This window comes from Homalodisca vitripennis, chromosome 4, assembly GCF_021130785.1.
Source record: "Homalodisca vitripennis isolate AUS2020 chromosome 4, UT_GWSS_2.1, whole genome shotgun sequence".
In the NCBI taxonomy this organism is placed as follows: domain Eukaryota; kingdom Metazoa; phylum Arthropoda; class Insecta; order Hemiptera; family Cicadellidae; genus Homalodisca; species Homalodisca vitripennis.
In genome coordinates, this window is record NC_060210.1 from 120,139,818 (window position 1) to 120,283,996 (window position 144,179).

The 144,179-nt window shown below is 34.4% G+C and overlaps 4 protein-coding genes across 7 annotated transcripts; 2 read left to right on the forward strand and 2 right to left on the reverse strand.

The window, feature by feature from the left end:
• Nucleotides 1–16,797: 16,797 nt before the first annotated feature.
• LOC124361172 (dystrophin-like) lies at nucleotides 16,798–73,752 on the reverse strand. The gene is made up of 21 exons (XM_046815212.1): nucleotides 73,636–73,752; nucleotides 72,560–72,652; nucleotides 68,261–68,350; nucleotides 66,457–66,655; nucleotides 63,591–63,739; nucleotides 62,325–62,525; nucleotides 56,605–56,786; nucleotides 55,453–55,688; nucleotides 53,854–54,092; nucleotides 51,882–52,058; nucleotides 51,690–51,788; nucleotides 50,645–50,873; nucleotides 49,833–50,041; nucleotides 48,495–48,652; nucleotides 47,619–47,787; nucleotides 46,700–46,877; nucleotides 37,467–37,606; nucleotides 35,754–35,966; nucleotides 33,868–34,045; nucleotides 21,377–21,532; nucleotides 16,798–16,934 (listed from the first exon to the last, which is right to left on the reverse strand). The coding sequence occupies exons 1-21, from the start codon at nucleotides 73,693–73,695 to the stop codon at nucleotides 16,798–16,800; spliced, it is 3,492 nt and encodes a 1,163-aa protein (XP_046671168.1). The 5' UTR covers nucleotides 73,696–73,752.
• A 15,278-nt stretch (nucleotides 73,753–89,030) lies between these two features.
• On the forward strand, nucleotides 89,031–92,858 carry LOC124360045 (60S ribosomal protein L5-like). Its single transcript, XM_046813295.1, has 3 exons — nucleotides 89,031–89,253; nucleotides 92,005–92,182; nucleotides 92,631–92,858. The coding sequence occupies exons 1-3, from the start codon at nucleotides 89,177–89,179 to the stop codon at nucleotides 92,820–92,822; spliced, it is 447 nt and encodes a 148-aa protein (XP_046669251.1). The 5' UTR covers nucleotides 89,031–89,176; the 3' UTR covers nucleotides 92,823–92,858.
• Nucleotides 92,859–104,699: 11,841 nt separating this feature from the next.
• Nucleotides 104,700–116,803, reverse strand: LOC124360046 (mitochondrial mRNA pseudouridine synthase TRUB2-like). Its single transcript, XM_046813296.1, has 5 exons — nucleotides 116,398–116,803; nucleotides 113,985–114,176; nucleotides 112,168–112,384; nucleotides 110,380–110,516; nucleotides 104,700–105,040 (listed from the first exon to the last, which is right to left on the reverse strand). The coding sequence occupies exons 1-5, from the start codon at nucleotides 116,525–116,527 to the stop codon at nucleotides 104,757–104,759; spliced, it is 960 nt and encodes a 319-aa protein (XP_046669252.1). The 5' UTR covers nucleotides 116,528–116,803; the 3' UTR covers nucleotides 104,700–104,756.
• A 7,530-nt stretch (nucleotides 116,804–124,333) lies between these two features.
• Nucleotides 124,334–132,798, forward strand: LOC124360047. Of its 4 annotated transcripts, none has more exons than XM_046813297.1 (5): nucleotides 124,334–124,608; nucleotides 127,984–128,146; nucleotides 130,155–130,436; nucleotides 131,158–131,455; nucleotides 132,513–132,798. In XM_046813297.1, the coding sequence occupies exons 2-5, from the start codon at nucleotides 127,995–127,997 to the stop codon at nucleotides 132,729–132,731; spliced, it is 951 nt and encodes a 316-aa protein (XP_046669253.1). In that variant the 5' UTR covers nucleotides 124,334–124,608; nucleotides 127,984–127,994; the 3' UTR covers nucleotides 132,732–132,798. The 4 variants fall into 4 exon arrangements, with proteins under 4 accessions (XP_046669253.1, XP_046669255.1, XP_046669256.1 ...); XM_046813299.1 differs by lacking the exon at nucleotides 124,334–124,608 and adding an exon at nucleotides 124,656–124,680; XM_046813300.1 differs by lacking the exon at nucleotides 124,334–124,608 and adding an exon at nucleotides 124,745–124,764.
• The last annotated feature ends 11,381 nt before the right edge of the window (nucleotides 132,799–144,179 follow it).

Consider the following 144,179-nt stretch of genomic DNA (forward strand, 5'->3'; position numbering starts at 1 on the left):
ATATTTATAACAGATATCAAATCACGTTTATTTCCACCCAAAAAAATGAAAGACGGAAGTAAATCTTTATATTGAAAAGGATAACAAATGTAGCATTTGGATATCTAATAATATAAAATATGCAAAAGTATTCTAGTAATACATTTCAAAATAATTAACGCTAAAATAATATAAAAAAGACTTATGTCTCAATAAATTAATCAATGTAATGAATAAAGAGATACATTGAAATATATACATCCACATACACTGTATACACACACATACCTAGTAAAAACAGTATTAAATTTGCTACATAATTTCTGAATAATTTAAAATACGGGAAAAGAGCCTGCACGAGCCTTAATGGCCTGTGCGTAGACGAGTTGAAATTGTTTATTCGAATTTTATCTCGAGCAGTGTGTAGATTAATTTTATAAATTTCTTAATTGAAAGAAGTCATCTGAAGCAGAATGACTTAGAAATTCTGATAATTAGCAATATTGTAGAGAAAGTAGACAAAACAAATAAAAATATTGAGTGAAAATTAATAAAAATAGGATAATTACTTAAGTAAATGGATTTTTCCATCTATAGTTTGGAGAGGAGAGGGGACAATCCTGTCGGTCAGTTGTCAGATGGTCTAGGTCCATCTGTAGTCAACAGAGATAAGTAACTGGGCCCTCTCACTGCTTATAAGAATAAAAAACTCCTTGACATTTTTCTTAAAAACCTCGAGAGGGAGAATTGAACTAGAATAATTTCGATTTAAAATATGTGCTAGATAAAAACTGTTTGTTGTCTCAAATGATTTGTGTTGGTGAATAGTGTTAATTCCAACTATATTTGCATATCTTGTGTTATAAAAATGTGGGATTGTAAAAAAAATTTAGCCGAAATGTTTGTAAATATGAATAAATAAGACTTTAATAAAAAAAGTTTTAATTGGCAGAATTCCTGTTTCTTGAAACAATAAATCAGAGGGATATCATCTACAATTCGCAAAACCGGCTTTTAGAATAGATTTCTGAACTGTATCTAAACTTTTAATATGGAAGGAAAAGCACCCCCTCCCCTAAGCTAGAATGCCATAAGAAAAAAGGGATTGCACATAAGCAAAATAAAATGATTCAAAAACTCGAAATGCCATTTAACTGCCTACAAGCAAGTTATACTTAAATATATACTTTCTTGCTTTATTTAAAAAAAAAAAAATTAATGTGATCTATCAATTTCATTTGAGAATCAAACAACACACCCAAATATTTGTATGACAACACTTTCTTGTAATAATAAAATACAGGCATAGGCATTGTTGTAGTGATTATTACAAGTATGAATATAATTAAATCGTGTAAGTTGTAATTTGAATTTGATGTAAGAGAAAGGGGCATAAATTAAGTTTTTGAAACGTTAAGTGATAAAACATTTTGGTCCATCCATTTTTAATTGTCATGAGGTCAATTAAAGATTTATTTTGAACATCCTGCCAAGATTTACCTTTGACAATAATTAGCGTGTCATCAGCAAAAAGAAATAGTCTGGAGTTTTGAAATGTTGTTAATGTATATCAAAAATAATATAGGGCCAGCGTACTTCCTTGAACTACACCATAATCCACAGGAAGCTCATCACCATTCACACCGCCGACACACACAAACTGCCGTCTGTCTGCAAGGTAGCTCCTAAACCATGCAAGAGCATTACCCGTTACACCTATAGCTGATAATTTGTAAATTATTTTATTTCTATCTACACTATCAAATGCTTTCTTTAGGTCAAGGAAAATTAAAAAGGTCCTCATACCATCTGACAAAGTATGATAAACTTCTTTGTTTACATCAAATAGAACGTCTGAAATGTTTTTATCAGCCCTAAACCCTGGAGAACACACTTAACAATGAAATGGGACGATAGTTATTTTTCTCCGTAAATGTGCTAGCCTTGTGAAGTGGGATTACTTTAGCCAACTGTCAGGAAATATACTGTATGCCAAGCTAAGATTTTAAAATATGTAGAAAAGATTTGGAAGAAAATATGAATATTGTCTTTGAGTGCAGAAGCTGGAACACAGTCATAACCAGGAGCGGACCCGCCACGTAGTGCAGTAATGTGTCCGATAACGTACAGTTCAGTAACAGTCCGAAGCGTGAACAGTGAGTCCCGCCCGTAATCTGCATCATCGATAATTAATGCACCCCCGGTGTTAATTGAACTTGCCAAGTTATGTCCAATGCTAGCAAAAAACGTTGAAATCGTTGGCGACTTCTTTACATACACCATGAGTAACACTGTACATTAGGCAGATACCTCTCTACCGGAAATAAACCCTTATTATTTTTTTTACCTGCCAATTCGTTAATTACAGCCCAAAACAATTTAGGATTATTTTGGCTAGGACGATCTTCCCCTCTCTTAAGCCGGCGAGCCCTCCCCAGAAGTGCTTTATTGTGAGGTGTCATGTGGTCTTTCACGTATACATTACTCCGTGTGAGAGATGAGTGGATGTCCGCGGCGTTTAAATTCTTCTTTGTTCTCGTTGCCCTCAGCCAGTCCTTGACGCGTCTGGATGGAACTGAACGATAATCGGCGGATGTAAATGCCTCTTCGTGGGTCCAAGCGCACCGGCAATGTGCTGGAGATGGTCGACATTATTTTTTTTTCGGTTTTGGGCAGACCGACTATCTTCACATTAGCAGATCAAGAGTGCAGTTCGGTATCGTGCAGTCCCTGTTGCAAATCCCGCACCTCGCCAGCCAATGCGTCATTAGAATGCTGCAGCGCTCCTGTAGTTTTTCCTGTTCTATTAATTAAATTTGCCTTCTATATCGATTTTTAGGGTCCAAATAGCTTCTAAAATAGAATTTTTTGTCTTCGAGGTCCTCACTACTACTAACTGAAGCATTAGATTTAGATTCCTCAACACATGAATCACACTTCAAGGTTTTATTTCTAGATTTAGTGAAATTTTGGGTTGATCCTGGATGCGTGCACGTGGCATGAAAACTATGCCTACAATTGACGCACTTGGCCATTATATCACTCTCGACGAAGTCCTTGTTACACTTTTTACAATTATCAGCCATAATAATAAACTATTACAATAAAAAAAAATATTTAAATTGTAGATATAATATAATTAAATACACTGTAACAGTCAGACCGTGCCGGACAGGTAATTACACATGACATGACTCAGCCAGGAGAGATAAGGCCGATAAGGACAGACTGCTCTCATCGATCTGATAACAACTGGTCAACTGATAAAAATTTTAATATAGATATAAAACAAGTGCTGGACTATTTAAATCAAATACACTAGAAAATCAATTGTTAAAAGTGCAAGATTTGTTCAGAAATCTACTGATAGAATGATGATATACAATACAACAGTTAATACCACCAAATACAAAAAATTGAGTAAACATCAGGTTGATCTTGTTGAAGGATTTCTTTATATAGCTAGGAGTAGTCCTTTTAAGATTCTTATAAATAAATCTTATATGATTTCTTGTGTGGAGTCCAATTCATGTCTGATTGACTTGCTTGTTAGGAATAAATTTTAGTTTTACTTTTTTAATACATAGCTGTAACAGTAGTGTATAAAGATTTTGTAGACGTTCCTGCAACTGTTGTGATATAGTAGCCCTCATTCTTGCATGTTATTATAGAACTAGGCTGACTGGAGTTAGTAAAATATACAGTGCCTTTTGGGGTAATGATGGATTTCATTCTTTGGACAAATAGTATAATGCTGAGCTGATAACACAAACCATCTTATGTGGATATTTCGAGACAGGCAATAATCCAAGTTCATGCCCGGTAGCACGAGGAAATTTTAATGAAGTGGGGTTGTTACTTCTTGTTTCTTCCAAAAATTGTTGTTTTTAATTCATGAAAACTATGGTTATATTTTTAGGAGCTCAGTTGATTTGTTTTTACCGAATGGCAGAATGAGGCCTAGATTGGTAGGTCACTGGTATACGAGAATAGAACAAGGTCACAGAGCAGGGCCTTAGAGGCAAATCTTTATTTGCTAGTGTTGTCACACCTGCATCTCTTGAACCACAGTAGTTAAGCGTCCATAATACCATTTATTTACCAGTTATTGTAGATAATTATAGTACACAAACTGTAACTAGTAAAAATGTCTAGCTTCGAAGAGACCTCCTACAATAAGAGACAACTTGTTAACTAAGTAGCACAACAGAGAGTTCCAAACAAGCTTTATGCAACTTGCTTCATCATTCAAGATAGTATTCAAAAGGAGATTGAGAAGTGGAGGAACATTCTCAAAGTGATCATTGATGTCAATACTTTTTTTGAGTAAAAAATAAGTCACCATCTTCACAAACAAGTAAAAATGAAATTGGTGTCTGGTAGTAGGATGTTTTCTAAGCACTTATTAATAGATCACTATCATCATGCCAAATCCAACAAGAATATGCTCAACTATTTTTTGTCATTATCAAAGTAAACTGATGTTTGTATTGGAGGTCCAAGTGAGACAAGCTTAGATCTAATAAACATTAGACAATGCCTATCATTATTGATTGCATTCCAGACAGTACTCACATTGAGAAAATGAGTACAATTATTTAGTTTGTAGATTTGTAAGCAAGAAAAGAACATGTAAAATAAAGGTGAGAGACTGTATATTTCAAAAACTAAACGATGATTGCCTGACCAATTGCAGAGATCAGGGTTATGATAATGGCTTGAAAATGTAATGGATTAACAAGCAAAACTCTTTTAAGTTTGATTTAGTGCACATTGTTCAGCTAGCTTTGAGCAATCATTACTTCTTATCTATCTTCCTAAATCATTTACTTTCATGATTTAAATTAACACATATTGACACTATGACACAAAGCATGAGCAAATAATAATAATAATTTATTTTTATATAAATGGTAATGAATTTATTTAATAATAATAATAAAGGTTGAATCATAAGTTGAATCCATCTATGCTTTTATAATTTCAATGAGCTGCCATTTTTACTGGATCAAAATAGAAAGCTCTAATTTCCACTGTTCTTGTTTTATCAAGACCTTTAATGGGTCTTTACATTAAAAGAGTTTTAGCCGCTACCCCCAAAATCCCAATTTTAGGGAAATAAGCAAAGTTGTAACATTGACTAAAAAGTTCACTTCTATTACTAGAAAGGTGTCCCCGAGTTCCATCCCTCCATCTTTTATCCATCAAAAATTAAACAGAGTGTATCCATACTATTAACTCACACTGCATAAAGGTAACCCATGTTCCAATATTAACCATTTGAAAATTTTGTATGGGTGACATTTTGAAGCCAGATAATATAGTTCTGAAACTTTTAAGAACAGGTTCTAATTAGAGTAAACATTTTGCAACTTTATTCAGTTTAAAGATTAATTATTTCTCTTAAAACAAACACACATAGATTAGAAGGTAAACTAAGCAAGACAGGGCCATATTTTAGATGACATTTCTTACTTATTTTGACTTGACAAATCAAATAGTGAAGTCTGACAAGAGTAATTTATGGACAACCTGTAGCATAGATATAGGTCTGATACTTAAGTTAGTGTCGGACTTTTGACCCTTGTAATCTACTCCCAGTCAAAGTTATTTCCTGTACCATGGTAGCATTTATATTTTTGTCCTGGTCAAAAAAATGTATACATACGTTGGCATGTAAAATCTACTTCAGTCAATAAGTGACTACTTCCGGTCTAAATTATTTTTTTTTGTGCTGTAGTAATGTTTGCATTGTTACCATGATCAAGAAAATATATACTTACATAGAACCTCAATTTCACCTCTTTTAAGAGAGGAAATTGAAAAAAAAACAATACAATTCTAAGAATTGCAACCTTATTTCAGCGCTTATGGGTGGTGGTTGATCTTCACAAAAAAAGTTTAACCTTTTCTGAAGTATAATGCACATATATTTCAAACTCCATTGTCAAACGCCTTCAGGAAGTTGAAAACCAAAAACAAAATAGTTTTCTTCTAGACCTAACAACACCTTTCAATGGACATGGAAATGCTTTAAATAGTTTCTATTTAAAGTAATGGCACTTTCCAACTTTCTGAAATATGGGGAAGTTGATGTGAGAATGTGTGGAGCGAGTAATATGGCATGTAATTATTTACATTCTAACACTTTTTAAAAATAGACCTGTAATATATCTGTAGAAAATGCTGTAATGCTCTTTATTATTTAATAATTACAGTACTCCTCAAAGGTTGACCATCAAGATGGCTACTGAATAATACTGTGTTTATTTTGAAGTGTTTTTAAATCAAGGTTTTAAACGTTTTACCAGTTTAAATTGAATATGGTTTAGTGCACTGGAGTTTGGATAAGTATCAAGCATATAAGGAATTAATGTTTTTGACTTATCTTGCTAGACACAAGAAATATGACATAAATCAACATACTCACTACTGCTGCAAACTAGAGCACATGTTTTTATTCAACATTTGAACTGTCTCTATTGAGCCTTTAAATCACTTATTAAAGGTGTAGCTGTAGGAATAGCAATTATATTGTAGCACTTCAACTGGCCTTTAAACTAAATTTGAACACAAATGGATTATTACTAAAACTATTTAAACAGGTAGAGGACTGTGCACTGATAGGTGCAGTTAGTTATAAGCAAGTCCACTGCAAGCCTGCTTGTACATGAAAAAAGCAGAATATAACTTGCTTGTGCTGAACTCTGACCACCTGCAGTCTGTTTGTTTACTCAGCTGTCACTCGGTTGCAGTCTGCTTGTCTACATTGAACACTTTCTTTGACATGACATGACATAATCTTGGACTGAACCGTTCCTGAATATAAAATTGTATTATTCAAAGAGCTTTGTCCAATTAACATAATAATTGTTTAACTTAATAAAATAATGTTATTAAGTTACTACACTTTTTACAACAGACATTAGTGAATCAGCAAACAGCAAAAAACAAAAACTGTTCATCATCAAATTGATACAAATATATATTATTATTAATTCATTGAGGAAAATCTCCAATGAAAAAACTGAAAAAAAAAAACAATGTCTAAGTATCCTTGCGGTGTGTGTTCAGTTCGAGTTAAGCACAAAGGTATTCTTTTGTGCAGGGACCTGCAAACAGTGGTTCCATTCTAAATGTCTAGACTGGTCGGATAAGAAATTTAATAACCTGTCCTAGAATGACATTGAATCTTGGCAATGTAGAAACTGTAAATCTATCAAAATCACTACTAGAGAAGCAGAAATGCATTATGAAGCAAACCCTTTACAGCTGCCCAAAAATACTTCACAACAGATAGAACGCAACCACTACACTAGGGATAATTCTCTGGGTACATATGCCATCCAAAATAAATGTGACAATTTAAATAAATCAATAAAAATTTTAGAAGACAGTTTGCTTGAAAATGAACGTTTGGGAAAAAATGATGACAACGAAGATAGATTGGAAATGGCTGCAAAAAATATGCTCTGCTCTACTAGAAAAAAACCAATTACTAGACGGAAAACTAGCACTTCTAGAAGCCAAAATTACCAGTGCTGAAGCGAAAATAGAATGACTCTTGAGGAAGAAAACTACTTAAGGAAAACTTAAAACCTTCTTCAAAAGCTATCAGAAATGGAAGTACAACTAGGCAAACCAGAAACAACTTAATTTAGACATCCAATGCACTTTTGAAGAACATGACAGGAAAACGGAGCAGATCATTAATGAGTTGGCACTAAAAAATAGGGAATTAGAGAAATCGATGTCTCTAATGAGACGCGAGGGTCACTGCAGTACATCCTCTCCTCAAGCATACATTGATACTGATGGGACTCAAACAAACCCCAGCTCTGATCAGCTTTCGATAAATGTCCCACCCACTGGCCCACTATTGAGTTTATCTGCTCTTGTCCTGGACATAGGACAATTAAAAACCGGACAGGAGCAACTGGAACATGCAGTCAAAGAATGCACTGTAAAACTCCTCGGCCAAGGCCATCCAGCAAACCGTGAATAACAGCAACAACTCTAGTGGAGCTCCCCCTACTTTAGTGCACGTTGGGATGACTCCCTCTAGAAGTCTATCTACCACAAGCAGAAAGAATAAACACAAAGCAATAAAGGGGAAAAGGGTCACTTTAGCGTGTCACTGCCAAGTGGCAAAAAACAAAAACCAATTTTTTAAAAAACAAGATAATAAAATAGAAACCTGACCATACAAATAAGCAGTCTCTTCTTAGGAAAATAGGAACACTCTAACCTCCTACAAAACTCAAGACCACGACCACACAATGGAGGAAATCTTTGACAAAAACATTGAATTTTACAAGCAAACCATCATTAGCAGTCACCCAAGTGTAACAATCACAGAATGCAATAGCAGCAACCAAGAAGAAGCACCTTTTTTTAGTACTGACCACTTCAAAGAAAGGTAGACAAAAACCTCAAACAAATGAAAAACTTACAATCCTGCACCAAAACATTAGAGGGCTAATAAGTAAATCGAACCGCCTCCTTCATCTAGCTGAGTTGAAAAAGCCCAATGTCATCATTTTAACTGAGCACGGCCTCAGACAAAACCAGATAGAATCTATACAATGGTTACCTGGCTTTGGCCTAGTATCCCACTACAGCCGCATCATCAACTAAAGACTTGGAGGCGTAGCTATATTTTTAAATGATGCACTCCGAAATCACGCTGAAGAAATGGAAGTGTCTCAATACTGCCAAGAACTATCATGTGAGGTCGCGCTTATAAATATTAAATTCAACAAAGATATTATCTATATCATGAGTACGTACAGATCACAAGACAGTAACCTGGATGTTACAATGGCAACACTATCTCATTTAATAGACAACACTAAACTCGAGAACAAACATCTTCTAATCTTGGGAGACATAAATGTTGACGTACTAAACTCAGACAGAAACACACTAAAATTAAATGAAGTGCTAGCCTACCATAAGGTTCAGAGAGTCAACTTGCCAGCTACAAGAATCACTTCAAAAACAAAGTCGTCTATAGACTGGATTGCTTCAAATATGACAACTGATGCACTTGATTGAACAGTTTTTCATACTGGACTCTCTGATCATACTGGCCAGATGTGCACTATTACCAACTTGGAGGTAATAACAACGCATAAATCAGTGTACAGAGCTATTGGAGGTAGAAACTTGTTTGAGCTGAAAGGATTGCTATTTAACGAAAAATGGGAAAAAAGTGTACACCTCTTTGAACTCGGAAGAAGCTTACAAGAACTCCAAAAACATAGTAACAGTTGCCCTAGATACTGCGTAACCTCTCATATCTGCCCAAAGCAAAAAAAAGAAAACCAAAACACTTTGCTGATGCAGAAGCACTAATGCTCAAGAATGAATTCCTAGCTTATCTTAACGAGTACGAAACTACAGGAAATCTTGATGACATAAACAAAGCGATGGATTTGAAAAAAACCTATGATCAAAAAACTCTAAGAAGCCAAGATATTGCTAATACAATTTCCAACTCAGAAAACAAATCCAAAACAATATGGGAAACAATTAATACTGTCCAATCAAAAAAACTAGACACCTGACTCACTTGAATTAAAACTAACCAATCGATGGAAGACTTGTTGAGGATGCATATTTTGGTTGCTGAACATTTCAATAACTACTTCGCCAACATAGCAAAAAACACCATTAATCTCAAAAAGAACACTTCAAGAAAACCAGTTGAACTTTCTTATAGGAACTCACATTAATGAACTTAGCTCACTAAGACCCACAACTCAAGAGGAATTAAGATCAATTATAAAGAGCTTTAAATAAAAAAAAAAACTCAGCCGGAATTGATGACATATCCACAAAAGTACTAAAACACTGTGCAGAAGAACTTATCCGCCCCCTTACTAACATCTTCAATAAAATCTTTCAACGTAGGTCATGTTTCCTCGGCATTAAAAATATCAAAAATCTATCCTAAATTTAAGACTGGAAGCAAAGCAGAATTAAGTAACTACAGACCCATCTCATTACTACCAACAGTCTCAAAACTTTGTGAAAAAAATTAGGTCCTCATCAGGCTATTAGGACATTGTAATGTGAACAACCTGATAAGTAGTTCGTAGCATGGTTTCATCAAAGGCAAGTCTACTATAACAGCAATGATTGACTTAGTGGAATCAGTAACTGATAGCATAGAAAAAGGAAACCTGACTACAGCTGTCTTTTGGACTTAAGTACAGCCTTCGACTGTCTGGGACATGATCTCATACAGAAGAAAATTAAAAGAATTGGGTGTAACAGTATCAGCCCTGAAATGGGTTTGAAAGCTACCTCAAAGAACCGAAGTCAAGTAGTTGAACTAAAATCAAATGAAAAAGGACTAAGCAAAGCAATCCGCTCTCAACCTCAGCCTATACAAAGAGGTGTGCCACAGGGATCAGTGCTGGGCCCAGTGCTGTTCATTCTATTTATTAATGACCTTCCAGAATACTTACATGAATACTCTAAAACTTGCTGACGATACAACTTTAATCCTTGACAACAAATACACCTGAAAATCTCAGTCTGAATGCTTTCATTGCTGTCAACATGGCATATCAATATTGTGATGGCAATGACTTAGTGGTTAACCCCTCTAAAACTAACCAACTAGAGTTTGGGAGAAGAGCAGGACAAATTAACTGTCTACCAGATGTCAAACTTGGTTGAACAAACCAAACTCCTCGGAACGCATAACTGACTCTAAGCTTATCCTGGACTCCTCACATTGACCAGCTTTGTAATAAAGGCTAAACCCAAGCCTATAATGCACTCAAAGCAGGTAAAACAATCTGTGACTTGATGACAGCACGTACTGCCTATTTTGCTCTGTTTGAGATACACCTAAGATACGATCTAGCTGTTTGGGGAGGAACATCAAATGCTAACATGACCAGAATTTCAACACTTCAAAAAAAGGCAGTTAGAATTCTTGCAAATCTCCATTTCCAGGAGAGCTGCAGAGAGGCCTTTGCAACATTAAAGATCTTGACCGTGACAGCTCTCTATTACATCAAAGAAGTTGTCCTGTACGTTGATAGGAAAAACCTATCAAGACTCGAAGACCTACACTACTAACCAATACCCACAAAACCTCAACGATGTATCCACTTCCCACTCATCACTTAGCACAGTACAAGAAAAAACCATCCTACATGGGAAGAAGCTGAGTAACTGTCTGCCAACGGAAATAAGAACGAAGAGAGGGAAACAGCATCGAGTTCGAACTCCGAAAACTGGTCTCATGCCAGGCCATCTACACGCTCGAAGAGTTCTACCAACTGACCAATCATGGACTTTGATGCTCTATGTAAAACGTTTTCAAGTTACCAATTAATTTAACTACTTTTTTGACACTATCTCTGTTACTTTAAAAATATGAATAAAGAAAATTTTGACTTTGACTACTCAAACTAAAAAATATTGTTTAAGGATCTTGGAATACAAAAAATGACACTGAATATTTTACATTTATTTACATTACATATAATACACATTAAATCACAAATCTAAGCTAATAATGGTGGCTTCTGTGATGGGTTCTGGAGCCTGGCCTGAGAGAGGATACTGGAGTAAAAGTCAGGGGTTATCCTGTAGGATGCGCTTGTTGTCCTGTATATTAGTGATTGACATGCTGCAATGTCCAGTGGTTTTGCGCAGGATGAGCGTTATGTATGTGTGAAGAACGCATGAACGCACACAACGCAGCCCTGTACACACAGCGTTTGTGTGCATCTTGATACCGATCTCATTAATCAATGATTTGAGGTAAATCTCATGCTCAATTTTTTGAGTGGATTTCTGAAAAACACACTTGCATTAGAACTATAACTTTATTTATATTTTAAAATACATTTTGTTTAGTATTAATGACACGGGTAGAATATAATTTATTAAAATGGCACTCAAATCAATATATTGTTACTGTAAATTAGCAAGCTTAGTCAATGCTGCGTTGGACCGAGTTTCAACTAGGAATGATAAACCAACATATACTTCAACTCAATCAAAAACTAATATTACTGTACAAATATGCTGTTAAAAACTTTGGTGTTTCAGTTATAGTTGATTAATCTGAAACTTTATAGTAAAAGACCAACAGATTTTCCAGAGAAACATACCAGGTGTACTGTTTGAAATTAAGGGTATTCATAACTACACAAACCCTTTTTTGTGTCCATTCCACTCCAAAATACTTAAACACATACCACCACTGATAAATAGCAGTAGTACGGACTCATATGCAGATTTCAGATTGGCCATTGATTTATGACTGAAATGTGATGATACAAATTTAAGAACACAGAGTTATTGGATTTTACTCACAAAAATAAAACAATTAAAGTCCTTAGACTTACGTGGCGGTATAATACCTAATATCAAAGTCTTCCATTCACGTCATGTTGAAAAAGTGCTTACTTCTAGAAAATATTTCAGCGTCACTGTTCAGTCAACAGATGATCACCGAAATTCTGTGTGTTTCATGGGAAGAAAGTGCAATTGCCCCAACATGTGACAGACATAATGTTCACAATAAGTAAGACTTTTATTATTGAGAAAAATGGATCAATTCCATTTTAAAATGAGGTAAGCTTAACTGCTACTAAGTTTTGTACAGCGCAATTTTATTTGATTTATTAGCTTCACATGTGTCAAAAATACATGTACATAGATTAAGTAAACATGTGAATTATCAGTCATTATATAACTAGTATCTGGCACATACAATGATCTTATACATTTTATAAAATCTAACGAACTAATTACACAAACAAACTGATTATCCATCATTTAAACAATTCGGCCATAGAGTAAAATACCTTGCTTATGAGGTGGTGTGTGAGGGAGAAGCTCTAAAAGATCACACACTGCATTCACGGCTTCAGATGGATTGGAAGGGCATTCAAAGTTTCATAGCGGAGTAATAAGTTTCTTCCTCATATAGTTTAAGTCTATGTATTGGATACTGGTAATCAAAGAGTAACCAGTACAATTATTGGGAAATTACGCTAACATTTACTTTTTAGAAAAGCTAGACATTGTAATATGGTAAATTGAAGGAAGAAAATTTGTTTACAGGAATCTCTGGGTTTCAGGTTAAAAATTGTCCTCACAATCCTTTTCTGATAAAAAAAAGTTGAATTTGACTCAACAAGAATTTCCCAAAAAACATCACTCCATATACTGAAGTGCGAATATTACATAGGTGTAATAGGCTATTATGACAGTATCATAGTTGGCTAAACCCTGCAATAACTTTGATAGCAAAATAGGCGGAGCTTAACTTGCCAGCCAAGTATGACAAATGAATCCCTCCATTTCAGATTTTGGTCGGCTACACACCTAAAAAGTTTTGCCGATGGACACCTTAATGTCTTTCACATTTCACTTTGACATCAGGGCTTTGGCAGTGTTTGATAAATATGTGAGTTGCTTTTATTGTTATTTTAATAACTAGCCCAGTTCATAATAAATCCAATTTTGAGCTTCTAATTTCAATACATTTGGTGAGGTGGAAGAAGCGTATATCTCTGTTTCTAAAACGATTCAAAAATAAAGTTCTACTAGCTCAACCTCATAGTGTTGGCACATGTCATGGCACAAGGGCAAGTGTCTTTGAACCATGCTAGGTAGTGATAACCGAAATTGCTAACTTAGTTGCAACTGAATTAAAGAATAACCAAATGCTGCAATTTTTATTGACATATTATATGATAGCAATCATATTTCTATGCTCATATTATGTACGGAACAAACAGATGCAAAAATGAAATGACTATAGCCAACACTATTTTGACAATAAAATTATATGCCCATACTTAATATGGTTACTAAACTGAAATACATCAAATAAGTAAGTAGCCAGTTCTTAAATTTTTTTTACAGTACTGTGATTTTATACAAATATACAAAAGGAAGTTGGTGTCAAAATGATGAAGTCAAAGCGACTATGGCTGCTGCAGACCAAGGCATCATGCACCATTTGTCTATGATGATGGAATTCAAACAGTATAATGAACAACTAAATATTATTGTAAATTTATTTAGCACAGGTTTTTCATGTAAAAATAACATTTTTTATTGTTGGCTATTTGTATTTCTTCTTAAAAATGGTACTGAATAAAAATGCATTGCATGTCTAAGAATATTATGCTACAGTCGATTTTTGTAAAATAATTTAGAGCCCTCATAAAACAGTACCCAGTTTTATTTACACACCTGAAATAGTTCTCTGGTTACTGAAAATTAAAAACCATCTGACCTTAGATATCAGTAATGAAGACAGTAACAAAACTACACAGAGATTATAAATTAATAAAACACCCACAAGTGTTAGGAGCTGAACACCCACAACTTTGCAACAAGAAGAGCAACATATTATGCTTTGCCTGTCCATCGGCTAAAACATCATATGAGAAACAAACCATCCTACATAGGTGCAAAATACTGGAACATTCTCCCAGATGAAGTCAAGGCACACATTAACCATCAACTAAGGAAGAGCGTCTACAATGGCTGCTGATAAACGCCCCCTTTCTACAGTCTGGAGGGATTTTGAATCTGGCAGCAATGAACTTGATTAGTTTAAATTGACCTAATTTGTTGAATTCTTTAATTATTGTTCTTTTTAATGTATAATTTCACTTAATGACAAACAAAAATGATTAGGTTAAGATTGACTCATTACTGTTCTCAATGAATATGTAATAAAGTGATTTATGATTAATGATGATTATTCGTCTGTACGAGAGATGAGTCCCTCTTTTAAAATTGTGATATTAATTATGTTCTGTTAGATACATCTAAGACTTGTTGTTTTCATATGAAAGAAACATACCCAAGATAAAGTCAGGAGGTTTGAATTCGATACACTTAATACTGTAGATCATCGGAACATTAGGGTCTGCCGTGTCGGATCAGACCTTGCACAGCAGTTCATAAGCATCTAGGGACAGGATGTACTACACCCTGAGAGTCTGCAAATCAGATATCACATAGTTGTTGACCCACCCAAAAAAAGAATAGAATAGGGACGATTGTGTTAAAGTTACAGAACTGGAAACTGGTCCAGCTGAAATCCGCAAGCTCCCATCCTCCTTTATCTAGTTACTTAGAGTTATCTGACAAATATTTAACTATATGGAAGTGTATATGAAGATTCTGTAGAACAATTGGAAATATATTTAAATTACCAATGCAACTAAATATTTATGCAGTCCACATGATGACGAAATTGATTTTGAAAGACCTTTCCCAAGTAACAAAGTACTTTATTTGTGGTGGTGAATGTTTTATTTGCACTTATTAATATATGTTTATGGAATAAATATTTTAATTAATTATGGGAATAAAAACTAATTAAGATTTAACACATACATAGAAATTAAAAGAAAAGTCACAACAGATTCTATGTAATTGATACAGAATGAAAAATAACTCTATTAATTTTGCAAGTTCATGAAAAATATCTCATGAACTATTCATGTTGATAAAATGAAATAATAGTAAATTCAAATCGGGTTAGTTATTTTTTGTTGGACTAACATTCATCATGAAATATCATAAATGAAAACAAAATTAGGGTCGATTCTGATAGTCAATAATACCTACTTAGTGGTACTTGATGATTTTTGATATTGTGGCTCCAATCCGATACCAGCTCAGCTGTGAACACAACGGTTTATTAGCTGATCGACAGAAACGTGTTTTTGTCAAACTTTGTGTAGTGAAAAGGAGTAGATAGATAACAAAATCATAAATTATTGTTGTTTGCAATAGGTACTTTGATTTTCAGTTCATATCTTCTATACTTCTGTCCATGGATCACAGCGAGGTCTACTACATTTATTTTTGGCAACATCTGATCGGAGGTACACAAATTACTGATTGCCAAAACAAGTTCATCATAACTTTGTGTACAAAAACTGTAGGTAGAAATACAAATTAAAAACTTTATTGTAGTGTAAATAATAACATAATAGCTTCCAGTTTCCTATTTGTTAATTCACCACCACCTATCCTAGTCCAGATTCCATATTTGTTCCTATTCATGCACCACCTTTGTGCCTGTAGATGGCCGACAGCTGCTCGACAGAAAAAAAACCTGATTATTTTTTTTACATTGTAATTTGTTTTGATTGTATAGAGTATGTCCTCTACGAAGAATTGTTTGTATCTTTAAATTCTAAACATTTTTTTTCATCCTAGCTAGGCCACAACTACTGACCAAGATGTTCTTTAGCAGATTACAAAACAAAAGTATTTATGGCGTTTATATTCTTATAACAAATAACAAAGGAATCGGTAACAAATTCAAACTGGGAATAGAGTACATAATAATTCTTTAATAGGTGTTAGAATCACATATTTTTTTAATCATACTACCTGCTCCTCTTTAAAAAAAAAATCAATCTGAAATTATTTGGAGAGTAGGTTTATATTAGTAAAAAGAATGTTGTTTAAAAAGGTCGACAAAACTTTTTAGCTAGGTTTTCTCGAATAATTTTGATATAGATTACACCTTTCATTATTTTAAATTAATACCGAGTAATATTTTATAAAATTTCAATAGTGGGGAATAAGAATCTTCTAATTATTGTAAGAATACAACCTAACAGAGAACGAATAAATTATTCCTTCGTTATTTAACAAATTTTTCAATGGGAACTCAAAGAAAAATCTCTTCATAATCGACTTAACTCAAACATGGACTTTCTGAGGGTGGCTGACTGGATGTTAGCAAGGTGTTTTGGTCCAATCAACTTGACGTGTGAACATGGCGGAATTTTTGGAACCTCGTCAGATGACTCGGCCATCTGTTGTTAATACGTGTCTGTCGCTCGGCGCCCAGCTGCCCGCTGACATGGAACTGCCGCACAGTGGTGTGCATAGTCCATGGCTGTCACTGTTCTCACCCCTTTGTTCAGAACCAAGCACTGTCAACAACATAACTCATGCGAACTAAACTTTTATTTTCTGACACAGAATGTATAAAGTTTTTATGATCAAATGTACAACATACATAACATCTGGTCTTCCTCTAAGACATCTGTACTAGTTTCATACTTGATAAATTGATTTTGATCCATAATCCTTCAGTGGCCAGACATCTATGTTTACTTGCAAAAAATGTCAAGGTATAATTCCTCTATATTGTAAATCAAGTTCTCCAAATTACAGTGGCCAAACTATTTACTGTTTTACAGCTGCCTACATTAAATGTTACATCTTTGTTAGATTTTTGGACTAAAACAATGATTTTTACCTTAAATTTCTTCATAAAAATATACTTTAACACTAATGATGACCCATTTCAGTGTGCATGTACTTAAAAAAATTATATATATGTACAAGCAATGACTGTTGTTTGAATTATTTTGTTTTTTTTTTTTATTTGGTCCCCTTAAATGCAGTTAAAAAATACCTCACGCACAGTAAAGGTGGTTATAATTCCTCACCCAAAGGAATTAACAGTGCCTAACTTTTCAAAATATCACTGAACTATCATGAAAAATAACTTTTACACTCGTTTGTATAAAAAATAATAACTAATAATTTTCATAAACAAAATGACATTATACACATATTTACCCCCGCAAAAAACTCTTTAATATGCAAAAAATTAAACATTCAGAACCAAAGCAAAACAGCATATGAAAAACACATTTATGCCATATTGTAACATTGAGAACATGAAATTTTTTGCATAGATTTGTGTAAATTCTGTAAAGTTTAGCTTCACTGGACATTTCAAACAAACCATCATTCACATCCTCCTCTTATGTGTTCTCACTTATTGGGTGATTTCTATTCTGCTTCATGTTATTTGAAAGATTTCAATTAAAACTAATTGGTAAAAAAAAACAGTAAATAACCGCAAAATAACAGACAGACAACAGCACGACAGCTGACTGATGAGGCGAAGGGGCAGATACACTTTCATAGATATATTTAGATCGTATTCTGATCAGACAGGAAGAAATACAATCTTCAGAAGACATAATCACTAAAGGCGCAACATTATAAGAGTTTATCTAGAGTGAAACAAGCTTTCAAGCTCTGATGCACAGAAACTGTGCATCACCAAAACAGACAATTGGTCACATTACTTGACATATTAACCAAGAAATCACCAAACTAATTATATGCAGCATTGTAAAAAAGTACTTATTTATTGTAAGAAACGTAAATAAATAACAGAGAAATATGTTCCGTGTGGGAGACTCAATATTGTAACAATAAGTAAGTTGTCATCAAGTGTTCCTGATTAATACTCTGGTCCAATGTTTCACTCTCGATTGTTCAGTAACAGCTCAATTTGACAGTATTCCTTAGCTCTTCTTCATATACTGAGAAGATATACATATAAATACTGAAATAACTCAGCATCCTGGTATAACCTTTATATCTGCTCAACTTCTTACTGAAATGAGAACACCAATTTTTTGAAATCTTCTCTATCCAAACCGTACAGGGTGAATGTTTTAGCTGAATTCCCTGAGACATAATCTCTCAGATAATCTAAATGCTTTATGCTATGGAAATAGTCCTTTAAAGATATTGTATCTATACAAGACAGTAATCAATAAGCACTTACAAAAAACTTCTCCAGATGTGTTGAAGACCAAGGGCAGAAGGCCAGCGTACCTTGGAATCCTGACTCTTGATAACGAGGTCCAACAACAAGAGGATGGTCGGCGTAACTTGGACCCACGTTACACGCATCTCCCATAGTGGTGTCACCTCAATTGATACATAGTCCACTGGTGCTGCCTCACTTCCATTTCATTCAAATCTAGACACAATACAATATATACACTCTATGAAACCATTCTTATAAGTAAAATCAAGCCAATTCACCACCTAACCAAACATGGAATATAGGCTAATAAAAGGCGTAAACACAGAATTATATTTGAAATTGTAGTAAATTTAAAAGTAACTGTAAACATTTTCCTATTAACCACTGCTTTTATGATTTTGGATCTTGTTTTTTTATAGGGTTTTTTTTTTCTTCCCTTGGGCGGCCTACTGCCATAGCACTTAAGCCTCAAGGGCTTTTTTGCGCACGCCCAGAAACACACCAAGACGCCCACCAGTCTAAACGCTTCAGCAGTTCCACAAACGCCGAAAACAACCTATCAAGTCCACCAGGGAAAATTCCCACCACCCCTGTCCAAACTACAAAGATGTGCATACCGCTCTCTTGCTATTTGCAGGCAATCAAAGAGCAGTGCTCAGCAGTACTCCTCCTGCTCATTACACCTTCTACAGGAGCGGATCCCTCCTTAAGGATGCCGAACTCTGTGAAGATGCTTCCTCAAGTGTGTACCATGCCACCGTAATGAGACCAATAACCTTATAAGACATTGACTGTTTAATGAGAGAAGTCCGAAGCCACCCTGGAGGAAGGTGACTGTAATACCATTCTACACATTCTCAACCCGATGCAACCTCCACCTTCTCTCATGCTCCACTCGAATACCATTTCGCGACAACCCTAGAGGAATTCACACCATTGAACACCACATAAAACGGTTTATAGGGTTGGTATGAAGTAGGTATATTAGGCACGTAGAGCTTGTAAAAAATGTTTTATAGCTACATGGGAAGGATACTATTTCTCACCTAGAGGCACAATTTTATCCTAGTCCAATGAAATGATGGGTGTTTCTTAACATCTAAGTGGCACCTTTTATGTTCTATTTACACACCTCATATTTTTTGCTATTTTTAAAACAACAAAATCAATGCTCTAAGCATGAATATATTTTCAGAAGACCTACAGAAAAAAATATTTTTACCAATATTAGTTCTATTTTGTCAATGATTGTAATGTCAAAATGGTTAAGCGCAGTATGTACAACATTATGCAACCTTAGCGAGGGGAAAAAAAGGCAGGCGGGCAGAGGCTGTTACGCTTCTATGTCTTCATGAATCCACATATCTTAGTGTTTATATTTTGATTCATCTCACTGATCAGGATAACTTCCTCTGTTTCACATATTAGTTGACGTTTTATGGTTTTTTCCCCCCCCCCCCACCCCCGTTGAGAACTTTTAAATAACTAACACCCCCCCCCCCCCCCACCCCCCCCCCCCCCCACCCCCCCCCCCCCCCACCCCCCCCCCCCCCCACCCCCCCCCCCCCCCACCCCCCCCCCCCCCCACCAGAAAGTTTTAAACATCTCAATATATATATACAAAATGAATGTTTGTCCTTTTTATGGAATCGTGAACTATTGGACCGATCATGATGAAAATTTGTACGTATATGTAATTTTTCCACGGAGAAGGTTTATAAAGCTATGCCCATCCCCTTTCCCGATTCAGGATTCCGCCCCACTGGTTACAGAAATACCCATAAGAAATGCATTGCAGCAAACATATGTTATACGTCTTTTCAAATTTTTAATCAGCTGTTCTTTGTAAACATATATTTACACTTAAATGTCTATAGTTTTAAAGCATAGAGTAAGCTTAAGAGAAACGACAAATTTTGTTTAAACTGTTTTTTGCAATCACTGTTAAACATAGACTTTACTATCCAGATAATACAATTCAAATTTGACGTAAAAATTCACCTTTAACTGCAATATTTATTTAATATAAACCATGCTCATGCTTGATCAGAAGAGTAATGCAGATATCATAATTACTATCTTACGTTGGCTACAAATATAAAGAATGTTATAAAATCAACCTTAGTTGTTTTTTTTTTGACAGAAGTATGGTTCTCAAAACTCCGTGTGTGTACATATTCTCTCGATCTTCGAGACAAACAAAGCAAGCTCAATCGTGGCATCGGAGATATAACTAATTTAATCTAAAATTTATTATAGTAAAAAAAAAAAAATTTACTAAGTAATATAAGGACTTCGGTTCTTAAGATTTGCGTGGCGAAGCCGTGGGTAACAGCTAGATAGAGGCAGGAATATGGTACATAACCTTCATAATAACGCCCAAGAGGCTCACGATGTGAACGACTATCAATTATCTCAGCAATGTTTAAGAATGTGATAGAAAAAGAATAAGTGAATATAGTGTACTGTTTTCAACGGGAAATTGCGTGCGAAGCCGCGGGCAACTTTTGCAAAATATTATTGAAATGCGCAGCAAAGCGCGCCGGGCCCGCTAGTTTTTTAATACAATTCAAGTTTCAATTACAATCTAAAGAACGGATTGTTCTTGCACTGTTATCGTTTTAATTACTCATAATTCAGGTCACACACGTTCAATGCAAACCCCTATATCATTAATTTTTCTGAAGACGAAAAATAAAAACACCTCCATTGCTTGCAACAGAGATAGTGTCAATATGATCTATCACCTAAGTGTTATTGATTTTATCAAACTGAATGAATAAGGTTTAAATATACCTCTGAACTCCCCATACTGGTTATTGGCGTCTTGCAAGAATTTGTACTTCTGTGACACACTGTCCATAATCGTTGTCCACTTTGAGTTGATTTGTGAGATTTTATTGCTTAACTCTTCAACACCATCACCATTGTGAGAGGTAGCAATTTTGTTTCCTGCAACACAGTTTTATATCAACTTGAATTAATTTTTACGATGCACTTTTAAATTTTATAAAATCTAAATAGAATGTATGGTGGTCAAAGATACAATGAAGACCGATTGAACAAAATAGAATGACTTAAATATAACTATAAACAAATATATACAAGGGTTGTTCAATAAGTCCTTAGATAAAAAGTAGAAAAACAATTCTTTTGACAAATTAAAAAAAAAAATTTTCTACATAATCTCTTTTTGTAACATTTTAACCTGTTGACGAGTGCAGCAAAACATACCCAAATGACAGGTGCGCACGGCATTTGCCGTTTGGTCCCGTATGAGGAGGCACGGCATTTTCCGTTGCAGACTAATGACTGTCAATTTGTTCTCACTGACTTACTGTGACGTCTAGCGGAGATTTTTGGAACTTTTCAGTTGTTCCTAATAGTGTCTCTGTACAGTGTTGCTAGTCCTGTATCGTGGTGGCACCTGGTGATAACTTAAAAAACTATTTTATGGAGGCGGGACACAAGACCTTACACATCCTTCAACAACCCAAACATCCACCTAAAAAAAATGTTTTGGGGCTGTATGTCCTATAATGGTCCAGGACCATTAGTTCCAATTGAAGGTATGAACTCAGACAAATATATTACTTTAGTACAAGGAAGAGTTTGTTCCACTCCTTTTTCAAATGTTTCCAGAAGCCAATGGGATTGTTCAGCAAGACTCGGCTCCATGCCATACATCTAAAAAAAAAATGCAAGGAATGTTTTTCTGAGAACAAAGTAAAAGTTCTGTAATGGCCTGGTAATTCACCCGATTTAAACCCAATCGAAAATCTATGGGTTATTTGTAAAAAAAAGGATTGCTAAAGAAGATTGTCCAACAAAAACATGCATGATTACTGCTGTAATAAAAATATGGTTCCATGATGACGAAATAAAAAATATATGCAAAAACTCATAGAATCAATGCCTAAACAATGTGAAGAGGTTATAAAAAACAAAAGAGGGCATATTAATTATTAGGGAGTATTTTTTGTGGTCAATAAATTGTGTTTCATTTAAGAATCGTAGTCATTTACCTCGTGTTCCAATTAATTTGAGCGGCGGTACTGTACAATGTATTTTTATATACATTTAAACTATAATAAACAAGTTTATTAACATTTAAAAGTTTTTTTTGTTTTACTCCCTAACAGTCTGTGACGTGTGCAGTTTGTGGTGAGTTATGGTATAAATAATGTAGAACTGATCACTCTACATTATATAAATTTCAATTCATCAATGTCGTAGCGCGCCGACATTGTACCAATTATACCAATGCCCGTACGTCACTCTTGCCTGTTCTGCATAAAAGAATAGCCCATTGAGTAACCTTTTATCTCCGGTGGACTGTTTCACACCGCACGACCGGACGACACGCTGCGGCAGGTGAACTGATAACAAACAGCTGGTGGATTGATTAGTGAGGAAGCTTGCGAGTGACTGGATTGCGTCAGTGCTGTGTGTGTCTACGAGCCCTTCAGCTTCGCTGGATTTTCGGGAGCCGACTAATAAATTGGCCAAGGTGAACTACTACCATATATTTTCCTTAGTTTCTCGTCACTCTTACGTGAATTTAATATACTAATTTTAAAAGTTTAAAACACTACTCAAGATTATAGAATCACTCAACTGAGCCTTTGGAAAAACTGTTAGGGTTTGAATTGAACGTGTAAAGCTAAAACGTGGCATTTACTTTTAATAGTTAATAATCTTACCTAATAATTTGTTTAAAGTATTTGTTTTCAAAACCAATTACGCTAACTATGTTGACAACATTTCTAAGAGAAAGAGGTAAACTTATAAATAGTACATATGTTGAAAATTTAATGTCACAACTTGCACTGTTATAACTGCAATGTTTTAAATGTTTTAATCGAAGAAAATTAATCTCTTTTATAGTAAAGTAAGTATTTAATTATGGAAATACATACAAGTCGCATAAAATACAATCATGATTGACATATATTTTGTAAAAGACCGCTTATAGTCCTAATTTAATGTGTCACAGTTTCATGTTAGTACGATACAATAGTTTCAACGTTTCTTCTTAATGTATCAATGTTTATTTGTAATACAAGTCAAGGTAAATTATTACCTCAAGCTATTAATAATTAGTCTTTGATATCACATTGAATTTATAAATGCAATTTTGTTATTATACTGCCTATTATGTTAAATCATACTGTGTACATGTAGGGTACTCTATTTTATTTATGTTTATTATTTTCTACAGTGTTTAGCCTTTGATATTAACAATCAAGCTTACAATTCTCATGATTTTATGGCCAGAAATTGCATAAATACAGGTAGATTCATTATCAATTACCTAGAGGAGTATTGTTGCTTAATCAGCTGAATATAAATTCTGGCATAACATTTTCTTTGCTTCAAACGAACGAAAACCTAATGTGTTTATTTTAAATGTTTCCTTGTTGTTTTTCATTTGTATTTAAATGTCCATTTCAATTGCTACTGAGAATAGATGTTGCTTACTTAAAATTCCTAATAACTTTGATGACAAAATTTAAATATTGCTATTAAATATAAATATGGTACAGATAAGTTGTATAAATTGATATGATCTCACTATTCTTATAACAAAGGAAACTTGAATTTATTTCGGAGATAACTGTTGTTATCTGATATTCTCTGTTGGTTTAAAATATTAATCAGGTAATTTAAGTATGTTAATTTTAGTAATTTAATTACCCAATTATATGATATATATATATATATATATATATATATATATATATATAATTTCAATAAACATTGAATCACAAAAAGTACTTGCTCCGCCGGGAGTCGAACCCGGATCTCTCACTTGCCGGGGTTCGACTCCCGGCGGAGCAAGTACTTTTTGTGATTCAATGTTTATTGAAATTAAATAAGGCTATTGCCATTTATACAATTTAATGTATATATATATATATATATATATATATATATCGATGCTTGCTGGGACCATAACTATTTTGGAGTGAATGTGTTCAAGGGCTTTTTTTTGGGGGGGATTTTGTCCTGGTACACTTCTGGACTGCGCCCGGAGCCTGGTGGACTTACTGCCGAGCCGCTAGTGGGTACTCCAGCTTGCACTACCCTGACACTGGGATCTGCTCCTAGCCGTGCCGCCTTACACCTACCACTACCGCACCTCGGATCCGCTCGCGCTGCGCCGCGCTCTTCCACGCCACGGTCTGGACCGGACGTAATAGGCCTTTTGTGTTGTGACTCCCAGTTGGTGAGTACAGACTTGGATTATTTCACAGAGTGCTCTTATGGATTAGTGAGTCGGACGCATACTGATGTCTAATTCTGGCCCAGGAGCCTTTGTATTGTGGAAGGAGCCCTTAAAATTTGGTTCAACGCTACCCTCCAGACGTTAACTGCACACCTTAGTGCATTATAGTGTATTTTTAGTATATTTACTTGTGTCGTCTATTATTTACATGTCTAGGCCATTATTGCATGTGTTTATTGCATTTATTTATGTATGTTGCATGTTGTTTTGAGGAAGTGGAGCGCTCCCTACCATAATTAGAGTTCATTTAGCCATTTGTAATTCTCTCTAATAAGTGGAAACATTGTATCTTCGCTATATTTGTTGTTAATTATTTTCTGTCTAAAAGCATTTATTTACTGTAAGGCTGGATTACTTGTGATAATGTCATACAATTCCTGCACATAAATAATTAGTTTAATTGCAAACATTTGAGTGTTTTGTTTCTTTTGTTCAGTCCTAGTAACTGGATTTAGATAACCTCGCATAAGTATTAGGGGTCTATATTTAACCTTATATTCAGAATATTTCAATACAACTATCTGTGTAGTCCAAAGGCCTGGTTGACAAAAAAAAAATAGCTTTAGTGTATGGTAGTAGGGAGCCTGATTGGTACTTTCCTTGGAGCAGGGGTACTGTTCCTTGTTGGAGCCCTGCCTGTTACCTGTCCTACAACAAGGTGGCGCCCTTTCCCTCACCGAGCAGCCTTAAAGAAGAAGTACTAATCGTAGGTTACCCTTTACCCTTACGGCGCGCTGTCAAGGACCACCCCCTTTCTCCACTGAGTGATACCGGACATTTGCACAATTCCCCTAGGGGAGAACGTTGCAAAATGGCACTGCCAACGTGGGGCCTGGATTATTTGGAGTAATCTGAAGTAATAGTTATAACTGTACATTTTTTATTTGTCCTTCACACTTGTGTTTTTGTAAATATTAACTATTTCTATGAACTTGAACTGTTGCTGCTTATATGATCGGTTTGCATTAGTGTTGCTTGGAATAAGTAGTTATTCACATTTCCTTAACAAAACAAAGTACAAAAACCTAAATATCAAACAAACTTATTTCTCCTTTTCAGTTATGGAATAATTCTTGACATTTGCTTTGAATTCTGTTGGTTTGGTCATTGTTGTAGTTTATTTGGACAACATATCTCTATTTATTGTTGTTGTGACACTTATTGAGCGTACTCTTTCGAAATTTTAATTTTATACGCTCATGTTGGTTTTGTGACCTTTTAAGGGTGTTTATATTTTTGAGTTGGGAAACTTTGAGTATTTCTGTTCCACTTTTGAATTTGGTATCTTATCTAAATATGAGTGCCTATCACCTGCGTAAAACAGAAGTTTACTATGAGCTGAAGATTAGGAATCTTCCCTCTGGAGGTACAGCCGGAGATTTGAGAAAACGACTTTCTCAGAGTTTAGCGTCGAATACGCCAATAGAGGAGGCTATAGTTAATTCTTTGGATACGGATACAGAACTAGAGGAATGTGAGGCAAAGTACCAGGATTTATCAGCACTTGTGAGTGACTATGAGGGGAATTATAACGATAATGAGTATCATCGTATTGTTGCACGCCTATGGCATTTATACCTTCGAGCTGATAGGATACCAGTGGGTGCGACGGCGGATGATGATCAGGAGCAGACCAAGCAGTGCTTAGTTGGTAAATGCAAGGGATTGTTGGACTCTTTCAAGGACTCTAAGTCTGCGGCTAAGGTGGATTCTCCTGGCAACAAGACTCTATCAGCTGGCAATCCACAACCCCAGCCAGATTCAGATAAGCGGACGGATCCTCTCTTTGTCCCCACGAAAGTTCTAGAATTTTCTGGCTCAATCGTTTCACCAGAAGAGGAAAGAACACATGAAGAGGAAGGAAGACTTGGAAGAGAAAGAGAACGTCAAGACGGGATGCAGCTACAACATTTGAAAAGACAGCAAAATAACTGGATTCGCCAGGAAGAGATGAAGCTTCAAGAGGAACGAAGAAAACAGGAAGAGAAGTGGAAGCAAGAAGAGAGAAGACTACAAGAAGAGAGACAACAGCAAGAGAGTAGATAGCAAAAAGAAGAGTGGAGGCTTCAAGAAGACCGGAAGAAGCAGGAAAATCATTCTTCGATGGGAAGAGTTGTTCAAGACTGGCCCCGCCAAGACGATCTGCGATATTTAGAAGACAAAAGAGAAGTCTCACGCCCCAGATATGTACCTGTGTATAAGTGGGGCCTGAAATTCGACAACTCTGGTCCTAGCATCGCAGCCTTCTTGGAAAGGGTCGAGGAACTTCGTCGAGCCCGAGGAGTAACTCACCAAGAACTTTATGACTCGGCTGTCGATCTCTTTGCTGGCCCCGCGCTTGTATGGTATCGTGCAGCCGCTAACAGGATCCGGTCATGGCATCAACTAACGAAGGAACTGCGAGAAGTCTTTCAACCTGCTGATTACGACCTACGGCTTCATCAGGAGATATTCAATAGAGTACAAGAAGACAACTAACCCTTGGACCTCTACAATCGCGGCTGTGGAAGGCCTGTATGGCAGACTTGCTGTCCCCGTTCCCGAGAGTACTCGTCTGGCCCAGATCTACTACAACCTCCATCCGCAGTTGCAGGACAGATTGGCATTATTTAGCATCCAAACTCTAGATCAACTTCGATCCATGGGACGTCGAGCTGAAGCTGGACGGTTAAGCATGACGAGAAACAGATCTCAACGAAGTGAGGTAACGCTTGAACCGGAACTCGCCTATCAAGATTCAAGTCGTCGCAGAGTAATCACCCAAGGACGAGTAGCTGACATCAAGGCTTCACCACGACCAGATCGCGGAGAGGTATCTTGTTGGAATTGTGGAGAGAAAGGCTATCGTTTCCGATTTTGTCGCAAGACCAAGAAGAAGTTCTGTTTTGGCTGTGGCAAGGACAACATTTTGAAACGAGAGTGCCCTAAATGTACTCCAAAAAACGAGTAGGGACGGGAGTCAGGAGCTCAGTGGGTATGCCTGTCTCCCAGTCTAGCGAGAATTCCCCCACTATAGACTATCTTTTGCATACTTTTCAGTCAGACCCTAGACCGTATTTAAAAGTTAGAGTGTTTGGTCGAGAGATTACTGCACTTCTAGACTCCGGTGCTTCCCAAACGTTTCTTGGAGAAAAAGGATTGTGGATTTTGGAAAAGTTCCCTACGCGCCTTAAGACTGCTTCTGGACGTTTTGTAGAGACTGCTGACTCTAACAGACACGAGGTCAAAGGATTTGTAGATCTGCCCATCTCTCTAAGGGGTAGAACAGAGAACTTGAATGTATGTGTTGTTCCATCATTGCAGCAATCTTTGATATTGGGCATCGATTTTTGGGAGCGCATGCACATAGTAGCTGATATGCGTAATCGAAGATGGGAGTTTGCTCCAAGGGAGACGCCGTTCCTATGTAGCGCTATTGAAGGGATTACGTCTGAAGACCACTTGACCCCGGAAGAACGAGGAAGACTTCAAGACCTACTAGAAGAGCACTTTAAAAATGAACCATCTACGTTAGGTAGGACTGATCGTGTCAAGCACGTCATAGACACGGGAGACGCGCAACCCATCAAGCAACGATATTATAACGTATCCCCAGCTCGCCAAAAATTGATAAATGAGGAGTTGGACCGTATGTTGCAGCTGGGAGTCGTTGAACCGTCCCAAAGCGCTTGGTCATCGCCAATAATGTTGTTGGACAAGCCTGATGGTAGCAAGAGATTCGTGGTAGATTTTAGGGCAGTCAACGCCGTAAGCCGCAAGGATGCTTATCCCCTGCCACAGGTTACCACCATTCTGGACCGACTCAGAGATGCTCGATTCTTGTCAAGTCTCGATATCAAAAGTGCCTATTGGCAGATAGAGCTGGAAGAATCTAGCAAGGAGAAGACGGCTTTTGCGATCCCAGGTCGTGGCCTCTATCAATTTGTGACGATGCCCTTTGGACTGTGTGGGGCTCCCGCAACGTGGCAGCGTTTTGTGGACACCGTTTTGGGACCCGACCTCGAGCCAAACGTTTTTGTCTACTTAGACGATATTGTAGTAGTAACATCTACATTTGAGGCGCACCTTGGGATATTGTCGGAAATCTTTTGGAGAATCCGAGCAGCCAAACTCACTCTTAATAGGGAGAAGTGCAAGTTCTGTCGAGAAGAACTTAAGTACTTGGGCTACCTCGCCGGTGGTGATGGACTGAGGGTTGATCCCGATAAGATCAATGCGGTTGTGGAAATTCCCACCCCACGGAATCAAAAGGAAGTGAGACAATTTACGGGCATGGCGTCTTGGTATCGCCGTTTTATACCCAATTTCGCTCCTCGAATGCATCCGCTAACGTCACTTCTCAGGAGAAATACCAAGTTTGAATGGACTGAAGAAGCAGAAAAGGCATTCCAGGACATAAAATCCTGCCTGATAACAGCCCCGATATTGTCTTGTCCAGATTTTGCTAAGTCCTTCACGATTTCCTGTGATGCCTCTGGCGTTGGGATAGGTGCGGTACTTAGCCAGGAGTATGAACATGGAGAAGGAGTCGTGGCCTACGCTAGCCGTACTTTGACCTGCCAAGAACAGAAGTATTCAGCCACGGAAAGAGAGTGTCTGGCGGTGATCTGGGCTGTTGAGAGGTTTCGGCCATATGTGGAAGGTACGAGGTTCACCGTGGTCACCGACCACTATAGCCTACTCTGGCTAAACAATCTGAAAGATCCGACTGGACGATTGGCACGCTGGGCTCTCAGACTCCAACCTTACGACTTCCGCCTAGTCCACAGGAAAGGCCAGGACAACTTAGTGCCGGATCTACTATCGAGGACAACTCCACCTGACCTCCCCACTGAAGAGACCGTGCGGTGTGATGCCATCCATTTTCCCTCCAAACTTAAGGATCATTGGTATACCACCATGCTGCAGAACGTGTTATCCAACCCAGAACAGTATAGCCAGTGGCGAACTGAGGATGGAAAGCTTTGGAAGAGAGTGACCACTTTGGATCCTTCGCTACAAGATGATAATTGGAGATTGGTTATCCCGAAAGATCTTCGTTCTCAAACTCTAGCCGAATGTCACGATAAACCAACCGCTGGCCATCAGGGCGTTCTGAAAACCTACAAACGGATGCAGCAGCGTTATTACTGGCCCAAGATGCGGAAGGATGTGGCTACATACGTTGCTCGATGTGATGTCTGTCAGCGCATAAAATACGACCAACAACTCCCTGCTGGTGTGATGGGAACACAACGTGGTGTGAACGCTCCCTGGCTAATGATTGCTGCAGACTTAATAGGACCATTACCTCGGTCATTGAAGGGATTTAAGTATCTGTTAGTCATCACCGATACTTTCACTAAGTATTCTGTTTTGCGTCCCTTGCGAGCTGCTACAGCGAAGTTGGTCTCCAAACACTTAGAGGATGATATTTTCATGGTTTATGGCGTCCCGGCTTACATTATATGCGATAATGGCTCAGAATTCATCGGAAAGCCGATGACCAACCTTGCAAAACAGTATAACATCAAGATACTTTTAAACGCCAGTCGCCATCCCCAAGCCAATCCGGCAGAGAGGGTGAATCGGGACATTGTTACTATGTTAAGGGCATACGTGAAAGACAACCACCGAGAATGGGACAAGTACATACCTAAGCTAGGATTTGCTCTTAGGACAGCGTACCACGAGACTACACAGTATTCGCCAGCGTTCCTGAACTTCGGGCGAGAACTCGCCACTGCTGGTGCAGTATTTTAGGTTCTTGAGGATGGCTCTGTGGTACCTTCTCCAGAAGATTCAAGGCATTATGGTGACAAGCTACAAGAGCTGAAGCACATTTATCAAGAGGTTGCTGATAGGCTAAAGAATGCCCATGGACGGAGAGCTCGTCGCTATAATCTTCGTAGAACACCTGTACACTACCGAGTGGGTGATGTCGTCCTCAAAAGGAATTACCCACAGTCGGACGCAACAAAGTATTTCTCAGCGAAGCTAGCACCTAAATATGTAGGACCCTTTTTGGTGGCTGAGGAAGTATCTCCTTTGGTATACACCCTGGCTGATATGAAAGGTAAACGTATCGGGAAATGGCATGTGGCTGACCTCAAAAGGTTCATCAAGTGAAGAAAATTTGGGAAATTTTCTACAGGCAGGGGGGTATTTGTGACGTGTGCAGTTTATGGTGAGTTATGGTATAAATAATGTAGAACTGATCACTCTACATTATATAAATTTCAATTCATCAATGTCGTAGCGTGCCGACATTGTACCAATTATACCAATGCCCGTACGTCACTCTTGCCTGTTCTGCATAAAAGAATAGCCCATTGAGTAACCTTTTATCTCCGGTGGACTGTTCACCGCACGACCGGACGACACGCTGCGGCAGGTGAACTGATAACAAACAGCTGGTGGATTGATTAGTGAGGAAGCTTGCGAGTGACTGGATTGCGTCAGTGCTGTGTGTGTCTACGAGCCCTTCAGCTTCGCTGGATTTTCGGGAGCCGACTAATAAATTGGCCAAGGTGAACTACTACCATATATTTTCCTTAGTTCTCGTCACTCTTACGTGAATTTAATATACTAATTTTAAAAGTTTAAAACACTACTCAAGATTGTAGAATCACTCAACTGAGCCTTTGGAAAAACTGTTAGGGTTTGAATTGAACGTGTAAAGCTAAAACGTGGCATTTACTTTTAATAGTTAATAATCTTACCTAATAATTTGTTTAAAGTATTTGTTTTCAAAACCAATTACGCTAACTATGTTGACAACATTTCTAAGAGAAAGAGGTAAACTTATAAATAGTACATATGTTGAAAATTTAATGTCACAACTTGCACTGTTATAACTGCAATGTTTTAAATGTTTTAATCGAAGAAAATTAATCTCTTTTATAGTAAAGTAAGTATTTAATTATGGAAATACATACAAGTCGCATAAAATACAACCATGATTGACATATATTTTGTAAAAGACCGTTTATAGTTCTAATTTAATGTGTCACAGTTTCATGTTAGTACGATACAATAGTTTCAACGTTTCTTCTTAATGTATCAATGTTTATTTGTAATACAAGTCAAGGTAAATTATTACCTCAAGCTATTAATAATTAGTCTTTGATATCACATTGAATTTATAAATGCAATTTTGTTATTATACTGCCTATTATGTTAAATCATACTGTGTACATGTAGGGTACTCTATTTTATTTATGTTTATTATTTTCTACAGTGTTTAGCCTTTGATATTAACAATCAAGCTTACAATTCTCATGATTTTATGGCCAGAAATTGCATAAATACAGGTAGATTCATTATCAATTACCTAGAGGAGTATTGTTGCTTAATCAGCTGAATATAAAATCTGGCATAACATTTTCTTTGCTTCAAACGAACGAAAACCTAATGTGTTTATTTTAAATGTTTCCTTGTTGTTTTTCATTTGTATTTAAATGTCCATTTCAATTGCTACTGAGAATAGATGTTGCTTACTTAAAATTCCTAATAACTTTGATGACAAAATTTAAATATTGCTATTAAATATAAATATGGTACAGATAAGTTGTATAAATTGATATGATCTCACTATTCTTATAACAAAGGAAACTTGAATTTATTTCGGAGATAACTGTTGTTATCTGATATTCTCTGTTGGTTTAAAATATTAATCAGGTAATTTAAGTATGTTAATTTTAGTAATTTAATTAACCAATTATATGATATATATATATATATATATATCGATGCTTGCTGGGACCATAACTATTTTGGAGTGAATGTGTTCAAGGGCTTTTTTTGGGGGGGATTTTGTCCTGGTACACTTCTGGACTGCGCCCGGAGCCTGGTGGACTTATTGCCGAGCCGCTAGTCGGTACTCCAGCTTGCACTACCCTGACACTGGGATCTGCTCCTAGCCGTGCCGCCTTACACCTACCACTACCGCACCTCGGATCCGCTCGCGCCGCGCCGCGCTCTTCCGCGCCACGGTCTGGACCGGACGTAATAGGCCTTTTGTGTTGTGACTCCCAGTTGGTGAGTACAGACTTGGATTATTTCACAGAGTGCTCTTATGGATTAGTGAGTCGGACGCATACTGATGTCTAATTCTGGCCCAGGAGCCTTTGTATTGTGGAAGGAGCCCTTAAAATTTGGTTCAACGCTACCCTCCAGACGTTAACTGCACACCTTAGTGCATTATAGTGTATCTTTAGTATATTTACTTGTGTCGTCTATTATTTACATGTCTAGGCCATTATTGCATGTGTTTATTGCATTTATTTATGTATGTTGCATGTTGTTTTGAGGAAGTGGAGCGCTCCCTACCATAATTAGAGTTCATTTAGCCATTTGTAATTCTCTCTAATAAGTGGAAACATTGTATCTTCGCTATATTTGTTGTTAATTATTTTCTGTCTAAAAGCATTTATTTACTGTAAGGCTGGATTACTTGTGATAATGTCATACAATTCCTGCACATAAATAATTAGTTTAATTGCAAACATTTGAGTGTTTTGTTTCTTTTGTTCAGTCCTAGTAACTGGATTTAGATAACCTCGCATAAGTATTAGGGGTCTATATTTAACCTTATATTCAGAATATTTCAATACAACTATCTGTGTAGTCCAAAGGCCCGGTTGACAAAAAAAAAATAGCTTTAGTGTATGGTAGTAGGGAGCCTGATTGGTACTTTCCTTGGAGCAGGGGTACTGTTCCTTGTTGGAGCCCTGCCTGTTACCTGTCCTACAACAAGGTGGCGCCCTTTCCCTCACCGAGCAGCCTTAAAGAAGAAGTACTAATCGTAGGTTACCCTTTACCCTTACGGCGCGCTGTCAAGGACCACCCCCTTTCTCCACTGAGTGATACCGGACATTTGCACAATTCCCCTAGGGGAGAACGTTGCAAGTCTGTCACTGGTCAATGAGTCACTCAGTATGGACCGTCATAGGGGCATGGCAAATGCCGTACGCACTCGTCAACAGGTTAAACAAAAGATAGGCTGTTAAAATTGTACCCAGTTTTGTGAGGTTGTCTAGCATTGAAGATCTATGTTCCATGTTCTCCTTCAGTGACTGGAATTTGGCTTTGACCTTGGACAGTTCTGATGGAGAATGTATGCCTGCCAAATCACCAGTGGCTGTTGTCTCCACTGAGTCCAACCAGCTGCTGAGCTCCTGTAGGCCAGTTGATACCTACACAGATTATCACATTTGATGAGCTTCAATTCCTTTAATTGTGAGAAAAAAGGTGTAAATTGATATTTATTTTAAGTAATAACAAGATCTTACTGATTGTTTAAAACAAAAATAACAAGCAAGTATGTGTTATTTTTGTTACATGTAACAATATAAAAACATCTAGGTTTTACAAGGTAGGTACGAAGAGCAAGCTTATCTATACATTATCAAATAGGGATACAGTACATTTCTCTTTCAGAGGTTGACAAAATGGGTATAAAATATCATATCAATGTTCAACTTAACCCTTTGCACGCCATAAGCAAGTTATTTCGCATGCATAAAAGTCCGTACAGCGCCCATAGCGAGTTATATCGCGAACTACATTTTACAACATTAGGTAGTTTAATAGTTGTCGAATTTGCCGCTAGATGGCAGAGAAAGTCACTTTTGCTGCCTAGTGCATTAGCCAACGTGCCAACTGAACGTTTGAGGAGTATGATCAGTAACAGCTGTTTCTTTCTATTCATGTTTGTTTCCCGTACTTCTCGAAACGCCCAAAGCGATTATACTCGCCGCCATTTAGTGAAGTTCTATCTCTAGTGTTCCTGCTCACTGACAGTTTATGTTTTTACAGTTTTATTAATTTATATTACGTTTAGTGCTTGTGAACTATTAAAACTATTACTATAGTAATAACTATTATTTATTATTTTGACGTAACTTGTGAATATATTGCCATAATTATGGCTAACGCAGACGATCCGGACTATGACGATTTCGTTCTTGGGGTTACATACTTTGGACGATTGTTCGTAAAAAAAAAAAACAGAAAACAGTTTGTAAGATATCTTTTTACTGTTTTCCAAAATGTGTATTTATTTACTTATCACACATCATATCTACTTCATGTACCGGTATACGTTTGTAAAAATTATACAGTTTTATCAAAATAACGTTTTCATTCATTTCATACCTACTGATCCTTAAAATAGAAAAATATCTATATTTCGTTTTAAAAAATGCCCATAAAAGTATTTCATGGTTTTTTATTCTTTAAATCAATTACTTAAACAAATAAAAAATGGCTTTACAGTTTTCAAAAAATTTAAATATTCAGTAATTTGGCTCTAGGGCAAAACATATACGTAATTACTTGGCGTGCAAAGGGTTTAAAGTCTATTTTTGGAGATGGAAGGAAAATCTTCAAATTTTGTAGAAATAAGCTCGCTCTTCCTAACCTATTAAAACTCTATTGTTAAATCCTAACATTTATCCTTATTTGCATAATAAATTCTATGTACAATATTAGAGAGACATTAGTGCCAGAACATGAAACAATATTCTACTTCATCACTAATAATTATTCAGGTCTAATATTGAAGCATATTCAAAACAGTAAGAAAGTACATTAGTTTAAATTTGCATGAGTTTGTAGTATAATTTGGATGATTTATTTCTAAGAAAACTAACCAAACAATCTTCGGTAGACCTATTGGGGTAATTGTTTTTATCAGTTGTTGAAAGATCATGTATCACAAGATATTCAAACATTATCCACTATAACACTTGCAGGCAACACCGAACTATTACCCTGAAAGTCTATAACTCTTATTAGGCACAGAGACACAATGATCATGATCAAATAAATTAGTAAAATGCAAAAAAAAATTATTTTTAAATTACTAAATTAAACATTAATACATTTTTTTAAAACAAGTACCTGACTGAATTTTGTGAATGCCTGGTTGATTTTGTCTTTGCAGTCCACAGCCTGCTTCTTGATCACTGTATTCCATCTATTTGTAAGATTGGTTACACTGCTGTTGATTTCATTAATAAAGCTAGCTTCTGCACCTGAATTTATTAAATCATCACAAGTGTTTCCAATATTTTTAACTGTTGGCTCAATTTTCTCAGCTTCATCCAAGAGGTCCTGAAAAAAGATTTCAAAAGAAAATTAATTACACAGACCAATGGATTTACAACAGTTCTCAAAAATAATAAAAAATTCATTTATAGAACCTTTTATTTAATTTTCAAGGCCAAAACATTATAAATTCATTAAATATTTATATTTATGTGAAATGTGATCGTAGTCTTGGAGATTTGTATTAGAAAAATTTTGATCTTGAAGCAAATTTGCACATACAATCCTTCTCTACCTATCACTAACTAAATGATTGTTTTTAGACCTATGTTGATATGACTTTTCTAATTTTCAATAAAAGAATTGTTTCTTTACATTTTTACCTCAACTCACGTGGCACCCTGTATATATTGCACAAACACATTCACAATGAAAGGACAAAATAAAATTCTACATTAACCCTTTTAACCCCGGCCATTAAATCAAGTGATGTGCCAGAAATCCCAAGCCATTTTTCAGACAAAATGTAAGGGTTTTGTAAAAAATTCATAACTCAGTTATTTTTTAAGATATTTAGGTAATTCTTTTTTTGTTTTACTTCTTTATACATGTAGCTTACAGAAATATACAAATAAAATTATTATTTTGAAAGTAATTTTTTTAAATGCATATACATATATAATAATATAAATAAAAATGAAAAAATTTCAAGTTTGATCATGGAAACCATATAGATAAAAAAATATTTGACACAAAAATACCCATTTACTTTATGAAATATTTAATCCTTAATAAAAGGAAACAAAAATTATAGGCCTACCTTATTTACAAGTAGAGTAACATCAATTTTTGTAAAGCCGTGTAAATTTTTCTTATTGCCATTTCTGGGCAAGGCAATGTAACAAGACCTTTGAAATTCACAGTACTTAAAATAAACATAAAACTAAAGTTATTTCGGACAAAATAACTAAAACTGTTCATAATCTAAATTTTAAAAAAGTTTTAAAACAATATTTACATCACTACAAAATGTAAATTTTCAAGATATCCATCACTCAAATCGTCGTCACTAATCACATCCACACCATTTGCAACTAGGTTACTAATTATTGTATTTTCACTTACGGGAGACTTTGAACGATGTCTTTTACTCATTTTGAAATAAAACAAATAATAAACTAAACTTTAACTGCCGTACTTTATACTGCTTTAAACCTAAAACTGTGAAGAAAACGGAATATTCACAACCACGTGATATACAGCTGTCTGCAACAAGCGTGAGCAGTCGGTCGATCTGAACTGCAATTGCTCAGTCACAGACTGACAAAATACGAAGTCAAACCATTACAAACTAATATATTTCGATGCAAAATATCTTTGTGCACAAGTCTGTGAAATTTCAAAGCATTTGGTGAAATAGGTGGCCAGTAAAGTAATAAAAAGTGCACGTCCGCACTATATACGGACGTCGGGAGTTGACGCCATTTTTACGACGTCCGTATAGTACGGACGTCGGGGTTAAAAGGGTTAATAAACAAAAAATTACACAAACATCAGCCTAACTACCTGAGAACGTTGTAAATGAGCTTCCAATGATGACAGAGGCATTGAAGTGATGTCAACATTGGCAAGGAAACCTTCAGCTTGTTGAAGCCAAGCCTCTACATTCTCCATGTCACCTTTGAGTTGTTGGATTCTTGCAATGTCTAGAAAATAATTAAAACATAAGTATTCCAATACATCATATACTTATCAAACTTCTTGCTTGACCTGAAAGTTAAATATGCCTTTTGATATATACATACATCTGAGGATATTGAGTATGGAAACTATAATCATATATAAATGGAAAATGGATTGTGGTGGATAATGAATTGGTCTCATTTGGACATGTTGGAAAATAGCATGAAACTGATGTAATATTGATATTTTGGCAACTCAATATTGGATGCTGTCTACACAACCAGCTTGGCTTTCAGAATTTCTGATCAGTTTTTTCCCACTTAGGCTTATCTATTGATACTTAGTATAAAATTAATGTGTGGTCATTTAAAGTCATTAGGTTAAAAAGGATCTAGATGAAAATGGGATCTACACTCTGAATAACAAAAAAAGTTTTCTACAGTGATGTATCGAATCTCATTATATCGAATTTCTTGATAAATCAAAGTTTTGTCATTCCCAAATTTACCAATGTCCCATTTACTTCAATGCTAATTTTACCTCTAGATATCAAAGGTTTAACATAAATAAACCTTAATCAGGGTTCCCACTCAATCTAAATACTCAAATTCACGGCTAATTCACGGTTTTCACGGTTAAAAAAATTAAAATTCAAGGTCGGAAAGTTTTTCATAAACAACGTTACCGGTACAAACAAAATCGTGTTGGAGAGGGCGAAGTTGAGACGTAAACACTACAGACGCGGCAGAGCGGTAAAATACAATATAAAACTTCTTCCCATTTGACTAACGATGTCATTGGTCGTGCAGCAATTGACGGAAACGTCCTAAAAGAACGAAATAACAATAGGCTTCGGTTACGACGCAAGCAATGAGCGGCGAGCGCCCGATTTTATGTGCGATTTGCTACATAATGAATATAACAAGGCATATTATTTTTACAAAAACATCATCATAACAGTCCATCAAAGCAATGACAAAGACAAATTTCAATATAATTAGCATGCACATAGCTCATAATTTTCTTTAACTTACAAGTTTGTTGAAATCTGAAGAGAACTTTGTTGACACAGGTTAGACAAGATGCAGGGTGACAGGATTCGTACGTTGGCTAAGGCTAACTCGTTTGAGTCCATGAAGTACACTTGCGTGATTATTAAATTATTTTCTTGTTTAACACATTATTATTATTTCGATCAATTTCTTCCACAGGAAAATTTTCACATAATCACAGGTTCACATTTTAATTAGTACATAAGAAAAGGCAATTTTATTGAAATTAAAATAACATATAAACGTTAAATGTATAAAAATTATATACAACTTGTAATAAGAAAAGTTATTTGGTACCAGTTTATACAAAAAAAATTATATTTGTACACATAAATAAAGAAATTGATAAAAATGTCTAGAATAAAAGTGAATTACGATTTGCACTTTTTGCTAAGTTCCTGTATCTTATCGTCTAACTCAGCTGCCCTTTTCCTGGCGTCGGACAAAAACCTGGAATTTTTGTGCTTCCAATTCTTTTTTTTCTATTGCAGCTTGCTTCCTCTCTTTCTCAGAATTAATTTTGTCTTTCATTTCTTCTCCGTTGTTTTGCCAAGTGCTCCGAGTAGTGGGGCGTGGGAATTTTTGGCAGCATGAACTAATTTCATTAGTGATTTCCATTGCCTCCAATCCTCCTGCTGCTGATACGCCGTCACAACTTTTCTCAACGCGACTAAACTCTCCTCCTTCAAGTTTTCAACTATACACTGTTTGTTGACAGAGAAGCCTCTTTCAACAGAAGAATTTCCGTGAGAAAGTGTCAGAATGAGTTGAATAAAAAGCTTTAAAATCTTTATATCAATTCTCACAATAAGAATAAGATTGGAGTGCCGAGCTGGGGAAACAAATCTTTCATGTTGAGACATGAAACCAGCTGTTGTCCGAGGATGGGGGGAGTGGAGTACACGATATACCCCTCCCCTTCCACTCTCATTGACAGTAGACAACAAAGGTTTATTTTTACCATAACATCGCTGCACCACATTACAATAAATGAACCTTGTACGATATATTTTTCATCTGCATGAAATGCTTAATAGCGTTAACGTAGTCGTATGGAACCCGACAAAATTATACTTGGACGACTTCCTCGATTTTGTATTTTTGTAGTAATAAAGCTTAACACTACAAAGTTACTTGACGTTTGTTGTTTCCTGGTTAGAAAAAATGCAATGGTTTTTTTTTCTAACGTTTTTATAACATGACGTTTCATTTGTAATATTTTACTAATACATTATACAATTTAAACACACATTCACCATAAAAGATTTAAAAACCGTGTACACTCGTAATATCCATGCAGCTTAGGAATCATAAAAAATATTATTGATAAGGAAAACGCATATCACTACCGTTTAATATCTAAAGAGAATGAAAAATAAAATTGTTTTCTCAAACGACCTTACTGGTAATTAAAAACAGTTATATAGGCCTATAAAGTTATGGTCTCGCTGCGTTAATTGATATGTGTCGTGTAGGTTCTGCTCCGTCACATTATTATACTATTTATTTACGCAAGACCCTAAATTAATTCAATTTATTTTCCACCATAAATTAAAATTTTTTATAATTATTACATTGTGTTAACAGTCATTACACACAACGATATAGATATCGTTACTGAATAGCATTTTTTCTCATTAATATTTAAATAAAATAAGGGATTTAATAGAATGAAATTAAGTTAAAATGTAATTTACATTCCTTACATTAGATTAAGGATTTGTATACTTTTTTTATTTTATGAAAACAATAATAGACTATATCTGATACAATAAAACTCCAATACGAAAAGTGTTTACATTAAACGACAATCTATCAAGTAATTAAATTGTGTTATTAATCTCGCGTTCAATCAGAGGAATGCCTTGTTTACAGCCGGTAGCGTAGCCAAGGCCCGGAACCTGGCGACAGACAAAGACAGGCCTCACGTGATTTGAGCCGGGAAGGAAGCGTCATCTCCCACCGGCCCTTCTTTTCCTCATTTGTTTATAAACCATATTATCAGTACAATCGCTCAGATAGCAGCACCTGTCAAACTTCGTGGTCTATCCCCTACATTGCGTGCTACTTTTACTTTGCAATAGCGAAGGTCAACTTTCCCATATGATCGTCTGACGACGACCCGTGTTGATTTTATTTATTCAAAAGTTGTAGAGATTTTCACGGTATGTAAACAAAATTCACGGTCTTATTTAAGGTTTTTTCACGGTGAACGAAATTCACGGCTTATTCCCGGTTTCACGGTTTTTCACGGTCGGGTGGGGACCCTGTTAATATATTGAATTTGTGCCCTTAACACATTCACTGCGGGTGACGAGCATGCTCGTCATGCGAAAATGGCGCACTGGGCAGTGGACGAGAGAGCTCGGCATACGGCAACTGCTTTCATATTACCACTCATAGCGAGGTGTGCCTGTTCCGATTCGTTGCCGGTTCGCCATTTTCATTGGTTGTGTATGCTTTGCGATATTGTGTGAGTGGATTATAGTGTCTGTTGACTATGTAAGTGTATGTACTCATAATGGAGGAAGACGATAATGTTATTGACGATAATTTTTCATCTGAAGAAGACAATGAGTCGCAATGAAATGCACTTTCTCCAGGTTGTTGTAGTAAATTCTTTTTACCTGTACAAGATGTACAACTCAGATAGACTGTCCCTTTATGACTTCCGAGTTCATGTTCTTGAAGACCTACTCCCTCCAAAGGAAGCCTCACTGCTCATCACACCGACGCGCAACAGCATGCATCGTCTCTCCAAAGTAACGAAGCGCAAAGGAAACGGCAAGTCAGTTACCCGGAGGTGCCGCGTTTGTTACTAAGAAGGCAAGCGTAAGGAAACAGTGTACTATTGTGCAGTGTACCCTGACGAACCAGGTCTTTGTGAACTCAGTTGCTTTGATAAGTATCACGAGGACAAATAAGTAGTTTTTAGTCTTTGGCGGTGGGTGGGGATGTATATATTTTTTTCTAATTTTTACTCGGGGAGGGGGGAGTGATGTTTAACTGGTTTTGATGTTGTATATTTTTCAAACTAATATGTAATAAATACGTGTAATTGATGTACTATCTACGTGTCATTCATGTACTATATACATATAATTCGCGAGTGATTGTGCCGAAACCTAGTGCGCTGCAAGCACATACAACACGGGGACTGGTACCCGGTGCGGATGACGAGCAGACTCGGCACGGACATGACGTCACCCGTTCCGGCCAACGAAGCTTCCGGGATACCTTGGACAACCCTTTCGGCTATCCTGACTCCGTTTTGGGTAAGTAAAAAACAAAAAAATTCCCGCATTTTCTGTTGCCGGTAATTTTGTCATCCGCAGTGAATGTGTTAATTTAGCCTACTGGTGACCTCTATATATGTATGTAAGGGCTATTATAATAATTTTGAAAATGGAGTTTATATTTGTTACTTATCTTGTAAAATATCTGTACCTCAGAACCATATGAGCCTAAGTCCAAAATTTCTTATTTTTTAGGTTATTGCACGTATGTTCTTAAAAATTTCATTTTTACATCCAGCCATACCATCGTAACTACTCCGCTAAAAATTCTATTTTTATGATTTATCAAAGGTTATATGAGTCTAAGTCCTGAGGTATATCAGAACCTGACAAACTTAACTCCACCTATGATGTTATGGTTCTGAACATTGAGCATTTCAGCAAAAACCTAAGTCCACAAAATGGACTTGCCATTGTCTGGGCCCTAGCCACTATACTCATTTAGTCTCAAGTCCTGTTTTCTGAACAGCTGATGACTGTCAATAATACTGTTGATATTGCTGCTGCCTGCTATTTAGAGAGATTATTGAGGTTAGGACTGAGCTGTACTAATCAAAGTTTTATTCTACTTTTAACAAAACGTTTTGGTATTAATATGGAAAGTAGGGGAAAGTTTATACTTTCCAAATTGAAAAAACCTTAATACGTTCACTGAAGATAATCTGAAACCTCGAAACTAATGATTGTCCTAGCAATCAATCAGTAGAAGTTCCACGAAGAAATTCCACTCCTTCACCGACTTTAACCGAAATTAAAAGTAAGTATTTTTTAAATATGTTTACAAGCTAACAATATGTAAAACTTAAAGTAAAATTCGAATTTTATACTCAGACCTCAAGGAACAATTTTTATTATTATTATTATTATTAGCCTAGGTTTAGAACATTGTTGTGCCAATAGGAGAAGTAGGCCTAAGTGTATGTTTGATTTTCAATTTTATTTCTAGGTATCGAATCCAGATTGCACATCCATCCTCGTTTTACCTGACAATGACTCAACCCAATGGAATTTTAACATGCATGAAAGTGAAAAATATCCAAGTTGAAAGAGAAACTAGTAAAGACGTACATCTTCTTAATTTCATTTCAACTCCAGTAGAACCAGGTGAGATTAGTAGGTACATAATACTCTAGGCTCAGTTTAAATAAATTTCAGTAAATTTATGGTTGTTATAAAAATCTTTTTGTGTAAATTACTGTTATGTTTAACCATTTAAACCATATTGTAGCAGGTATTTACTCGGGGGCTTTAGCCTACCCTAGCAATAATTTAGGTTCCATTTCAATCGTGTTAAGCTGGGCCTAGACCTAGTACATTGTCATTAGACTGTAAATGCTGTAGTCGGTAGGGACAGAGAGCATTAATTTCATACGATAATAGTTATATTCTTAGGGGTTCTTTGTCTTTCCGACTTGTTATTCTACCTAATTTAACATTCTACATGTTTAACAGAAATTATACTTCAATATGAAAAACTTCGTGAGTGACGAGTAAATTACACATAATTAACCAAAACATGATAAAAAATTCAATAGAAATCCACTTTAAACGATATAATATTTTTTATATCCACATTCTTTGTGTAGGCTATCTATATAATGAACTAATCAATGTTTTGGCGGAACATCAATTTAAAAAATTAAAATAAATTGGACAAAACCGAGTGAATTTGTCTATTTCTTGAAGGCTGGGAACACTTGTAGGAAAGAAAGCTCTATGTTATTAAAAGCAAAACACTTAAATAAAATTAAATATTCAAAATATCTTAACAATTTATTTTCAGAGTCAAATGAATGGGAGCTAGAGACGATAACACAAGTGACAAACATGGAACAAGAATCTGGAGCATCGACAACACTGGAAGATTTTAGATGATGCGCTATCTTCTGTGAGCGACCTATTTGAGAATGACATCGATGATCCAACATACACTCCACCTTCAGGTTCAGAGAGTGATTCAACTTTAAGTAACGATTTAGAACAAGTACAAAGTCAATCTGTAAGTACAAATACTACAGCAAATAATAATAATATAATACCTCTGGTACCATACACCGATTCAGATGACACGGAGAGCGAGTTACCGATAGTTTACTCAACCTAAAAATAAAGGAAGAAAAAGAATAAGGAATGAAAAAAAGTGGAAAAAAAACATTAGAAAGCAGGGACGAATTTCTGGAAAAGAGCATGTCAACTCTAAAGGAGATATTGTAAAAGAAAGAACTTTAAGACCTCCTTGTAAAACTACTTGTCGCTTGAAATGCTCTCAGCGCATAAGTCATGCACAAAGAGTACACATTCATTCTGACTATTATAATAGTGAAAGAAACTTAAGTTCTAAACGCCAGTATATAGTTTCTTTGTATTACAACCAAGCCAATAGCCAGGTCACGACAAAGAGATGGTTCTAGAAATAGTAGAAAAAACAGCCATACTTATTTTTCTCAAATGGGATAACAATTTTGAAAAAGTTTGCAAACAATTTTTCTTGAACACACTAGTAATATCAGAAACATTTGTTAAGTTTGCTCTCTTAAAAACCCAAAGTACTGGTATGGTTGAACCAGACCATCGTGGCAAACATGTACCAGGAAACAAAATACCAGAGACAGCAAAGGATAATCATAAGAAACCACATATCAAAATATCCAGCATATGAAAGTCACTATAGTAGGGAAAGGACAAACAAAAAATACTTGGGTAATGATTTAAACATTTCCATAATGTTATACCATGTATGAAAATGAATGTAAAGAAAAAAATATCAAACCCGAAAAGAAATGGTTATTTTCAGAAATTTTCAATAGAGAATACAATTTGTCATTTCATTTGCCAGACAATGACACATGTGATTTTTTGTGACAGAATTGATTGCCAATTAAAGAATGCAAAACGGTGAGCAAAAAGAAAACCTTCAAGCAGAAAAGCAGAAGCATCTAGATGAAGCAGCACGTAGATACCATTTGAAAAAAAGAAGATAAGCTTTTGGGACAAGGAAATGAAAAATTTAAAGTTTTATGGCAGACCTACAGAAGTGTCTTCCTACTCCAGCTCTCACAAACTGTCAAAGCTTCTATTTGAGAAAGCTCTGGACTCTAAACTACACCATTGACGACAGTAGTGGAAAGAAAACGTGGTGCATGATTTGGAATGAGACCACTGCAGGTAGAGGTGGAAGTGAGATGGCTTCTTGTTTGTTTACCTGGGCAAATGAAGAGCTCAATAAAAGCAGCATTGACACTCTGACTGTTTGGACCGATAAACTGCAGCGGTCAAAATAGAAATATTAATATGATTTTTATGTACATTTGGATTTTGAAAACTCTACCCAACATTAATGAAATAAACCACAAATTTTTATTAGCTGGGCATACACATATGGAGGTAGATGGTAAACATGGATTAATAGAAAGAGCAAAAAAGCATCTTAAAACTAACACAATATTTACTACTAATGATTGGGCGAACTTCATCGCATCTTGTAGCAATAAAAACCCATTCATTGTAAAGAAAATGTCTCCTTGAACACTTTCTTGATTTTTCTTTCGCTTACTAATAAAGATGGACCATTAATAAACAGGAAAAAAAAATACTATTGGAGAACCTTTCCTCATTTCCAACACAGTTTGGTTACAGGTTCGAAGAGAAGAACTTGGTATACTGTACTATAAAACAAGCTTTGATGATGTTGATTTTAAAAGTGTGGATTTGAGAAGAAATAAGAGAAAAGAAAACAATCATGCCTGAATCAGTTCCGAAACTAAGATCTGAGAAGAGGAAAATAAGTAATGAAAAATTCAGAGATTTAATGACAATCCTCCAGTGGGTCCCTGAAGAATACAAGGCTTACTTGAGAACCTTCCACATGGGGCTAGTGAAAAATGACTTTCCAGATATCAGTTCAACATTATTAGATTAATTCTTACCTTATATTTATAGTTTTTTATAAGCAGTGTAATAGTGTTTTATTGACGAAACAAATGTATATTAGTTGCTAATGGAAATACAATGCTTAAGTCCAAATAGCATTAAAAACAAATGTTTTTGATTTTAGAAAAAAAAAACTTTCCAGATGCCATTACAACATTGTTAGATAATATATTTTATTAGCATTGTAATAGTGTTTTTATTGACTAAACCATGTATATTGGTTGCTAATGGATACACTTAATTTGGTTGCTTAAGTCCAAGTAGCAATATAACATATGTTTTTGATTAGAGCCAAAATATCGTAAGTCCATTTTTAATGTAACAAAAAAATAATTACATAAAAATACTAAAGCAGTTTAATGCTTCTATAAACATAAGTAAGTTAACTTGTGAAGTAGAAACTAAACACAGTTCATAATTTTATAATAAAGAATAAACACAACTGTTCGTCAGTTTTTATGCTCTCCTGTAAAATCTACTAAATGTGACTTAGGCCCATATAGTTCTGAGGTACAGATATTACAAGATGTAATTAATTACCGTTAGACAACCCAGTCACTAATAGATTTCAATGAATCACCCACATGCATGAATTTGGAACAACCTTGTAAATTTGTGGTGACATTATCTACTAAATTCTAAATTCAGTTGTTTTCAACGGTTTGTAGAACTGCTGAAATCAGAGACTGGTTGGCCTTATGGTGTGCTTCCGGGGTGTGCGCAAAAGGCCACACAGTTTTAAGTCTATGGCAATAGGCCGCCCTATAGAAAAAGAAGAAATTCTCCAATAAATATATATATATATATAAAATTGGATAATGATGAGGTGAATTATTGCCTTTTTGCAGCTTTGTCCGCCGCTCGACCAGCAGGAGTGGGATGTCGGTCCAGCGAGATGTCAATTCTTGCAGCTCTTCCTGTAGTCGCTCGTTGGACGCCCGTTGCAGCAACTCTTTGCCAGCAGAGTTGACAGAGTCATAACTGGCCTTCTGCTCAGAAATGCTCTTCTCCAGATCCTGTATGTCAGTTACATAATTAAAGGTTGTTGTTGGTAGCCAAATAAAATAAATCATGGCTTAAAACCACCAATAGTTCATTACTGAAAATACATTTTTTATAAATAAATGAATGGGAATATTAAAAGAATAAATCTCTTGTAGTAAATATACTCCGGAGTGTATAAAAAGCTTATGGTGTTGAATATATATTGACCATACTCTAAGTATAATATTATTAGGTACAGTAGTGTAGTCCAGGGTCATAATGGAACCACCCTGACAAAAAAAAGGAACTGATCCTACCAGGATGACATGGGTGGGAAAAAACACCACTACATATGTGGACATCCACGAATGTTGGAGATTCCGGTGTAAAAAGGACTTTTTAATGCCTCTTCCGCTATGGTGCTAACAAGAGAGATATCTACTGTAAAATAAGGTGGTCCCTCTACCGAAAACCAACAGAAAATAACGTAGTTTAAAAATCATGGAATATGTTTTATTTACATTTAATAATAACCCGGTTGTTAAGTTTTTTAATTAGCTAACTTGTTTTAGTAGAAGATTGCTGAATTGATATGATTAAATGGAAACAAAAACTAAATGAAAAGCAAAAGACTAAAAACTAAATTCTAAATTACCACTGCTTCCACTTTGGTAATTAAGAACAAACTGGCTGTTTACTGAGGCATTGAGCTAAGCCAAATCTCCCATTTTCCAAGCGAGAAAATTACCGAGCAAATGACAACTGTAATTCACCTGAAACTTGACAAGCTGCTGCTCCATAGCCTGGGGGTGGGTGAGCACTACATGCTCCGAGAGCAGCATGCCTTCTACATCGTTGATCCACTTCATCAGATTGGTTTTGGCCTCTGTATACTTCACAACTGGGCTTTTCTCATTCAACTCCCTTTGGAGATCAGCCAGTCTAAAAGAAATATAATAAAATTGATTTGATTACTTTATTTTCATTTTTTCATAAGAAAATGGCCTCCATCTGATACTATATTTGTAATAGTGATTATTCTCGAAACTGTGCAAATTTATGCTTTATTTAGACTGAACTTCATTTCCATTACACACATTATTGCTGCTGCATTTCTTCTGAGAAAAAAGTAAGTCTGAATCTTGTTATTTTCCTCCTTCTATTGACATATCTACGAGAAAATCACCACCGTTACGGCATACAACATTATTATATAAAACCAGCAGAAATGAACTCACTCATTTTAAATCAAATATAAAATAAGATGAAGCCTTTGCACAGTACATCACTGTTGTTTCAAGTGTGGAAGAACAATTGTATACTTCAACCATAGAGAGTGGTTTCAGTGATCAATCAGTTTTTAATTAAGAACTGACCTAACAAGTATAAGAATATGTCCTGTAAAAATTGTGTATTATTGCTGATATATAAAACATACATCCTTCAAGTATGTGTTGGTATTCTGAAATAAACTGGTGTGTCCTGTAACTGGAGCAATAATAATAACTAATCTACAAGTAATAATATATAAAATTGTATCAAAGTAAAATGGCAATAATTTCAGCCATGAATAAGCATAAAGTGAATTGTTACTAACAACAATACCTATTACAAAAGGCTGAAAACTAAAAATGGATTTATATACTCACTTATTTGATATGGCATTCCATTCAGAGGTTAACTTCTGGGTTTTCTCTGAGACCTCTTTTGATTCATCTCCAGTGGGGAAATTCGAACAAAAGTCTTTAGTACTCTCCTGAAGTGTGAGAAGACGGTCTTTCTGTGACTCAAGGGCCTTTATTTTTGCCTATTTCAGAAAAACATGGTTTACAATTTTTTTAAATGTAGTCAGCTTAGGAATTTTACACATTCGGGTATCAAATGGTTGAAATTTAAACTATTTGCAAAAATCAAAGAGATTTTAAATCTCTGTAAAAGACAATTAAACAGATCAGTAACTAATTTGTGCTAAACAATCTTTAATTAACAATAAAGACAAATCTAATTAAAATCGTTGCTAGTATTTGCTAAAATGTTTGTTTTTTTACACTTGTAACTATGTAGGTCTATATTAATACTACATACATATCGTTCAAACTGTATTGTACTATTTTTGTACTTAAGTTAATTAAAAGAGTTATTCAGAAAATAAGGTCTGTACAGCTGTAGATAATGTAATGTTGCAGGAATATCATACTGCATATGTGCACAAAAATGTCTTGCATGTTAAACAATGTTTAAACATGTTCAAAATGTTTTTGACAATTGATCAACCTCCTCAGGACTATTTCATAAGTTCAGTAATTTGGTTTTGCTTTTGATAGCACGTCAAGTTCATTAGCATAAATTCGTCGACAGATAAGTGAAGTGCATGATTCCAATACAATTAGTGACAGTACAGTGCGTAAGTGGATCAGAGTTTTCATGGTCAGATGCTATAATGTGCATGATAAATTGTGACCATCACTGATCACTGAAGATTTGGTCAATTGGAAGAAGATATTCATAAAGACATAATTCAGATGTTTAACTTTAAATTTCAGCATTGGAATTACTTAATATGAGTGAAAAAAACTATGCACAAAATTGTATGAAAATTTGAAGTTTCAGAAACTGAGCTATTATAAGGAAGTTCATTACCTTTAAGAAAAGATTATCACAAGGTACGAGACGTTATAAAATAAAACTTATTGTAATTATAATAACTATTGAATAAGCTAACTGAATGCAATGACACAGAGATATTTTTATATTAAAGAGAGTCAGATATGGCTAAATAAACTCAACAATGGTGCAGAAGCCAGTAGGCAACTATTTGTCTATACTCCTGCGTACTAGGAAAATCACTATTGAAGTTACATGTTCAGCTGGTAATAGGAGGTCACTAAGATCAGCACATAACAGTCAAACCATTCATTTTATGTAGTCTCATATCATGTAATAGAAAAATCCAGTAGTTACTATTGAGGAGTAAAACTAACACTGACCACACAGTTGTCAATAGTAGCGGAGTCAGCATTATCAGCCAACCACTGACTGTACCCTTCTATCACAGACTGTACATTCTGCTGCTCCTGCTGTAGCTGCTCTCTCTGCTGTGCCTGAGCGAGGGTGTGTTGCAGCTTCTGACCTAGGCTCTCGAAACTGCTAGAGATCTCGGAGAACCGCCTCTCTTCTGCTTCTGGGGATCCTCCATCTGCAAGCAAGATTGTGGTACTGTGAGATGTATGACACAACAACCGTCAACTCCAAAATTTGTAAAAGTAACAAAATGGTTGTTCCATCCATACTTTTAGAAACTTCACAATTAATAAAAATTAAAAGGGAAAATATACCATATATAAATCAATAAAATGATAATAGATAATCTTGAAACAAAATAAATCTAACCACATAGAAAGCATAAACTTACAAAAATTATTTACTGTGTTTTATTAATTATTCTCATGCAGTATTTTAGATCACATCTTCTTTGTATACTTTATCTTTACATATGCTTTATTTTGCACATCATGATTCTTAGAATGTGGTTTCCCTACCAAAATATAGAATTTTACATTGCTAAACGGTTTTAAAGACAACATTTTAAAATCCGATAAATTGTTATAAATCTATTATAAACCTGCTATATTTGTCTGTTGGTTGCTCCCTAGCAGTGCTGCCAACAACAGGATGAGAAATTTCCCTTTCAGTGAACCTCATCTTGAGCATAAGTAAAAATTCAGTAAAGTTTTGATTCTACCTCACATACAACCACGAACAACAACCCTGTTCACAAAGACAGCAGAGGTATAGTTACCGGTGATGATCTGCTGAATGTGGGCTTGAGCGAGTTGTGAGAGGTGGTCCATCTGGTGCTGGCGACCGTGCCACTCTGCTACCAGCTGCTGCATCCTGCCACTGTCACAGTGAGAGTCTGTCAGGTGCTCTACTGTACTCCGCCACTTGTCGTACTCCGTCACCGCAGTCTCCAGCTCAGCCTGGCTTCTTCCGGCCTCCACACGTCTCCTTTTCCAGCTACCCTGGCCCTGCAGCATTATGTTCCTTATGAGTTTTTATTTTTATTCAGTAAGTATTCAGGAAGGGACTCTTTATTGTTACTAATAAGTATGGTATTAAATTAAATTGCACATTACAAAAACAAACATTGTGTTTTTTTTTTTTTTCAAAAAGTTATTATGTTCTTTTGATGGATTTGCATTAGCATTCTTTCCGTTCTATCATGCAATCAAGAAGAAAACCCCTTAGACACATTCAGTTGGAACTTCTGATAGTAATAGTTGACTGCATTCAGAGTAACATAATTTATCATAATTAGAAATTTATTCATTTGGTTTGAACCCATTCTATATTATTTATGATAAATATTTTGACTGGAATATTGTAAAGGTCATACACAAAATTAGTCTTAATGTAATATCCAATATTGTATTTAACATATACATCATATACTTTCTACTTTATAAATTATATTAGACCTACAAGAACCAGACTTAATCTGTTTATGAATGCATACACATATTGGTAAATTATGACAGCTGCTGAGTGTGTATTTGGCCAGTCAACAGACCATGAATATATTAAAGTGTGTCAGATTCTTAGCTAAATTAATTAATTAATGGAAAATGCCGAGCGTCCATTCATTGATAAAATTTTAAACCGATTAAGAATGTTTCTGAAAAGTTTTAAATAAAATATTTGCAATGGAGAAGAGAGCCAGAAAAACCATAAGTGTTTAAATTCATTTTTGGACTATGATTTATTAAATAAATAAAGTAAACAGTTGAATTTAACTAATTCAATAGTTTATTTATGATCATTTTTTTAAAGTAATTAGTACTCACGTCTGAGGAAGGTGAGGTCTCCTCCCAAGCTAAACTACTGCTGACAGTGGCTGAGCTGTCTCCTATCACTGGAGTCACCTCAAATCCAGAATTTGTAATCTGTTGTTCAAAACACATTAATGAGTTAGCAAATAATGATATTATGAGGTTATCAATCTAATGTACCAACAGGCAGTTAGAGCCAAAACTCACTCTCTGGGACTGCATTTCCATGATCATGACAAGAGCGTCCCAGCGATCCTGCAGAGCCTCTATCTTCTCCAGGTCTCCGCCACCCCCGGGGGGTGACATCCTTGTGCTCAGATCCTGGGCCGCCTCCTGAATATTCACTAGCCTCTTCTGTTGAGCGTCCATTTGCTGCCTTAGAATCTAAAATGAAAAGTAACAAACTGTAGCAAAGTGGCTAGCTATTCACATTTGATTAAATTAGTTGCAGCTTACTTTCCATTAAAAAAAAATGCTTGAATAAAACTAAATTATCTGTAGCTCATATTTGTAATTAAGTACCTACAACAGAGTGCTATTAAGAGCAAATTGCCAAGATTTTATATTTAACTTAAAAGCCTCTAACTACATTATTTACTGACTGATTTTTATGTTTTATGGGTCAAAATGTTTCTAATTAAATTTTAAAACTTTTATTAAACATTTTAAAATCTTGCTGTGTTTTACGTTATTAACCTTAATATCTGATATGATTATCTAATACTAGTTTTTCTCTTGGTTTAAAACTGCACCAAAAACTACAGTGCCAAATTTAAACATTTAATCGCTATTGGTTTTGAAATAAAATCTAAACAATAAATACATTCAGAGATGGTGAACGAAAAACTACTGATAAATGTTCATATTTCATTTTTTGTTTCAAAGAACATGAAGAACAAATCGTCAAAAGATCACTGAAAAGTTTCTGTATTCTGTATAAATCTGAAGTATAACTCACATTGAGAATTCATTACAATCTCCTCTGATAATATTTACACCAAGCAAAATTCAAGTCAATTGATTTCAATTTTTCGTTACACTTTTATTAAGGTTTCATTACCTTTAACCCTTTTAACCCCGACGTCCGTACTATACGGACGTCGTAAAAATGGCGTCAACTCCCGACGTCCGTATAGTGCGGATGTGCACTTTTTATTACTTTACTGGCCACCTATTTCACTACATGCTTTGAAATTTCACAGACTTGTGCACAAAGATATTTTGCATCGAAATATATTAGTTTGTAATGGTTTGACTTCGTATTTTGTCAGTCTGTGACTGAGCAATTGCAGTTCGTCTCGACTGACTGCTCACGCTTGTTGCAGACAGCTGTATATCACGTGGTTGTGAATATTCCGTTTTCTTCACAGTTTTAGGTTAAAGCAGTATAAAGTAGTTAAAGTTTAGTTTATTATTTGTTTGATTTCAAAATGAGTAAAAGACATCATTCAAAGTCTCCCGTAAGTGAAAATACACTAATTAGTAACCTAGTTGCCAGAAAGGAATTCACCCCAATTGTTTTGGTGACCACAAGTGCTAAAACATTTTGTAGTGATGTAAATATTGTTTTAAAACTTTTTTAAAATTTAGATTATGAACAGTTTTAGTTATTTTGTCAGAAATAACTTTGGTTTTATGTTTATTTTAAGTACTGTGAATTTCAAAGGTCTTGTTACATTGCCTTGCCCAGAAATGGCAAAAAGAAAAATTTACACGGCTTTATAAAAATTGATGTTACTCCACTTGTAAATAAGGTAGGCCTATAATTTTTGTTTCCTTTTATTAAGGATTAAATATACCATAAAGTAAATGGGTATTTTTGTGTGAAATATTTTTTATCTATATGGTTTCCATGATCAAACTTGAAATTTTTTTATTTTTATTTATTTTTTATATATGTATATGTATGTAAAAAAAATTACTTTCAAAATAATAATTTTATTTGTATATTTCTGTAAGTTAAATGTATAAAGAAGTAAAACAAAAAAAGAATGACCTAAATATCTTAAAAAATAACTGAGTTATTAATTTTTTATAAAACCCTTACATTTTGTCTGAAAATGGCTTGGTATTTCTGGCACATCACTTGATTTAATGGCCGGGGTTAAAAGGGTTAAATAATTTGTACTTTTTCATACCATGCAAAGGTTACAAAAGACTACTACAATCCCAAAAGTACCTGGAGTTGTTTGATCCTATCCAGAATGACTCCCATCTCAGTGGCAGGCTCAGCCTCCATCTGCTTCAGCACTGTTTCCTTGGACTGCAGCCAGTTCTGCAACCAGGTGACCTGGTCGTGAAGATGGCTAGCAGTGGAGGTCAGCTGCTGCAGTAGAGTCCCTCGCTCTTCCGTCCATTGGCAGATGTGCTCCCAACGTTCTCCCAGTGCTGCCAACTGGTCCTCCATTGCAGAGTACACTACAACAGAGCAATTGTACTAACTAATAAACAAAATAAATTGGACAAATCATCACACAGTATGCTATAATTTTAATATCTAAATGGTTATCTAATAAGATCTTCTTAATTTTTATAACAATCCAAAGAACAAAAATGGATTTGTCAATAAAATTGTTTGCCGGAGTGGACTTTCAATAAAATATTAAACTAACACTTTTCAAATCAGAATTCTATCTCTCTGTAATGTGGGAGTCTCCTGTTTACGATGGAGCAGACCTCTCTGTGAGTCTACAAGCTTGTATCTGTGCTGGTACAGAATCTAAACTATGATGTTGGATGCCTATTTATTCATACTTGAAAATGCAGCTTTTTTCATGTACTTTTTGCAAATTTAACTTTTTACGGATTTGTTTTTCTTCTAAAATAATTATAAGATTCCCTAAATTGAACCGTAATAACTACAATATTATTTAACATTTTTTTGATTTATATTACTTCATGTATAACAATAACAAGTAGAAATACAAAACACTTTTGCTTAACAGGTTTCACTGATGCATGTAAAATTTCAAGCCAATTGCTAATTCCATTAGATTACATGTGTTACTATGTCACATCTTAAAATTCCATACAATTGTACCATGTTTGTTCACAAATTTATTTTTTTTTTAATTTTTTTGTTGCTATCATGGTTTCCTATAAGACTATAAAAGTGTTCACTAACGCTCGGCCAAATCCCATGGAGTAAAATGCACCATCATTTAACTAGATGTTGCTTATATAGAAATAAAGCTTCATGCAAAATATCCAGTCAATAGATCAGTATATTCTAGAGTTATGCGGACAGACAGAAATTAAATTTTTCTAGATCCTCAAGTGAAAGGCTTCGCTAATGCTCAGCCAATAAAGCATTATTATTTAACAAATTTCTCATAACAAAGCATTCCTCTAACACCTTTCTTATAAAAATAGTTTTTCTTGAAAAAAATCTATCTGAACAGGTAAGAATTAATGCAAACAACATTACAACAAACCTTACCTCAATAATACATAAAGGAAAAATTCACACGAAGTTCACAATTAATTGTTAAAAGGTGAAGCTTAATCTGTGTTAAAAAGTTATAGTGAAGCTTTTTCTCCAGCACACATGAATAGCACCAAGGTAGCTCCTGTTGTAGTAATAGCAGCAATCATAGAGGCACTCCAAGCAATTGTCATGATGGCTTCAGAATGGCAATAGCATAACTGGTAGTCAATTGGATGAGTGCAGAATCTTGTTTGGTCCAATATTGAGTAGCTTGATGTATTTCAAGACGTGAGATTAACATGAAGTAACAAAAAGTTACTAAATAAAAGTAATAAAACAGGAAGTACTCACTATTATCTGCAGCGTTATCGTCTACAACGACAACCAGATTGCACAATGCATCTACGGTCTTCTGCTGGCATTGAAGGTCTTGCTGTAGCTCACAATGAGTGGCCAGCTGACTGTGCAGGTCCGACAGGTCTGGACCAGTTTGTGACATACGGGAGATCCGGTCCTCGGTGGCAGTCAGCCACTCTCGTAGAGACTCCAGTTGCTTCTGCTGAGCACCCATCAGCAGCCCATGGATACTGCAACAAACAACTTACTCTCAACAGCTGTAACTGGGAGTGGTGATATACTGACTGTGCAGGTCTGACAGGTCTGGACTCGTTTGCGACATACAGAAGATCCGGTCCTCGGTGGCAGTCAGCCACTCTCGTAGAGACTCCAGTTGCTTCTGCTGAGCACCCATCAGCAGCCCATGGATACTGCAACAAACAACTCTCAACAGCTGTAACTGGGAGTGGTGACATACTGACTGTGAAGTGTGAAAGCTTGAATATTCTGAACCATCTTCACTTCAGATCTGGTCTTCAGTGCATATGAGCCACTCTCACAGCAACTCTTCCTCTGCTGAGCAAACATCATATTCCTCTCATCTCACTTACTGTAATTCGGTCCGCATGACCAACTGATGATACAGCACTGGACATTTGGAAGATACCTCTTGTTGACAGTCAGCTTGTTTTGCAGAGTTTGGACACCACAGCACACAATGCTCAGTTATCCCATTGTAACTCATAGTTCATTATGCAGATTTCAAAGAAATGGACCTATTTGCAAGATACAGATTTGGTTCTCAGACAACTAGTTAGTCACTCCTAGAGCTAATTTGCTGTTAAATCTAGTTCTCAGACATGTAGTCAGTCACTCCTAATGCTTATCTACTGTTATATCTGGTTCTCAGACAACTAATCAGTCACTCCAAGAGCTAATCTACCCATCAGCTACTCATGGATGGAGCAAGACACATCTCTCAACAGTCCTGCAACAACACTACATCAGTGAAATCTTGTCCAGCAAAAGGGCATACTAGTAGTACAAAAAACCAGTAAGAACATCTAAATAATTAAAAACAAAAAAATCAAAACTGAAAAAATAATACTAAAGAAAGGTAATGATGTGATCTATATCTTTACATTGTACAGTATTTTATTTCAGTACCTTGCTTGCTTCTCCATGGCTTTCAGGCGTAAAGCTTCCCATCTGGAATTCAGCAACCTCATTTGCACTCTGACCTCGTCCTCCTCATCTCTGTTCAAACCTCCCTCAGACAACATTCTTGCTCCCTCCTCTAGTACTGCCCCCACTCCCTCCTGATGTCCAGACAACTCTAACAGGAACCCCTGTAGACAGCAAGATTTATTGTAGAATGACAAATTGTGTATAATATCCTTCTGCCAGCTTTATCACAGGTTCAACTGCCATAAAAATAGTGAAATAGGGTGATAATAAATCTGATTTTTTACAGTTTCATAATATTAAAAAGTTTTTGTAATTTTCAACTTCATAATGAGTTTTTTTACATAAAACATGTTAGTTAAAGGTAATTTTATTCTCTACCTAACTAAACGTAAATAATCACAACTACGATAGCTGCATGGTGGCAATATAAACTGTTTTCATGGGTACCAATAAACATGGTGATTTGTTAAGTTAAATTTAACAGAAACTTTTAAAACCTCAACAAATTTTTAGATATGTTACTTTGTTATTGGCCTGTTTACTGCTGTTTTAAATATAGATTTAGATAGAGTATCAAATTTAAAAATAAATATAGTAAAATTTTCATGTTAGTTCTTTTATAACCACATCAATGTTCTCAAAAAACATGAGCTACAAACAATTTTGATCTTACAGAATGGTGAGTGATTAATTCATCCAGTATGAAACACTTATTTTTATAAATAACTAGCTGTTTCCCACAGCTTTGCATGTTTTTCGTAAGCTTTGCCCGTGTATGTGAACTTCTGGTTTAATTGAATTATATTACAACGCTGATGTAGAGTTTGCCTTGTTGCCACAATCAAGAAAATATGTTTATGTTTATAGCCATTGTGCACGTACATGTACTTTATTATAAAGTGGTCCAACACTCAAACTTTAAGTTCAATCAGAAATGTATCTTAAAGATAAATATACATAATAACTTAGCGCCTTCAAATAGTGTTTGGCTATGTAATATACGTAATTGTCTCGTAATTGCAGTTTATAGTGTGCAAGCGCTTTGAGACCTTTTATCTTTTGTAGCGCTGCTTGGTGGTGAGTTACATCAATGGGCATAGCTTATAAATATTCTCCGTGGAAAGATATGTATATATAAATTTTTATAATGGTCTGTCTAATATTTTGCGATTCCATAAAGGACAAACACACAAACATTCATTTATATATATATATATATATATATATATATATATATATATATATATATATATATATATATATAGATAAGTATATAAATAAAGTGGACAATCTGAACACAGTGGTTGTTCTACTTGTGAGGTGGTAGGGGTAACTCCAAGAGTAAGTGGAGATTTTGGTAGTCCAATAAGATTGCACAACTCTCCTAGTCACCTTAAAGAGACACAAGACTTCTAGGTCAAACAAATGTGATGATAGTAGAACAAATGTAATCAGTACGGAAGTGTTAAGCTTAACACCAGAATATTGCGATGAGGAAAATGTCTCTCCTTCTGTTTCTGTAAGACGTCCAAGAAGGAAAATTAGGTTGTTAACTGACAGTCATGGTAAACTGCTAAGTAAACTTGTTACAAGAAAAATGTAATAGTGGTTCTGATGTACTTTCTTTTGTCAGACCTGGTGCTAAGTTGGATCATGTTGTACATGATATAGATGATGTATCTAGTGATTTATGTAAAAATGATTATTTGATAATTTTTGGTGGGACCAATGATGTAAACTCTGGACACTGTAGTATTGAAGATTTATTGAACTCATTTACCAGATTATTAACATCGACTAGCACACAAACGTGATTGTGGTTGGCCTTCCTTATAGACGGGATAGGCCTGATCTAAATAGTTTAATTTCTAAGATTAATATGACAATTTTTCAAAATCGTTTCACAGTTTGTTCATGCCATTTCCTGTCACTCAGCTCAGTATTCAAGCCTCAACTTTACACCAAATTTGGCCTCCATCTTAACATTTTCAGGGAAGAGGAGGATAGCTAGTCTCCTTTTTAACATGATGCCTGTTGATTGTAGCTCCCAAACCTCTCCTATTCCTGTCTTAATTAACCGAGATCTCTCATATAACTATATGTCCGAATCACTCCCAGTTATGTCGGATACAGTGCCGAAAGACACCTATCCTCCTAAGAAGGACTGTTTTTTGAGGGCTGTTTGCCGAGAGTGGATTAGTGTTTTAATGAATGGTAATTGTTCTTTGGTGGGCAGGCCTATATTACGAAGTCTCCGAGTTATCCATCAGAATGTGCAGGGTGCCAAGGCAAAATGCCTCAAATTGAAGTTTTACTTGATCTGTACTCCCCAGATTTGCTTTGTATCTCTGAGCATTTTTTTAATAAAGCGGACCTAGACTCTTTCAGCATGCCTGGCTACTGTATTGCTTCGGGGGTACTGTCGTTCTATCTTAAAAAGAGGAGGCGTTTGTATTTTAGTTAAGGAACTACTTAAGTTTTAGAAATTGATATGTCTGAGTTCTCACGATTGAGGGTGTTTGTGAGTTGTGTGGTGTTTAGAGTTGAGTCTGAAGCACAATAGTATTATTTTTATATGTGTCTATAGACCACCTAATCAGAGCATTTCTGAAATAAATGATTTTTTTCTATCGATTCAGCATTGCTTGGAAACCTGTATCCATCTTGACAGATGGATTGTTTTGTCTGGTGATTTTCAATATAGATTTTTCCACCATTAGTCAGTCATCTAAAATTTTTATCGATCTGATGAATTCGTTCGGCTTGGTGAGCACAATAGACACTTTCACTCGAGAATTTAATGGTTCCAGTTCACTCATTGACAACATATTTAGCAAATATTCCAAAGAATATGTTTTCACCTCAGGTTCTAATTACTGGAATTTCCGATCATCATGCGCAAATTGGAGACATTGCCTCATTTGTTCCTTCAACCCACAATATTATTAAATTTACATTCAAGCGGTGCTTCACCCCGGACGGCATTCGGGTCTTGAGGAGTCTTCTGAAGGGTGAAATCATGGCATGAGCTTTTTGGAGCCGCTGATGTTGATGAAATGTTTGACTCATTTCTTGCAATTTTGTCATTTTATATTGATTGTGTTTTTCCTACAAAAAAGATTAAGTTCGGTACATGGGGGCACTCAGATGAGGATTCCTTTGGATGAAGATCTAAAAAAACTTCATAATCGCCTTTTGTTTCTCTACTCGCTGTCTAAGCATCTTGACTCTTCTCATCCTTTGAGAGTTTCTTTTATTCAAACCAAGAAGGAGTTTAGGAATCGCATCCATTCCGCCAAAGCGAAAAAAGTATTGACCTACATCAGCGGAGCTCAGAATAAACAGCGAGCTGCTTGGAATGTGGTTAAGGATCTCAATCCTGATAAGAAAGCTAATGCCTTCACACATATTACGCTTAATGACGAGAATGGCGATCTGATGAACAATCCTAGGATGATTTCAGAGAAATTCAACATCCATTTTGCAGAAATAAGCCAGAGTTTGAGAGATTCTGAGGGGTAATTCTTCATTTGTTCCTCCTAGATCATTGTCTTCATCAAGTATGAGTTCCTCTATATTTTTTGCTCCAACTGATAATAGAATGAAATCATCTCAGTCGTAAAGTCCTTGAAAAACAAGCAATTCAGCAGGATTTGATGGAGTTTCATCCAGGATTTTGTTGAGCTGTATAGATATATTGGCTGATCCTCTTGCACAGATGCGAACTCGTCATTTGAATCTGGGAAGTTCCCATCACACTTGAAGCTCTCAATTGTAAAACCTATATTTAAGAAAAAAGGAAGTCCAAATGAACTTAGCAATTACCGCCCCATTTCGATCCTTTCTACATTTTCAAAAGTTCTTGAATGGCTTGTGCTGACCAGACTTTCCAATTACCTGTCTGTCAATGGAATTTTACATGACCATCAATATGGCTTTCGTGAGGGGTTGTCTACAGTCAATGCAATTTTTAGTCTTTCTAACTGAGGTAATCAAACTCATTGGATAACAGGAATCACGTTTGTTTGGCCTATTTTTGGATCTTACGAAGGCTTTCGACGTTGTGGATCACGGGTTGTTGCTCAGAAAACTTGAAAACTTGGGTATTAGAGGGAAAGCTTTTGATTGGATTGCTTCTTATCTCCTGAACCGTAGACAGATTGTTGAAATTCCTTTTATTGATGATACAGGGTGCTTAAGAAAACAATTTTCTGAGGAGCGAGAAGTACGCACTGAAGTTCCCCAAGGCTCCGTACTTGGTCCTTTATTATTTTTACTATTCATAAATGACATCCATCGAAGCGTGAAAGGTTCCAAGTTGTTTTTGTTTGCTGATGATACCTCTTTGGTCATCTCTGGTTTGCAATCGAGCCGAGCTTGAAATCCAAACCTTTGTTCAGGCCAGTAATTTGCTGCAGTGGTTGGGTGAAAACTCTCTGTTTGTAAATACATCTAAAAACCAATTTTCTTGATTTTGGAATTAGAAAGTCTGCTAAAACGTTGATTGAATCTCAAAACATTATGATTGGAGAGTCAGAAATGTTGTCCTTCTTTGAATGTTAATTATCTTGGAATTGTTTTGGATGATCAGCTAAACTTTTTTAGTCACATTGATAAAGTCACGAAAAAAAACTAAGCAGCTGCATATTTTTGATGTATAGGACTATCCTGTTTTGCTAGTGAGGAAATTCTTTTGCTTACTTACTATGGCTGTTTTTATCCTTACCTTTGCTATGGAGTCTCTATATGGGGATACGAGAGTAAGAAAACTCAATATGTTTTTCGTCTCCAGAAAAGAGCTATACGGATTATTTTCAAGTTGAGTCGTTCCCAGTCTTGTAGAGGTTACTTTCGCAGTAAGTAAATATCCTTACGTTCCCATCCATTATATCCTTCAGTGTCTTTCTTTTTACAAAAAGTATCCCCACCTTTTTTCAGTCAACGTTAATCCAGCCCATTAATTACTCCTTAAGAAAAAGAAACAACCTAATCCTACCCTGCCATAAAACATCTTTTTTTGAAAAACAAAGTCTTTTACTCCTGCATCCGCCTTTTTAACTCTTTGCCATCCTGCTTGAAAATTGTTGTGGACGATAGGGAATTTCAAAATCGTCTGAAAAAATTTCTTATTTCGAGAGAATATTACAGTGCCCGGGAATACGTTGAGGATAATAAATTGTAGTAGATCACTCCTGTTATATTGATTTGGTCTTGTTGTGTTTGATCTGTCAGTGAGTCTATACTTTAAGTTAGGATATTATAATTTTTCTTGACGAATGCCTATGCATGTTATGTTTTTGGCAATAAAATGAATTGATTGATTGATTGATTGATTGATACTTATAGCAACCTACAACAATATTAAGAGCTATATTTCCCAAATTAAAACTAATGACTTTTTGCAGTAATAGTAAATTTATTATTTACAATGCAAAACGTTCTCGTTTGGCAAAATAATTTATTAAAATACATCAACACTTATATTTATATTTTTTTGAAAACTATGAGCAGCCATATTAAAAGCAAGAAGGTTACAAGGAAAAATCAGAATAATTTTATTTGATAAATTCCAATTTCATTTAACTGATAGATGAAATCAGTTCATTTTCTAAAATTTCAGTGCACAAATTTTATAGAACTCTTCAAACGGTAGGACATATTTTTAAAAAAATGTGTTTTATGTGACTATTTTTGTGTACCTCGTGAGAGTGAAAATGTTCCTTGATAGTCTCAAGATCAGCCTCCGCCAACATGAGGTCCTGACTGAGCCGGTCCTCAGCCTCCAGTAGCCAGGTGAGGACTTCCTCCATCGCCACCTGGTAACCACCGAGTTCCACAGAGGCGTTGGTGGCCAGACTTACCGGCCTTGATGTCCGGGCCTCCGCCTCGCCCAGCACACCCTGTCATTGATACATAACTCATTTCAGAACATAGGAACTATCAACGACCACAACAAAGCCTACAGCAAGCACATTTTACCAAATGTTTGTAATGATAGAAATCATGCCTTACTGTACAATAACATTACCAATATTGTGTGATATGTAATATGACCCATCACATTTTGTCAGTGAAATTTTATCTTCGATTTTAATAAAATTATTGAAACTCCATGGTAGAAACCAATCATGTGCAGAATCAGTATGCCCTGTATAGTGTAGTTAACATCATTGTTGGACAAATCCAGCAACATGCAAAGCATTGAGTATACAACTAATACAATGCAATATTTACTACACAATATTATTAAATGTACAGTCTTCAAATGGATAGCTGCATTTAGTATGTAACTAATACAATACAATATTTACTGCACAATATTAATAAAGGTACAGTGGTGTTTGGAGAAACAGTTTTCCTCACTCACGCACTCAGCTGCAAAGTTAAAACTTTGTGAAACATTGCAGGTACACATTCTGGTGTCATGTACAAACAAGCATGTGGCAACTGATGCAAAAAACAAGCAGGTAAAGAATTTTCTATGTATTTTATCACATTACTATTACAATCTGTCAATGCATTTGCATACTACAGTCCTTTGAAATAGTACAATGAGTGCTGTGCCAAGCAATAGTGTAGTGATTGTTTTGCTACTCTAAGGTTGAATTTAGATTTTAGTTAAATAAAATGTCTAAAAAAGTGGACAGAGAAAAACCGTTTGAATCATGTATTTGAAATTACAAAATTGCATACACCGATAAGAACAGCTTAATGAAATGCTAGTTTTAAATTAATAAATCAGGAAGTAATAACTTTTAAAGGAGTTTAAATTGTATTTATTATATAACAAATTTTTAGAATAATATACATTAGGGGTGTGTTGGTGGCAGTGTTGCACAATTCTTGAGAAGGGTAGTGTTACCAATACAAGGAACTGAGGGGGATCTGAAAAGTCCGATTTTAGTGTTACGCAATTAAGGGACGACCCCTTATGATGTTCCAAAACCGGTGAAAGGTATGCTTACCTCAGGCAGTGGAGAGGCGAGGGAGCTGCTAGTATCTGACTGCAGGAAGTCGAGGCTTGTCACCTCCAGGGACGAGTGGGGGAGAGACTGGAAGAGGCACATGACGTACATCATAACTGACTTCTTGTCCGGAACTGACGTGTTCACATCTGTAAATACCACGTGATACTATATATTCACTTGAACTTTGTTAAAAGGTTTTCCTGTTAAAATTTCATTTAAAAGTACAGTACATAAATGGGTAGTTTGGTCTTATAATTGAGATAAGGGGATGTAGCAGCTGGGAGAAGCTCTTTTGTAAAGTTAATGCTTTCTATTTATAATTAAATATATTAAAATAATAAGCAATATTAAATTTAAATAAATAGAACAAATTCCTTTAATTGTGTAGCATGTTATGTAGTATTAATGAATACACTTCACGAATACAAGGTTCATAAGCTGTTTCCTGGAAATAGCTTCTTGATAAGTGATTTTTATAAAATAGAGAAGGTATTCGTACAAATTTGAATCAAAATGGAAAAACCCCTATTTCTTATCTCCAATTTCACACGACAGTGATCCTCATTCTTCAGGAGCTACATCTCTTGGTATGATTACACCTGTGAAGCACAAAAGTTGCTGGTGGCAGCATCCTACAGGACGGTGACCAATGCTATAAGTCTTCAGTCTGCACACATTCGGTAGTCACCATATCAGTGGTCAGGAACTTTGATAGGCTTTCACCTTTTCCAGAGTGCGCAAGCGCATCCCCTTCCCCCAGCCCAGCTTCCAACTGGCAGATGCCACGAGCGTGTCAACCAGGGTAGGAGTGCAAATTTTCTCCCACAGATCAGTGCAAATAGTCTGCCCACCAGGCCTCCCTACCAACTCACAGAGACTTGTGGGTTACGTTCCTATCAACATACTGTGGGGACACCGGCATCCAAAAACAGGGTTAAGCTTAGACTGGCACTTTGTAACAATAATATAAAACTGAAATATATGATGAAACTACAATAAATTTTTAAAAAACACAGCCATATTCTGTACTTTATGAATTCTGTCAATACATTTTCTCAAAATGCAAAAACACTAGAAACTTTCAGTCAATGCATGTACATTAACACATTAACTGCATGGATGCACATCACCCATCACTACTAATCACACTATCCTAAATGTTGCAGTGAACGTGTTAGCATCATGTCATATAGATAGAAATATATCATAGTTTAACATGTTGACTGCAACGGGTGCATATCATTACTAATCACACTATCACACACTATCATAAGTGTCACAGTGAAAGTGTTTACATCATATAATCTAGATAGAGATGTACCATAGTTAACCACATTGACTGTGTAGACGCACATCACCAGTACTCTCAGTATCCTAAAGTCAGTACATGAGTCGTGTCACAGTGAAGGTGTTAATGGCCATCAATTACTGCAAGGCCAATGCAAGATAAATGAATATGAAAGAGAATAACCTGTCCTTGGATAGGATGAGAAAACCATTGAAACTCTCTCGTACAGTTGATGCCAACTTATTTTAGGATGTCAATTCAGCGTAACTTAGAAAGCCAATGCAAGAAACGCAGTATGGCACTTGACGTAATATACAAATTTATTTGGCTTGTTGCAGAGATTACCTATGAAGTATTCTGAATGTCATTTGTGATATGGAAATGTATAACGAGGCGTGACTGTAACAAATCCGGAACTCATACTTCTGGTGCCATATAGAGCCTACATAATTAAATTTATAGCCAAGAGATACGTACAGTGAGATGTGCAAATAACTGAAAATACTATAGTCGGTGAACCCGTATAGTTATACTAAAGGTTGTAATATACAACCATATAAATCAAGAACATACGAGATAGTCCAGGAGCCAAGAGTTAATTTACATTGAATAAAGCACACAACTTGGTTTTACTTAATACCAATGGAGAAATTCCCACAAAGAAAGAAATTGATTACGTGTCAATTGATTAGGTAGGGAAAATATGATCTGAGAAATAATTATCATTTCATATTTTAACCTTTTTGATACCCTACACCAAAACTAATGTAGCTGACAACCAATGGTGTGATGCTTGTAATTTAAATGTAAGAAATACATCGTTAGCAAGTACTGTAGTAAATAAAATCTGATAAATCTGAGAATATGAGGTGGGTAAGTGTCTTCTTCTTTAGTCTTACAATTCTAAACTCTAACTAATGTATGTTGTACTGGTATCTAAAGTAATACTAACATACTTCAAAATTAAAATATACTTGTAACTCTCAACATGTTCTGAGTACTAATTTACTGATGGTATAATTTAACACTGAGCGTACTATACTCTTGTTAATTTTATAGAGTAACCTAAACCAAATTGCCATATCAAAATAAACTATTGATCCATTGTTTATGCTCAATCATAATTGAATTTAGATGCTGATATAAAATGTTTGTTTTACCTTATCAAACAAGACACTACACCCCTCTGTATCAATACATAAAACTCCAGAACTCCAGTAATGATAGGCAGTAACCTTTTATTAGGAAACCGACGGTCTTATTAAAATTGTGTCTTTACCTAACCATCTATCCTTCCATCTGTCAGTCCATCCATCTACCTATCTGTCAGAGGGATAACTCTTAATGGAAAGGTCTGAGATATTTGAAATTTGATATAGGTTCCTCTTGTCCTAAGAAAGCCATTGATTGTGGGGCCTAAAATATGGGGCTAATATATATATTGCATTTACTAGTGGTATTTGCTTTCATAACATGGTTTCAAAAAGTTTAATATTTTAAATTTTTTTTAATAAAATAGAGCTAAAAGTATATTAATTCTATATTTCTCATAAAATCTAATCTAGAATTACAAACCTTCAGGATCAAGAAGTTTTTCAATTCCAAACTGCTCCTGTGCGATACGGAATGCATGTTCCAGTCTTGCATTGGGGTGGCGACGGGTGACATTGGCAAAATCGAACAAATCCGGCCTGAAGTGATGTAGAAGAGCATTGAACGCGAGGCCGTCTGACCATGATGTTGTGAAGTTCCTCACATCCACCCCGGAATAGTTCTGTTAAAAAATAGATCAAATTAATAAATCTGGTCTGAAGTGATGTTGAAGAGCATTGAACACCAGGCCATCTGACCACGATGTTGTGAAGTTCCTCACATCCACTCCAGAACAGTTCTATTACAAAATAGATCAAATATTATAATAAATCCGGCCTGAAGTGATGTAGAAGGGCGTTGAAAGCCGTCTGACCACGATGTTGTGAAGTTCCTCACATCCACTCCACAACAGTTCTATTACAAAGTAGATAAAATATTATAGTAAATCCGGCATGAAGTGATCTAGAAGGGCGTTGAATGCCAAGCCGTCTGACCACGATGTTGTGAAGTTCCTCACATCCACACCAGAACAGTTCTGTTACAAAATAGATCAAATATTATAATATAGAGTATATCACATATTTACACAATTTATAACTTTCAGAATTAATTTTCTCTGGTGTTATTGCTAAATTAATTTTTTTGTTATTAAATCCCTCATAGTAAATAAATACTAAAACAATATTAGAACACCAATCAAAACGGTGAACGGTGGCGGATTGGAGGTTTCATGTTCAAGGTATAAATTTACAATTTTTTTTTAAGATTTTACTGTATGTATATAAACTTTTGTAAAGTAAATGCAGTAATTTATTTTATGCTACATATTTTTGTGTGAAATTTTCATAACAATACCAGAAATATTATATCTATCTAAACAATGAAAACAAAGAAAGGATAATAAATTTAATAATTTGTAACACTACAATTAAAACATTATAATATACATTTTTTTATTAGTTGCATATATTCATAACAAATTAATGCTGTATAACATGTAATATTTCTTACTTTAAGTTTTATATCAAGTAAATCATGGATGATTTAAACTCAACGTTACAAGAGAAACCAACTGTTGTAGCTTACTAAACCACTTTAGCATATTGGTGTGAGCAAAGAAAGTTTGCAAACTTCATATTATCTTCAATTTGAGATGATTTGTTGCTTATTCAAAGTTCTCCAGTAATTTCATGATGGGTTTCTGGTGTAATGTGCTTTTATTAACACACACAAATCCATTGATCGGTCTGAATTTGTTGTTATTTGCTCATAAATGTGTGTGTTGGGAGTTATTTGTTTAACTTTATACATTTTTGCATATTTACATCGTAATTAATTGTGTTGAATGCTTTAGTACAATCTTGCATAAAATAATTATAGTAAAGAAAGAATTTTCCTTAACAAACTAATAAGAGTAAAATAATGTTCTCCAACATTCAAACAGATTTATATTTCGATTTAGATTGTACTAAAATCAGTAATAGTAATTGTAATAGATATAAAAATATTTCAAAAATTCAAAACAGAATTGTGGGGTGTAAGAAATATTAATTAATGCATGAATAATCACTTAAAATGTTTCTGTTTAATTTATTTCGTCTGAAATTGCACTGAACACTGAATCAATAAACGTATTGTAACACTTCCATATGCATCTATTGCATACAAGTAGAAACAAGTCTCTAATTCAGTTTAAAATATTAATTGTTTAGTCACAAACATTTGGCAAAGTTGTAATTCTAAAAACTAAAGATTAAATGCAATACTACATTGTGAATGATCAGACCTGAGTGTTCTGCCTGCACCATGCCAGCAATGTCTTCTCCAGGTTGGTCTGCTGGAGCTCTGACATCAGATCTTTCAAATGGTAATGTACCTGCAGACAGATAAGTTTTGTAACTGCGCAGAAGGTTAAATTTATAAACACTTTTATTTGCATAGCCAAAAATAATGTTGGCCTACATAATACAATATCCAGGTCATAATCCCATTAGTGCCAATTAATGAGCTACTACTTACTGTATGGACGTATATAAGAGAACTGGCTCGGGGTGCTCAAGCTCCCCCCCCCAAATTTTAAAAGGCAACTATTAAATTTGCACCCAGTAGTTTTTTTTTTTTTTTTAAGCTAGAACACCTTTATAAGGTCTTAAAGCTCAATAATTTCCTGTTCCCCTATTTCTTGAGGGTATTTTACAAACTACCCTGTATGTCAGCCTTCTCCCACCACAAAAAACTTTGTGTTTGCATATGTTTCTATTTTTAACTTTATGATCAAATGTATCCTTACAGCTCTTTAAGATACAATTTCTGAAGACAGACAAAATAGAAAAAAAAATTAAAACAGTATATTGGAGATATTTTACAATTAAATCAAAGGAAACATGATTGAAGATAAGGATATGATTTTTTTACGGTCAAGTTTGAAAAATGACTGGAGGGAGAGACTTTTTTTATTTGTAACAAAATGTAATTTACATTAAGGAAATAGTTTTGTTGATATGTCATTTTCTTAAATTATATACATTTCATTAATTAATAAAAAACATGTTTTTCTTTGAATCTATACATTATATAAACAATGTAAAAACTTCATCAACAGTAGTTTTTATTTGGGCCTGATGACAAGATTGCCTAAATTTGCTAGGTACTTCAAATGTCTGTAATTCCTGGTGGAGTGGTAAAATCTTTTTCAGCTTTATCTGTCTTTAAGGAAATTACGGTAAGGGCTATGAATTTAAAACATACAAATATTCTCCTAACCAAAAAATGATTGCATCCCCAATGCTTCCTCCTTCCCAGAATGATATTGCCTCTTGATTGGCAGAATCCTTTTTTACGTAGGCTAAGTCATGTGTTTATTATGATATGTATCCTCATTCACAGAAAATTTAGTCAACATCTCATTCCAGGCTTTTGAAATGACAAGAGATCCTTCAAAAATTCTATTTCCGAATTTTCTTTCAGAAAATTTTTCTAAATCCTTAGTGCCACATTATACAGTGACCCAAGAGAGACAAGTAATTCCTTTTTATTTAAAGACAGCCTATTAATTAAATTTATATTAATGTGGCCATTTTGTTTGCTAAGGTGGAACAATCAATATTTGGTATTTTGTTGGGTTCATTCTTTTAATGTATTAATATTTCTTGTCATCTTTTGAACATTTCTTTTCTAACAAACAAGAAAATAGAAGAAAACTTTTTTGTTTATCAATCAGAAATTTTAGCTATTTAAAACAGTATTTAAGGATACAAGGGCGGATTTAGTATTGATTTTCAGGAGAGGTCAACTTATTTTTAATCAGGTCTACAGAAACAGGCAGAAGATATGCAATTTGTACAGTATGGAAATGAAAGATGACTTAGGCCGTAACATGATTTTTATTGACATAAAATGTAAAGATTATATACATAAATCATCATCTTATATATGCCAAGGTTACAATGAGGGTAGGCAAGAAGCCTATGACTGTTCATAAAATCCTTCTTCTCAGCACAAACAGCACCTGTTGTTCTTTGATACAGAAGACGCACATTCAGATTTGCAATAGCATTTCCTTCCACAGTTCCTCCTGATTCCATACATGGTTAACAGTCTTTATACAACAAACTAATTTCCCATCTCCTCGCAAACTTTGTATTAAAAACTCAATGTTCATTTTATTAATTCCTTTAAAAAATTACGGTGTTGCCATTTTTCACAACAGACAAAATTTTTATTTTACTTATTGCCTTTTCAAAATTATGAAATGCTCCACCACTGACAGTAATATACTTGAAAAATATTGCCTCCAATAAAAGTGTTACTGATTTATTGTTTCACTGAACGATAGCAAATGTCCGAAAAAATCCAGTTTCCTTCACAATCCTTCCATTGTCAAAAATAAACTTCAAACAAAGAATGCCTCCAAGATAGTTTTTTAATTACTCTATATTTTACTAACCATGCTCCAGATGCATTCTTAATAAGTCTAATTGCTCATGAAAAATGTATTTTACACAGGTACAAAAAATATACAAATGTAGAATATTTCGAAAAATATGTAGCTACAGAAATAACATTACTTGAAAAACTTCAGCTACCAATTATACTAAAGACAAATAAGTGAAGAAAATAAAAAATTTTCAAAACAAAATAGAATATAAAATATCATATATTTTCATATACCTACATGTTTTTGTGCCTCTTTTGTTAGTCAGCATCTAGAGTCAATAGTCCCCCTTAATTACATCACTGGAAGTAAAGTACTTGAATTTGTTCATTCATCAGTTAAGGGGAACTGTGCACACACATAACACAGCAAGGTGTGACGCCGCATTAATTACCATCCACAATCGTGGGCGGTAAAATTATAAAAATAGTCTTCAGCTTGCAATAAGAATAGAGAGAGAACTGTTAATTATGGAAACTTTATCATTGGTGGAAAACCATTTAGAAAAGTAGGTAGCCTAACTTACTTTATAGTCATGATCTGTATCATATTTTTTTTTAAATATTCTGAATAATTCAATTTTTGAGAACTAATATAAAACTCAGCAACAAACATGAATTTCTCTACACAAATTTTTGTACTTTTGTCATTAAGAAATATATTATCAAGAGAAAATATAATTAGTAAACCTAGTTCTAATTCAAATAGATGATGAATGGATGAATATAATATTGATTTTTTGTATGTATTTTTATCAAAATACTATATGATACTGTATGTTTAAATTTATTTGACAAATTCATATTTCGTCTGTGAACTTTATTACAAATTTTGTTTTTCTAACTAACAGATTGTTCAAGAACAAATACCTGCTTAGATATTTATTAGAACAAACAAGCACTAATATGATTGAGTGCATCTAACATTTCATATTGTTAAATTTTGTTCACACGGTTGTGAAAACTATTAATTATATTGTTGGTAAACGTTCTGTAAAGAACATACACAAAATAATATTTCTTCTTTGATTTCATCAATGCTAGATGAAACAATTGTTATGGTACATAAAAGAAAAAAAATAATTTCATAAATGAGTATATGATACATTTTACCAGCTTCTTCTTATTGGAAACTAAATGCTTAATATATAATCAAACACTCCAATAAATGAAAGATTTTTATTTTGTGAGGCCTTTCGTGCTCAAAGAACACATCGTCAGACCCACATAACTGAAATTAAAGTAAATTAATAATAAAAACAATTTAGATTTAAATAAAAACATATGTCTTGAAAAATACAAAGAGATAAGATTTTAAAGGCCAGGAAGCATGTCTACTGTATATATAAAAATTAATATTTAATTAGATTAAAGGCAGTAACGGTGAATTTTGTAGTATAACAATTGTGTTACTTTTGTCCGCTTTCAGGTAGAAAACATCTTTGCTTTTTAATGATTTTATTACATTATTGTTATTTCTAAAGACGTCTTGAGATGATTTTGTTTTGTAAAGGCACTACAAAATTCACCGTTACTGCCTTTAATCTAATTAAATATTAATTTTTATATATACAGTAGACATGCTTCCTGGCCTTTAAAATCTTATCTCTTTGTATTTTTCAAGACATATGTTTTTATTTAAATCTAAATTGTTTTTATTATTATTTACTTTTATTTCAGTTATGTGGGTCTGACGATGTGTTCTTTGAGCACGAAAGGCCTCACAAAATAAAAATCTTTCATTTATTGGAGTGTTTGATTATATATTAAGCATGAGTATATGATGTATAATCTGCCTAAATCTTTATTTTTGTATACAATTAACAAACAACATGTTGAATACATAGTATTTTAAATGAACAACTAACACGTATGTTTTTTGTCTGTACAAGATGCCAATTCAATTATTACAAAAACAATTATCTTATGAGCATTACTTTATTCAAAATGGATTTATGGCATAACAAATATCAATTTCTTCAATAAATACTACAGGAAAAAGTTATGTTGGTTCAAATTTAAATAAAAACGTGGTTTGAGAAAATATTTTTGTGTTGTGCACTGTACAAATTTAAAGTTCAGTTTATGTACAGAACATAACTATATTTTTAGTTTACTAAATTATTATTAATAATTAGTTAATAGAACTTACCTGCCAGTGTAAAATAATGCTCCAAACAAGACCCAATGTCAATTTTGGGTTGCCATCTACTATATCATTACTACTTATATTTACAAGTTTTACCTGAAACAAAATTTCAAATTAATAATTACTATTTAGTAATACATAGCGCAACTAGTATATAACAGTGTAGTATTACTGTTTCATGATGAATAGAAAATTAACAAAGTGTTTTCCTTAAACTAATAAATAACACCATAAAATAACCTGTAAATTAGTTATTTAAAATTATTATTGTATTTTAAACACTATTATTTTTTATAACAACCCATTTACCCATTAAACTCAAGTAGGGTATTTTACATTTCAAGTAATTTTAGGGCGAGAACTATTCCTTTAAATTCCAGTGATGGATGATTAATAACTTATTTATTGCACATTGATGAGGATAAGGTTTATAGATTTTAGATTTTATCTAACATGAGTTTATGTTTGTGAAACCATAAATGATGGAATAAAATGTAATCCAACTGATACTTGTGATCTAGTTTTTACTATATCAGAATAAGAAAAGAAAAAAATATTATCCACTTCATACTACAATAATTTCATGACTTCTTCAACAGTCCATTCATGATTTAATTCTATGTCACAATTTTGTTTTTAAATAATAAGGTAGTGTAAGTTCGTTGTACTGTATATATTCAATATAATTATTATACATAAAAAATGGTGGGAAATATGGTAAAAAACTAATATTTCATTAACACAATTAAACTGATTCCAAGGATTACAGACAACTTAAAACATCACATTGTCTGTTAATCCCACATAATGTACACAAATTACATAAATACAAATTATGTTAATTTCACATGTCTACTAATTTATCAAGACTATACATTTTTTTATTACTGTGTATTTAATGAAATATACTTGACAGATGTCGCAATGAAGGTGGTAATAAGCAATACCCTTCATATTATTAAGTAACGATATATTATACAGCAAACTGGTATTACTATGATTATTCAGTACATAATTAGAAATTATTTACAATTAGTATGTAAATAAAATATTGTGTAATTTATATGGGGAATACTTACATTATTTTGTTCAAGGACTTGAAGTGCTCTGTTCACATTGTTTAGATGATGGACTCGCATCCGACCTTTTTCTCTTTTCTGTGGTAAAAAAGCATAGATAATTAATGTCTTGTAATACTGAATAATATTACGTATATGTTTGTGGGAAATGTATTTATTAAAGTAAAGCTTTACATATAACCATAATCATATTAAATAATATTGTATATGTTTGTGGGAAATGTATTTATTAAAGTAAAGCTTCTTTTAATTTTCAATTTTTTTTCCTATATACTATCGATATGTGCAACAGATTAACTCAACGATCAATAGAAGATCTTAGGACAATATGACAGGTGGAGGTAGTGCTGAAAACTTCCACAGTCATGGACAAGACTTTAAAACGTCAATCTATAATTGGGACTCTAGATGTTTACATTTAATGAAACTCACAACAATTAATTAAGTATCAAATTCAATAATTATTTATCTTTTAATTTAGAGATAGCTGTACAATATTTGGATGTATTACTTATTGGGGGGATGGAAGGTAACATAACCTAAAACATGTGCTCTTCTACTACCATTGCCTTCTGCCCATCTTCTCAGATGACCTATAGTTACCATCTTCTTTCATACCAAGCCTCAGGTGTTCTTAATGCTTCCTCGCAATGCTCTGTAAGAAAACCTGTTAAGGTCTGATAACTTCTCAGCTTGCTTCTACTCTTAGTTCACAATCAGTTTTAATTGTCTCTGCCCAGGTTACTGTTCCCAATGTTTCCTATTAGGCTGACTTCTCTTTCCTTCAGTTTCCTTGTAACAAACACAGTCCCCCATCCTGGTTCAGGTCGTATTAGGTTTGTCAAGACTCATTTTCTTCTAATTGGTCAGCTTCTTCCATTCTTTCAACTCCTGCTGTTCTTCCAACATTTAGAGTAAGGAGAGGTTTTATTTTTTCACCCCTCATCATTGAGGGTTTCCTTACAGTTTAACACCACATCAGGGCTTACAACAGGAGAGTTCATTATTCTGATTGCTGCTTGACGTCTAACAGACTGTCTATATACGGTTTCCTGTATTTCCTATTAACTGTGGTAAACTGTGCTTATGTTTCAATGATTCGCACCTCTACCTGAATAGCAATTAATTGGTGATTCTCACAAAATTTTAGAGTGCTGGATCCAAGGACCATACATTCCTGTTCCAGTTTACACATAAAAGATGGTAGTATATTAATACAAATAATAACAAAGCTTTTTGTTACTTCTTGTAAAAATCATGATAATTACAAGGATTTAAACACAATTTTGCAGCTCTTACGACTTTTTCTCATAACATTTAAATTAAATAAAAGGAAATATATCCAAATTTGAAAATTTGAACTGTTTAATATATTTCTACAAGAAAGAATTTATGATTTTCTTGTATATATTAAAATGTACTAAGCCTGTCACAGGTAAGTGCCATAGTTAAATGGTGTCTCTGATTTCTGTCTACAAAGCACAACAGAGAAGCACTTAATATAAAAGCATTTCCAAATTTACCTGAGAAGAGCTGTGCTGAAATGTTTACCCATTTACTGAGCTCTCAATAACAGTTCCTTACATCGGCTAATTCATTATTTTCTTCTGTATACACCGATTACTGCTAATTAATTTACGTTTAAATTTTGATTAAATTAATTACATTAATTCAAACCAGATTTAAGTGTACAGTTATAAAATTAATTTTGTGATGAGTACTGTAATGTAAATTATGTGTTTGAAATCTTGAAAAGGCTTAATACTATTCAATTTTAAAGTTTATTTTTCAGTACATAATAAGTGGTCAACATATGTGTACATCATACCTAACAAAGAAACTATATACCTCCTCCGCACACAACCGCATTATTTAAAAATCTTCAGTCACAACCAGCTTTGTACGTTGGATAATCCAAATTATTGTTTAGTAACTTTAAAAAAATCTAAATGTAATGTAAAACATACTGAACAAATTCTAGTAACCTACAAAAATTTTGAAAACATTAGTTCTGAAATTCCAACAGCAAAAGCATTCCAATTTTTTTAGTACGGTATAGTTTTGTCTACACAACCAGTTTTAGAATTACAACATTTGTGAGCTTGATTTCTGCAAGCGTCATTTTAACCGACTGTAAACCTAAACACGGTCCACATGTGTGTGTGTGTGGTTACAATGAAACATATTTTAGGAAATCAACGGATCCAAGTGGCAATGCGCCCAGAATTTATTCACATTTTGGCAACCCCTAATACGTTACATCTCTGTTTAACCGTGAGGCAGCTCTAAGGTCACAGCCCTCACAATTTGCATAAATCATCCTTACATACACAGTCAGAGTTTACTTTCACACAGAGTGAGAGAGTAGAGTAGATACAGAAAACAAGATTTATCCAAAACTTAAATTATTCAGAGAAAAATCACATTCAACTCAAGATCATTCTTGAAATCAGGTATTGGAATTCACTTAGACTATCTGATTTCAGTACTTGAAAACTAATCATTATTTCAACAGAATAGAAGAAAGGGTCACAAAAGTTTTGATCAGCCTAAGACTTGTTATTCTACAAAACTTAAGACAACAGGCAACAATTCGATCAACCTGTTATTCTACAAAACTTAGAGCTACATATAACAGAGAACTCTTCATGGTCCCATTATTTATGGCAAAGGGAAATGTGTTTCACCAAAAAGAGGGTGGCTGACCCAGAACAAGTGAAGAAAACATTCTGATTACATCAGCATCCAGACAGTGACAATGCCAGATTTCAAAGTTCTTACATAAAAATCAGAAGTTATATCCTGCCTTTTACAGTGCAGTTACTTCATATAAGAGGGCTAGTCATAATTTGGATGCAAACATTTAATTAATCGAAAAGAATCCTCTTTTTCTTGGTAAAAAAACATGTTTACAAATATCGTTAAAATAAAATTAGATGCTAATTTAAATCTAACATTAGTTATTGGCTGTTTCATAGTTATACCTCACATGAATTAAAGGTTAGGAATTTTAAGTACAACTACAACCACATCTGGGGTACTCCTAGAGACATCAATTACTCAGAGGTTCATCTACTTCCTTTCCCCAACAATGAAAATTACAGGTTTGGGCCCGACATGTGTCAATTAATTAATTAAACTGCTGCATCTAAGACTAAAGAAATAAATCTTTTTGATACAACAAATATATTTCCACATATTGATTTAAAATTAAAGCATTATTATACTAAAAATGATAAAGATAAGTTAAGTTCTGTAATTTGTACACAAAATGGCATTTGGCCTAATATAAGAGATGGTGGTATAAAAATATTTCAAGGAAGTTAGCAAAGCAAGCTTTGATAAAATACCTATGGCAAGGAAAAAAAACATTTATATGAACAAAAATGAATGTTATACAGTGAAGTCCCCCCCAGACTACTTATAAAACTGAAAATGCAGAACTTTCTAGTCTCTGGAGTATACAAAATGTACATTCATAAAAATATACCTTTGTTAGAATTCACTTGATATCCTGAGAATATTATTTATCAAAGTAAAAACATTACCATGTATTTAAACAGACAGCTCATTTCCGAGCTCTCAGGCAAAATTTGTAACAAGTTTAGTTGAAACCAAGCATATTTTAAATTTGGATTTCAAATTTGATTACTGATCCTTATTTCCACCGATTTGACATTAGACATTAAATACATTGATCATTCATTCAAACGATATAATTTACACACAACTTTAAATCCAAACGTACAAATGATACAATTGTAAAACAACTATTTTACTTTAAATACTATCAAACATACATATTGTTTTTCCTGTGAGTATTTCCAGAAGTGCCAGCAGTCTCGTTCCATCTTGCAGATCCACAAAGAGGTCGTGGATCACCGAACAATTGCTCTGGAACCAGAATAGCAATATGACAATTTCATAATAACTTAATCAGTTGTGTGTGTAACAAATATTTGTTTAAAGTTTGTAAATGAAAACATTTTTACTAACTAAATATAGCCATTCAGTAAAATATTATTTTAAATGAATACCGGTACACAAACTGTAGATTTTTAACAATGCTATCATCAATTCAACAAAATTCATCTAGGTGCTGTACTGATACTGACAGGTCCGTACTCAGACCAGTTTATGTACTCAGACCAGTTTATTCGGACAATTTTCCTGGGGCCTGGGCCCAACCACGCCACAGCCACACTTGTACGGGTGGTAGTACATGAGGGGCTGGGCGAATATCATTTCCGGGACCCGCCAAAGCTCAGTACAGCCCTTGATGCTGATAGTCTACTGCTTGGATTAAAAAAATTATATTATATTTATATGTAAGCTCACTTGAACTTTTAAGAAAACAAAAACATTTTTTTAATATTTTTAATGGTTTATTCAGAAAAAATCTTTAACTTTTTTGTACTTCATTGTTTTAATGTCCAAAAAGTACACGCTTTAAAACATTTACTAATGCATAAATGAGTTAAGATGCATATTTATTACACCTTTAACAAGAGACAACTCCTATCAAGGAAGTAGCCAGCAAGGGGATTCAAGGGATTCGGATCCCCCCGCAAATTTTCAATTTTTTCAATACTTTTTTAGTAAACAATTATTATTATTTAAATAGTTCAGTATTAGTTCACATGTACTGTTGAAAATCGTTCTCAACAATGAAACGGGCCAAGAACATTTTAAGGAACAAAATGGGGCCTTACTCTCTGTCCACTACGGAAAATATCAATTGTCTGGACCCACCCCTCCCCCCAAATATTTTTCATGGCTACTTCTTGCCTCTCACGATTCTTTGACCCTATAATAAGGGCTTAAAAGTGTACCACTCTAGAACATTTCACTAAAGCTGGCTCTTAAAGATATAATTAATAGGGCTTTGAGTTTTTCAATATTTTTATTGGATACAAAGATAAAAATATTGTTTTGCTTCGTCATTTAAATATTCAATAAGAACACATTTCAAAAGAAAAAAATATACAATTGGATGTGTATTGATATCATCTAATGATAATCAACCATCACCATCATCATTATAACATGTGATAATTCTACAACCAAAAATAAAGTTAAAATGTTTGAAGTTTAATATTGTTTTTATAGATTAAAATTCAAGGTTGTTTCAGTACAGTCGGCTCTAAATAAACTAGTCTACTGCCACAGATAGTAAGCTGACTGGGAATACAGTTATTTTCTGATGATATTCCTATCAGGTTAAGGTTGTGACGCCAACGCCCATCATCACTCTGCTGGATGGGGCAGCACCAACACTAACCCCAGAGGTGAGGCACTTTTACAATTTCTTCTAAGTAGGGACCTATTTATATGTAATAAAGGTAACCGCCCTACGTTCGCAGCACGAATTAGACAAGAAGTTATTGACATTACAATCTGCCACACAAGGTATACTTGGAATGGTTGATAAGTGGCACGTAAGCGAAGAGGCCTCATTATCGGATCACAGGTAATATCCGCTTTAACTTGCAAGATGAGGCTGCAGAGGTCCTCTATCGCAATCCCAGGAGGACTGACTGGTTGGGATATAAGTCTGACCTTCAGTCACAGTTGGGATCGGTAGGCGGAAGGGTGCGATGCTTCACAGAATATAGATCAGATAGCTTCTGACCTGCAGAATGCTATAATCAATAGCTTCCATGACAATTGCCCATTGCGACGGGGGAAGAGTCAAACCAATACTAAGTGGTGGACTGCGGACCTCGCTCGCAAAAGGGCTAATGTCAGGAAGCTGTACAATCAATGCAAAAGGAGCCGTATCTGGGAGTCCTATCATAGAGCTCTAACAGAATACAGCCTAGCAATTAAAAAAAAGCAAAACAAAGTTCCTGGAGGCAGTTTACACAGAAGGTAAATGAGTTAAGCGCGGCAGCTAGACTGCAACGTTTACTAGCCTCAAGTCCAACCGGTCACTTGGGATCTTTAAGGTCCCAGGGAGGTCAACACACTTCCGGGTCTAGTGATAGCCTCAAACTTCTCCTTGAGACTCACTTCCCTGATTGTATCTTTGAGAATGACGACACTGGAACGTCTGGTAACCATGAGGCAGGCTCACGGCCAAGAGCTTATCGTGGTAGCTGGGCCATTGCCAGAAGGATTGTCACTCTCTCTAAGCCAAATGGGCAATTTCTAAATTTGCCCCTTTCAAATCTGCAGGAGGGGATGGAATCTTTCAACAACAAGGGCCGGAGAATCTCCTTACCCTTCTATGTGAACTATTCAGGGCGAGCCTAGCTTATGGGTACATACCACAAGTCTGGCGTCTCAACAGGGTGGTCTTCATCCCTAAAAAAGGGAGAGCGGACTACTCTGTCCCTAAATCTTTTCGTCCCATCAGTTTATCTTCGTATTTCTACTGAAAACATTAGAAAGACTGGTGGAGAGGCACCTGAGAAAGGGAGTTCTCTCAGACACTCCCCTTCATCGCAACCAACATGCATACCAGCAAGGCAAATCCTGTGAATCAGCACTGCACCAACTAGTCAGTAGGATTGAGGATAGCCTGTCCGCCAAGGAATTGGCATTGTGCACCTTCATAGACATTGAAGGAGCTTTTGACAATGCCAAATTCACTGCAATGGTAAGTGGAGCACAGCGACGTGGCCTCGAGCCAGCCCTGTGCCGGTGGCTTAGGGCCATGCTGTGCTCCAGACGGATCAGGGCCGATCTCAATGAAGAATCGCTTGTGATCGCACCCACAAGGGGATGTCCTCAAGGAGGCATCCTGTCACCTCTACTGTGGAATCTAGTAGTAGATGGTCTACTTGAGGACCTTACTAACAATGGAATCTATGTCCAAGGATATGCAGACGACATAGTCCTTATGGTACAGGGAAAATATACAAATGTTGTTGTTGATATCATGAATACCAACCTTCAACATGTACACAACTGGTGTCAGGGAGAGGGACTGAAAGTAAAATCCCTCTAAGACAGTAGTTGTACCATTCACTAGGAAAAAGAACCTAGAGTCTCTTTCTAGGCTGAAACTCGCATCCACTCAGCTTGAGTGGTCAAAGACAGTCAAATATTTAGGACTGACTCTAGACCATAAGCTTACGTGGAATGATCATCTTAATAATATCCTGCACAAAGCAAAGTGGGCGCTCATGACGTCCAGGAGACTTGCAGGAATCTCATGGGGCGTAAAACCCCATATAGCACTATGGCTCTACAAAGCAGTTGTAAGGCCTCAAATCACTTATGGTTCATTAGTCTGGTGGACAAAGGTGAATCAGGTAACTGCCAAAGCCAAGCTTGAAAGCTTACAAAGGCTTGGCACAATCTTTGTAACCGGAGCATTCAGGAGCAGTCCCTCAGCGACCCTCGAGGTGGCTTTAGGACTTCTACCTCTTGATGTCCATATAAAAGCTGAAGCGCGTAAGTCAGCTTATCGGCTGATGGTTGCCTGGCTTGTGGAGGAATGGCGCGTCTAACACGAGCCATGGCGCCATCACTGAAGCTGTAAACCCAAGCGCTATTCTCGAAATGGTCTCCGACATAATGAGAACGGAGTTCGTATTCAATAAGCCATTCTCTGTTGACTTCTACTCCAGAGATGAGTGGAAATCGCAAGATAACATCCCAACAATAAGAAAGAGCTTTGTCTGGTACACGGATGGCTCGCTTATTAAGGGTAGAACTGGATATGGAGTGTTTAGTCAATCCCCTAGAACTGCCCTTTGCGGCAGTTTGGGTCGGAACTGCTCCATATTTCAAGCCGAAATCTATGGTATCCTAGCCTGTGCCAACCTAGGCCTCACCAGAGGGTACCAGGGAATGAACATCTGTATAATGTTCAGACAGTCAGGCAGCTCTTAAAGCTCTTGACTCCAACAGCATTTCATCCAGGCTTGTGTGGGAGTGCTTTAAACACTCTCTGCAAGCTTGGATCACGCAACTGTGTGCGTCTTGGTTGGGTTACCGGGCCACACAGGCATAGGTGGCAACGAATGCGCCGACAGGCTTGCCAAAAGCGGAGCAAGCATGCCATACACCGGTCCAGAACCGAGTTGTGGTATAAGCAAGTCAGCCGCTTACCAAAGTATAAACAAATGGTCCAGGAAGACACACCGCTTGCGGTGGCAGAGTCACCAAGGACAAGCACTCGGCAAAAGACTGCTTGCCGATTCTAGCTCCGGCTTCACCAGATGGCTGATGGGGCTGGGCAGGGATCGGGTTAAGCAAGTGATTGCCTTGATCACTGGACACGGCCACTTCAGGAAACACCTAAACACTCTAGGTTTACGAAATGAGGACTCGGAGTGTAGACTCTGCAATAAGTCTGAAGAGACTGCAAAACACATAATACTGGACTGTGACAGACCGGGAGCAAGGAGAAGGGCTCTTTTCGGTGATAAACAACCAGGCGACGAACCAGATGCTAGTATCGGGGAAAAGCTTCTTAGCCTAATTAAGGGCACAAAGATAGGCTTACCCCTCTAACATCAAAGGGGCACACAATAAGCTCAGGTTGACGTGTGAGGATCTATGAATCCACCCCAATATCCCAAAGCAAAAAAAAAAAGATACGAAATAGTCAATACGAATGATTGGGTACACATCCTCACCAGGTTGAAGGGCTGTCAAACCCAGGTTGATGGGATGCATTTCGTGCTTTTACGTCACCGTGCTTCAATCAAGCACCAAATAGCTTATGCGACAATTATTTTGTAAGCCATTTGATGCTTGGTTGATGCACAGTAATTATTAATATACTTTTCAAATAATGTACACGTAAAACGTAAAATTAATTTGTTTTAACGATGATTTTGTGCGAAAACAATGTGCAATATTTACACTTACAGTGCAAACGTTGTCCGCTAAAAGTAACATTTTGCTGTGGAGTGTCAACGGAACGTTAATTTATCCGAGGCTTCAATAACCGAACACGCACACCGATGTTTGGCCAGGACATTACGACACGAAAACAAATAAAAACAATCGTTCGTCGTCGGTTACCCTATTGAAGTTCTACCGATCGCTACTCGCTCGGTTATACTCTGAATAACCTGTCTTGCACATGAGTACGTATAATCGCTACACAAACCGAAACTACGCTAGCTTTCGACTTTAGATGACTGATAATCGATACACATAAAATTCCTTAACTATCCGACTATGATAATTTGAATAACGCCTTAAACGAAACTTGGGCTTTACGTAACGTATATAACTGACTATACTATTGAAAAGGACTAATAATTTTCTACTCTCTTTACTACTTTACAGTTTTCAAAACAATAGTTGTTCGAACATTAACTGAATGTGGCAATGGTAAGTTGAATGTGTCACAAGAAAACTGCATTGGACACAACACATATTTGTGGTAACCAGAGACGGGGGTCCAGCGCGCTCATGCGTACCTCTCGACGCCCTTGCTTTACAAAAAGAACTCAGGTTCAACCAGGCATGAAAAAAAGTCGGAATAAATTGTTACCTCCTTTTGTCCAGTTACCTCACTGCAAAACATATCAGATGGGTTTTTGTTGTTGTAAATTTCATAGGCTTTTATGAACATTTACAGAAGACGTAGACACGTTTATGTCACTACAAGTGAAATTACAGGTTGTGTAAGAAATTTGTACAGTATGTACATGAATTACAGCTGCAGAGAGAATCATGTCTTTTTATAAATTTATGAATAAAAATGTATATTATTTAATAATGTACAATTTAAGAAAGTTTTTAATATGTTTTACTTTAGCAGCATAAATCTCCTAATCTAAAAGCCTGTAATTTCACCTGTAACGATCAAACGAGATGTTCTTCAATTGTTTCCGTCTTCATGAAAATTATCTTAAAGAGTTATGAATTTAATATAAAAAATTCTCCAAACCCAAAGTCAAACCGCAACACCTTAAATTAAAAAGCAACACAATATACCTACTGACAGTGTAACCACTAAAACACGGTTTGTTACAACCCCAGTAACAAGTAGGCTATTGTTCTACTTTAATTTTAATATATTAACATAGAAAATTTCCATTGTTTAGAGGTTAAGTTGAATTTTAAAAAAAGATTAAAAAACTTGTGAATAAAGTGTATTGATGTGCATTTAAAAAAAAACACCCAATAAAATTTTCTCTCAATAGTTGAGACGTATCAAGGGAACAGCCGCTCTTCTGCACCCCCGGAAGATTTGTTACACATTATATACAATAATATATACAGGGTGTTCACTAAAGGGTGTCACAAACTTCTGCGGGTGATAGTATTCATCGTTTCAAACAAAAAATGTTATAATAAAGATAGATCGAGAAATGTCTCATTTAGCCGCTAGCCGCCACTTTGTATTTTTTTTATAACAAATTATTATCTATAAAACTAGTTAAGCTAAAGAAGCCCAATTTATCACATACTTTTGAATAGATAAGAAGGAAATTTTTTATAAATAAATGTGTTATTTTCTTGAATGTTAACAAAATGGGGTCTGATGAAATTGTTTAACCCCCACCCCCCCCCCCCCCCACCCCCCCCCCCCCCCACCCCCCCCCCCCCCCACCCCCCCCCCCCCCCACCCCCCCCCCCCCCCACCCCCCCCCCCCCCATATAATATTAATTAGAAAAATTATGCATGAACTTAAAGATAATTTATAGATAATCATGCTAAATATTGAACGTTTAATATAACAAGCACTGCTAAAATTGAAAAAAAATTCTATTGTTAGTGAAAGGAAAACAAGATGTCAAATAATTTTAAATTTAATCACGGGGGCACTCAACATCAGAGATGCCATTGTCAGTTGTTTTGAACTAAGGCATCTTCAAATGATGATGTCTGAACACAGGCTTCCACTTTTTAACGAAAATGTTCCAGGGAATTGTCTAATCTGACATGAGGAAAATTGTATGCATATGTATTCCTGCATGTTCAGCAATTATTAAAGTAGTTTTGCTTTGTATGAGAAATATCCAGTGTCTTTGTCTTGTGTAATTAAGTTTAATATGAATGTTAAATGAGACTGACATTAATAATTCATTCATTTAATAGTAAATGTACTTTGATTTATGTAAATGTACACAGTACAGTAGGAAGTTTAGAAACTGGGCTTGTACTTATTTAAAACAGAAGTGAAAGCTAGTAAATTATCCCAGTATTCAATGTTCATATGTAAGATTGTCTACTATATATACTGTTGTGTTCATTTAGCCTATCAACTACTAAGTTAATGTTAAGTTATCTCGGATATGAAGATTTTGTATTGTTTAGACTAAAAATAGCCTAACTTATGTACTTTGCACAAAACATATTGACTAATATGAACTTAGCCTAATTAATTTTGTTGTTTAATGAGCAACAAAATATAGTGTTCTTTTAAAAACTATCATATTTACATGTTTTTCATAACCCTTTAGTAATTTGTTTCCAAGGGTTATAGTCACTTACACTATTACGCTGTCATCATTCGTGCAATGAGGTGTTTCATTATTATAATTATTGTTTAATAAATGCCACTTTCGTTCAAAACATTCTCATTAATCATTGTAATTTACAAATGGCTCATGAACATAAATATAAAAAAATGCAATCTGCAATCAAAATATATAAAAAACAATAATTTGTTAGTCTGGCTATACCTTTTCATTAACTTTAGGCCTACTAAATACTAAATAAACATGTTTCAGTAATCTTTGGTAAGCATAATGTAAATTAACTGTTATAAAAAATTGCATCTTACTTATGACTATGCACATACATAAATATACAAAATACAAACTTCAAGTACATAGTTTTTTAAACTACAATACTTTGTATGATACATTATTTGTTTACGGTTTTTCAAACACAAAGTACAGTGTTTTACTTATTGATTTAAAGAGGAATTCACGTACTATGCTGACATACTGAAAGTGATGAAACTCAAACATTCTGTCTAATAAATAATGATGCCGCTACATCTTAGTCAATTGGAGATTGGATTATTGAATCTCATCAATTGATTCTCGAATTAGCATCTGTGTGAATGAATACCTTAAAAAGTTGTTTGTGGTTAGTGTTTGCCCCAAAGGAACATTGGTTTAGGGTCAATCCATTTCAAATCACCCAATAAAAATAAAATTTGTTGCTCAACATTTTTAATTTGCCTAATTTTTTTATTATGAGTTCCCTATGCGTAGACAATCACAAAACACTAATTTGAAAAAATTTTACAAGCCATAGCTTTTTTTCCTGGCGGCCATTTTTTTAAATGTGTGGTTTTGCAGATTTTAGTAAAATACGCAGTTTGCGAAAAAGTTTAATTGCCAAGCTATTTTTAAAGATATTAGAATAATCCAAAAACCAGTGTGTTCAGCATAAAATTAACTTCAATTTGACATTATAATAATGTTTCTTTTGTGCAAGAAAGTCAGTCAAACTTGTTCTGCAAAATCTCGGAAGAAAAATCATCAATTGTTACTTTTTAAGACCATAAAAGTTTAAGAAGGAAAAGAGACTCATTACTAATATTTTATTTCTTTGTTGAAAACTAATATACCTACCTACTGAAAAAGTTTTAGCCCTGAGAACGCTCTCCTTTTTTTTTCTAGAGCTTTTCAAAAATGGCCGAAAGCCTAATAATGTCAATATTCTAGGGTTAATAACTAAAAAGGGACTGAATGAAAATAAATGAAAATTTTACAGAATGTTCTTTATACAAAATAGGAATATCTCATAAAAAAAATTATGACTGAGACTTGACTACATTTAGAGATATACAGCATTGAATTTCAGTTATAAAAGCGCTACCCTTTTTTTTCGCTTGTGCGGTACCAAGTTAGCAAACAAGGGCTTGTTTAAATCATTATGTTAACAATAAACTTATATTTAATGCTCAAAACATTATATTCCTTATTTAAACCTACTTAGGATTTACAATAAAAAAATTATTTAAAACCAGAAAAATTAGTGACCCATCTTGATCACAATACCACGACTGTGTACACATTTCAACATCACCTAATTAGTAAAATAAAGTAATAGTAAAATCACATGATGTAAAAATATATGTTAGTACCTGAGGAATATTTTAAAATAGTAACTCATAATCTTACACAGTGAGTAACAATAGGTAAGAATCAATAATTCTTCAACTTAACTTACCGATACAATTTTTGTACTACACTTGCATACAGTATCCACATAATATTGTTCTTCTGTGCATTTAGATTTAAAACATTGGTTTTAATTACTTGTTGGCTGCAATTTTCATCAGCGAATTAAATAAAGATGATATTCCATTACATAGTTTCTCATTTATGTTATGTGTCCTACAAGACACGTTTGTTAGTTTCCAGTGGAGTTTACCTGTCGCACTATTTTCTTAGCAGGCACCCAGGCAGTGTCATTTTTGGAAAGCTGGAAGGCAGTTTTTGGTTCCAGAAGGGAGAAAGAAATGTCATCATAGATACAAGCAACATAGTCATTACTCATAAAAGATGATACATTTGTGAAAAGTATCGATGTTTGATGATCATCAAAGTTTGAGCCTGCAGAAGTAACAAAACATCTTATTTGGTTGCCACTTATGGGGATGTATATGTGATAGCTTCTTGTTCCTTTCACTGGTAAAACAGCATTCAAATCTCTCGGTAAGTTTTGTTTCCATTTGCTTGATTTCGGCTGAAGGAACAAAATATACTGAACTCCAGTAATATTTTCTCAACAATATTTGAACATATCTTGTGGAGTCAGGATATGTTCAGTGTAAGGTCTTTTAAGTGAAGCTCGTGTGACTTCTCGTTTCGTGGTTCCCCAATACCATCGCAAGAATTCTTCCCGTATGATGAGGCAAAGAAATTCCATTCTGCTTTTTAAACCGAAATCATTTTTGTGTAGGCAGACATTAATGAAGTTTTTCTTATTTTTGTACTGGCTGCTTGCTCCATCACTAAAGTAAATTACCATTTAAAAATTAGGGTTTATCTTCTTTATTTTACTAATTAGGTGATGTTGAAATGTGTACAAAGTCGTGGTATTGTGATCAAGATGGTCACTAATTTTTTCTGGTTTTAAATAATTTTTATTGTAAATCCTAAGTAGGTTTAAATAAGGAATATAATGTTTTGAGCATTAAATATATAAGTTTATTGTTAACATAATGATTTAAACAAGCCCTTGTTTGCTAACTTGGTACCGCACAAGCGAGAAAAAGGGTAGCGCTTTTAACTGAAATTCAATGCTGTATATCTCTAAATGTAGTTAAGTCTCAGTCATAATTTTTTTATAAGATATTCCTATTTGTATAAAGAACATTCTGTAAAATTTTCATTTATTTTCATTCAGTCCCTTTTTAGTTATTAACCCTAGAATATTGACATTATTAGGCTTTCGGCCATTTTTTGAAAAGCTCTAGAAAAAAAAGGAAAGCGTTCTCAGGGCTAAAACTTTTTCAGTAGGTAGGTATATTAGTTTTCAACAAAGAAATAAAATATTAGTAATGAGTCTCTTTTTCCTTCTTAAACTTTTATGGTCTTAAAAAGTAACAATTGATGATTTTCTTCCGAGATTTTGCAGAACAAGTTTGACTGACTTTCTTGCACAAAAGAAACATTATTATAATGTCAAATTGAAGTTAATTTTATGCTGAACACACTGGTTTTTGGATTATTCTAATATCTTTAAAAATAGCTTGGCAATTAAACTTTTCGCAAACTGTGTATTTTACTAAAATCTGCAAAACCGCCATTTAAAAAATGGCCACAAGGAAAAAACTATGGCTTGTAAAAATTTTTTCAAATAGTGTTTTGTGATTGTCTACCCATAGGGAACTCATAATAAAAAAATTAGGCAAATTAAAAATGTTGAGCAACATGACCTGGGTGATTTGAAATGGATTGACCCTTTAGCAATAAAAATCTGGAGCTATTGATTGCTATATAATATAGTATAATTATAATATAATATAATATAGGAAGTAACAGTATTTGTCAGTATTAAGTGAAAAGAAATTTTTACATGTAAGAAACCTATTCAGATAAATTAGTTAAATGTGAGTTTGTCAAGATTAAAAAAATACTCCAGTTTTATCATTGGTGTGTATAGATCGTTATAATTTTAAATATTTGTCAATATAAAAAATATATTTGTTTTGAAATTTAGTATTAATTCCTTGTGCCTTATGAAGCCTTTGCGGTAAGTACATTTACCCTCTGTATTAACCACAGTTAATATTGTGAGTATGATGGGGCGTCATATCACTCTTAGAAAAAGATAAGAATTTTAAATATAATGTTACAATCTTTAGCTTTAGTATTGTTTTTATTCTTGAATAATAAGGCTGTATTAAAATTACAATTTCATTATATCCATCATTAAAATTTTTGTTGGTTTCATTTCTTTTCTAGAAGCTTCATAATACATTCATGTTGTTGGTTGAATTACAATTAATAGTGAGTGTTTGGTGTGCTTCAGTTATTGAAGAAGTTCAGACTGGACACACTTTACACGGGAACCACAGAGGTGACAGGGGAGGAGTACTGTGTAGAGCCTCTAGACGATGGTCCAGGAGCCTTCCGTTGCTATTTGGACGTTGGGCTCATGAAGACCAGCACTGGCGCTAGAGTGTTTGGTGCCATGAAGGGTGCTGTGGACGGAGGACTTAATATACCTCATAGGTCAGTACCTGCCAACTGACTTCAAACTTCCTTAACTGGTAAACATTTTGTGGGTGTTAACAATCTAATAATATTATAAAATATACACCATAAACCTGCATGTATGAAATATAATTTTATTTATAAGAATCTGTATATCATTTTATGATTTAGAAGAGCTTTAATATTATGTTTAAAATATTTCTCTCTGGCCAAATGTACAAAAGTGTTTTTAAAAGTAGTCAAAACATTCTAAATTTTAGTTGTTTGAATGTGTATTGTACAGAGTAAAGTAAAGTAAAATATAATCTAATAAAGTAATACATAATATTATTAGATATTACCTCGTAAACACGTTTGGTGTGTTTTTAAAATTATTTTAATTCCGTGTTTTTTGTTTTAATTTATGATGATGCCCAGTGCAGAAACATTTTAACGATTATTCTACTGTTTGAACATCAAAATGCGTAAACACAATATGTTTTGGGGTTGCTGACTAAAGGTAAATGCAAAAATCTAAATACTGATTATTGCAATACTGAAGTTAAAACATTAATTTTTAAGAAATAGAAGTAAATAAAAGTCCTTTAGCTCAATTAATGTTACATTTTTCATTATCTTATGTGGGAATGTACGTTGGCACCAGAAGACATAATCACAGCATTAGCATTAGTATTATTTATAATAGACTTGAGAGAAGGCTCATCAATGATTAAATTGAAATAATGTATTGGAGTATTGTTTCTTGGCATGGGAACACGTACTCCAGTAGGGCGATTAAATATAAAAGATTTTATCACTGAATCATCATTCTATACTAGTTGTGGACGAGGAGTGTTCCTAATTTGACAGCTCTGATTGTGTTGGAGGCAGGTTTGGGAGGAAGTGGCCAATTTACTCATAGACACATCTGGGTTGCCATTCATAGTGTCAAGTTCTAAATCCAATCCAGAATCACTATTACTTGGTCTGCAACTAACACCACTACTGAATACCTTTGATTCAGAAGCAGAGTCATAATATCTATTGATATTAATGGTTAAATTATTTTGAATTATGCAGATTATGTCTTGTGGTAAAACCAGCCAAGTGGTAAAACATTTTATTTCCCATAACAGATAATTTCCAATGGTTCAAAGATAAAATGTAATACTCAGTTTTGGAAAACAAGACCTCAATGAAATTTTAAATCTTTTTGAATCCAGTGGTATATAGATTATGGTGATGGTATCGACTTATGTACTATAAGAAATATCAAACCCGGTGTGTTTTTGGATTGTTATTATGATACCGACGGCCAGTTGGAGGTTTAAATTCCAATTTTGAAAAACATGAAAGAATTCTTAAGGAAGTCTGTTAGAGGCCTGTGGCTTAGTGGTAAATCTGTCAATACTGCTTTTCGGCTATGTCATAATTCCAGTACCTTCCCTTTTTATGTAGACTAAATACCGTAATAATTACTTTTAGTGGTATTCACTTAAAACGCAGTGTACAATATTGGCTACCTTTGAAAACATTATTGTATTTTTTTGTAAGCATATAGCTTTATAGTCTACTTGTTTTGAATAGTTATAAGCGAAAAATAATTATTTTTGTTATTATCTTAATCCAAGGAGTTTGCAATCTTATTTAATTTAATTGTCTTTTTTGTTATACAACATTTTAAATTGTTAGTTTTTTTACGGATTTGGCAATGATATGTTCTCTAATCTTACAGAAATAAACTAGTAAAGAATATTGTTAAAAAAAAAAAAAAATAGTCTTCAGTGGTTATCTACGTAGCTATAGAAAACAGGAATATGAACTAAAATTTTGTAATGAGTAACATTTATTGCCATTGTTCAAACTAAATAAAATAGGCAAAGTCAAAATATAGCCATTATTTAATTATGTTATTAACAAGTACATCATTAAAAAGGTAAGATAATACTTAGCACTGCATTAAAAGCAAGATTGATATCTTATAGCAACATTCATCTTACAATTTTCCGCTGTATCTACTATCTATGTTTGTATTTGTAAATTGGCTGCTGCCGTTGGAAAATAAAAAAATAAAAATAAAAATTCTTCATACGAACTGAATGCCCACAGGAATGCCACGTCCAAAATTTCATCAATCAAATAAAAAGGGTTCTTAATGTACCAATTATATAATTTAGATCTAAAAGTATTGAGCTCCACAATACAAGCACGTTCTGGATATTCAGTGTATTACAAAAGTTCACACAGTACATTTTAATAATATTTTACTACTTGTACCAATATAACACTTGTTTTTATTAGTATTAAAAATTTGTTATACAAGTTTTATGCCTTTTCATAATTAATATTAAAATTCTTATTGAAATGTTTGCTAAACACCTTCACTGCGACATGACTTAAGAACAGCCGTATAATGATTAGTGACTGTCTGCCGTATTCATTGTGTGCATGTACTAAGAGCATAAAATTTAAAGAAAAATATTGGCATTACAAATTAACCTTATTTAGCAGTTTGGCCAAAAAACACATTTAAGTGGTAACAATATTATAACAAGTTGTAAGGACAAACTTGTACTAAAAATTAGAGTGGAACGGTAAAAACAATGTTGCTTTTATTAACTTGTTAAAATATTACACCGGTTTTTAATGTTTGTTTTAAGGATTGCTAACTAATATTCAATAAAACGTGATGTAAAAATTCACGCAATATGCAAAATTACATAAGATCTTTATATTTTTATAGCTAAATGTATTAAAAACAAAAGTCTTCACTTATTTGTTTGTCTACAGCACAAAGAGATTCCCTGGCTATGATGCAGAGGGTAAGAACTTCAATGCCGAAGTTCACCGCAAACATATATTCGGCCTACATGTTGCTGAATATATGAGGCAGTTGTCAGAAGAGGATGACGATGCCTATAAAAAACAATTTTCGCAGTATATCAAATTGGGAATAAATGCTGATGGGGTAAGTATCAGTCAGTCATATATAATTTGTTGACTTCACAGTGTATTCACTACGTATGCACAGTATAGAGATATATTTAAAATGTAGTGGAAAACAAATTTGATGTGAATTTTGAACAACTGGCTTTCATAGTACAAATCCAGGCAATTCGTGCACTAAGATCTTTCACTGTTTCAAAATTATTGGATTGAAGTTAAAATTCATTCTCATTTGATTAAAAGAACTATACAAACCGTTAACTTAAAACTCTTCTTATTATTTAGTACAGAGGTAATATTCTGGTGGATGAACTTAATTCCAATAACATTTATAAATTGAATAAATGATTATTATTTTATAACAAATTTGAATATTCATTACTTTAAATATTAATAGTAAGATTTTGTTATTGTAGACTTAGTTTTGTAATAATCTAAGTTTAGTAATAACTCTACCTGTGTTTGCGCAGATGGAGACCATGTATAAGAATGCCCACTCAGCAATCCGAGCAGACCCAACACTGAAGGGTCCTGCAAAGGAGAAGACACCTGTCAAAAAGAGGTGGAATAGAGCCAAGCTCACCCTCTCAGAGCGAAAGAACAGAATACAACAGAAGAAAGCTCACTACCTCAAGAGCATCAAAGAAGAGGCGGAAGCTTAATTTTATTGTTGTTCTTTAAATAAAAATTTTAAAGAACTTCTGTGTTTTTAGTTAAATTTGCTATTATTAATTTCCTTTGGATGGTTTTAATGCAATGGCCATGTTTTAGTCACATGCATGTGTCTGCATTTGTTATATTTTTAGTTAATATTTATAACAGATATCAAATCACGTTTATTTCCACCAAAAAAATGAAAGACGGAAGTAAATCTTTATATTGAAAAGGATAACAAATGTAGCATTTGGATATCTAATAATATAAAATATGCAAAAGTATTCTAGTAATACATTTCAAAATAATTAACGCTAAAATAATATAAAAAAGACTTATGTCTCAATAAATTAATCAATGTAATGAATAAAGAGATACATTGAAATATATACATCCACATACACTGTATACACACACATACCTAGTAAAAACAGTATTAAATTTGCTACATAATTTCTGAATAATTTAAAATACGGGAAAAGAGCCTGCACGAGCCTTAATGGCCTGTGCGTAGACGAGTTGAAATTGTTTATTCGAATTTTATCTCGAGCAGTGTGTAGATTAATTTTATAAATTTCTTAATTGAAAGAAGTCATCTGAAGCAGAATGACTTAGAAATTCTGATAATTAGCAATATTGTAGAGAAAGTAGACAAAACAAATAAAAATATTGAGTGAAAATTAATAAAAATAGGATAATTACTTAAGTAAATGGATTTTTCCATCTATAGTTTGGAGAGGAGAGGGGACAATCCTGTCGGTCAGTTGTCAGATGGTCTAGGTCCATCTGTAGTCAACAGAGATAAGTAACTGGGCCCTCTCACTGCTTATAAGAATAAAAAACTCCTTGACATTTTTCTTAAAAACCTCGAGAGGGAGAATTGAACTAGAATAATTTCGATTTAAAATATGTGCTAGATAAAAACTGTTTGTTGTCTCAAATGATTTGTGTTGGTGAATAGTGTTAATTCCAACTATATTTGCATATCTTGTGTTATAAAAATGTGGGATTGTAAAAAAAATTTAGCCGAAATGTTTGTAAATATGAATAAATAAGACTTTAATAAAAAAAGTTTTAATTGGCAGAATTCCTGTTTCTTGAAACAATAAATCAGAGGGATATCATCTACAATTCGCAAAACCGGCTTTTAGAATAGATTTCTGAACTGTATCTAAACTTTTAATATGGAAGGAAAAAGCACCCCCTCCCCTAAGCTAGAATGCCATAAGAAAAAAAGGGATTGCACATAAGCAAAATAAAATGATTCAAAAACTCGAAATGCCATTTAACTGCCTACAAGCAAGTTATACTTAAATATATACTTTCTTGCTTTATTAAAAAAAAAAAAAATTAATGTGATCTATCAATTTCATTTGAGAATCACACACCCAAATATTTGTATGACAACACTTTCTTGTAATAATAAAATACAGGCATAGGCATTGTTGTAGTGATTATTACAAGTATGAATAATTAAATCGTGTAAGTTGTAATTTGAATTTGATGTAAGAGAAAGGGGCATAAATTAAGTTTTTGAAACGTTAAGTGATAAAACATTTTGGTCCATCCATTTTTAATTGTCATGAGGTCAATTAAAGATTTATTTTGAACATCCTGCCAAGATTTACCTTTGACAATAATTAGCGTGTCATCAGCAAAAAGAAATAGTCTGGAGTTTTGAAATGTTGTTAATGTATATCAAAAATAATATAGGGCCAGCGTACTTCCTTGAACTACACCATAATCCACAGGAAGCTCATCACCATTCACACCGCCGACACACACAAACTGCCGTCTGTCTGCAAGGTAGCTCCTAAACCATGCAAGAGCATTCATTACCCGTTACACCTATAGCTGATAATTTGTAAATTATTTTATTTCTATCTACACTATCAAATGCTTTCTTTAGGTCAAGGAAAATTAAAAAGGTCCTCATACCATCTGACAAAGTATGATAAACTTCTTTGTTTACATCAAATAGAACGTCTGAAATGTTTTTATCAGCCCTAAACCCTGGAGAACACACTTAACAATGAAATGGGACGATAGTTATTTTTCTCCGTAAATGTGCTAGCCTTGTGAAGTGGGATTACTTTAGCCAACTGTCAGGAAATATACTGTATGCCAAGCTAAGATTTAAAATATGTAGAAAAGATTTGGAGAAAATATGAATATTGTCTTTGAGTGCAGAAGCTGGAACACAGTCATAACCAGGAGCGGACCCGCCACGTAGTGCAGTAATGTGTCCGATAACGTACAGTTCAGTAACAGTCCGAAGCGTGAACAGTGAGTCCCGCCCGTAATCTGCATCATCGATAATTAATGCACCCCCGGTGTTAATTGAACTTGCCAAGTTATGTCCAATGCTAGCAAAAAACGTTGAAATCGTTGGCGACTTCTTTACATACACCATGAGTAACACTGTACATTAGGCAGATACCTCTCTACCGGAAATAAACCCTTATTATTTTTTTTACCTGCCAATTCGTTAATTACAGCCCAAAACAATTTAGGATTATTTTGGCTAGGACGATCTTCCCCTCTCTTAAGCCGGCGAGCCCTCCCCAGAAGTGCTTTATTGTGAGGTGTCATGTGGTCTTTCACGTATACATTACTCCGTGTGAGAGATGAGTGGATGTCCGCGGCGTTTAAATTCTTCTTTGTTCTCGTTGCCCTCAGCCAGTCCTTGACGCGTCTGGATGGAACTGAACGATAATCGGCGGATGTAAATGCCTCTTCGTGGGTCCAAGCGCACCGGCAATGTGCTGGAGATGGTCGACATTATTTTTTTTGTCGGTTTTGGGCAGACCGACTATCTTCACATTAGCAGATCAAGAGTGCAGTTCGGTATCGTGCAGTCCCTGTTGCAAATCCCGCACCTCGCCAGCCAATGCGTCATTAGAATGCTGCAGCGCTCCTGTAGTTTTTCCTTCTATTAATTAAATTTGCCTTCTATATCGATTTTTAGGGTCCAAATAGCTTCTAAAATAGAATTTTTGTCTTCGAGGTCCTCACTACTACGAACTGAAGCATTAGATTTAGATTCCTCAACACATGAATCACACTTCAAGGTTTTATTTCTAGATTTAGTGAAATTTTGGGTTGATCCTGGACGCGTGCACGTGGCATGAAAACTATGCCTACAATTGACGCACTTGGCCATTATATCACTCTCGACAAAGTCCTTGTTACACTTTTTACAATTATCAGCCATAATAATAAACTATTACAATAAAAAAAAATATTTAAAATGTAGATATAATATAATTAAATACACTGTAACAGTCAGACCGTGCCGGACAGGTAATGACACATGACATGACTCAGCCAGGAGAGATAAGGCCGATAAGGACAGACTGCTCTCATCGATCTGATAACAACTGGTCAACTGATAAAAATTTTAATATAGATATAAAACAAGTGCTGGACTATTTAAATCAAATACACTAGAAAATCAATTGTTAAAAGTGCAAGATTTGTTCAGAAATCTACTGATAGAATGATGATATATACAACAGTTAATACCACCAAATACAAAAAATTGAGTAAACATCAGGTTGATCTTGTTGAAGGATTTCTTTATAAGCTAGGAGTAGTCCTTTTAAGATTCTTATAAATAAATCTTATATGATTTCTTGTGTGGAGTCCAATTCATGCCTGATTGACTTGCTTGTTACGAATAAATTTTAGTTTTACTTTTTTAATACATAGCTGTAACAGTAGTGTATAAAGATTTTGTAGACGTTCCTGCAACTGTTGTGATATAGTAGCCCTCATTCTTGCATGTTATTATAGAACTAGGCTGACTGGAGTTAGTAAAATATACAGTGCCTTTTGGGGTAATGATGGATTTCATTCTTTGGACAAATAGTATAATGCTGAGCTGATAACACAAACCATCTTATGTGGATATTTCGAGACAGGCAATAATCCAAGTTCATGCCCGGTAGCACGAGAAATTTTAATGAAGTGGGGTTGTTACTTCTTGTTTCTTCCAAAAATTGTTGTTTTTAATTCATGAAAACTATGGTTATATTTTTAGGAGCTCAGTTGATTTGTTTTACCGAATGGCAGAATGAGGCCTAGATTGGTAGGTCACTGGTATACGAGAATAGAACAAGGTCACAGAGCAGGGCCTTAGAGGCAAATCTTTATTTGCTAGTGTTGTCACACCTGCATCTCTTGAACCACAGTAGTTAAGCGTCCATAATACCATTTATTTACCAGTTATTGTAGATAATTATAGTACACAAACTGTAACTAGTAAAAATGTCTAGCTTCGAAGAGACCTCCTACAATAAGAGACAACTTGTTAACTAAGTAGCACAACAGAGAGTTCCAAACAAGCTTTATGCAACTTGCTTCATCATTCAAGATAGTATTCAAAAGGAGATTGAGAAGTGGAGGAACATTCTCAAAGTGATCATTGATGTCAATACTTTTTTTGAGTAAAAAATAAGTCACCATCTTCACAAACAAGTAAAAATGAAATTGGTGTCTGGTAGTAGGATGTTTCTAAGCACTTATTAATAGATCACTATCATCATGCCAAATCCAACAAGAATATGCTCAACTATTTTTTGTCATAATCAAAGTAAACTGATGTTTGTATTGGAGGTCAAGTGAGACAAGCTTAGATCTAATAAACATTAGACAATGCCTATCATTATTGATTGCATTCCAGACAGTACTCACATTGAGAAAATGAGTACAATTATTTAGTTTGTAGATTTGTAAGCAAGAAAGAACATGTAAAATAAAGGTGAGACTGTATATTTCAAAAACTAAACGATGATTGCCTGACCAATTGCAGAGATCAGGGTTATGATAATGGCTTGAAAATGTAATGGATTACAAGCAAAACTCTTTTAAGTTTGATTTAGTGCACATTGTTCAGCTAGCTTTGAGCAATCATTACTTCTTATCTATCTTCCTAAATCATTTACTTTCATGATTTAAATTAACACATATTGACACTATGACACAAAGCATGAGCAAATAATATTAATAATAATTTATTTTTATATAAATGGTAATGAATTTATTTAATAATAATAATAAAGGTTGAATCATAAGTTGAATCCATCTATGCTTTTATAATTTCAATGAGCTGCCATTTTTTACTGGATCAAAATAGAAAGCTCTAATTTCCACTGTTCTTGTTTTATCAAGACCTTTAATGGGTCTTTACATTAAAAGAGTTTTAGCCGCTACCCCCAAAATCCCATTTTAGGGAAATAAGCAAAGTTGTAACATTGACTAAAAAGTTCACTTCTATTACTAGAAAGGTGTCCCCGAGTTCCATCCCTCCATCTTTATCCATCAAAAATTAAACAGAGTGTATCCATACTATTAACTCACACTGCATAAAGGTAACCCATGTTCCAATATTAACCATTTGAAAATTTTGTATGGGTGACATTTTGAAGCCAGATAATATAGTTCTGAAACTTTTAAGAACAGGTTCTAATTAGAGTAAACATTTTGCAACTTTATTCAGTTTAAAGATTAATTATTTCTCTTAAAACAAACACACATAGATTAGAAGGTAAACTAAGCAAGACAGGGCCATATTTTAGATGACATTTCTTACTTATTTTGACTTGACAAATCAAATAGTGAAGTCTGACAAGAGTAATTTATGGACAACCTGTAGCATAGATATAGGTCTGATACTTAAGTTAGTGTCGGACTTTTGACCCTTGTAATCTACTCCCAGTCAAAGTTATTTCCTGTACCATGGTAGCATTTATATTTTTGTCCTGGTCAAAAAAAATGTATACATACGTTGGCATGTAAAATCTACTTCAGTCAATAAGTGACTACTTCCGGTCTAAATTATTTTTTTTGTGCTGTAGTAATGTTTGCATTGTTACCATGATCAAGAAAATATATACTTACATAGAACCTCAATTTCACCTCTTTTAAGAGAGGAAATTGAAAAAAAAAACAATACAATTCTAAGAATTGCAACCTTATTTCAGCGCTTATGGGTGGTGGTTGATCTTCACAAAAAAAGTTTAACCTTTTCTGAAGTATAATGCACATATATTTCAAACTCCATTGTCAACGCCTTCAGGAAGTTGAAAACCAAAACAAAATAGTTTTTCTAGACCTAACAACACCTTTCAATGGACATGGAAATGCTTTAGTTTCTATTTAAAGTAATGGCACTTTCCAACTTTCTGAAATATGGGGAAGTTGATGTGAGAATGTGTGGAGCGAGTAATGGCATGTAATTATTTACATTCTAACACTTTTTAAAAATAGACCTGTAATATATCTGTAGAAATGCTGTAATGCTCTTTATTATTTAATAATTACAGTACTCCTCAAAGGTTGACCATCAAGATGGCTACTGAATAATACTGTGTTTATTTTGAAGTGTTTTTAAATCAAGGTTTTAACGTTTTACCAGTTTAAATTGAATATGGTTTAGTGCACTGGAGTTTGGATAAGTATCAAGCATATAAGGAATTAATGTTTTTGACTTATCTTGCTAGACACAAGAAATATGACATAAATCAACATACTCACTACTGCTGCAAACTAGAGCACATGTTTTTATTCAACATTTGAACTGTCTCTATTGAGCCTTTAAATCACTTATTAAAGGTGTAGCTGTAGGAATAGCAATTACAGTAGAACCCTCATATCCGGCCTCGGTTTTACCGCACCTCGGTTTATCCGGCCACTTCCCGCAAGCCAATATCGAAATTTATTTACCACGGCTCGCAGACGCGCAGTTGCACGCACTAGTCTCCTACGACTCTTGCGTTATTTTGGTGTATCTATTTGTTTACATTTTCCTGTGTTGTCCTCAGTTGAGCTAGTAGGTTTAACCTGTAAAGAGTTCGTTGATTATTTCCAGTGCGGTTAGTACAGTACAGTACAATTGTTTTGTTTCGTCAAGTGCTGTGTACTGTAGGTTGGTTTATCCGGCCGAATCGTTATCCGGCCAGGGGCTCGGTCCCGTGGTGACCGGATATGAGGGGTTCTACTGTATATTGTAGCACTTCAACTGGCCTTTAAACTAAATTTGAACACAAATGGATTATTACTAAAACTATTTAAACAGGTAGAGGACTGTGCACTGATAGGTGTAGTTATAAGCAAGTCCACTGCAAGCCTGCTTGTACATGAAAAAGCAGATAACTTGCTTGTGCTGAACTCTGACCACCTGCAGTCTGTTTGTTTACTCAGCTGTCACTCGGTTGCAGTCTGCTTGTCTACATTGAACACTTTCTTTGACATGACATAATCTTGGACTGAACCGTTCCTGAATATAAAATTGTATTATTCAAAGAGCTTTGTCCAATTAACATAATAAATAATTGTTTAACTTAATAAAATAATTTTATTAAGTTACTACACTTTTTACAACAGACATAGTGAATCAGCAAACAGCAAAAAACAAAAACTGTTCATCATCAAATTGATACAAATATATATTTTATTAATTCATTGAGGAAAATCTCCAATGAAAAACTGAAAAAAAAAAACAATGTCTAAGTATCCTTGCGGTGTGTGTTCAGTTCGAGTTAAGCACAAAGGTATTCTTTGTGCAGGGACCTGCAAACAGTGGTTCCATTCTAAATGTCTAGACTGGTCGGATAAGAAATTTAATAACCTGTCCAAGAGTGACATTGAATCTTGGCAATGTAGAAACTGTAAATCTATCAAAATCACTACTAGAGAAGCAGAAATGCATTATGAAGCAAACCCTTTACAGCTGCCCAAAAATACTTCACAACAGATAGAACGCAACCACTACACTAGGGATAATTCTCTGGGTACATATGCCATCCAAAATAAATGTGACAATTTAAATAAATCAATAAAAATTTTAGAAGACAGTTTGCTTGAAAATGAACGTTTGGGAAAAAATGATGACAACGAAGATAGATTGGAAATGGCTGCAAAAATAGGCTCTGCTCTACTAGAAAAAAACCAATTACTAGACGGAAAACTAGCACTTCTAGAAGCCAAAATTACCAGTGCTGAAGCGAAAATAGAATGACTCTTGAGGAAGAAAACTACTTAAGGAAAACTGAAAACCTTCTTCAAAAGCTATCAGAAATGGAAGTACAACTAGGCAACCAGAAACAACTTAATTTAGACATCCAATGCACTTTTGAAGAACATGACAGGAAACGGGAGCAGATCATTAATGAGTTGGCACTAAAAAATAGGGAATTAGAGAAATCGATGTCTCTAATGAGACGCGAGGGTCACTGCAGTACATCCTCTCCTCAAGCATACATTGATACTGATGGGACTCAAACAACCCCCAGCTCTGATCAGCTTTCGATAAATGTCCCACCCACTGGCCCACTATTGAGTTTATCTGCTCTTGTCCTGGACATAGGACAATTAAAAACCGGACAGGAGCAACTGGAACATGCAGTCAAAGAATGCACTGTAAAACTCCTCGGCCAAGGCCATCCAGCAACCGTGAATAACAGCAACAACTCTAGTGGAGCTCCCCCTACTTTAGTGCACGTTGGGATGACTCCCTCTAGAATTCTATCTACCACAAGCAGAAAGAATAAACACAAAGCAATAAAGGGGAAAAGTCACTTTAGCGTGTCACTGCAAGTGGCAAAAAACAAAACCAATTTTTAAAAACAAGATAATAAAATAGAACCTGACCATACAAATAAGCAGTCTCTTCTTAGGAAAATAGGAACACTCTAACCTCCTACAAACTCAAGACCACGACCACACAATGGAGGAAATCTTTGACAAAAACATTGAATTTTACAAGCAAACCATCATTAGCAGTCACCCAAGTGTAACAATCACAGAATGCAATAGCAGCAACCAAGAAGAAGCACCTTTTTTAGTACTGACCACTTCAAAGAAAGGTAGACAAAAACCTCAAACAAATGAAAACTTACAATCCTGCACCAAAACATTAGAGGGCTAATAAGTAAATCGAACCGCCTCCTTCATCTAGCTGAGTTGAAAAAGCCCAATGTCATCATTTTAACTGAGCACGGCCTCAGACAAAACCAGATAGAATCTATACAATGGTTACCTGGCTTTGGCCTAGTATCCCACTACAGCCGCATCATCAACTAAAGACTTGGAGGCGTAGCTATATTTTTAAATGATGCACTCCGAAATCACGCTGAAGAAATGGAAGTGTCTCAATACTGCCAAGAACTATCATGTGAGGTCGCGCTTATAAATATTAAATTCAACAAAGATATTATCTATATCATGAGTACGTACAGATCACAAGACAGTAACCTGGATGTTACAATGGCAACACTATCTCATTTAATAGACAACACTAAACTCGAGAACAAACATCTTCTAATCTTGGGAGACATAAATGTTGACGTACTAAACTCAGACAGAAACACACTAAAATTAAATGAAGTGCTAGCCTACCATAAGGTTCAGAGAGTCAACTTGCCAGCTACAAGAATCACTTCAAAAACAAAGTCGTCTATAGACTGGATTGCTTCAAATATGACAACTGATGCACTTGATTGAACAGTTTTTCATACTGGACTCTCTGATCATACTGGCCAGATGTGCACTATTACCAACTTGGAGGTAATAACAACGCATAAATCAGTGTACAGAGCTATTGGAGGTAGAAACTTGTTTGAGCTGAAAGGATTGCTATTTAACGAAAAATGGGAAAAAGTGTACACCTCTTTGAACTCGGAAGAAGCTTACAAGAACTCCAAAAACATAGTAACAGTTGCCCTAGATACTGCGTAACCTCTCATATCTGCCCAAAGCAAAAAAAGAAAACCAAAACACTTTGCTGATGCAGAAGCACTAATGCTCAAGAATGAATTCCTAGCTTATCTTAACGAGTACGAAACTACAGGAAATCTTGATGACATAAACAAAGCGATGGATTTGAAAAAAACCTATGACCAAAAACTGAAAACTCTAAGAAGCCAAGATATTGCTAATACAATTTCCAACTCAGAAAACAAATCCAAAACAATATGGGAAACAATTAATACTGTCCAATCAAAAAAACTAGACACCTCACTTGAATTAAAACTAACCATCGATGGAAGACTTGTTGAGGATGCATATTTGGTTGCTGAACATTTCAATAACTACTTCGCCAACATAGCAAAAAACACCATTAATCTCAAAAAGAACACTTCAAGAAAACCAGTTGAACTTTCTATAGGAACTCACATTAATGAACTTAGCTCACTAAGACCCACAACTCAAGAGGAATTAAGATCAATTATAAAGAGCTTTAAATAAAAAAAAACTCAGCCGGAATTGATGACATATCCACAAAAGTACTAAAACACTGTGCAGAAGAACTTATCCGCCCCCCTTACTGACATCTTCAATAAATCTTTCAACGTAGGTCATGTTTCCTCGGCATTAAAAATATCAAAAATCTATCCTAAATTTAAGACTGGAAGCAAAGCAGAATTAAGTAACTACAGACCCATCTCATTACTACCAACAGTCTCAAAACTTTGTGAAAAAATAGTCCTCATCAGGCTATTAGGACATTGTAATGTGAACAACCTGATAAGTAGTTCGTAGCATGGTTTCATCAAAGGCAAGTCTACTATAACAGCAATGATTGACTTAGTGGAATCAGTAACTGATAGCATAGAAAAAGGAAACCTGACTACAGCTGTCTTTTTGGACTTAAGTACAGCCTTCGACTGTCTGGGACATGATCTCATACAGAAGAAATTAAAAGAATTGGGTGTAACAGTATCAGCCCTGAAATGGTTTGAAAGCTACCTCAAAGACCGAAGTCAAGTAGTTGAACTAAAATCAAATGAAAAAGGACTAAGCAAAGCAATCCGCTCTCAACCTCAGCCTATACAAAAAGGTGTGCCACAGGGATCAGTGCTGGGCCCAGTGCTGTTCATTCTATTTATTAATGACCTTCCAGAATACTTACATGAATACTCTAAAACTTGCTGACGATACAACTTTAATCCTTGACAAAAATACACCTGAAAATCTCAGTCTGAATGCTTTCATTGCTGTCAACATGGCATATCAATATTGTGATGGCAATGACTTAGTGGTTAACCCCTCTAAAACTAACCAACTAGAGTTTGGGAGAAGAGCAGGACAAATTAACTGTCTACCAGATGTCAACTTGGTTGAACAAACCAAACTCCTCGGAATCATAACTGACTCAAGCTTATCCTGGACTCCTCACATTGACCAGCTTTGTAATAGGCTAAACCCAAGCCTATATGCACTCAAGCAGGTTAAAACAATCTGTGACTTGATGACAGCACGTACTGCCTATTTTGCTCTGTTTGAGATACACCTAAGATACGATCTAGCTGTTTGGGGAGGAACATCAAATGCTAACATGACCAGAATTCCAACACTTCAAAAAAAGGCAGTTAGAATTCTTGCAAATCTCCATTTCCAAGAGAGCTGCAGAGAGGCCTTTGCAACATTAAAGATCTTGACCGTGACAGCTCTCTACATCAAAGAAGTTGTCCTGTACGTTGATAGGAAAAACCTATCAAGACTCGAAGACCTACACTACTACAATACCCACAACTCAACGATGTATCCACTTCCCACTCATCACTTAGCACAGTACAAGAAAAACCATCCTACATGGGAAGAAGCTGAGTAACTGTCTGCCAACGGAAATAAGAACGAAGAGAGGGAAACAGCTCGAGTTCGAACTCCGAAAACTGGTCTCATGCCAGGCCATCTACACGCTCGAAGAGTTCTACCAACTGACCAATCATGGACTTTGATGCTCTATGTAAAACGTTTCAAGTTACCAATTAATTTAACTACTTTTTGACACTATCTCTGTACTTTATGTATATGAATAAAGAAAATTTTGACTTTGACTATTCAAACTAAAAATATTGTTTAAGGATCTTGGAATACAAAAATGACACTGAATATTTACATTTATTTACATTACATATAATACACATTAAATCACAAATCTAAGCTAATAATGGTGGCTTCTGTGATGGGTTCTGGAGCCTGGCCTGAGAGAGGATACTGGAGTAAAAGTCAGGGTTATCCTGTAGGATGCGCTTGTTGTCCTGTATATTAGTGATGACATGCTGCAATGTCCAGTGTTTGCGCAGGAGAGCGTTATGTATGGTGAAGAACGCATGACGCACACAACGCAGCCCTGTACACACAGCGTTTGTGTGCATCTTGATACCGATCTCATTAATCAATGATTTGAGGTAAATCTCATGCTCATTTGTTGAGTGGATTTCTGAAAAACACACTTGCATTAGAACTATAACTTTATTTATATTTTAAAATACATTTTGTTTAGTATTAATGACACGGGTGAATATAATTTATTAAAATGGCACTCAATCAATATATTGTTACTGTAAATTAGCAAGCTTAGTCAATGCTCGTTGGACCGAGTTTCAACTAGGAATGATAAACCAACATATACTTCAATCAAAGACTAATATTACTGTACAAATATGCTGTTAAAAACTTTGGTTTTCAGTTATAGTTGATTAATCTGATACTTTATAGTAAAGTCAACAGATTTTCAGAGGAAAATCCCAGGTGTACTGTTTGAAATTAGGGTATTCATAACTACACAAACCCTTTTTTGTGTCCATTCCCTCCAAAATACTTTAACACATACACCCCTGATAAATAGCGGTAGTACGACTCATATGCAGATTTCAGATTGGCCATTGATTTATGACTGAAATGTGATGATACAAATTTAAGAACACAGAGTTATTGGATTTTACTCACCAAAATAAAACAAATTAAAGTCCTTAGACTTACGTGGCGGTATAATACCTAATATCAAAGTCTTCCATTCACGTCATGTTGAAAAAGTGCTTACTTCTAGAAATATTTCAGCGTCATTGTTCAGTCAACAGATGATCACCGAAATTCTGTTTTCATGGGAGAAAGTGCAATTGCCCCAACATGTGACAGACATCATGTTCACAATAAGTAAGACTTTTATTATTGAGAAAAATGATCATTCCATTCTAAAATGAGGTAAGCTTAACTGCTACTAAGTTGTACAGCGCAATTTTATTTGATTTATTAGCTTCACATGTGTCAAAAATACATGTACATAGATTAACCCTCCGAGCTGGCAGTTGAAATTTCCTCAAGTGGCAGGCCATTTTGAGGTGTTTTGCAGTAGTATTGGTTTTTATTTTTTTTTAATATAATTTGATTATAAACCTATATGTATTATATATCACTGTTTTTCACAAGAAAATTTACTTTTTATTCATGGAAATAAAAAAACCCAAAAATACAAGAAATTTATCACTTTTTTTACTAAGTTTGTTTTCAAAAAATAAAAAAAGGTATGTGTAAAAGTGGTGGGGGTGCACCTATAAAAGACATATTGTGTGAAAAAAAATATTTCTAAAATACCCAAAATGTTGAAAATTTTTTTATAGTTTTAGAAAATGTATAGTTTACTACACTTTTTTTAATTAAAACAATTATGAAATACTCTAATCTGAAGATAGTACAATACGGCTAAATTCGTTGCTATGGATACGACTGTGTTACAAAAATTCATCAAAACCTTAATTATTACTCGAAAAAATTCATAAAATACATTAAAAGTATAAGCCTATAAAAATAAATAAAGAAGCTTTATATCATGATCATCGCATAATGAAAATGATCCTAAACCTAACTAAAACTATCACAACACTGCACATAGCCTAGAACACAAAATCTCACTAATATATTTTTTCACATATATTTTCTTCATAACATGACAAAATAAACTGATAAAACACAATATACGAGAATTTATACGCTTAAATAAAACACACTTATTACATAAAAACACTTATTTCATGTAATAAACTTACGTTTTAGATGGACAAGAATAACGCGACCGCCGGGTAACAATACAACAACAATGGCCGACTGTTTCAATCAATCAATCAAATTCTTTATTGCCTTTATACAAGTTTCACAAGCATGGCATCGTCAAATTAGAACAGGAACAAGAATAAAAATTCAACTTAATACTAAAAAAATATTAAGAACATTTCACAAATATAATATCGACTGTAGGGCATGAGTTATTATATTAAAAAATTTAAAAAATTTTAGTTTTAAGATTAAAGACTACATAAAAAGACAACTTAAAACATTTTAGATTCATACATTTTGAGATAGGCTGCAAAATTCAATAAATTCCTTAATGTCATATACACTTAGCTCTATCAACAGTAATTTTAACTTAAATTTAAATTTTTTATCATCAAGACATTTTATTTCATATGGTAACATATTATAAATTTTCTTTACCTAATTCAAATGTCGATTTAATTGTTGTGTGATAATTACATTGCCTAACTCTAAGAAAGTTACTCTGTCTAGTAAAATAATCATGAACTGAGCTGTTAGTAGGAATTAGATCTAAGTTAGCCCCTAATATACATTAACAAATTCAACAGATACAACGAAGGGACAGTAAGAAACCCAGACTTTTAAATAGAGGCTTACAATGAGTTCTACAGCTAACACCACATATAATTCTTAAAACTCTCTTTTGCAAAATTAAAAGCTTTTTTACATTATTATCACAGCCCCAAACAATTATTCAATATGACAAATGGCTTTGAATGTATGCATAATAAACAGACATCAATATATCTAAATTTACAGATAATTTAAGTCTTCTAATCATAAAAGTACATTTAGAAATCTTTTTACAAACATTTACAATGTGTGAGTCCCATTTAAGATTTGATTGCAACAGAACTCCCAAAAATGTAACTTTACTATAACTGACAAAGTTGGCTTAAACTAAACTTAATGCTTTGAGTTTTATCCACATTAAGGCAGAGAGCATTAGCTGCAGTCCAGTCCTCAGCTACTGAGTTAAAATGAGACAACAACTGATTAGCCAAATTAAAATTTGAACAGCTTATTTGTACTGCTAAATCATCTGCATACATAGAGGATGAGACACAGACATTGCTAAGAGCCGATGGCATGTCATTAATATATACAATTAAACATAGTCGGTCCTAGAATTGAACCTTGCGGTACACCAGTATGCACTTGTAAATATTGAGAAAAGCAACCATTATGAAACACAGATTGAAACCTTTCAGACAAATATGATTGCATAAGATTAACAGACCTAACATCAAATCCATAAAATTTTAGTTTCTTTAAAAGAATAAGATGATCGATAGTGTCGAAAGCTTTCGACATATCATAAAAGTCATATTTACAAACAACTCTCGTTTTCAATATGTCATACTTAAATCATGGCATACAAAAACAAAACAAAATACATCATCAAATCAGCAACTATTTCTGATTCCAGTGGTATATGAATCATTGCAGTTTAGTTCGTGTATTGATTATAACAGATGTCAAACGGGCCACGTGTCAAATCGAACTGATTTTCAGGCGACTGCCACTACAGAAACATTAATATCGACTGATAATCAGGCGACTGCCAGTTGTAGGGTTAAGTAAACATGTGAATTATCAGTCATTATATAACTAGTATCTGGCACATACAATGATCTTACATTTTATAAATCTACGAACTAATTACACAAACAAACTGATTATCCATCATTTAACAATTCGGCCATAGAGTAAAATATCTTGCTTATGAGGTGGTGTGTGAGGGAAGCTCTAAAAGATCACACACTGCATTCACGCTTCAGATGGATTGGAAGGGCATTCAAGTTTCATAGCGGAGTAATAAGTTTCTTCCTCATATAGTTTAAGTCTATGTATTGGATACTGGTAATCAAAGAGTAACCAGTACAATTATTGGGAAATACGCTAACATTACTTTTTAGAAAAGCTAGACATTGTAATATGTAAATTGAAGGAAGAAAATTTGTTTACAGGAATCTCTGGGTTTCAGGTTAAAAATTGTCCTCACAATCCTTTTCTGAATAAAAAAAGTTGAATTTGACTCAACAGAATTTTCCCAAAATATCACTCCATATCTGAAGTGCGAATATACATAGGTGTAATAGGCTATTATGACAGTATCATAGTTGGCTAACCCTGCAATAACTTTGATAGCAAAATAGGCGGAGCTTAACTTGCCAGCCAAGTATGACAAATGATCCCTCCATTTCAGATTTTGGTCGGCTACACACCTAAAAGTTTTGCCGATGACACTCTTAATGTCTTCACATTTCACTTTGACATCAGGGCTTTGCAGTGTTGATAAATATGTGAGTTGGCTTTTATTGTTATTTAATAACAGCCCATTCATAATAAATCAATTTTGAGCTTCTAATTTCAATACATTTGGTGAGGTGGAAGGAAGCGTATATCTCTGTTCTAAAACGATTCAAAAATAAAGTTCTACTAGCTCAACCTCATAGTGTTGGCACATGTCATGGCACAAGGGCAAGTGTCTTTGAACCATGCTAGGTAGGATACCGAAATTGCTAACTTAGTTGCACTGAATTAAAAAAGTAACCAATGCTGCAATTTTTATTGACATATCATATGATAGCAATCATATTTCTATGCTCATATTATGTACGGAACAAACAGATGCAAAAATGAAATGACTAGCCAACACTATTTGACAATAAAATTATATGCCCATACTTAATATGGTACTAAACTGAAATACATCAAATAAGTAAGTAGCCAGTTCCTTAATTTTTTTACCAGTACTGTGATTTTATACAAATACAAAAGGAAGTTGGTGTCAAAATGATGAAGTCAAAGCGACTATGCTGCTGCAGACCAAGGCATCATGCACCATTTGTCTATGATGATGGAATTCAAACAGTATAATGAACAACTAAATATTATTGTAAATTATTTAGCACAGGTTTTCATGTAAAAATAACATTTTTTATGTTGGCTATTTGTATTTCTTTCTTAAAAATGGTACTGAATAAAAAATGCATTGCATGTCTAAGAATATTATGCTACAGTCGATTTTATTAAAATAATTTAGAGCCCTCATAAAACAGTACCCAGTTTTATTTACCTGAAATAGTTCTCTGGTTACTGAAAATTAAAAACCATCTGACCTTAGATATCAGTAATGAAGACAGTAACAAAACTACACAGAGATTTACAATTATTAAACACCCACAAGTGTTAGGAGCTGACACCCACAACTTTGCAACAAGAAGAGCCAACAATTATGCTTTGCCTGTCCATCGGCTAAACATCTATGAGAAACAACCATCCTACATAGGTGCAAAATACTGGAACATTCTCCCAGATGAAGTCAAGGCACACATTAACCATCAACTAAGGAAGAGCGTCTACAAGTGGCTGCTGAAACGCCCCTTCTACAGTCTGGAGGAGTTTGAATCTGGCAGCAATGAACTTGATTAGTTTAAATTGACCTAATTTGTTGAATTCTTTAATTATTGTTCTTTTTAATGTATAATTTCACTTAATGACAAACAAAAATGATTAGGTTAAGATTGACTCATTACTGTTCTCAATGAATATGTAATAAAGATTTATGATTATGATGATTATTCGTCTGTACGAGAGATGAGTCCCTCTTTTAAATTGTGATATTAATTATGTCTGTTAGATACATCTAAGACTTGTTGTTTTCATATGAAAGAAACATACCCAAGATAAAGTCAGGAGGTTTGAATTCGATACACTTAATACTGTAGATCATCGGAACATTAGGGTCTGCTGGTCGGATCAGACCTTGCACAGCCAGTTCATAAGCATCTTGGGACTGGATGTCTACCCCTGAGAGTCTGCAACAGATATCACATGTTTTGACCACAAAAAAGAATAGAATAGGGACGATTGTGTTAAGGTTACAGACTGGAACTGGTCAGCTGATATCCGCAAGCTCCCTCTCTTTATTGTTATTGAGTTACTGACAAATATTAACTATATGGAAGTGTATATGAAGATTCTGAGAACAATTGGAAAATATTTAAATTAAATGCAACTAAATATTTATGCAGTCACATGATGACGAAATTGATTTTGAAAGACCTTGCCCAAGAACAAAGTACTATTTGTGTGTGTATGTTTATTTGCACTTATTAATATATGTTTATGGAATTAAATATTTTAATTAATTAATGGAATGAAATCTAATTACGATTTAACACATACATTGAAATTAAAAGAAAAGATACAACAGATTCTTGTAATTGATTCAGAAATGAAAAATAACACTATTAATTTGCAAGTTCATGAAAAATATCTCATGAACTATTCATTTGATAAAATTGAAATAATAGTAAATTCAAATTCGGTTTAGTTATTTTTGTTGGACTAACATTCATCATGATATATCATAAATGAAAAACAAAATTAGGGTCGATTCTGATAGTCTATATACCTACTTAGTGGTACTGAGGATTCTTGATATTGTGGCTCCATTCCGATACCAGTCAGCTGTGTACACGGTTGATAGCTGATCGACAGAAACGTGTTTTTGTCAAACTTTGTGTATGAAAAGGAGTAGATAGATAACAAAAATCATAAATTATTGTTGTTTGCAATACTTTGATTTCTGTTCATATCTTCTATACTTCTGTACATGGATCACAGCAAGTCTATTACATTTATTTGTGGGCAACATCTGATCGGTGGTACACAAATTACTGATTGTCAAAACATGTTCATCATACTTTGTGTAAAAAAAACTGTAGGTAGAATACTAATTAAAAACTTATTGTATTGTAAATAATAACATAATAGCTTCCAGTTCCTATTTGTTAAGTCACCACCTATCCTAGTCAGTTCCTATTTGTTCCTATTCATGCACCACCTTGTGCCTGTAGATGGACGACAGCTGCTCGACAGAAAATAAACCGATTATTTTTTTACATTGTAATTTGTTTGATTGTATAAATATGTCCTCTACAAGAATATGTGTATCTTTAATTCTTAACATTTTTTCATCCTAGCTAGGGCCACTACTACTGACCAGATGTTCTTTAGCAGTTACAAAACAAAAGTATTTATGGCGTTATATTCTTAGTAACAAATAACAAAGGAATCAGTAACGAATTCAAAACTGGGAATAGAGTACATAATGATTCTGTATAGGTGTTAGAATCACATATTTTTTTAATCAGCTCCTCTTTAAAAAAAATCATCTGAAATTATTTTTGGAGAGTAGGTTATATTAGTATTAAGAATGTTGTTTAAAAAGTCGACAAGAACTTTTTAGCTAGGTTTATAGAATAATTTTGATATGATTAAACAACTTTTCATTATGTTAAATTAATACCAAGTAATATTTTATAAAAATTTCAATAGTGGGGAATAAGAATCTTTTAATTATTGTAGAGTACAACCTAACAGCAGAACAGAATAAATTATTCCTTTTGTTATTTAACAAATTTTCATGGGAACTCAAAAAAAAATCTCTTCATATCGACTTACTCAAACATGGACTTCTGATGGGCTGACTGGATGGTAGCAAGGTGTTTGTCAATCAACTGACGTGTGACATGGCGGAATTTGGACCTCTCAGTGACTCGGCCATCTGTGTAATACGTGTCTGTCGCTCGGCCCAGCTGCCCGCTGACGTGGAACGTGCGCACGTGGTGTGCATAGTCCATGGCTGTCACTGTTCTAACCCCTTTGTTCAGACCAAGCACTGCAACAACATAACTCATGCGTACTAAACTTTTATTTTCGACACAGAATTGTATAAAGTTTTATATCAAATGTACATACATACATTACAACTGGTCTTCTCTATAGACATGTGTACTAGTTTCATGACTTGATAATTGATTTTGATCCATAATCCTTTCAGTGCCAGACATCTAGGTTACTTTGCAAAAAGTGTCAAGGTATATGCCCTATTCGTATCAAGTTCGCCAAATTACTGTGGCCAAACTTTACTGTTTTACAGCTGCCTACATTAAATGTTATATCTTTGTTAATTTTTGGACTAAAACAATTGATTTTTCTTAAATTTCTTTCATAAAAATATACTTTAAACAAATTATGAACCTATTTCAGTGTGCATGTATTAAAAAATTATATATTAGTAACAAGCAATGACTTTTGTTGAATTATTTTGTTTTTTTTTTTTTCATTTTGCTCCAATAAATGCAGTTAAAAAATTCCTCACACAGTAGATGGTGTTATAGTTCTCACCCAAAGGTATTACAGTGCTTAACTTCAAAAATTCACTGAACTATCTTGAAAAATAAACTTTTTACACTCGTTTATATAAAAAATAATAACTGATAATTCATAAACAAATGACATATACACATATTTACCCAAAAAAACTCTTTAATGCAAAAATTAAACATTCAAAACCATTACAAAACAGAATATGAAAACACATTTTGCATATTGTACATTGAGAACATGAATTTTTTGCTAGTTTTGTAAATTCTGTAAAGTTTTGCTTCACTGGACATTTCAAACAAACCATCATTCACGTCCTCCTCCTATGTGTTCTCACTTATTGGTGATCTATTTTGCTTCATTTATTTGAAAGAATTCAATTAAAACTAATTGGTAAAAAAACAGTAAATAACCGCAAAATAACAGACAGACAACAGAAGACAGCTGACTGATGAGGTGAAAGGGCAGATTCTCTTTCATAGATATATTTAGATCTATTCCGATCAGACAGGAAGAAATACAATCTGTCAAAGACATTATCACTAAGGTGGAACATTATGAGAGTTATCTAGAGTGAACAAGCTTTCAAGCTCTGATCATAGAAACTGTGCATCACCAAAACAACAATTGTCACATTACTTGACAAATTAACCAAGATATCACCACTAATTATATGCAGCATTTAAAAAAGTCCTTATTATTGTAAGAAACGTTAATAAATAACAGAGAAAGATGTTCCGTGTGGGAGACTCATTATTGTAACATAAGTAAGTTGTCATCAGTGTTCCTGATAATACTCTGTCCAATGTTTCACTCCGATTGTTCCGACAGCTCAATTTGTCACTATTCCTTACTCTTCTTCATTATTGAGAAGATAGACATACAAATATCTGAAATAACTCAGCTTCCCTGGTATAACTTTTATCTGCTCACCTTTCTTACTGAGAATGTGAACACCAAGTTTTTGAGATCTTTCCATCCAAACCAACTGGGTGAATGTTTAGCTGAATTCCCTGAGACATAATCTCTCAGATAATCTAAATGCTATGCTATGGAAATAGTCTTTAAAGAGAATTGTATCTATGCAAGACAGTATTCAATAAGCAACTTACAAAAAACTCCAGATGTGTGAAGACCAAGGGGCAGAGGCCAGCGACCTTGGAAGTCCTTCTCTTGATAACGAGGTCCAACAACAAGAGGATGGTCGGCGTAACTTGGACCCACGGTTACACGCATCTCCTTAGTGGTGTCACCTTCAATTGATACATAGTCCACTGGTGCCCTCACTTCCATTTCATTCAAATCTGAGACACAATACAATATATGACAATACATACACTCTATGAAACCATTCTTTATAAGTAAATCAAGTAATTCACCACCTACCAAACATGAATATAGGCTAATAAAAGGCGTAAACACAGATATATGCTGAAAATTGTAGTAAATTTAAAAGTAACTGTAAACATTTTCCTAGTAAACCAATGCTTTTATGATTTGGATCTTGTTTTTATAGGGTTTTTTTTTCTTCCTTTGGGGCGGCCTACTGCCATGCACTTAAGCCTCAAGGGCTTTTTGCGCACCCCAGAAACACACCATGAGGCCCACCAGTCTATAACTTCAGCAGTTCCACAAACCGCCGAAAACAACCTATCAAGTCCTCCTGGGAAAATTCACCACCCCTGTCCAAACTACCAAAGATGGCATACCGCTCTCTTGCTATTGCAGGGCAATCAAAGAGCAGGTGCTCAGCAGTCTCCTCCTGCTCATTACACCTTCTACAGAGCGGATCCTCCTGAAGGATGCAGACTCTGTGAAGATGCTTCCTCAGGTGACCATGCCCCGTAATGAGACCAATAACCTTAGAAGACATTGATCTGTTTAATGAGAGAAGGTCTGAAGCCACCCTGGAGGAAGGTGACTGTAATACCATTCTACTCATTCTCAAACCCGGATGCAACCTCCACCTTCTCTCATGCTCCGCGCGAATCCGTTTCGAGACAACCCTAGAGGATTCACACCTTGGAACACCGCAGAACGGTTTATAGGGTTAGTATGAAGTAGGTATATTAGGCACTAGAGCTTATAAAAAATTGTTTTATGCTACCATGGGAGGATACTATGTTCTCACCTTGAGGCACATTTGTATCCTTGTCATTGAAATGATGGGTGTTTCTTAACATCTAAGTGGCACCTTTATGTTCTATTTACACACCTCATATTTTGCTATTTTTAAAACAACAAAATCTTGCTCTTGAAGCTATGAATATTTTTCAGAAGACCTACAGTAAAAAATATTTTAACAATTTTAGTTCTATTTTGTCAATGATGTTGTAATGTCAAAATGTGTAAGCGCAGTATTGTACTAATTATTGCAACCTTAGCGAGGGGAAGGCAGGCGGGCAGCCTGTACGCTGCTAGGTCTTCTGACTCCACATAGCTTAGGTTTTATATTTTTATTTATTCACTGATCAGGATAACTTCCTCTGTTTCACAATAATATTATGACTTTTTATGTAACCGTGAACTTTTAAATGACTAAAACTATTATCTAGGCCTTGCATATAAATCTGAAATTTTAGTTCTTCGTTCTAGTATTATACAACTGACGGTGAGTTCTCTAAAGCTGCCGGCCACTCCCTGGGATTTTACCCGGGTAGAGTACGATAAGCGGATCCGGTTTTTTATATTGAAATGATCAAACCATTGGTAAAATTACATTAACCTGTGTTAGTATGCAAAACATTACGGCGATTGGAGCGGTAATCGCTGATCTTAATATTTACCTTTCCATTCATTTGAAAATGTGATTTTAATTTAGTATTTTAGATACATTGATATTTTATTTTATTTTATTTCCAACGGATCAACTATTACAAAAGCGAGCATAATAATTTATAATTATAGTAATAAGTTAGCAACAATGACTAACACAAAACTAAAAAACTAAATCCAGGCAATAAGGCACTTATGGGTATGGCCTCCTAAAGGCACCATCAAAAACCAAACACGAGCACAGGTGTGCATGCACGTGTGTGTTTTGAAATTCATAGTTGAGTGGTCAAGCACTGAGAAGCACATAGAGCTCTCTTGAAGGAAGCCAAGGAAGCACAGAAAAAGTCTATGTGTTCTGGTAGCAAGCATCAAGTCTCTGCATCCTAATCACAGGACTGTTGGCTGCATAGGAAGTTGTCACCGAAGTTCTTGCAAAAAGGACTCTAGATCTTGTGCCAGTGGGAATTTGGAAATTTATTTTCTGTAGCAGGTCTGGGCAATCGATGATTCCGTTAACCAGCTTGTACAAGAAGAGAACGTCTTGGATGATATTGATTGATAGTTCTGTTATTCGATATATAGTATCGATGATTGTAATAAGCGATATAAAAACCGGGTTAGTTTATCATACTCTGCCTCTTAGGCCCAGTCTAAGGGGTGTACATTTTGCAACATGGATTAATTAAAGTAGGTCTCATGCTTTGGTATTATGAAGAGTAAAGTTCATCTAATTAACATTGTGTGACATACCATTACATAGTTTTGTAAGAAGTGAATACTTCACAGCTCCTTCAGAAATGCCACTTGGCTTGTACAAACACACAATACCATTTAAAAGTCTCCAAGCTGTTGGAGCATCCTTAACAAACTGGGAAATCATTTCTGATTTATAATATCACTGCTTATGATAAATAAACTTTTGTCATTTTATAACAAAGCCTGCCTCTGTTCACTCATTTTGCTTACTGATGTACTTATTTAAGTACACAGCTCCACCATGTATTACACAAAATTGTACTCTTACGCTGTAAGTGTTAAATACACTTATTGTAAAAACAAATCTATGTTAAACTATTACAATCACATCTAAACCAAAATCTCACTTTATAACCTAACTCAAACATCCACAATGATCATAATAAACAAACGAAACGGCACAATCAGTCTTTCCACTACGGGGAATTAAAAATATCGTTATGCAAAATGCATGAAAATATTTTGCCCACAAATGTGAATGCTCTCTATATTGCTTTCTACGAATAAAAATTATTATATTAATTTTAAGATTTTTTCCCGGTTAACTGCATAATAAAGTATATAAAATGATATACTGTCTTCTAGAACAGATTTTTTAAATCCATTATTTGAAATCTATCGAGATAAACCTTTACTTATTAATGCTAAGATTCAAAAATAATATTTTTAATTGTTTTTCCCTTACGTCATTTAATAAGACTTTGAAGACAACGTCTGCATTAACCGTGGAAACTGGTATTAAGTTTACCGAATAACATTCAAAAATTCCATTTTAACAATAATGCTAATAAAGACACGGCCATGCCTTTTAGCGTTGAAAGGCAATACTGAAGTACATTTTTAATTAAGGGAAAATCCAATTTGTAAATATAAGTTAACACAAAATTTAATATCAAAGCTGGAGGCCACTGGAGTTCGGGGTCATGCGCTTTCATGGTTCTCAACCTACCTTACAAGTAGGCTACAGACCGTGTCTGTCTGTGGGACCGAGAGCGACGCGTTTCCGGTGGACTACGGGGTGGTTCAGGGCAGTACGCTCGGCCCAATTCTGTTTTTAATTTATATTAACAATATCTATAAATTGAATTTATATGGCGATCCTGTTTTATTTGCTGATGATAGCTTAATTTTAATAAAAGGTAGCGATTGGGGTGATGCTCGTTCTAACGCTCTACATGACCTCATGGTTAAAAAAAAAATGGTTTGACCAAAACATTCTTTCATTAAATACATCAAAGACTAAGTTTATGCCCATCTCTCTCCGAGAGACCACAGACTATGCCCTCGGCGACCTCGTGGTTCATAATTGTGGCAGTTACAACAATGATCTTTGTTCGTGTGAAACTATTGAAATGTATCGTCTTATAAATATTTGGGTGTCTTCTTTGACAAGCGTTTAAAGTGGTCTGCACATGTTGAATATGTAAAAAAAGAGAACAAGGAAATATATATTTGCGTTTAAACATTTATGTGAAATTTTAAATGAAAAAGAAATTAAACTTGCTTACTTTGCCTATGCCCAATCGTTGTTCTCGTTTAGAATAATAGCCTGGGGTGGAGCGTATAAAACTCTTTTACAGCCACTGCAAGTGGTTCAGAAGGCAATCTTAAAAGCCGGTTTCAAAAAATCTAGGAGATACCCAACTGACACTTTATATCAAGAAACTGCCATTCTATCAATTCGAAAAATCTTCATTAAACACTTCTTGTTCATATTTATAAACATTTTTATACAATTTTCTCTACAACTTCACATTCTCATAACACACGATATTCACGGAATATTGGAGTCGCATCAATGCAAATCAGTAAATCCTTCTCATCTACAAATTCTCTTTATATATCCCATCTTGTGTATAGAAATATCTGTAAATACTTTCCAGACAACCAAATATTCACCTCACCTTCAATACTTACATGTAAGAAACGCTCGAATGAATGGCTGTATCTTATCAGCGCGGAGGAGGCCGAGGCAATCATCACGGCTGACAACAGAAGGACCTGACTTTTGACCTTGCCTCCCCCCTCTTATTGCCCCTTCAACAGCACTGATGCCTTTAGATGGACTTTTCCTATTTTATACATTTATTTGTTTTATTTCATAACAGTTCGTAAAGAAATCTGCTAGTAATGTCTTAAGTTGTTCTGCAGGTAGACTTTTTGATCCTTAAAATACACCACTCCTTAATTTTGTTTTTCTTCTCTTTAAATATTTCCTTTAAACTATTTGTAGTATTTACGCTGATAAATTTCAATGCCGTATTATGTAGGTACGCGCGGGGCGCGCGCGCGCGGTGTGTGTATGCGTGTATTGATGTTATAATATGATAATTAATCACCAGATTAAATTCGTCCAAAATCTCCAGGGAAGCAACTCGAGCCTACGCACAGGCTTTTCCGCCCATTTAGGCTCATTTCCTAGGCCACTTTAAATTTGATGTGTATAATATTTTTATGTATAATGTTGTTATGTAAACATTTAACCAGTATAGTAACAAGACAATATAAATTTAATAGTAAATTTGCACGCATGTAAATATTTTTTGGAGATAAAATTATGATTATGATTGTCATATTCCTGGTGATGACCATTGGTGACATTTCTGATATCTGGCAAAAATAAAATACACAAACACTCACTTTGACAAGTATATGGAAATAATTCATGAAACATAAGAGAATTCAGAAAACAGTTATGACAAATCAATAATTAATTATAAGTTATAGATCAATTTGGAATAATTTTGAGTTAGGTTGGGGGTAGTATTACGTGTTATAGTTGGCTACACTGCTACGTACTGCTCAGTAGTTCTCTGGTGCACACTACTGCACAGCTGCGAAGTCAAGCCTGGTTTACATTAGTCGAGTAGTAGGTCGAGTAGAAAGGCGAGTTAGTACTCGACCGTAAACTCGGCCAGTGTGAACAACTGGACGAGTCGAGTGACGGGCGAGTCGAGTGTCAGACCCAGTTGGCAGGCGGGTCGAATAGTTTCGGCGGGGAGACAGCCACTCTACCACTTTATTAGACTCGCCCGACCCCCACCACCGACAATTTTTACTCTACGAACAACTCTCCTGTTTACTCACTCAATGTAGACAGTCAGCAGATCGAGTTCTATGTCGTGTTGCATTGTTCGTGTCAATTCACGCACACGTGTTTGAGTAGTGTTATTTGTGTAGTTTAATACTTCAAGCAAATATGAAGTGGACGGAAGAGGAAACATTAAAGTTTGTTGAGCTGTACCGGGATGCAGAATGTTTATGGAATTTAGCTAGCCCTACGTACAAAAACAAACAAATGAGACAAGCAGCAATTGACAACCTTGTCAAAGATATGGGAAAGGAAGGGTTCGGTATACAAGAAGCCAAGCAGAAAATAAAAAACATGAGGTCTACGTATAATCAAGAACTGACGAAAATTAAAATATCAACCAAGTCTGGAGCAGGATCAACTGATATTTATGTACCTGCTGTCAAATGGTTTGCTATTTTGGACCCAGTTATGAAAATAGGAAGAGGACAATCTGAAGCTACAAGTAATTTGGTAAGTACACATTTTATTAAGAGAATTACATTTACATATAAAGAAATGAAATGCTATTTCACTGCCAAAAAAATATAATTAATCACAGATTTTACACATTTTTCATGCTTCCGGAGTTGAATGTAATAGTCTTTCTGATTTTATTTGTTTAAACATACTTGTTTTGCCAAGGCACAGCACCTTCGTTGTTGAAGTAAGTTTTCAAACCATCGCGGATCTTTTTTGCAAGTTTGGTTGTTCTTCTTCCTCCAAACCTTTCTAAGTTTCTGAGTTCTCCAATGTTTTCCCTCCATCGACCAGGTACTATATTACCTGTGTCTAAGGTTTTCTCATCTACAGATCCTGGTGCAAAGTAAGTTGTAGAAGAGGTTCTTCGTAGCCAGTTATGTAGAGAGCATGCAGCTTTAACAAGTTTAGGTACTGTTGAGATGTGACATACTACCTTTCTCTGGAAAACTCTAAATCGACTTACCAAGATACCAAAGGCGTTTTCAACAATCCGCCTTGCTCGACTTAAACGATAGTTAAAAATCATTTCCTCGAGAGTCAGTCGTCGTTTACATGATGTGTACGATTTCATGAGGTAAGGCTTCAGCGGGAAAGCATCATCTCCGACAAAGAATAAACCATCAGGAAGAAGTCCATTCTCCAACGGTAACCATATTGAACCGTTAAGGAAGACACCGGCATCATTTTCAGAACCTTTATGTCCTACTTCGACATAAGTAAATAAATAGTTGTAGTCTACTACTGCCATAAGAATGACACTGTGAGTTCCTTTGTAGTTGTAGTATATAGACTACCACTGTTTGGAGGGGCTTGAATCAAGATATTTTTCCCGTCTATGGCTCCACAGCAGTTAGGGAAATTCCATTCACGAACGAAGCCTTCTGAAACAGCTTTCCACTCTTCATGGCCGTTTGAAAGCTGAAAATAAAAACTGTTATTAACATTAGTCACAGCTATTTCAAGAGTTTTTTTTATTTACAGGAATCAAATACTATGGATGATGAAGTCGAAAGCCAGGGTATCTTCGAAGATGAGTTATCAGACACGAGTGGAGTACCAGCATGTGAGCAGGAAACTCCTCGACGGGTTTCTACGCCAACTGTACACACGCAAACTGGTGCCAAGCTTACGGGAAGGAAGCGTAGAATTGAAGAGTTGTCACATGCTGTTAATAAAAATAATGACTAGACCTACCACTGATCCAGAGGAAGATGAAATAGACGTGTTTGGTAAATACGTGTCAAAAACATTGGAAAAATATCAGCTTGTGATGCAATATGCGCCCAACGAGATATTCAAGATCTTTTGACAAAATACAGGTTAGGTAACTGCCCTCTGAGTGTACAAACAAATATAACCTACACCTCAAATAATACGTCTAATTCTCCACAAACTTCCACTGTATTGTTTAATGAACCCTCGGGATTACTCTCTTTCGCTAATATCGTTGCAGACTCAGTAAACTTGCAGTAATGAAATTGTATTGTCCTTTTAAATACATTCCTGTTAAAATGTGACTCACTTATTCGTGTAACTTTCTTTAGTCCATGTTTAATTACGAATAATGTAAAACTATTACTTATTTTGTATATTTTGACTACCTAAATAAATTGTTTCATAAATATAAGCTAACTATGTGTTGTACCCTTTCCAAAATAAGTAGAATTAGATAATTAATTATGAATGTTTCAATCAGAAATTCGGATATTATAAGTGACCAATGACAAACTTCACCTAATAATTTGGTAGATAAAATTTATAAAAAAAACATTCCCTTAAGCATGGACCAATTTTGCTTGTCTTACTTATCATATTTACCTAAAAATGTGTATGTTTAATAAATGTTTCGGCTTACTTTCATGAACTCTTTTAGGCTCTCAGATATAGCATCGCAAACTTCTGGGATGAACTTTGACATAGCTCCCCGAGACACTCGAAACATATGCTGCAGAGATCTGTACGTGTTTCCAGTAGCAAGATAAGCTAACGTAATCTCTAATTTCAATTTAGCAGGTAGTGCGTCTCTCAATTGAGTGTCCTGTTTGGTGATTTTTGGTGAAATTAGATCCAGTAGAGTGTTAAAATTATCTGGAGTTAATCTGAGAAATGACCTGTACTCCTGAATATTATCCTCCAACGCCAGTCCAGTTAATAACATAGCAGATGCACCGTGAGTGTCTCTTCTCTTAATCCAGTCTCTTACCCAAACGCGTGTTTTCCCTGTTTATTTCTTCCTCCACCACTTCGTTTATCTTCTCTACCCACAAATCATGCACCCTCTTTAAGCAATTTCTAACGATCTCACGGGACATTTTCAGAATAAGTTACAACATGCATCCAACAATAATTTTCTTGTTGTACTGTCTCCGTATCCAATTCGGACGAGCATACTCGACTAATACAAATGCATTTTTCTAAACTATTGCGAGTAAACTAGGGGCCTAGCACACTCGGCCAAGCTTACTCGACTAATGTACAGTTCGAGGACTTTAGCTGTGCGCGTGACCTGGAGTGTGTGGTGATGGGCGGAAGGGGTGGCGGGGTAGCATTATGCGCTACGTCCCGAAAACATTTCCTTTGACTTATGGTTAAAACCCTCCTTTCAGGAATCGTATTGGCCCAAATAACTCATCGCACTCGCCATAATCAGTCTGTTTTGTGACAGTGCTGAGTGTAGCTTGTGCTTCGCTTTTACTGATAATGTCTGTTGAGTTAAAGTCAAAAGTCAAAAGCCTATTCATAGTCAGGCTCGCGAAATTGTGAGTAATGTTTATACATTTATGAAGGAAGAGGCAGACCATCAAACTGTTAAAATTCCGTTGTCAAAGGCTCGCCAAAGAACTGCTGCAGCAACTGGAGTGTCAGAGCGAGTTGTGACTAAAATAAACAGTTAACTTAACAAGTTGAAGGTTAGTAACATGTGTGAGGCAAGTTTTACTACACCAAACAAAAACTGTCAACGACGTAGAATTGTTGACAATTTTCATGTTGAAGAACATCGAATAGCGACTGCAAAACTTTTGAGGGAGGCGCTAAGGGACAAAATATATTTCCAGGGTTGTGAGAAAAGTTTTAGGTGGGTATTAAAGGACCTGGAATTTACTTGGAGAAGGACGGCAAACAATAGGAAATTATTAATTGAAAAGCCAGAAATCCGAGAGAAGAGGATAACATACTTGAGAGCGTTGAAAAATTACAGGGAGCAAGGACGCCCCATAATTTATTTAGACGAATGTTATATACTATCGTCTCACGTATCTAACCAAACTTGGTCAAATGGCTCAAATGAAGGGTTACACGTGCCGATTTCCAAGGCCGAGAGACTAATAATTATCCATGCGGATGGAGAGAAAGAGTTCTTGCCCAATGCTTTTACATGTTGGAAAGCAAGCAACCATAGTGGAGACTACCACGACAATGTGAATGGGGACATTTTTATGAAGTGGATAAAGGAAAAAGTGTTACCGAATTTAGAACCAAATTCAGTACTGGTAGTCGATAAAGCACCCTACCATAACATACAAATTGATAAAGCTCCTACTTCAAAAAGTAGGAAGCAAGATATGAAGTTGTGGCTTTCAAAAAACGGAATACCATTCTGCGACGATATCCTTTTATCCTGAACTCTACAAACTTGTGCAGCTATATAAACCAAGGCATGTCCGGTACGCCTTGGACGAAACTGTTCAACTACAGGGTCATGACATCTTACGACTTCCGCCCTACCACCCAGACCTCAATCCCATTGAGTTAATTTGGGCCGAAGTCAACATCATGTGGTTATGAGAAATACATCTTTCACTATGTATCAAGCTAAAGCTCTATGCGAAGACAAGATATCAAGTATGGGCGCAGAAGAGTGGTCAGTAAAGTGCAAGCACGTAGAGAAAATCGAAAGGGACTATGCAGCCGCAGAACCCCAGATTGACAATATTATAGAATCCCTTATTATATCAGTTGGTTCGGTTACAGACAGCAGTGACAGTGACCTAGAAGAGAAGGACAACTTGAGTGGAATTGAAGAGCTCCAATGAAAAAACAATCATTGTAAGTAACATTTGTTATTAGAAAATTATATTCTAGCATTTAAATTAATTAAATATTATTGAAGTGATTGTAAATTAAATAATAAGAGAATACCAAATAATAACAATAATAGGACTTATCCTTGTTTTTCAGTTGTTTCAGTATGTGTGGATAATAATCGGCAAATCGAAATCGTGAATTTAAAGTCGTTAAGAGATTCTTGCGCCTTCATTTCAGCGGCTAGCACGTAAACGCAACCCGCCACACAGATAGTTCTTTTTTTGAAAGGGTAGTATTAGGGCTGCACGAGCACAGCTAAATTCCTCCAACTGTAAACCAGGCTTCACACACTTCACAGATGGCTGCTGAGTGAGTGCTGATGGGACGTTGAGACATGAGGATGTGTTGTGAAACTGGACGTTAAAATTTGGATGTTTGCACTTAAAGAGTAAAGAATAGAAGCTAAACGAATAGCAGCACTTAACTAATAAAGTTTTCGTAATAGATTTGCAATAACGATTGATCCATCCATAATTCACAGTGAACAGAAGCGCCAACAACATGGTTTTGATAACCTTAGTTTTCCAGCCAGAATAATTATAGAAGTGACAGATCTGTATTTTGAGGTTATGTCAAATATTTTATGTAAATTAATTTAATTTGCATGCTCGTTAAAATTTAAATCATAGAAAATTAACGTAATTGATAGATGATACATATGTTATAATACTTTTTAATTAAGATATTGTACAAAATGCTGTAGGTCTAGGTAATTTGTAAAGGTTAGGCCTATGTAGGCCTATTAGTTAAATATTCATGATACTAGTTTAATTGATTTGTCTCTAAAACATTTAATGAATCTATCAAGGGACCTCCGAAATGGAAAAACACTGCTGAAAAGTACTAGAACATTGTTATTACTGAAAGTGTTGTAAGATGAGCATAGGGTCAGAATAAAATTTGACTGCAGTATAATAAGCGGCCACCACCACAATTGAATCATCAATATTCATGATTGTCTAAAGTACCGAAACCGGATTATGTTACAGGTATTTCAGATATTTTATATATATAAAAAAGTAACAATTAAAAATGAATAAAAACTATTTAGCCTATTGAATGTAACAAACAAAACATTTAATCACTTTATACTATTTTGATGGATAAACATGTCAGCTTGTGACACAAATAAACACATGTACATCGCCATTGTACTTGTGGCAATTACTCAAATACCATACAAATGGGTTTACTTTGTTTGAATTAATTTGGAATAATTTTGTTATTCGCTAAATTAAAAGGAGCTGCCAATATTGTAAGTAACTATTATTAGAATGTTTGTTTATATAATTGTTTAGGTACAGTATTTCTAACCGATAATTTGGTATTCTAATTCAATTGTGGTGGTGCCCACTTATACTGCAGCCTAAGGTTTTGGTAGCTTAGAGGATGTGGTATCTCGTCACTTGGGAGTAGATTTTCAGATCACCCAATAATATAAAATAATATAGCGTAACTGACATTGTAATTTTAATATTGTCAAATGGCATTGTAAAAAAAGAGTGAAGTTTTGATTTGTCGGACATAATTTAGTTAGAAAACTTTTTTGTATTATGTCGTCTAAAGTGCCAGATTTTGATAAATACGTTACAAGAATCAATGTAGTTGTAAATGATATAAATTCGTTTTAAAACTGAAAGTAACTCAGCTAACATTTCTTATAATTTGTTTTGTACATTAATGCAAAAAGAATATCATAATGTCTAAGTACAAAAAGAATTTTGAGTGGTACAAGTAAAGAATAACAGTTACTAAAATCTAGATTATATTTACTGCTCTAACAATGTTTATGTGCTTGTGCTTGAATATTATATAAATGGAAATTGGATTATGGAAAGTTATAAAAGCATACACTGACCCTCACTTTATATATACACGTATTTATGTATTATTACTGTTCCTCAGTTTTTTTTATATTAATATCAACCAGAAGCAAGTCTTTAAGGTTGGTGTGCCTTATCCAAAATATTGGACTATCCAAAACAGGATTGTCCCATCAAGTTTGGAAAATCACAACCCTAGTGTATATTCTACATACTAAGAAGAAGGTTTGAAGTTGGAAAGTAACTTAAAAAAAAATGTTATATGTTTTATAATATTTTTTCAAAATAAATAATGGTGCTTTGGGATTATACCGACCACACCCAGACATGAATCGTTATTTGACATTTTGCTTCTACTGATTACTAGATTAGCGTAGAACAATATTTCGACAATATAAAACAGGAATTGTCTTATCGCAAACCCCTCCCCATCCTCAGACAGAGGTCAAAGTCGAGCGGTGCAAGTGATTGCAGAATCTCGCCACCCGTTCAGCTGGTGCGTCGCTTTGTTGTACTTCCGTGTTTTACCCCTACATTTCTCCAAACACAAAAATTCAACAAAAACAAACATTACCAAACAAAAACTAAACTCTTTATTGAAAAAAAACACACAAAAATTGTTTTTATTCTTGATCACACTCCGCCACCCAAAATGTGAGTGCCTCCGGCCATCGGTGCTGCCCCGCGCTGATGTGAACAAAAGAAAAACATCCCTCGAGATAGTACCTATCAGTAAAATATCAAATTCTAGAGGGGCTGATCAGAAATATAAATTTAATTGTAATGGAAAGGCAATTATGTACTGTGCAAAAAACTTAAATAATCAAGTGACGGCCTGCCATAATCGGGATTCTCGAGAAAGATAAGATAACAGCGACATTAACAATTGATAATCGTTGTAAGTTTGTAATTTTGTAATTAAAGAGTTGTTTTTTCGTTCTATCATGTTTGTTTCTGTAAATTTATATTTTTGTGTTCTTCATACTGGTGTGGTCGGTATAATCCCAAAGTACCTAAATATTTATTATCCCCATATTAATATAATATAAACTTCCTGATAAAGCATGGGCCCAACCACATACCAGCAATGGGTTTCATGTCGCCCCTCCCCCACCCTTGGAACAAGGGAATAATAAAAAAAGGTTGATGGATCCAAACTATATAAGATTGAAATTTTAACAACAGATCATTAGATAGGATTAAGATATATTACGAAAGAGAGTAACATTTTAATTCAACATGTTTTTTTTATGATGTTGTAAAGCATACATTCATTGTTGTTTGTGTTGGTCAAGTTCAATTGCATGTAATTATTTATTTGAGACGTAATAGTTAACAAGTGCTTTATTAAGTGAAAGAAAACTCTTTAATAATTTTATTTATTTAAATGTTGAAATGTTGTTTTATTGTTTTGAAAAGGTGTAGGCTACCCTACTTAAAATTAACTTTTTGTGATTTTGATTGCAACAAAGTTATGCACATAATCACCCACTAAAATAAAGGATGTTTCTAGCTTAAAATGATATGGGTTTAAAGTTTTGTTATTTTGCAGTACTTTGAGAAAAGTAAAACTATGGGTCGGTCCAGAACAAATTTAAAATGACTAATTTGGAGATATTTTCCTGATGCTGTACATATACATTTTGTAAGAGATAGTAAAGAAGAGTTTGTTGAAATTCTATGTATGTTCGCCATCCAGAAGGATTAGTTTTTGTTTAAGTAAACGGAGACACATTAAATTGTTTCTGGTACATAACTTTGAGTCTTTATTTTTTTAAGAAAAATAACCATACAAAAAAAGTATTTTATAAAAAAAAAACCAATAAAATTTTCTAAATATAAACATTGAAAGTTGTTTTAGTGGGGTTTACAATTATGTATCTAGGAAGTGGGCTAATTTGAAAAATAAGAGAATGTAATTAATTGATTTCATATATATGAAAACATATTAAGCTCTCTAAACCTCATTTGTTCAATTTTCACTGGTTTTAAATATTTCCTCCTTACCCCCCCCATTTGTTAGTGCTTTGCCCCCCTTAAAAATGTTCTGGTATCACTCATGTAAAAAATATGTAATTTTAACAAGAATGTTTATATCCAATTATGTTAATCTTGCAGATTGGGATAAGATGTACACAAAGAGGATAATTAATAAAGTCCCTGGAGATTTACCAGCGGAATCGAAGAAAGAAAAACAAGGATACATTGGAGATTTGTCACAAAAGACTGTTCCACAACTTAAAGATCTTCTAGAGAGGCAGGTTAAACTTCTATCAAATAAGTAAGTAATGGTTTGGATCTAAATCAAAATAAAGTTTGCTAAAAATTATTTTTTATGTGTGGTGAAAATTACCAACCTGTTCCTTGATTTTAGCAAGGTATATGATGGCTTGTTACTCCATAAAAAGTTACACCATCTGGGAATCAAAGAAACCTCATCTGTACAGGGCCTTCCTCAGTGGAAGGTAGTGTTATTGTAATTCACACATTGCATCCAGTACTCTTGTTAGTGAATGTTCTGTCTGGTTTCTCACTACGTAATTTTCATTTCGGGTGATGGTAAGCGTGTCTAAGCCTTAGTTAGGAATATATGTTTCTGCTTACAGTTAACATATACATAATGCATAATATTTACAATGTATAGTTAGAGTTGGGTTTAGTTTCTAATATTCTGTAGAAGGCTCATTGCTATCATTGAAATAGTTTGAAGTAAAACCAATACTGGTAATCTTATCCTGTGACCATTGGAGCATCGTTCGATTTAACGACTGTCTTTCATTAGTAGATACATTGCGTGGTCCTGTCTGTCTTGTCTGTTACCCAGAAGCATCCCTTAGGCGCTTGAACATTCAGTTGTACCGTAGAAGCTGTTTTGGAGATATGGTGCGGTCACGGTCACTCACAAAGTCTCGCGCTTTGTTCTCTCTTGGGCAGAGTCTTGTGTCTCTATAACCTCTTTTCTTGTACTCGTTAGAAGTATTAGTTCAGTGTACCATTGGAGATGACTTTGTCCGGTTGCGGTTGCTTACCCCTTCTCGTGGTAGTTCCTCCATAAACTTGTTCCTACCACGATTTCAGTGATGATTCACAGTGAAAATAAGTGACCCGTTCTTCCGTGGAACCCAATGCAGCCCTAGAAGCCTTAGATGAGCTGGAAGTCACCCTCCTTGGATGAAACAAGGCAAGAACCAAGATCGACATGGATGGGTTGGTATCTATTCTCAAATACATCTTTTATACCTTATGTCTTAACTGTCCTTCCTTTTGCTGATGCAAATGTTCTCGATTTTAATTTTATTTGTAGCTCTTCTTCCACCTAACACATAAGCATATTACAATTCTTGGGTTTAGTGTTAAAACCATGTTTAATCTTTTTATATTTCTATTCATTTTTTTCTGTCAAATTTTTAATAGGAATATATATTTCTTTTCTAGTAGTCAAATTTGATCTTTTAACTGTTCCAATTTTATTATCTAAAAGAAATGGAATGTTCACTGTAATTTTATTATCATTCATTGTAATTTTGTTGTGCATTTTGGTAAAATTCCTGAATTTATGTCATCAATGTGGTAGAAAGTCATTATGGATTAAGTTTCGCAAATATTGTTTAATGAACACTGAAGTGTGCCTCTAAGTAAATATACTGGTCATTAAATAATAATGTTTTATGTCAGGTTTGTGTAAAATACAGCTAGCTATTTGTAGAGTGTCTCTTTCTATAATTAATATGGAATGTAAGACAGGTTGAAATGGAGCTATACTCCCTCCACATTCATATTGAATCATTCTTTCCCACATAGCTACATAATTGTGTATTAGAAACTTAAGTAAAAATGTATGTAACATTTTATTTACAATTTGAAATACCTGTGCTATGTATAAATATAAAGAAATAAAGAAACCTTATGTAAATACATGACATCAAAATTCATAATGTGTGGATTAAAAAATAGGTTCTTTTTGGATAGGCCTATTTTAGTTTATGGTCAGCAAAACTATATATATTGTTGTTTTTATTTTGGTTTTCCTAGTAATTTGTGCTCAATATAATATCTAACCAGAAGCTAAAGGCAAAACGTGTAGTAGTCAAAATAGTTTATAACAATATTTTATTGAAAGCCATGCATTTTTGCTAAAAAAGGTGCAAGTGCAAGGGAACAGGGTTTAGGAAATTGGAATGGAAAGGGCTAAATATGAAAACATCAATTAAAAATTATTAGTTTACCAACTAATACATATTGGATGTTCCTTCACAAGGAAATTTTCTTTAACAAAACCAATTTTTCAGGGCCTTTATCAGCAAATTAGCAGACAAGGGTGATAAGATCACCAGACTGAAGGAGGCCATCGACAAGGAGTTGAAGAAGCGTGACGAGAGTGAGCAACTGTCAGGCATGTTGGCGACACTGTCAATGACAGGCAAGGAGGACCTGGATGCATTGGAGTGGACAGGAAACTGCGCGCCAGGACACAGTAGTCGGGTTGATGACACGGACAGTGACGATGATGACAATCCCTTCAAAATACTAGCGACGCACTCGGGAGCTGGTTTCCACAAGAAGAAACACAAGTATGATGAAATATTACGCAGTTTAATATTGTAAAGACACATTTACACAATTTATAACCTTACAATGTCGTAGATTAGCCAGAACACTTCATAACATGCACGTATTGGTAGGTTTTGGAAGAATTATGGTAGTAGAGTAGACAATTTTATAGTACATAGTAGACATTATTATTTCAAAGCGTTTTGAATGTAGATAGAACTAGAATTTGATAACTCAGTACCACACACTGATCACTATTACCACATGGTCTTACATCTTGATTAATAAGATATAATTTTGTTGTATTGGAGATGATCACAAAATTTCTGTTTTGGTAATTTTCATACAAGAAACAGAACTCTTTTTGCATCAAAAAGTGGACATTGCTTAAATTTAGGTAAAAGCAAGTTCCAAAGATTATTAAAATTCAAATTTCGTTTTAAAATTTAATTTAAATTAGATAATGTACAATACATTTATATGTCACTCTTAACCCTTTTACTGCAAACATTTTGGTTTTATGGATATTGAAAACGCCTGAGGAGCGTCTCATCATATTTGTACTTAAATATGGAGTTAGTTAGGAGTATGTAGTTGTATTAGGAGTATGCCGGGGTCATCTGTAATTAAACTATAACAAGGTTTCTATTCTTAGTCGATCAAGCAAAGAATAAGGAGAATGGAAGAGGTGTGAGATTACATCCACTACATCATAAAATCTAACGTTAAGACTGATTTCAGAGTGATAAAGCCTGATGAGCCACTGATCAAGGCGTCCGATTTGGAAGTAGAAGAGTATGCCAGACACCTGTGTGAGAAGATGGACTCGGTGAAGCCTATAGACCCCAAAACTAAGGCCAAATTCCTGCCTTACAAGACCCTGAACCACTCGAGGCCCGAGAGTAAAGGGAAAGCAGATGGAGGTAGAAAATGGGAGGTTACAGCTGCCACCCCTCCCCCTCCCGTACATGGTGATGCCAAGCTTGTCAGTCTCCAGGACTCCATAAGACTGCAGTGTGAACAACAACAGAAACTCAAGGTACTTTCTAGTTAATTTGTATAATAGTTGAGATGGTCTTTTGTTACTATCCTGTTAATCTTATATACAAATATTCGGGATTTTCTTCTGGCAACAAAACAGTCAGACTTGAAGAGTTAAACAGGAATTCTCATGAGCAATGAGCTTTTGTTCAAAAGTGTCCTCGTTGTATTATTTGTCCATGTTTGAGGATAATCATTCTCTCATGTGGTGGCTCAATATTGGTTGACGTTCATCTGGATTTTTTCCAGTGCTCCTTTATAAACACATCCAATTCTGATTGTGTCATATCATACTTTACTATTCTGCACCCATAACTTCTCTGTCAAAATCAAAAAATTCCCCAAATGTTGTAAACTTGATGTGCTTTATTTAACATTTTTATTAAAATGAGTTTCTCGCATTATGACCTGGATAGCAAATTCATTGCGAATTACTTAGTGCACATGGAGAAAAATATAAATTTTTTGTCGTACCTCAGAGAGGTTTAGTTTTTGAGAGATTTCTAGATTCATGTTCACGATGTAAAAGTATTAATTGACCATTTATAGAATACACTATAAAATTCTCGGACATTTCTGGAACTCTGTGTATTATTTTCATATGTGCCACACGTGTGCTAGAATACTCTGAAGCCTTGTTTCCAAATATTTTTCAAAATACCTCTTGCTTCATGTACATCAGAATAATTTTGTGGTTGTTATTACGTAATACATACCAGAATACAATATACCTTGGTTACCATATGTATATCGGAATACTTTGTAGCTTGGTTACCAGATAATATGTATCAGAACATCATGTTTACTGCTATACAGTTGGAAGCAACAGTTTCATACTAATGTATTGTAAACATGACTGTTCTATGAAATACTGATGCAATGATTTGTGGTGAACTGTCAATATATAATTATTGCAATATGAAATAACGCCATAAATCTGTTGATAGAAAAGTAGTTGTATATCAGTTTTGGTCTCTTTGAACTAGTGCTTTGAACTAGTGATATATTACGAGTTAATGGTATGATGAAAGTTGCTGAACACCTCTTCCTTTTAGGAGATTCAAATGAAACACGCAGCTGAGAGGTTGGCTAACACTCAAGAGTACAGTGTGGGGCGAGTTCCGCTGAGTGTGGGCCACTACCGTGACCATCTCCCTCCTCCCTCCCCTCCCAGCTCAGGGGATGAACTGAGCGACCAAGAAGTCCATGACGAAGAGTACCCAGACGGAGGAGGTGTCGTCATTTACAATCTTGTGGATGATGTCACACAATGATGACAACTTAATCTGTAATTATGTACATTCTGTAAATAATTTTAGAATAAATATTTTTTCACTATTATCATTGGAGTTTTTATTATTTAACCTTTCTGTTCACATTGTTCTAATTTTTTGGCATGATTGTGACTTAGGTCTTATCATAATATCAATCAAAGTGGGGAACATGCTATTTTAAGTACAATAAGTCAAATTTAAGGTAATAAAAGAATTTTATACTAAGAGAAAAACAAAATTTAGTATGGTTGTTTTCAAAACTTGAGCCTGGTTTTGTGTATGTTTACGATTTATCACAACAAAATGGCTGATTGACTACAGTCTATGGGTGGCTCCTAGTATAAGTGCATTTGTGTGCAATTCCCCAACATATAATTACTCTCGTGTGGAAGCTTATCTGATTACTACTTAAGTCCATTTCTACTGTAACACTAAGATTATAATACCACTACAAGAATAAATACACTCCTATTAAAATACTTATGAATCCTCATTCTTGGTCTGAGACAAATAATTAAGATTAGCAAGACTTGATTAACATGTTCGCTGCCGGTGGTAACTCTTGTTAGCACACCTACACCAAAACATGCAGGAAATGAGCAATAAAATTAATAGAACATCTTTTAGAGGAAACAAAACCAGATGTAGTCATTCTTAGTGAGCATGGACCATAGCATATCAAGTAGAAAACATTACACTAAAAACCTACTGCTTAAAATCACACTTCTATCAAGAAAACCACAAAAAGGGAGGTGTAGCTGTTTATGTAAAAGAAGAACTCGAAACTTCCACCTAAGAGATACCCATAGAAAGCAATACTGAACTAATCCTTGAAATGGGTATGATCAAAATAGTTTAGGGAACAGCTGTACATCCTAGGGGTATATAGAACACCAGCAGGAAATTTGGAGGAGGTCTTGAATCTTCTATCAGCAGCAGTAGAAGAAAAAAAAGCAAGAACATAATTTTCATAATAGGAGATATAAATGTCGATGGTTTGAAAATAGACAGAAATGACACCTATGCTAAATAAAAAAAAATGCTAAATAACACCTTAAGCAGCCACAACATAACATAACTTCCTCCAACCCGTCACAGCTAAATCATAATACTCTATAGACTTTATTTGTACAAATTTGGACAGGGGTCAGATTGAATCAACTATAATTCATGCTGGAATCTCAGACCACACTGCTGAACTTTGTAAAATTAAAAATACACTACACCAACCACTTAGAAACACTATAAAAAGCAGAAACTTCAACTATTGACAAGGAACTCCTACAACGAGGCTACAATATAGGTGAACAAAATACCTACCACGCATCAAATTTCCACCTACTTCTACACCATACCACACAGTATGAAAAGAAACCATGTTACATGGGCAGAAAGTTATTCAACCATCTACCAGAATTCATGAAGACTCTACAAGGGAAAAGGCTTCAGACGGCCCTGATGAGATGGTTAATTAGTAGGCCATTGTATTCCCTGGAGGAATTATTAGACTGGAGAAGAGGAACCAACACAACTTGACTTTGTATCTAGACTTAAGAATTTTGACGTATGAACATTTCTCAAATAAATTGTAATAAAGACTATTGACTATATAATTAAAAATATACCTTTTATATGTTGCTTTAACTCATCAGATACAGGATTAAAACCCATATGTATCCAGAATCTAGAGCTGATCAATCGGTTAACATACTACTGTAGTAGTAGAGGGTCGATATTAACACCGTGGACTTACACAGGTTAAAGTGATAGTGTATTAACACATTGAATGTGATAGTATACTACTTAGTACAATTAATGTGATATTATACTATTACATATAACCTATGTATACCTAGAATATGGAGAAGATAAGCAGTTACTCTAATTTACTATTGTCCTAGCAAAGGGTCGATACTTTCCCAGTGGGCTTATACAGGTTAAAATTTCACAATGTCAAAGAAGACCACCCACCAGTTTGGAGTACCACATGCAAAAAAATCACAGCTTTGTTCATTAAGGTTGGTGTTATAACAGTTTAAATAATGTTTCAGTGCATTAGATGTTTTAAATTTGTCAATGGTGCAATCTGGAGTAAAAGTTACATATTAACTTTGTATTTGCTATTTGCATTACTATACTGATTAAGTACTGTTCAATTAATATTTAACATTTAAATGTAAATAGATGTTTCAGTTAGTTTGGTGATCTTCAGTTGAAAGTGTCAACATCTCGTTAGTCTCAGTTAAATTTGGATTATGAAACAAATACTAAAATTTTTTCCGAATTCCAAAATATTCAAGGTAACTTTTATAATCTTTCTCTGTGTACAAACCTTCCTTGGAATTCAACCAATATTTTACTAAACGAATTAGGCAAATTGTTCCAGCCGTTCTTAAAATTAGCACTTAGCAACCAATTTTGTGATTCATTTTTATTTATTAGATTTACAAATTTGCTAATTTTTAACAGTGTATACTTGATATAGCAATGAAGTTTAGGTTGAACTTGGAAGGCTATAATTTTAACATTTTTCACAATTTCAATTATATGTGAACATATGGAACAACTTACATTTTTTGTGTAGTATACTAATAGAAAATTTTTTCGAGTTACAAATGTTTTGTGTGCTTTCACCCATAATATACAAACATTAGAAAAATGCATTTTTAGAAGTTAAATAACAACTGTATAGAAAATTGTATGCATTTATGTAAAGAAAACTTTGTAGGTTCTGTGTTATAAGGTAAATTAAAGAGAAATGTTATTTTTCCTCACGTAAACAAGTCTACTGTTTCAAGAAAAGACTAATCCTGTTGCACAAACAATGAGCAGAAACAAGGTATTTATTTACTTAACACTATCTTAGTGTTGGTTGATTAAGTCCCCATTTAGGCCAAGTAAAGGTTGTTGCTACCTCAGTCTGGCAATGGCGTGCGTTGTAAAACTGTTCCTGCTCACTCTACTTTGTGGTAACTAGTTAGTTAACAGTAATACCTGTACTGTTAGGCCTGTACATTTTTAAGGTTTTAAATTATCTACAAAAATTAACAAATATTCTTGAACCTCATGTTATTTTCATTGAATTAACATTTTAATGATTTAAAAAATAATTTTTTGGGGACAAAATAATATTTATTTGGATTCCATACAGCGTTCAAGACTTGTAGATTATAATATTCATTACTCAATTATTAAATAAAATTGGAACAACTGATTTTTAAAAATACATAAGCTTTGTTTTTATATTAGTGTATATTAATTTGTATCTTGATGTAACCACTAGTACCTTATGACTAAACCACCTAACAATTTCATAACTATATTACCACTCACCCATACAAAGTATAAAGGGGAGTGATTATAAGAATTTAGCAACAATTTATTGTTTTAGGGGTAAAAAATACTATTGTATATTGTAGTGAGTTTGTTTTAAATTTGTCTCATATTAAACAAGTTATTCCTAGTACGTTGATAGTAAATGTTTCCTACAAGCGAACTGCAACAAATTTGCATCAATTAAACACACATAGGTATTCTCAACTAGCATTGTAGACTATTATTTTTTTTCAAAGAAACAAACTTAAAAACTAATCATTCTGAATTTGATTAAATCTTAACGATAACCCATTTAACAGTACATAATTGGTACTAATTAACTGACTAACCTTATCTGAGGAATACTGTCAAACTAGCTGCACAAGTTCTTTGTTTATTGCATACTGTATAGTAAGTTTTATATTTTAAATTGTTTTATATACTACATTTACATTTCAGTAAAATCAAGTTTATGTGAGTTAAAATGTCTACACAATGTAGGAGACATCATTTTACCCTAAGCAAATGAGGAAGTTAAATTGTTTAAATTATATTATTTTTACTCCTTGTACTCAATTTTCAAGTACCATATTGTAATGAAGATCACAATAACTAAATTAGTCAAATAAAGTTTTGCTTCAATATTTTTTTAAAGATTCATCTTGTAGGATTTTTGTTAAAGACAATTGAAACTATCATATATGTTTTGTTATTTTAGTAAAGGTAAAAAACACCATATTTATTTCACATAGATGTTTAATTTTTCCTTTAAGTGAATTAAATAGTTGAGCTGAACAGGAATATTTAGATAAAAAAAGTTAAATTTGAAAGTAAAGAACACGTAAATAAATTAAAACAGCATTATGTAGATAAACAAATGTTTTATTACAAATTCCATTATTAAAAAATACTAAATTTAAAAAAGTTATTAAATAAAAGGTTAATATAAGTTCTAAAAAAGCTATTATCATAAGAGGAAAATTTATAACCAACCTGTATTGTAAGAAATATTTTTTATGTTTGTAACAGCTATTGACTCAGTAGTATTATATTATATACATATCTTAGTTCAAATTCAACTATTTAAATAATTAATATCTCTCCTGTGTTAAGACAAGTCTGATTTGAAGCTGTATTGTAACAATGTAAAAAAACTTCAATCAAATTCAACCTTTCTATAATGATTGATATAACAAGTGATTCCATTCTTTCTATTTCTTATCATTGAATCAATTCTCCTTTAGTTTGTAAATAATTTCATGTTTTTCATTGAAAAAGAAAAACATATTCCTATAAACCATCTTCATTGGTTTCTATTTCTCCCAAAACATTAAAAACGTTATTAATAAATACAAGAGGGTAGTATTCAGTGGTAAATCCAGGGGCCCATTGGCCCCTCTGAGATTTTGAAAAAGGATATTTCCATGAGAAAAAACTTATTTACAATTTTAATGTAATCATGAACAATAAAATTAATTTAACTTTATGAACCAAACTTTGAGTATGAGTAAATTTCCTTCCAAACATTTAATATATTTTTGTATTGAAATTCAAAATTGCCTGTTACAGCAATGATAATGGTAAACTAAAACTCAGGTGGCCCCCTCCGAAAATAAGGACTGGATCCACCACTGGTAGAATAAATTTTTTTATAACATGAATCTTTTATTGGATTTCAACAAATTTTATTTCTAAATTTAATTAAAAAAAACAACAGTTAATACTTTTTATTAGGTGAGGCATTTTTACTGCAGAGCTGTCTTTATCAGATATAAAAAAACATTTCTTTTGTGGAACTATACAGATCCATCTTCAAGATTTAAATTAAATACATTTATTACTATCCACAAAACAATCCAAATTGAATTTCAGCCCTGATATTTTTTAAGCAATGGAATAAATGAGTATAATAGAAAATGAAACATTGGTGATTTAGATCTAGCTGGTTTTTAATACAAAATTAGTTCTAATTTTGTCTATATATACTGTTGCCGACAAAGATTGTCTATCTTGCAAATTTTATGTTGTATAAAAATGTATTTAAAATGTGATATTTTATTATACAATATTATCAAAATAAAACTTTTACTCAATATTTAAGTACTTGGTTGAAATGATGTGTAATTATACAAGGTCTTTGACGTAGGAGTGTGAAGTGTACTGTGGTTGTCCGTATGTTTAGTGTTAGAGTATTTTTTATAATCATCAATTAAGTGCATCCCTATATTTGCACTGTTTACTGTATTTTATATTCTCTAATTCTGTAATTATTCTTGATGAATTTGTGAATGAAGTTATAGTTATTTCTGTAACAAAATTGTACAAAAGTAGCTGATAAAGTACAATTTAAAATTTTTATTTTGAGAAGTGTATGGTCTATACATGTACGATTATAGAGGATTACTTCAAAACTAAATATTAAATATTATATTTTTATATAAACAAAAATATTCTCATCATATTTTATAATAAATATTAGAATTCATGTAAAAATTTGTTTGAAAATGTAACTATATAGTTTCCATAAGCACAGAGTAGTCACATTAATTAAAATACTATACTACCAAGGATACAAAAGACAGATTGTCTTGAATAACCTGGGCAGTAAAAATGTAAATTGAGTAGCTGATAAGAATATTGAAGGTACCTCATAACAAACAATGACACCACTAGAATTTTCTGTCAGCCTAGGCATTAGTAATGTATTATAACTTGGAAACTGATTTTCCTAAGAAACATCAAACCAAACCTCGGTACTATTATATTACAATGAACATCGCTAATGTCAATTAAAACACACAAGTTATCAAAATGATTTCTAATACTCTGATTTTTATGTTAATAATTTACATAACGTCTTTTAAATTTATTTAACATTTTAAAAATTGCAGTAATACAAAAACTTTTAAGATAAAATGAATTAATATAGTATTAAAGCTTTTCAATTTATAATGCAGTTATTAGAGTTAATGGAGTTACTCATAAAGTGTTTTCTATTTTTAACTTATTTATCTAATTTAATAAGGTTTTAGTGTATGCAGTAAGGTGATAGTAATAAATAACAATAGTTATAAATCTTAGTAACATAAAACTCATTGAAAAATAGAACTGCCTGGTTTGGTCTTGTTTACCCTCTTAACCAATATTTGTTTTTTTGCCAATCTGTAAATTGGACCACGATTGGGTGGATGGCTGCAAAGACCATTTTACTTGTATGTCTCCAGTGGCAAACAAATGGGTTCTACAAACTGCTTGGACAACACCATTTAAAATTATATGTTTAAGGGTAATTTTTCATTGTCCATTACATTATCATAGTGTGCACACAGTAAGCCAGAGCACAATATTCACTGTACATAACAAATGAGAAACTGGATACTGTTTACAGATGTAAGAGTTTTGCACTTAATACAGCACAACTTTGTGTGGATATGACATCATATTCAGTTACCAGGAATTCCTAAACATTTACTTCATGCAACTGTTGTGCTCAGTGTGTACATGAGTAGGAGACATTTCCTAGAATAGCCTCTCTGTTTCTTATCACAATGGCACATTCAGCTTCTAAAAGTTCCTACACACTTGCTTCATGCTACTGGTGTGCTCAGTGTGGGAAATATTTCCTAGTAATGAAGCCTTCCTGTTTGTAACTACAATGGCACATTCAGCTTCTAGAAGTTCCTACACATTTGCTTCATGCAACTGGTGTGCTCAGTGTGGTAAATATTTCCTGGTAATGGAACCTTCCTGTTTGTAACTACAATGGCACATTCAGCTTCTAGAAGTACACACTTGCTTCATGCTAGTGCTCTATTTCCTAGTAATGAAACTACAATGGCACATTCAGCTTCTGTTCCTACATACTTGCTTCATGCAAATGGTGTGCTCAGTGTGGGAAATATTTCCTAGCAATGGAGCCTTCCTGTTTGTAACTACAATGGCACATTCAGTTTCTAGAAGTTCCTACACACTTGCTTCATGCAACTGGTGTGCTCAGTGTGGGAAATATTTCCTAGCAATGGAGCCTTCCTGTTTGTAACTACAATGGCACATTCAGTTTCTAGAAGTTCCTACACACTTGCTTCATGCAACTGGTGTGCTCAGTGTGGGAAATATTTCCTAGTAATGGAGCCTTCCAGTTTGTAACTACAATGGCACATTCAGCTTCTAGAAGTTCCTACACACTTGCTTCATGCAACTGGTGTGCTCAGTGTGGAAAATATTTCCTAGGAATAGAGCATCTCTGTTTGTAACTACAATGGCACATTCAGCTACTATAGTATGAGACACATCATTCAAGCCTGGCCTTATAGGTAATTACCGCACCTCACCTTGCGACATTGCTACATTGTCTTATCAGCTGATTCTAAGTATGAGGTGTCGCGATGTTGTATTGCTTCTTTTCGGTTGTTTACATCCATTTCGTTCTTCAGCATTCAATTATTCTGCATGTTTGTACTTTATTATTAATTTATGTTCATGTCCTGTGTCGTAGTGTAAACACATGTTAATTTAAATCGTGAAGGTAAAAGATTTTAGAAGATAGATGAGAAGTAAAGATGAGCAGTAATGATGACTTTGATTGTTGAATTCAATCAATTTTCCCATTACTTCTTCCATTACAGCTAGTAATACTGCACCACAACCCAGGCTTGCATTGATATGTCTTGTACTATAAAAGTTCCTAAACATTTCTTCATGCACTGGTGTGCACAGTGTGTGCAGATGCGGGGAGCTTGCGATGTGGGGGATACTGCCCTCAAAACAACTACCCTGTATGTAGCTATGATAACACATTCGGCTACTATCAATTCCGCAATGTCTGCTTCATGCGTCTAGCCAATATCTGCAGAGGGACAGGTTAGTACTAAGTTTTCATAATATTAATTAACTTTAATACTCAACAAATTCTTAGATGCCTTAACTATTTTGACTTTGATCACAGTGTCTGATTTGAATGAATCTGCCCCATATAGGCTGCAGCAGGCCTGGGATTATAGATTGCATAAAAGATTTGATAATATTAGGGACATAAGAAAGATAACAGTTATCAGCAACAATGGCTTAACCAAGGGGTTATGGGGGTTATAATCCCCGAGTTAACGTAATATGTAGGCTCAAAAGTCATTGAAGAGAAACACTGTTGGATAAAATTAATCCTTGCTATAGGAATGAATTACATCTATATAACTGAATAATGTATAAAAATATTGGAAAAAGGTAAAAAAATGTGTGTAATTTTTAATAATGTATTAAAAATGAGACAATTCCCTCAAGTTTTTTTTCTATGACTAAAAAAAAGTGTATGAAGTTTAATACTGTTCTTACAGGGATACAATTAAGATGTATGACAGTATAGCTGCCTCTTAAGAATAGAAACATTGTTTGTAGCCAGCCAACTGTGCCTGACTATAATTAACCCAGAAAAAAGTTAATATTATGATTGATATATAGTATTATTCTTGACGTTAATTTTAATAATACATTTGTTTGCAGGGTTCTATGTTGTGGACGGCTCTTATTGTGGATGGTGGTAGAGTGACACCAAACTGTATATTATGAAACTGGACTTTAATAAACAATGTCGCCTTCATGATCGTTTCTTATTAACCAACTGATGTATGTCTGAGTTTTCAACAATTTGGGTAATCATATATGAGAGAAGCTTAATACAAGTTATACCAATTATTAAAATTCAAACCAGGTATTTTAAATAATTTTTGTTAAATTGAATACAACAATCTTGTCAATATATTTTGCTCATGCAATATTATCATATTATAATGCTTGAAATTAGTAAAGTTTTAAAATATAGAGAACATAACCTAATTCTTTCCAAATTGAAAAAAATGTGGACATCAGAAAACAGGTAAAATTATGCATGGTCATAGTCCAACAGTCATCTGGAAACCAGAATACGGTTGAACTAAATTAGAAAAATGTAACCAGCAATAAAACTTACATCATATTGCCTAATTTTTCTAAATTTTAATTAGTTTCATTAATTATACCTTTCAGTGACTTTTAGATGTAAAATTTTAACCCCTCACACAATATCTACTGTTGGGAGTATGAGTTTTTAATTTTGAAGTTTAGACTGGAATACGGAAAATCATCACTTAACCAAAGATGTTAGTTACACTGCAGAACTTATTTGATCTAAACAGCCATCATGATGGCATTTTGCTTGCAATATTTCAGCTGGTCAAATAATTTGTTCAGTTGTAACCATTGATTATTAAATAATTTTGCACTGGATACGATGCCAAAGGACTCCATCTGTTGAAACAATGAGCTATAAGTATAAAGTTTCAACTTAAAAATCCAAAAATAGTAGCTTATAGGAACCATTTTATAGGAATGTACTTTAGTGGTGTTTCATAATACAATGAATTCCAGGTAATAGAGGGCTCACAGTATTTTGATAGAAGAAACACTGAAGGGTTGTATGAAATCGTTACCTGCTGTTAAGTTTGTATACAACACAAGTACATAGTGTATTAAGAGTCTCATCATGAACATATATAATCAACAAAATTTCAACTTAATTATAGAGCAACTCCTGTTGGAACTAAAATCATAAAGTTTTGAAATTTGTAAACTTCTAATCTGAAAATAAGATTGATTTAGGTCTATCTGAAGATAAACTACAGTTATGCTGAAATATGAGCTATGAAATATAGGGCAACGGTGAGGCCCTAAAATTAACACTAAAATTTGTCTTAATTAACATAAATGATGTCTATGCTTAGAAGTCATTACTTCTGCTAGGCTCTTACACTAAAACTCTAAACCTGATTCTTTTAACAGAAGACATTGACAGATATAACAGAAATGTATAAGTAAAACAAACTCGTGAGAGTATGCACTTTTGTCTGGGATTATCCATTAACAAAAGATGTAAGTTGAAAATGTGCCGTCCTAATCAGATTTATTCAACTCAATAACAGCCATTCCTCGAGGATTGATTCTGAAACCTGGGCTGTTCATTCTCTTTACCAATATATTTTGGTACTGTACATCATTAATGTACTCTGATGACAGATGATTGTTCCTATTGGCTTACAAAAGGTATCACAACTTGTCTCTAATTCCTATTGTGTAACGCGGTGAGTCATCTGAAACAAAGAGAACAGGAAGATGATGTTCGGAAAGGGGAGGTGACGGCACAGGAAGTGCTGACATTGAGTTTCTCCCAGTCTTCCACCTTCTTTCGTGTGCAACATGTGATGTGTAGTGACAACACTTGGGTCATTCTCACCAGTTTGGAATTTATCCTGGTGTTGTATCAGTCAGGTATATGCTTGGTTTTTTTGGCATAGTTTAGTATGTGACAAGATCATTACCGTACTTTTCAGTTTTAAATTTTTGTTTAATCTTTTATCTTAGAATTTTTTGACACCTGAGGAAGATTTTAATTCTCATAACACAGTGTTCTACTTTTGTAATATATAATGTTGGAAAATGTCTGATATTCTGTTATACTTTCAAATTAAAAAAAAAAAAAAAAAAACAAAACAAATGACGTAAATAAAGGTTACATCAGTGTTAGCCATCCGTATGAAGAGTTACTTTTCAAGCCTCTTTATCTTGTAATAGTAAGTTTATCTTGTGATTAATTAACTATTATTTACATGTCTATTATGTATTTACTGGATTATACAACCTTCAGAAGGTTCCAGGGTTGAACTAAAAAAAGTAATCCAAAAAAATATATTATTTAAAATTTTAACCCTTTTCATATTAACTCTTTAGGGTTAAACTTCCACTCGGCTTCTGGGGTATTATTAAAGATATTTTTGAACAGTTTTTTTTTTACTTCTTTATCAAAATTTAATCTTTTGCCATATAAATTCTTAAAAATTTGCGCTGTTTAGTTCTTTAACTATGGTTTTATTAATATAATTAATCCTAAAAGAAACATAGCAGTATGAAAATTTGAAGAAATTATATTTTCTTAAATATCTTTTTAAAATAATAAAATCTGAGGAAGTTAGTACACAAATATGTTTAATTATAAAAAAATTATTTACTTTTCTGGTTTAACAATAAATGAAAACATTGGGATAAACATATAAGTTGTATTATCTGCATATTGATTATATATGTATGTCAGAAATGAATTATTATGAA

Bases quoted from the DNA above. Each gene is read 5' to 3' on its own strand.
- LOC124361172 (XM_046815212.1), bottom strand. From the start codon at position 73,695: ATGCGAGTCCATCATCTAAACAATGTGAACAGAGCACTTCAAGTCCTT. The intron at 56,787-62,324 runs GTACACAAAAAT...TGCTGTCTACAG, and splicing joins AACATTTTCACTCTCACGAG to GGGTTCCTGTTAGAGTTGTC. The intron at 54,093-55,452 runs GTGAGTACTTCC...GCTCTGTTGTAG, and splicing joins CGATAACGCTGCAGATAATA to TGTACTCTGCAATGGAGGAC.
- LOC124360045 (XM_046813295.1), top strand. From the start codon at position 89,177: ATGAAGACCAGCACTGGCGCTAGAGTGTTTGGTGCCATGAAGGGTGCT. The intron at 89,254-92,004 runs GTCAGTACCTGC...GTTTGTCTACAG, and splicing joins GGACTTAATATACCTCATAG to CACAAAGAGATTCCCTGGCT. The intron at 92,183-92,630 runs GTAAGTATCAGT...GTGTTTGCGCAG, and splicing joins TGGGAATAAATGCTGATGGG to ATGGAGACCATGTATAAGAA.
- LOC124360046 (XM_046813296.1), bottom strand. From the start codon at position 116,527: ATGATTTCCCAGTTTGTTAAGGATGCTCCAACAGCTTGGAGACTTTTA. The intron at 110,517-112,167 runs GTAAGTCGATAT...TATCTGTTGCAG, and splicing joins CATCAGAAGTCCATGTTTGA to ACTCTCAGGGGTAGACATCC. The intron at 105,041-110,379 runs GTATGTTTCTTT...TGTGTTTTTCAG, and splicing joins ACCTCCTGACTTTATCTTGG to AAATCCACTCAACAAATGAG.
- LOC124360047 (XM_046813297.1), top strand. From the start codon at position 127,995: ATGTACACAAAGAGGATAATTAATAAAGTCCCTGGAGATTTACCAGCG. The intron at 128,147-130,154 runs GTAAGTAATGGT...CCAATTTTTCAG, and splicing joins GTTAAACTTCTATCAAATAA to GGCCTTTATCAGCAAATTAG. The intron at 130,437-131,157 runs GTATGATGAAAT...GACTGATTTCAG, and splicing joins TTCCACAAGAAGAAACACAA to AGTGATAAAGCCTGATGAGC.